Genomic DNA, 144,179 nt, shown 5'->3' with positions numbered 1-144,179 from the left:
ATTAGCCTAGCATCGGTACCCATCCCCTATGGTATATTAGCCTAGCATCGGTACCCATCCCCTATGGTATATTAGCCTAGCATCGGTACCCATTCCCTATGGTATATTAGCCTAGCATCGGTACCCATCCCCTATGGTTTATTAGCCTAGCATCGGTACCCATCCCCTATGGTTTATTAGCCTAGCATCGGTACCCATCCCCTATGGTTTATTAGCCTAGCATCGGTACCCATCCCCTATGGTTTATTAGCCTAGCATCGGTACCCATCCCCTATGGTATATTAGCCTAGCATCGGTACCCATCCCCTATGGTTTATTAGCCTAGCATCGGTACCCATCCCCTATGGTTTATTAGCCTAGCATCGGTACCCATCCCCTATGGTATATTAACCTAATAGAAAGGCTCTTAAAACCCTTTTTACTTGTCAGATAATTCAATTAGCCTGAACGGAGGGAGCTGAATTATTGATAGGCTCCTGGTGTCCTTGTGGGCTTTGGGGAGCTTCAGTAATGGATAGAGTCCATCTGGTTAAAGGAGGAGGCTCCACCATACCAGGCTGGTCTCATAGACTAGACGTAAAATAGTTAACGAAAATCTGTGACACTGAAATTAGTATGATATGTTACGTTTGGTATGGTTACATAAAACGAAAGGTTAATTAAGGCAAAAACAAAAGGAGAGATGTTTGGTCCAGGTGGATGGGTTGCTCTATAACATGAACATGTTTGAATCTCATCACAGACAACTTTAGTATTTTAGCTAATTAGCAACTACTTAGCATGTTAGCTAACCCTTCCCCTAACCCTAACCTTAACCTTAGCCCTAAACATAATCCCTAAAGTAACATATCATAAGAATTGTAATTCGTAACAATTCATAAAAATTGTAATTTGAAACATGTCATACAAAATGGATGATGGAAGAAAAAATAAAATGACTACATACAGGGAGTGTATGTGCAATGTGCAGGGGTACGAGGTCGTTGAGGTAGCTGCAGTTGAAGTCAGAAGTTTAAATACACCTTAGCGAAATACATTTAAAAACAGTTTATCACAAATCCTGACATTTAATCAGAGTAAAAATTCTCTGTCTTAGGTCAGTTACGATCACCACTTTATTTTAGGAATGTGAAATGTCAGAATAATAATCGAGAGAATGATTTATTTCAGCTTTTTATTTCTTTCATCACATCACAGAGGGTCAAAAGTTTACATACACTCAATTAGTATTTGGTAGCATTGCCTTTAAATTGTTTAACTTGGGTCAAACGTTTCAGGTAGCCTTCCACAAGGTTCCAACAATAAGTTGGGTGAATGTTGGCCCATTCCTCCTGACAGAGCTGGTGTAACTGAGTCAGGTTTGTAGGCCTCCTTGCTCGCACACGCTTTTTCAGTTCTGCCCACACTTTTTCTATAGGATTGAGGTCAGGGCTTTGTGATGCAGCCGTCATACCACTCAGGAAGGAGATGCGTTCAAAAAGTACGATCTTTGTCCTCATGTGCAGTTGCAAACCGTAGTCTGGCTTTTTTATGGCGGTTTTTGAGCAGTGGCCTCTTCCTTGCTGAGCGGCCTTTAAGGTTACGTTGATATAGGACTCGTTTTACAGTGGATATAGATACTTTTGTACCTGTTTCCTTCAGCATCTTCACAAGGTCCTTTGCTGTTGTTCTGCGATTGATTTGCACTTTTCGCACCAAGGTACCTTAATCTCCAGGAGACAGAATGCGTCTCCTTCCTGAGCGGTATGATGGCTGCGTGGTCCCATGGTGTTTATACTTGCGTTCTATTGTTTGTACAGATGAACGTGGTACCTTCAGGCATTGTGAAATTGCTTCCAAGGATGAACCGGACTTGTGGAGATCTACAATTTTTTTCTGAGGTCTTGGCTGATTTCTTTAGATGACGTTCCCATGACGTCAAGCATAAAGGCACTGAGTTTGAAGGTAGGCCTTGAAATACACAGGTCCTCCTTCCGACTTCATGTACATATTGGTAGGGGCAAAGTGACTAGGAAACAGGATAGACAATAGACATTAACAGCAGTATATGTGCTGAGAGTGAATGTGTGTGTGTGGTGTCAGTAAAGCATGTGTGTGTGTGTGTGTGTGTGTGTGTGTGTGTGTGTGTGTGTGTGTGTGTGTGTGTGTGTGTGTGTGTGTTGCGATGTAAGTGTACGTATGTGTGCATGTGGGGGTAGAGCAAGGTACTTAACCCTAATTTGCTCCAGGGACACTGTACTACTATGGCTGACCCTGTAAAACATCACATTTCACTGCACCTATCTGGTGTTCAGTGTGTGACAATACCATTTAAAAAAAAATGTAGTATTCTAATCTGCACTGCTCTCATCTGGGGTGTTCTCTATCATGTAGTATTCTATTCTAATCTGCAGTATTCTGTATCACATAGTACTCTATACTAATCTGCACTGTTCTAATCTCAAATCAAATCAAATCAAATTTTATTTGTCACATACACATGGTTAGCAGATGTTAATGTGAGTGTAGCAAAATGCTTGTGCTTCTAGTTCTGACAATGCAGTAATAACCAACAAGCAATCTAACTAACAATTCCAAAACTACTGTCTTATACACACAAGTGTAAGGGGATAAATAATATGTACATAAAGATATATGAATGAGTAGTATTATCTATCATATAGTATTCTATTCTAATCTTCACTGTTCTAATCTATAGTATTCTGAGTCATATAGTATTCTAATATGACCTGTTCTATTCTATATTATTCTCTATTATATAGTATTCTAATATGCACTGTTCTAATCTTTAGTATTCTGTGTCATATAGTATTCTAATATGCACTGTTCTATTCTATATTATTCTCTATTATATAGTATTCTAATATGCACTGTTCTATTCTATATTATTCTCTATTATATAGTATTTTAATATGCACTGTTCTATTCTGTATTATTCTATATTATATAGTATTCTAATATGCACTGTTCTATTCTATATTATTATCTATTATATAGTATTCTAATATGCACTGTTCTATTCTATATTATTCTCTATTATATAGTATTCTAATATGCACTGTTCTATTCTGTATTATTCTATATTATATAGTATTCTAATATGCACTGTTCTATTCTATATTATTCTCTATTATATAGTATTCTAATATGCACTGTTCTATTCTATATTATTCTCTATTATATAGTATTCTAATATGCACTGTTCTATTCTATATTATTCTCTATTATATAGTATTCTAATATGCACTTTTGTATTCTATATTATTCTCTATTATATAGTATTCTAATATGCACTGTTCTATTCTATATTATTCTCTATTATATAGTATTCTAATATGCACTGTTCTAATCTGTAGTATTCTGTATCATATAGTATTCTAATATGCACTGTTCTAATCTGTAGTATTCTGTGTCATATAGTGTTCTAATATGCACTGTTCTATTCTATATTATTCTCTATTATATAGTATTCTAATATGCACTGTTCTATTCTATATTATTCTCTATTATATAGTATTCTAATATGCACTGTTCTAATCTGTAGTATTCTGTGTCATATAGTATTCTAATATGCACTGTTCTATTCTATATTATTCTCTATTATATAGTATTCTAATATGCACTGTTCTATTCTGTAGTATCCTGTGTCATATAGTATTCTAATATGCACTGTTCTAATCTATAGTATTCTGTGTCATATAGTATTCTAATATGCACTGTTCTAATCTATAGTATTCTGTGTCATATAGTATTCTAATATGCACTGTTCTAATCTGTAGTATTCTGTGTCATATAGTATTTTAATATGCACTGTTCTAATCTATATTATTCTCTATTATATAGTATTCTAATATGCACTGTTCTATTCTATATTATTCTCTATTATATAGTATTCTAATATGCACTGTTCTATTCTATATTATTCTCTATTATATAGTATTCTAATATGCACTGTTCTAATCTGTAGTATTCTGTGTCATATAGTATTCTAATATGCACTGTTCTATTCTATATTATTCTCTATTATATAGTATTCTAATATGCACTGTTCTATTCTGTAATATTCTGTGACATATAGTATTCTAATATGCACTGTTCTAATCTATAGTATTCTGTGTCATATAGTATTCTAATATGCACTGTTCTAATCTATAGTATTCTGTGTCATATAGTATTCTAATATGCACTGTTCTAATCTGTAGTATTCTGTGTCATATAGTATTCTAATATGCACTGTTCTAATCTGTAGTATTCTGTGTCATATAGTATTCTAATATGCACTGTTCTAATCTATAGTATTCTGTGTCATATAGTATTCTAATATGCACTGTTCTAATCTGTAGTATTCTGTGTCATATAGTATTCTAATATGCACTGTTCTAATCTGTAGTATTCTGTGTCATATAGTATTCTAATATGCACTGTTCTAATCTATAGTATTCTGTGTCATATTGTATTCTAATATGCACTGTTCTAATCTGTAGTATTCTGTGTCATATAGTATTCTAATATGCACTGTTCTAATCTGTAGTATTCTGTGTCATATAGTATTCTAATATGCACTGTTCTAATCTGTAGTATTCTGTGTCATATAGTATTCTAATATGCACTGTTCTAATCTATAGTATTCTGTGTCATATTGTATTCTAATATGCACTGTTCTAATCTGTAGTATTCTGTGTCATATAGTATTCTAATATGCACTGTTCTAATCTGTAGTATTCTGTGTCATATAGTATTCTAATATGCACTGTTCTAATCTATAGTATTCTGTGTCATATAGTATTCTAATATGCACTGTTCTAATCTGTAGTATTCTGTGTCATATAGTATTCTAATATGCACTGTTCTAATCTATAGTATTCTGTGTCATATAGTATTCTAATGTACCGGTGTAACATGTCCAAATATGTAGATATGGAGCATATTTGTAGACCAATAATCAAAACAACTGTTAGGGCAAGAGTTCAACCACCAAATGGCCAAAGGTCTTTAGAAAATGAAAACGTTTCAAACCCTGATGGTTATTGAGTCACTGTTTACATGCTTCAGAACACTATAATAGGTTACATTTTCATTGTCACTGTTATTCCCAGATATTTTGTTCATCTCCAAAATAAAACTAAGCCCAGACAAAGCCCTTAATGCCGTTGCTTTAGCCAAGTATGATTGTTTGTTTATCTGGCAAACACTGTTATTTTCCGGACTAGGACGGTGTCCAAAATGGCACACTATTCCCAGTATAGTGCACTACTTTTCATCAGGGCTCTGGTCAAATGTATTTCCCCCTATGTAGGAAATAGGATGCCATTTGGGATTCAACTAGCTCTGTACAGACTAGATCTAATGTACTCTGAATGTGCTCTCGTGGGAGTAGCAGAGAATTTGACCTCACTAATATCTTCATGTTGTAGCCAGAGGAATGGGAGGTCCTAGAAATTCAATTTACTTGATTTTTTATATCAGCAAGCCCAATGTTCTGCAATTGGGTCAACGTCCTGTGCAGTAATTCAGTTTAGATTCCAACCAGATTTGCAGCATTACATCACTACTCCACAACATGATTTGCTGACAGAGTAAGATAGGCTTGTCAAAGTAATAATGTAAAGTATATACAGTGCCTTCAGAAAGTGTTCAAACCCCTTGACTTTTTCCACATTTTGTTACGTTACAGCCTTATTCTAAAATGTATTCATTTGTTTTTTCCCCCCTCATCAATTGTAATGGCTGTCGTGGGAAGAAGGTGAGGACCAAAGCGCAGGGTGGTAAGTGTTCATCTTATTTAATGAAAACTGAACACTGAATAACAAAACAACAAAGAAACAACCGGAACAGTTATGTCTTGTATAGACACACAAAGATTGAAAACAACCACCCACAAAACACAATCGAAAACAGGCTACCTAAATATGGTTCTCAATCAGGGACGATTGACAGCTGCCACTAATTGAGAACCAAACCAGGCCAAACACAGAAATAGAAAATCATAGAAAAACTAACATAGACAACCCACCCAACTCATGCCCTGACCATACTAAAACAAAATACAAAACAAAGGAACTAAGGTCAGTTCCCAACAGTCTTGAACTGCCATTGAGTTGTATCAATCTACACACAATACCCCATAATGACAAATCAAAAACAGGTTTTTAGACATTTTTGTTAATTTATTACAAATAAAAAACGGAAATATTAAATTTACACAGGTATTCAGACCCTTTACTCAGAACCTTGGTGAAGCACCTTTGGCAGCGATTACTGCAACAAGTCTTCTTGGGTATGAAGCGACAAGCTTGGCACACCTGTATTTGGGGAGTTTCTCCCATTCTTCACTGCAGATCCTCTCAAGCTCTGTCAGGTTGGATGGGGAGAGTAGCTTCACAGCTATTTTCAGGTCTCTCCAGAGATGTTTGATCGGGTTCAAGTCCGGGCTCTGGCTGGGCCATTCAAGGACATTCTGAGACTTGTCCTGAAGTCACTCCTGCGTTATCTTGGCTGTGTGCTTAGGATCGTTGTCCTGTTGGAAGGTGAACCGTCGCCCCACTCTGAGGTTTTTATCAAGGATCTTTGCTCCGTTCATCTTTGCCTCAATTCTGAATGGTATCCCAGTCCCTGCCGCCGAAACACATCCCCAAAACATGATGCTGCCACCACCATGCTTCCCCATAGGGATGTTGTCAGGTTTCCTCCAGACGTGACACTTTACATTCAGGCCAAAAAGTTAAATTCATCAGAGCAGAGAGAGTCCTTTAGGTCTGAGAGTCTTTAGGTGCCTTTTGGCAAACTCCAAGCGGGCTGTCATGTGCTTTTTACTGAGGAGTAGCTTCCGTCTGGCCACTCTACCATAATTGCCTGATTTGTGGAGTGCTGCAGAGATGGTTGTCCTTTATGAATGTTCTTCCATCTCCACAGAGGAACTCTAGAGCTCTGTCAGAGTGACCATTGGGTTCTCGGTCACCTCCCTGACCAAGGCCCTTCTCCCCCGATTGCTCAGTTCGGCCGTGCGGACAGCTCTAGGAAGAGCCTTGGTGGTTCCAAACTTTTACCATTTAGAAGAGTCTTGGAGGCCAATGTTTTCTTGGAGACATTCAATGCTGCAGAGATTTTTTGGTACCCTTCCCCAGATCTGTGCCTCGACACAATCCTGTCTTGAAGCTCTACCGACAATTCATTTGACGTCATGGCTTGATTTTTGCTCTGACTTGCACTGTCAACTGTGGGACCTCATATAGCCATTTGTGTGCCTTTCCAAATCATGTGGACTCTATTCAAGTTGTAGAAACAGAGCTAAATTTTTTGTCTTATTACAAAGGGTCTGAATACTTAGGAAAATAAGGTATTTGTGTTTTAAAATGTTAATACATTTACAAAAATTAACTTTGTCATTATGAGGTATTGTGTTTAGATTGTTGAGGAAAATGTTTTGTTTCATTCATTTTAGAACAAGGCTGTAGCGTAACAAAATGTGAAAGAAGTCAAGGGATCCAAATACTTTCCGAAGCATGGCAACAACAAAACATCACAAACCTTTTCAATCACAAATAAGGTTTTGTCATAGCAAAAGACTGTATCAGTATGACAATGAAAACCCATGTAAAAAAAATTTTTTTTTTTTTCTCAACGTCAAAAAAGCCAACATAACTTTTTATTAAGCAGGAAAAAGTGAGACGTTTGTTTGCAACTTGAGCTCAAACAAACATCCTACTCATACAGGTATGGTGGACCTTTTGGGGCAAAATACAAAGGACTATTTCTGTGTAGTCAGACTGCTGCCTGTTTGACCTTTATTCAGTTCACTCTCCCGTATCTCAGTAATTTGGTCTTGCGGCTGTCCGTCATTATCTCATTATCCTATCAATCATCTCACCTGGGTCACCCGGGGGAAAGCACCGCCCCCGGGGCACCTTTGCCAGTAGACAAGCAGGTGAACCTCTAAATCAGCTTTAATTAGCTGATGACTAACAAGCTTGGTTGAGTTGTCTTCATGGGGTACAAATGACCGCCAGCAGAGTGCAGAGGGAAATATAGTAAATGATCCTTCATGATCGAAGGTATAGAAAAACTAGGCTGATGGGCACAACTGATGGGAGTCATATTTAATGAACTTGCAAAGAATCAAACTATTGCACTAACAATAATCATTTCAGCAACATTATAATATATATTAACATTAACATTATTAACATTTTAACATTTCAAACATTTTCCTTCTTCAAGGCAAAGTAGTCTTTCCATTGAATTCTACCGTTTCTATCATGTATACATTATGTACAATACTAGTGTCTGTCATGTATACATTATGTACAATACTAGTGTCTATCATGTATACATTATGTACAATACTAGTGTCTATCATGTATACATTATGTACAATACTAGTGTCTATCATGTATACATTAAGTACAATACTAGTGTCTATCATGTATACATTATGTACAATACTAGTGTCTATCATGTATACATTATGTACAATACTAGTGTCTATCATGTATACATTATGTACAATACTAGTGTCTATCATGTATACATTATGTACAATACTAGTGTCTATCATGTATACATTATGTACAATACTAGTGTACAATACTAGTGTCTATCATGTATACATTATGTACAATACTAGTGTCTATCATGTAAGTACAATACTAGTGTCTATCATGTATACATTATGTACAATACTATGTACAATACTAGTGTCTATCATGTATACATTATGTACAATACTAGTGTCTATCATGTATACATTATGTACAATACTAGTGTCTATCATGTATGTGCACAATACCAATGTCTCATGTATATATGATGTACAATACTAGTGTCTATCATGTATATATTATGTACAGTACTAGTGTCTATCATGTATATATTATGTACAATACTAGTGTCTATCACATGTATATCATGTACAATATATATATATATATATACATGCTAGACAATAGTATTGTACATAATATATACATGATATACAATAGTATTGTAACATTATATACTGTATACATCATAGACAATAGTAATGTACAATACTTGTGTATATCATGTGTATATTATTTACAATACTAGTGTATATCACATGTATACATTATGTACAATACTAGTGTCTATCATGTGTATGTTATGTACAATACTAGTGTCTGTCATGTATATATTATGTATAATACTAGTGTATGTCATGTATATATTATGTACAATACTAGTGTATGTCATATATATATTATGTACAATACTAGTGTATATCATGTATACATTATGTAATGAGTTGCAAAATAAATAGGAAATATAGTCGATGACAAGTTTATGAATAATTATTTTACATTCAAATAATAATTGTGTCCTAACTTTGCTTTCGTCAAAGAATCCTCCATTTAAAGCAATTACAGCCATGTAGACCTTTGTTATTCTAGTTATACATTTTTTGAGGTAATCTGAAGAGATTTCACTCCATGCATCCTGAAGCACCTCCCACATGTTGGATTGGCTTGATGGACACTTCTTACATACCATACGGTCAAGCTGCTCCCACAACAGCTCAATAGGGTTGAGATCTGGTGACTGTGCTGGACACTCCATTATAAACAGAATACCAGGTGACTGCTTCTTTCCTAAATAGTTCTTGCATAGTTTGGAGCTGTGCTTTGGGTCATTGTCCTTTTTGTATGAAGAAATTGGCTCCAAATGAGCTCCGTCCACAGGGTATGGCAAGGCGTTGCAAAATGGAGTGATAGCCCTCCTTCTTCAAGATCCCTTTTACACTGTACAAATCTCACACTATACCACCACCAACGCACCCCCAGACCATCACATTGCCTCCACCAAGCATTCCGCCAGCATCTTTTTATTTTTTCAGCGTCTCTTAAATGTTCTTCTTTGTGATCCAAACATAGATTTGTCTGTCCTTAACACTTTTTTCCAATCTTCCTCTGTCAGTGTCTGTTCTTTTTCCCATCTTAATATTTTATTTTTATTGGCCAGTCTGATATATTGCTTTTTCTTTGCGACTGCCTATAAGTCCAGCATCCCGGGTGCCTCTTCACTGTTGACGTTGAGACTGGTGTTTTGCGTGTACTATTTAATGAAGCTGCCAGTTGAGGACTTGTGAGGCATCTGTTTCTCAAACTAGACACTCTAATGTACTTGTCCTCTTGCTCAGTTGTGCACCAGGGCCTCCCACTCCTCTTTCTATTCTGGTTAGAGACAGTTTAAGCTGTTCTGTAAAGGGAGTAGTACACAGCATTTCTTGGCATTTTCTCGCATGGAATTGCCTTCATTTCTCAGAACAAGAATAGACTGACAAGTTTCAGAAGAAAGCTTTTGTGTCTGGCCAATTTGAGCCTGTAATCGAACCCACAAATGCTGATGCTACAGATACTCAACTAGTCTAAAGAAGGCCAGTTATAATTGCTTCTTTAATCAGTACAGCAGTTTTCAGCTGTGCTAACATAATTGCTAAAAGGTTTTCTAATGATCAATTAGCCTTTTAAAATGATAAACTTGGATTAGCTAACACAACGCGCCATTGGAACACAGGAGTGATGGTTGCTGATAATGGGCCTCTGCATACCTGAACGGTAGTGTATATATTATGTACAATACTAGTGTCTATCATGTATAAGTTAATAAGCACAATCTTAGTGTCTATCATGTATAAGTTAATAAGCACAATATTAGTGTCTATAATGTATAAGTTAATAAGCACAATATGTAAGTCGCTCTGGATAAGAGCGTCTGCTAAATGACTTAAATGTAATGTAATTAGTGTCTATCATGTATAAGTTAATAAGTACAATATTAGTGTCTTTCATGTATATAATATGTACAATACTAGTGTTGTCACTTATACTCCCTCTCCGGCCTTTAGGTCATCAGGCTGCTGATTATCCCACACACCTGTCACCATTGTCTTGCGCACCTGCGCCTCATGACACTCACCTGGACTCCATCACCTCCTTGATTATCTTCCCTATATCTGTCACTCCTCTTGGTTCTTTCCTCAGGTGTTATTGACTCTGTTTCATGTTGTTTGTGTTACTTGTTTAATTTATTTATTAAAACACTCACTCCCTGAACTTGCTTCCCGACTCTCAGCGCACTCGTTACAAGTGTCTATCATGTACAATACTAGTGTCTATCATCTATCTATCATGTATATATTATGTTGAATTTTTTAAATGTTTTTATTTAACTATTTAACAAACACAGGGTTGGGACTCCAATCACAGCCAGATGTGATGCAGACTGGATTCGAACCAGGGGCTGTAGTGACCCCTCTTACACTGAGATTCAGTGCCTTAGACCGCTGAGCCACTTGAGATCCCAATACTAGTGTCTATCATGTATACAGTATGTACAATACTAGTGTCAATCATGTATACAGTATGTACAATACTAGTGCCAATCATGTATAGTGTACGTTCAATACTAGTGTCTATCATGCATACAGTATGTACAATACTAGTGTCTATCATGCATACAGTATGTACAATACTAGTGTCTATCATGCATACAGTATGTACAATACTAGTGTCTATCATGCATACAGTATGTACAATACTAGTGTCTATCATGCATACAGTATGTACAATACTAGTGTCTATCATGCATACAGTATGTACAATACTAGTGTCTATCATGTATGTGAACAATGCTAGTGAGTCTCCTTCTTTGTTTCCACCACATACCGGTCTCTTTACCCTGTATGTTGTGTGTACAACAGTTACTGCTGGAGCTGTGCCTGGAGCCGGGCTGGAGCTGGACGGGCTGGAGCTGGACTGAGGATGGGGCTAGAGCTGGGCTGGAGCTGGAGCTGTGCCTGGAGCTGTGCCTGGAGCTGGGCTGGAGCTGGAAGGGCTGGAGCTGGAGCCGGGCTGCGGATGGGACTGGAGCTGGAGCCGGACGGGCTGGAGCTAGAGCTGGACTGAGGATGGGGCTGGAGCTGGGCTGGAGCTGGAGCTGGACGGGCTGGAGCTGGAGCCGGACGGGCTGGAGCTAGAGCTGGACTGAGGATGGGGCTGGAGCTGGGCTGGAGCTGGAGCTGGACGGGCTGGAGCTGGAGCCGGACGGGCTGGAGCTAGAGCTGGACTGAGGATGGGGCTGGAGCTGGGCTGGAGCTGGAGCTGGACGGGCTGGAGCTAGAGCTGGACTGAGGATGGGGCTGGAGCTGTGCCTGGAGCTGTACCTGGAGCTGTGCCTGGAGCCGGGCTGCAGATGGGGCTGGGCTGGGGATGGAGCTGGAGCCGGGCTGGAGCTGGAGCCCCTGGACTCCCAACTCAACACTGCAAATTTATTGACAGCCTTTAAAAATATTTACTGCTCCATTTCCTCTCCCCACGGGCACCCAGGCTCTAATCTCCTTCCCCGTTTATTAGATCATTTGTCAAAGCCCATAGCTTTTCTTCTCTCTTTTCTTTTTGTCATCCCCTCCTTCCCTTCGGTGAGAGTTATTGTGCAACCAACTGGCTGGGCAGGCTAGGCTGGGAGATTAACTCTTTCCCTGCCTTCCCTTTAAAAAATAAATAAAATTCAACAAAATGTACAGCTGATTAAGCTCCTCTGTATAGCCGGCCCCCGTTCCAGAAGGACTGCTGCAAAACATTTATGCAAGGCCAGACACACAGACTCTTATGAGAAACACGTGTTCCTCCACAGCCCCATACCCAACGGTCCCAGCGGAGACTACTACTGATCAGAAAGGAGAGCTGCTGCAGTTCATTGGAGAGTTGTGTGGAACTGGTAAGAACATCAGAAAGGACAAAGCGGTGGTGGGTTTCATCTGGCCGTGGAGCACGTAGTAAAATAAACAAGGCCAAGTGGATGTGACTCAGGAGACCTTGTCGCCAGGCTACCGGTGTTGACGTCGAAACTCACCAAATAATAAAATCTTCGCTGCATATTGGACAATTCAAAGTTAGCTCTGAGCTCATTCCCTGTAGCAGTCTGTGGAATCACCATTTCGCCATTTCTCGCACGTGTGTCTGAGGCTAAAAATGGAAAGTGAGGCTAATTTACTTTCCCCCAGCATGCAGCAGTGTGTTATTACCGAGGTGTACTGTGAGGAGGCGGTTGGCAACTGGGTAGCGTCGGCTCCAAAATGGCCGCCAAACTCTGTGTGCGATTCCTGCCACGCGCCCACAGAGTACACAGGCATGGCCACAGGTATGTCCCCGTCGCCCCGGGCAACCCCTGGGCCGGCCAAGCAGCTGTCAGAAACTCTCGGGCTCTCTCCTCACGCTAACAAGATGTGACCAGAGCCGAGCAGCCAGCAACTTGGGGGATTTGTTCCATTCACACACACACACACACACACACACACACACACACACACACACACACACACACACACACACACACACACACACACACACACACACACACACACACACACACACACACACACACACACACACACCATTCTGATATTTGGGCCCTTTCGGGTTTCAGCCTCAACTGCCTAGCAGAATGGGCTGTGTGGTGCACAGTCTCTTGGTTTGTGGCTGTGGAAAAGATCATGTCAAATTGGGACTTCGTTAAATAAGTGTGGGCAGGTGCAGTGAGAGTGGTTCCCTGTCCCTCTGTGTGTCACCATAGAGAGTGGTTCCCTGTCCCTCTGTCTGTCACCATAGAGAGTGGTTCCCTGTCCCTCTGTCTGTCACCATAGAGAGTGGTACCCTGGCCCTCTGTCTGTCACCATAGAGAGTGGTTCCCTGGCCCGCTGTCTGTCACCATAGAGAGTGGTTCCCTGTCCCTCTGTCTGTCACCATAGAGAGTGGTTCCCTGTCCCTCTGTCTGTCACCATAGAGAGTGGTTCCCTGGTTCCCTGGTTCCCTGTCCCTCTGTCTGTCACCATAGAGAGTGGTTCCCTGTCCCTCTGTCTGTCACCATAGAGAGTGGTTCCCTGTCTGTCTGTCACCATAGAGAGTGGTTCCTGTCTGTCACCATAGAGAGTGGTTCCCTGTCCCTCTGTCTGTCACCATAGAGAGTGGTTCCCTGTCCCTCTGTCTGTCACCCCGCTGTCTGTCACCATAGAGAGTGGTTCCCTGTCCCTCTGTCTGTCACCATAGAGAGTGGTTCACCATAGAGAGTGGTTCCCTGTCCCTCTGTCTGTCACCATAGAGAGTGGTTCCCTGGGCCCTCTGTCTGTCACCATAGAGAGTGGTTCCCTGTCCCTCTGTCTGTCACCATAGAGAGTGGTTCCCTGTCCCTCTGTCTGTCACCATAGAGAGTGGTTCCCTGGCCCTGCTGTCTGTCACCATAGAGAGTGGTTCCCTGGCCCTCTGTCTGGCCCACTGTCTGTCTAGTCACCATAGAGAGTGGTTCCCTGGCCCACTGTCTGTCACCATAGAGAGTGGTTCCCTGTCTGTCACCATAGAGAGTGGTTCCCTGTCCCTCTGTCTGTCACCATAGAGAGTGGCTGTCTGTCACCATAGAGAGTGGTTCCCTGTCCCTCTGTCTGTCACCATAGAGAGTGGTTCCCTGGCCCGCTGTCTGTCACCATAGAGAGTGGTTCCCTGTCCCTCTGTCTGTCACCATAGAGAGTGGTTCCCTGTCCCTCTGTCTGTCACCATAGAGAGTGGTTCCCTGTCCCTCTGTCTGTCACCATAGAGAGTGGTTCCCTGGCCCGCTGTCTGTCACCATAGAGAGTGGTTCCCTGGCCCACTGTCTGTCACCATAGAGAGTGGTACCCTGTCCCTCTGTCTGTCACCATAGAGAGTGGTTCCCTCCCTGTCTGCCCACTGTCTGTCACCATAGAGAGTCCCTCTGTCTGTAGTGGTTCCCTGGCCCACTGTCTGTCACCATAGAGAGTGGTACCCTGGCCCGCTGTCTGTCACCATAGAGAGTGGTACCCTGGCCCGCTGTCTGTCACCATAGAGAGTGGTTCCCTGTCCCTCTGTCTGTCACCATAGAGAGTGGTTCCCTGGCCCTCTGTCTGTCACCATAGAGAGTGGTTCCCTGTCCCTCTGTCTGTCACCATAGAGAGTGGTTCCCTGTCCCACTGTCTGTCACCATAGAGAGTGGTTCCCTGGCAAGAAAGACTAATACATCACTAAGCTCTTGACTATGTCCACTACATAGCATCGTCATTAAGATCTTGACTATGTCCACTTTTATTTTTATTTATTTATTTCACCTTTATTTAACCAGGTAGGCTAGTTGAGAACAAGTTCTCATTTGCAACTGCGACCTGGCCAAGATAAAGCATAGCAGTGTGAACAGACAACACCGAGTTACACATGGAGTAAACAATTAACAAGTCAATAACACAGTCAATAGTAAAAAGGGGAGTCTATATACATTGGGTGCAAAAGGCATGAGGAGGTAGGCGAATAATTACAATTTTGCAGATTAGCACTGGAGTGATAAATGATCAGATGGTCATGTACAGGTAGAGATACTGGTGTGCAAAAGAGCAGAAAAGTAAATAAATAAAAACAGTGTGGGGTGAGGTAGGTGAAAAAGGGTGGGCTATTTACCAATAGACTATGTACAGCTGCAGCGATCGGTTAGCTGCTCAGATAGCACACGTTTGAAGTTGGTGAGGGAGATAAAAGTCTCCAACTTCAGGGATTTTTGCAATTTGTTCCAGTCACAGGCAGCAGAGTACTGGAACGAAAGGCGGCCGAATGAGGTGTTGGCTTTAGGGATGATCAGTGAGATACACCTGCTGGAGCGCGTGCTACGGGTGGGTGTTGCCATCGTGACCAGTGAACTGAGATAAGGCGGAGCTTTACCTAGCATGGACTTGTAGATGACCTGGAGCCAGTGGGTCTGGCGACGAATATGTAGCGAGGGCCAGCCGACTAGAGCATACAAGTCGCAGTGGTGGGTGGTATAAGGTGCTTTAGTGACAAAACGGATGGCACTGTGATAAACTGCATCCAGTTTGCTGAGTAGAGTGTTGGAGGCAATTTTGTAGATGACATCGCCGAAGTCGAGGATCGGTAGGATAGTCAGTTTTACTAGGGTAAGTTTGGCGGCGTGAGTGAAGGAGGCTTTGTTGCGGAATAGAAAGCCGACTCTTGATTTGATTTTCGATTGGAGATGTTTGATATGAGTCTGGAAAGAGAGTTTACAGTCTAGCCAGACACCTAGGTACTTATAGGTGTCCACATATTCAAGGTCGGAACCATCCAGGGTGGTGATGCTCGTCATTAAGATCTTGACTATGTCCACTACATAGCACCGTCATTAAGATCTTGACTATGTCTACTACATAGCATGGTCATTAAGATCTTGACTATGTCCACTACATAGCATCGTCATTAAGATCTTGACTATGTCCACTACATAGCATGGTCATTAAGATCTTGACTATGTCCACTACATAGCATGGTCATTAAGATCTTGACTATGTCCACTACATAGCATCGTCATTAAGATCTTGACTATGTCCACTACATAGCATCATCATTAAGATCTTGACTATGTCCACTACATAGCATGGTCATTAAGCTCTTGACTATGTCCACTACATCAAATCAAAACAAATGTATTTATATAGCCCTTCTTACATCAGCTGATATCTCAAAGTGCTGTACAGTAACCCAGCCTAAAACACCAAACAGCAAGCAATGCAGGTGTAGAAGCACAGTGGCTAGGAAAAACTCCATAGAAAGGACAAAACCTAGGAAGAACCCTGGGGGTGGCCAGTCATAGCATCGCCAATAAGATCTTGACTATGTCCACTACATAGCCTTGTCATTAATTGTGAATGAGAGACGACCAGAGCTAATCAAAATTGTCTACCACATTTATTCCACTCAAAACAGATGGATTAGAAAATTGTGTCAATGTATTTGCTTTTAAATGAAATGAGGAGATGTCAACTGTGTGAATATAGCGTTCAAATACATACACACAGTAAGGAATGAGTGTGGTATATTTAAACAGTAATGCACAAGGGGGTGTGGTATATGGCCAACATACCACAGCTAAGAGGTGTTCTTAAGCACGATGCAACGTGGAGTGCCTGGATACAGCCCTTAGCCGTGGTGTATTGGCCATATACCACAAACCCCAGAGGTGCCTTATTGCTGTTATAAACTGGTTACCAATGCAATTATAGCAGTAAAAATGAATGTTTTGTCATATGCGTGGTATACAGTGTGATATACCACAGCTGTCAGCCAATCAGCATTCAGGGCTTGAACTACCCTGTTTATAACAGATGTATTTTTCATGTTGGATTGGTCAATGTTTGTCCAGTGGCATACAGTTATTTTCAAGATTATATTGATTGGCTCAGGTGTATAAACAAAGGCTTACATAACAACAGACAGGGGAAAATATTTTTAAGATCCACAAACAGTCAAAGTGATTTACTGTACACTTTTTGTGAAGGAAAGTGATTTTATGTCAAATGTTGTTTTCATCAAAGACCAATAAACATCATGTTTATTCAAATATACCAATATGGAGTTTTCCAATGGAACCTGAGAATAGGTGAGTCAGAGAAAATCATTTCTAAATAACTTAACTTTATTGAAATTAGTTTGTGTTGAGTCGAAGGGCAGGTGGTTTTCAAATTCCCAAAATACAACTTAAAATAGAGTTTATCATTTATATAATTTTTCATGGATGTTATGACATGGTAATGACAAACTGTCTATCTCATGGCATGAGATGCGGCATTAGGTGTCATGTTAAGGTTAAATGGCATACTGGAATGGGGACCGAGGTATAATGACTTGCATTCTGATTGCCTGACTGTTACAGTGATGTCTTGAGTGCAGGTCAGTAGGCCCGGCCTTAGCTTTTAAGGGGCCTTGGTGAGATCTTGAGGCGAATGAAAAAACAAATAAATCAACATTAAACATATGACGTCATTGTGTTCTGGTCAGGAGGGAGTCATAAACACGTGCCTTTTCCCTCAGCACCACATAAACTGTAGTTCATTAACTGACAGACAGACAACTCACTGATTCAGAGGTATAAAAATGACGTCAGTCTGCATAGCTATATCGAGGTGTTCGGGCCCATGTGGAAAGCTGGGTAGGATAGCTCAGTGAAGGTAGCGTGAACCTTGTGCAGGAGCTTCGCTGTTTCCTTGGTTACGATGTAAAAGGAGAGCGAACCCCCCAGGTTATCCAGGCACGCTCCTACTCTCTGTGAAACAGTGGACACAAGGGTTTTCTCTGACTTTGTTCCGTTATGAAATACATGATAGGTATTTCTATGACACATTATAACCCATGACTTATCAGTGGTTCCCAACACCTCGTTTTGACTCTCTCCTTCTCAGATTCCCTTGTGTGTGAGTCCTGTATAGCATGCCAGGCTCTTCCACTCTGCCTCCCAGTAAGAATGCCCTGAAACGTCCTCTCTGCACAGGACCTGAGGATGCCCTTCCTTTGGGTGGATCTTCAATGCTGTGTCTGTCACAGTTTGGATGTCCTCAGCAAAGAAAGTATCAGCCATGCATACTTTGTAGAAGGTAAGAGTGCATTTTATAAGTGTTTGAACAAAGTCCTGAGTTACTAACCATAGATTTTGCAGTTTACAGCTTGGGTGAGTCTTTCAGGCTGTTGCTCCATAGATCCAGACAGTTTAACTCCGATAGGGGTGAACACAGGGCCAACACCAGGTCCTCATAGCAGTCCTCAGTAAGATGACAAACCTGGAAAGAGAGGTGGAGAGAGGGTAGAAAGGGGGAGGAGAGAGCGAGACAGGCAGAGAGAGAGTGGGAATGGCAGAGAGTAACAATCAGTGACAGGGGGGACAGTGAAAGAGAATGGAGAGAGGATGGAAAATAAAGAGGGGAGAGAGAAAGTAGGTGAGGAGGGGGAGAGAGAAAGTAGGTGAGGAGGGGGAGAGAGAAAGTAGGTGAGGAGGGGGAGAGAGAAAGTAGGTGAGGAGGGGGAGAGAGAAAGTAGGTGAGGAGGGGGAGAGATAAAGTAGGTGAGGAGGGGAGAGAGAAAGTAGGTGAGGAGGGGGAGAGAGAAAGTAGGTGGGGAGGGGGGAGAGGGAAAGTAGGTGGGGAGGGGAAGAGAGAAAGTAGGTGAGGAGGGGGAGAGAGAAAGTAGGTGAGGAGGGGGAGAGAGAAAGTAGGTGGGGAGGGGGAGAGAGAAAGTAGGTGGGGAGGGAAGAGAGAATGTAGGTGGGGAGGGGAAGAGAGAAAGTAGGTGAGGAGGGGGACAGAGAAAGTAGGTGGGGAGGGGGGAGAGAAAGTAGGTGAGGAGGGAAATAGAGAAAGTAGGTGAGGAGGGGGAGAGAGAAAGTAGGTGGGGAGGGGGAGAGAGAAAGTAGGTGGGGAGGGGAAGAGAGAATGTAGGTGGGGAGGGGAAGAGACAAAGTAGGTGAGGAGGGGGACAGAGAAAGTAGGTGAGGAGGGGGAGAGAGAAAGTAGGTGGGGAGGGGGAGAGAGAAAGTAGGTGGGGACGGGAGAGAGAAAGTAGGTGGGGAGGGGAGAGAGAAAGTAGGTGAGGAGGGGGAGAGAGAAAGCGAGAGGCAGATGAGGAGAGAGATAGAGGGAGGGAGAGGGAGGTTTTTACAAGAATGTAAGAACAAGTCGTTCTACAGAAACATCTAAACACACACACACCACTCCATACAGAGCATTGCGTTATTCCCTGGGTTACCTCATAATTTGTAAAGCACAGTGTGTACCCGCCAGTGCTTTGCAAAGACACTGGACTCCCGAGTCGTCCAGTCGTTGGAGCTCAGGGCCAGCTCCCTCAGTGGTGAGTCTGTAGAGTAGAGCGTGAGAGCCGCAGCCACAGCTCCACACACCTCCTCAGAGACGCCGCAGGACGCCATGCTTTAAACAAGACAAAGGCACTTCCATTTTAGATCACTCGTTGGGTACATCATAGGCAAATGTCATTAGTGGTTTTCATCTGCATCTGATACACCATGTACACAACTGATGTACAGTTGCTCACAAACATGAGAAAGACACTTTTGAGGCAGTACAGGTGGGGGGGTGGGGGGGGGCATAACAAACCAACAATGTAGAGGTTCCTCATTGGCTCCATATCTTCCCTCTGTAAAGGCACCAAGTTCAACTACTTTACAGTATACAGTGAAATCTGCAAAATTACATACAGAGCCAATGTCAAAGGAACTCACCGGAATGTCTGCAATTTGCAATGAGGAGTCATCAACCCATTAAAAAATCTCTTCATCTCCAGAATCCCGCAGGTTGTTGTCACTGACATTCAAAGTGCTCCAGCTTTGTTTGGTTTGATCTGATCACTGAGGCCATATCTTCATAAGCCTTCTCAGTTAGACGATACATCTCCAGTCTTCAGAGATTAGAGATGAGGGAAAAGATAGAGAATTTGAGTCGACAGTGTACATCCAAACAGTGAGTATAATTCACCTTAGCACTGTATGTAAAATCTCTCTCTCTCTCTCTCTCTGCACCCTATGCAGCTCTCATTCGCTATTTATCTTATTCCCCTCTTTCGCTGTCACACTTGTTCAGGAAACTGTTGATCATGAAGGATCAACAGTGGACTCACCTTAGTGTCTGTAGTATACAACTTTTATGCACTTTTAGGCAGTACAATCATCAAACCACATTCATTCAAGTGAAATGACTCACATAACTTTCTTGTATAACTTGATGAGTGGCAAGAGCCTTGAGTGGCCCTCTAAGTGCGCGTTGTAGGCTTTCAAGTCGAAGACCTCCAAAGTACTATCTGATACAGGGCTAAGACAGGGCTAAGCATTGTGGGACCATTAGTTCCCTCTTTGAGTTCAAGGTGGTTAGAACCTCTTCCTGTCATTGTCATGCAGCTCAGCCAGACAGTGAAACAAATTGATGTATCTCTCTGGAACTATATTTGCATTGCTTTTGTGCATAACATGCCCGCATCCCTTTGGACGGGTATCTTCATCTTGTGCTTGATGTGCTTAATTGTTTCCATGATGTGGTTGTTGGTCTCCTCGATGCTGTCAAAATTCCCATCCACTGTTGTCCAGAGGCTCTTCAAGAGAGTTTGGTTGCTCTCACCTGAGATCCAAGTAGAAAGTAGACAAAAAGGTCCAAGTGTCCTTTCTCGGTCACCAAGGACTTGTCCACCGCATTTCTGAGTAAACCTGACAGTGTTGTGAACACATTGCAACTTTCAAGCTTCTCATGATTTGTTCCCTGAATCTTTCTGAACTTGAAGCTCACTTTTTCATACTCGGAAATTACATGACCTGGAAAATAGGTCTACTTTTCATCATCAAATTCCTCTTTTTCACCAATTGTCATTGGCAACCCAGGAGGTATCTGCTTCAAATATCTTAGTCGGATACTTTCTGCTGGGCTAAGAAGGCTCTGATTGATCTTGACAAATGTACTGAACACATGCAAAGCAGCAAATAGTTCCTGAATGCTGAGATGCACAAAGCAGAACACCTGCTCGTCATACAGACCTGACTCAAACTTGATGATATCGGTGCACAATTCAGAACATACTGAGGCTGTGTCCACATCAATGCCACAAGCTCTGATGTTATCTTCATAGAACAGGAGTCCACCACTCTCCAGCTGATGGAAGGCAAGCTCTCCAAGTTTAAGAAGGAGTGCTTTGTCATCTTCTGAGAGCATTTTGGGGTTTCTCTGATCTCTACCATGGTACTTCTCATTCTTTACACTGGTAAGAATGAGAAGGAAGTGGATGTACATTTCGGTCAGAGTCTTGGGGATATCTGTCTCTGTTCCATTGTTTGACATAATTTCTTTAAGGACAATGGCTGAGATCCAACAGAAGATGGGTATGTGTCACATGATGTGCAGACTTCGAGATGACTTGATATGGGTGATGATCTTGGTTGCCAGCTTTTGGTCACGGACGGATTTTATGAAGTACGGCCTTATCTCTGTGAACCGATCAATATGCTTGTGTGGGATCTTAATGGCTGCAGCCGGCCATGAGGTGATCCAGATGTGTGCATCATGAAGCAAGTGACCCGTGAGGAGGTTGGTCCTCAAAACCTTGTGAAATCGAAAGGAAGTTGACTCTCATCCATCCCGTTGAAAATAATCAAAACTTTCAGGTCTTCGAATTTGCTTTCTTCAATGTTTTCAACCTCTGGGTGGAAGATCTGAAGAAGCTGAAGCAGACTTTTGTCATCGTTCATCAGATTCAGCTCTCGGAATGGAAGGACAAAGGTGAAGTGAATGTCCTGATTGCTGTGTCCCTCAACCCAGTTATGAACAAACTTTTGCACTGTAATCATTTTGCCTATTCCAGCAATCCCAGTGGTCAAGACAGTCCTGATCTTCTGGGCTTGAGACGAATTGAAGATGTCATCACTGGATTAGAGTATAATGTGAATCCTCCATTCTGGATGCTTTCACAACCAATACCACCCCGGGCTCAAAACGGATGCCTTCAGTTCTACCCACTGTGAGGTGGCGTTCTGTGTAGATATCTTCAAGACGGGCCAGGCTTTTTGCAATTCCCTGATGTATGTACTTGTACTTGCTCTTCAATTTGCTTTGTGTTTTCTTTGGGCTTCCTCCCAGGGGCCCTCTGTTTTAGACACTGGAGACCACAGTGAATATGACAATGTCAGGATAGGAAGTCATGCAAAATAGGAATCACAATGGCAATGACCCCCTTGACACGATCCCTTATTAAAGGTCCAATGCAGCTGTTTTTATCTCAATATCAAATCATTTCTTAGTCACAATTAAGCTCCTTACTGTGATTATTTTCAATTCCAATGGTCAAAAATGGCTGCTTAGCAAAGAGCAATTACTCAGGCAAAATGTTTGCTTGGACTGTCTGAGGGTGGTCTGAGTGGAGAGAGGAAAATGGAAAACCTGCTGTTATTGGCAGAGAGGTTAGGAATTCTCTTTCTTATTGGTTTAATTTATCGCGGGTCACCAGATCGGCCAAAACTCCATCCCACCAAAACAGGCAGACATTTTAGGTAGTCTCACACTAAAAGTGCATTATTTATTTAACCTTTATTTAACTAGGCAAGTCAGTTAAGAACAAATTCTTATTTACAATGACAGACTACCCCAGCCAAACCCGGACGACGCTGGGCCAATTGTGAGCCGCCCTATGGGACTCCCAATCACAGCCGGATGTGATACAGCCTGGATACGAACTAGGGACTGTAGTAACGCTTCTTGCACTGAGATGCAGTGCCTTAGGCCGCTGCTCCACTCGGGAGTTTCATCATCATTTTCACTATTTCACAGTATTATCCCAACCTCATAGTGTGGAAATATATATAAAACACAAACAAATAAGCAGGAAAAGGGTCATTAAACGTGTGCATGTAAACATAGTGATTCTGGACTGACACGACACAATGTAGTAAATCAAAACACAACCAGTCACTGACTATGTTCTCCACCCAATAATGGAAAAATCCCTCAGACTTCACCAATATAATTAATTATATTCCGTTCTATTCAGTTTTGTCATGTTCTTCTGAAACTCACCATTCTTATATGCTTCTCCTCCAGTGATTTAGCGAGATCATTCCTGAGCAGGGTTTCACTCCTCAAGACATGCAGCATGACGGACAGGGAACCATCACTGCCATATTTTAGAATCACCAGGTCGACAGTGTCTGATTTATCCATACTATTTGGGACTCTAGTGGCTTTAAAAGTTAATCAACCTTCAAAGCAGAATTACTTTCCCATTGTCCCTCAACTGTAGTGTATGATATACCATTTTCTTGCTCGGAGTCTCTACTTTTATCCACTGTAAAAAACACAATTTCAAATGTTACTACATAAGACTGAATCAAGCCGGTCAGTCACCGATATAAACACAACATGCAACAATTTCAAAGATTTTACTGAGTTACAGCTCATATAGGGAAATCAGTCAATTGAAATAAATTAATTCGGTCCCAATCTGTAGATTTCAAATGACTGGACAAGGGCACAGCCATAGGTGGACCTGGGAGGGCATAAGCCCACCCCCTTGAGAGCCAGGCCCATCCACTGGGGAGTCAGGCCCAGCCAATCCGAATCAGTTTTTCCCCACTAAAAGGCTTCATTACAGACAGGAATACTCCTCAGCACCCCCTCATACGATCCCACAGGTGAACAAGTCGGAGATGTGGAGGTCCTGGGCTGGTGTGGTTACGCGTGGGCTGCGGTTGTGAGACCAGTTGAACATACTGCCAAACTTTCCAAAACAACATTGGAGGCGGCTTATGGTAGAGAAATTAACATTCAATTATCTGGCAACAGCTCTGGTGGACTGCAGATGGCGCCGACGGAGATGGCAGCATCGCAACTAGCTCTTAGAAAACATTTCAGTATTTGGATTTTTTTATGTACTATTTTTTACATTAGTAGCACAGGAAATGTTTTGTGTCATTACATACAGCCGGGAAGAACTATTGGATATTAGAGCGGCGATAACTCACCAGAACTACCATCATTACAACCAACAATACGACTTCACTGGAGCAGATCCTTTGTTCACTTTCCCCAGTGTCACGTTCTGACCTTAGTTCCTTTCTTATGTCTTTGTTTTAGTTTGGTCAGGGTGTGAGTTGGGGTGGGTAGTCTATGTTCTTTTTTCTATGTTGTGGTTTTGTGTTTGGCCTGGTATGGTTCTCAATCAGAGGTAGGTGTCGTTTGTTGTCTCTGATTGAGAATCATACTTAGTTAGCCTTTTCCCACCTGTGTTTTGTAGGTGATTATTTTCTGTTTTGTGTCTTCACCAGACAGGACTGTTTCGTTATCGTTTCGTTCTTTCACTTTGTTGTTTTGTTATTCAGTGTTCAGTTGATTTATTATATATTAACATGGACACATACCACGCTGCGCATTGGTCCTCCTCTTCTTCCACCAACGACGGCCGTTACAGCCAGGGCAATCAAACTTATTCCAGAGGCTGACCCAAAACTTTGCCGGTGGAGGAGAGGCACTCGAGCCGGCCTGCTGGTTCGACTTAGGAGGCCCGCACACCACCCACCGCTTCCGAGTATATTACTCGCTAATGTTCAGTCTTTGGAAAATAAAGTTGATGAGCTTCGAGCAAGGATTTCTTTCCGGAGAGACATCGGGCCTGTAACATACTTTTACTTTTAACATGTTTCACAGAAACATGGCTCTCTCTGGATGCTCTATCGGAGTCAGTAAAGCCAGCAATATTCTCAGTACATCGCGCAGACAGGTATAAATATCTCTCCGGGAAGCAGAAGGGAGCGGTGCGTTTCATGATTAACGACCCATGGTGTAATTCTAGGATACAGGAACTCAAGTAATTTTGTTCACCCGACCTAGAATACCTCACAATTAAATGCTGACCATATTATCTCCTAAAATAATTAATCTCCGTCATCGCCACGACCGTTTTACATCCCATCTCAAGCCGAAACCTTGACGTCCCTCAAAGAACTTCACTCGACTTTATGCAAACTGGAAACCACATATCCGGAGGCTGCATTTATTGTAGCTGGGGATTTTAACAAAGAAAATCTGTAAGAAAATCTGAGGACTAGGCTGCCAAAATCCTATCAACATATTGACTATCCTACTAAGACTCTCGACCATTGCTATTCTAACTTCCAGAACGCTTACAAGGCCCTCCCCCGCCCTCCTTTCAGCAAATCTGACCACAACTCCATATTGCTCCTCCCGTCCTATAGCCAAAAACTCAAATAGGAAGTGCCTGTGCTTTGTGCTATTCAACTCTGGTCTGACCAATCGGAGTCCACACTTCAGGATTGATTTGATCATGTGGACTGGGATATGTTCAGGGTAGCGTGTGAAAATAATCAAGATGCATACACGGATATGGTGATTGAGTTCATAAGGAGGAGGAGATGTAGTATCCACTGTAAATGTTAAAACCTACCCTAACCAGAAACCATGGATAGATGGTAGCATTTGCACAACACTGAAAGAGTGAACCACCACACTTAACAATGGCAAGGCGACTGGTAATATGTCAGAATATAAACAGTGTAGTTATTCACTCTGCAAAGCAATCAAACATTGCTAAATGTCAATATAGAGATAAAGTGGAGTCGCAATTCAACGACTCAGACACAAGACGTTTGTGGTAGGGACTTCAGACAGTCATGAACAAAAAGAAAACCAGCCACGCCACTGAGATCGACGTCTTGCTTCCGGACAGGCTAAACACATTTTTTTGCACGCTTTGAGGATAACACAGTGCGGACTGTGGGCTCCCCTTCTCTGTGGCCTACATGAGTAAAACATTTAAACGTGTTAACCCTTGCAAGGCTGCTGGTCCAGACGGCATCCCTAGCAGCGTCCTCAGAGCATGCGCAGACCAGCTGGCTGGTGTGTTTAAGGGCATATTCAATCTCTCCCTATCCCAGTCTGCTGTACCCACTTGCTTCAAGATGGCCACCATTGTTCCTGTACCCAAGAAGGCAAAGGTGACTGAACCTAATGACTATCGCCCTGTAGCACTCACCTCTGTCATCATAAAGTGCTTTGAGAGACTAGTCAATGATCATATCACCTCTACCTTACCTGCCACCCTAGACCCACTTCAATGTGTTTACCGCCCCAATAGATCCATAGACGTTGCAATCGCCATCACTCTGAACACTGCCCTATCCCATCTGGATAAGAGGAATACCTGTGTAATAATTCTGTTTATTGACTCTCGTTCAGCATTCAGCACCATAATACCCTTCAAGCTCATCATTAAGCTCGAGGCCCTGGGTCTGAACCCTGCCCTGTGCAACTGGGTCCTGGACTTCCTGACGGGCTGCCCTCAGGTGGTGAAGGTAGGAAACATCTCCTCCACTCTGCTGATCCTCAACACTGGGGCCCCACAAGGGTGCATGCTCAGCCCCTTCCTGTACTCCCTGTTCACCCATGACTGCGTGGCCAAGCACACCTCCAACTCAACAAGTTTGCAGATCACACAACAGTAATAGGCTTGATTACCAATGATGACGAGACAGCCTAAAGGGAGGAGGTGAGGGCTCTGGGAGTGTTGTGCCTGGAAAACAAACTCTCACTCAACGTCAACAAAACAAAGTAGATGGACTTCAGGAAAGAGCAGAGGCTGCACCCCCCCTATCTACATCGACGGGACCTCAGTGGAGAAGGTGGAAAGCTTCAAGTTCCTTGGCGTACACATCACTGACAAACTGAAATGGACCACCCACACACCCACTTGTCACCTAAAACCCTCACAAATTTTTACAGATGCATAATTGAAAGCATCCTGTCGGGCTGTGTCACCGCCTGGTATGGCAACTGCACAGCCCACAACCACAAGGCTCTACAGAGGGTGCTGCAATCTGCCCATCGCATTACCAGGGGCAAACTACCCGCTCTCCAGGACACCTACAGCACCCGATGTCACAGGAAGACATAATAGATCATCAAGGACATCAACCACCTGAACCACTGCCTGTTCACCCCGCTATCATCCAGATGGCGAGGACAGTGCAGGTGCATCAAAGCTGGAACCGAGAGACTGAAAAACATCTTCTATCTCAAGGCCATCAAACTGTTAAACAGACATGACTAGCACATTAGAGGCTGCTACCTATAGGCATAGACTAGGAATCACTGGCCACTTTAAGGAATGGAACACTAGTCACTTCTTCTGGATCAGTGTCCCTTCCATGGGACGGTTGAGCTAACATAGGCTAATGGGATTAGCATGAGGTCGCAAGTAACAAGAACATTTCCCAGGACATAGACATATCTGATATTGGCAGAAAGCTTAAATTCTTGTTAATCTAACTGCACTGTCCAATTTACAGTAGCCATTACAGTGAAAGAAAACCGTGCTATTGTTTGAGGAGAGTGCACAATTTTGAACATGAACTGTTAATAATAAACAAATTAAGCACATTTGAGCAGTCTTGATACAACATTTTGAACAGAAATGCTTTATTGGATAAGTCTAAAACTTTGCACATACACTGCTGCCATCTGGTGGACAAAATCTAAATTGCACCTGGCCTGGAATAATATGTTATGGCCTTTCTCTTGCATTTCAAAGATGATGGTACAAAAAATAATGGTTGTTTTTTTCTTTGTATTATCTTTTACCATATCTATTGTGTTATATTCTCCTACATTCCTTTCACATTTCCACAAACATCAAAGTGTTTCCTTTGTAACAGTACCAAGAATATGCTTATCCTTATTCAGGGCCTGAGCTACAGGCAGTTAGATTTGGGTATGTCATTTAAGTCAAACATTGAAAAAAAGGGGCGGCTACTTAATCAATCTTGCATTACTCATCTCATATGTATATACTGTTTTCTATACTATTCTACTGTATCTTAGTCACATAATGATTACATATCTGGCATTACTCATCTCATATGTATATACTGTTTTCTATACTATTCTACTTTATCTTAGTCACATAATGATTACATATCTGGCATTACTCATCTCATATGTATATACTGTTTTCTATACTATTCTACTTTATCTTAGTCACATAATGTTTACATATCTGGCATTACTCATCTCATATGTATATACTGTTTTCTATACTATTCTACTTTATCTTAGTCACATAATGTTTACATATCTGGCATTACTCATCTCATATGTATATACTGTTTTCTATACTATTCTACTTTATCTTAGTCACATAATGTTTACATATCTGGCATTACTCATCTCATATGTATATACTGTTTTCTATACTATTCTACTGTATCTTAGTCTGTTCCGCTCTGACGTCTCTCGTCCATATGAATGTACAGTGGTTCCCCCTTTAAAAGTTGGGAGCTTACACCTTAGAGGTACCCAGCGCCATGGCTTCATTGCTCCAGACTACCGTAAGTGAGAGTTAGAGCACTCATTAATGCATTTGGGTCCCAAGGTTATATATGATCAATCATATCGAGTGGATCCAACGACGAATTTGACGCGAGACACCCGTCCCTGGTGAATTTCTTCAGCAAAGATGGCTGACAAAACATTACGGTGGAAGCTAATTTAAGTAATTATAACGTCATAAAGAGTCAAGCAAAAAAAATTACAATTGAGAGGAATATGTTAGTTCATGTAGAGACAAACGATTGTGCATATTTTTTTGTCACAAAGTTAATTTACAAAAATCGCTATGTAGCGAGTTTTTTTCCCAGTCATATCCAATACCAGGATATTTGAATGATGTATTACAATTATACACTTCAACAGTGTTTACCCCTCCTACCCATGGGACATCAATGATTACACATTGTAACTATGCTATAGACTAGGAACATGATTTAAGTAAAGGCAGATTTGTAATTGATATATACAGAATAAAAAAGAGTACATGTCACCTTAATTCATTCCTACTTAGATTTGTGTGTATTGGGTATATTGTGTTTATTGGGTATATTGTGTGTATTGGGTATATTGTGTGTATTGGGCATATTGTGTAGGTATATTGTGTGTATTGTATGTAATTTGTTAGATATTACTGCACTCTCGGAGCTAGAAGCACAAGCATTTTGCTACACCAACATCTGCTAATCATGTGTATGTGACCAATACAATTTGATTTGATTTGGACAATCTTGCAGTCAGCATGCCAAGTGCACGCTCTCTCAAAACTTGAGACATCTGTTGTGTGACCAAACTGCACATTTCAGAGTGGCCTTTTATTGTCCCCAGCACTAAGTGCACCTGTGTAATGATCGTGCGGTTTAATTAGCTTCTTGATATGCCACCTGTCAGGTGGATGGATTATCTTGGCAAAGGAGAAATTATCATATTTAGGTAGGTTGTTTTCCCACCTGCATTTGTGGGACATTATGTTTGTGTTTTGTGCATGTGCACCATGTAGTCACGGTTCGTTGTTAGTTTATTTGATTTATTATTTTGTTTTTGCTAAGTTTAAATTTATAATAAATATGTGTAACTCAACATCCGCTGCGCCTTGGTCCGTCTGTCCTCACTTACGTGACAAATAGGTATTTCAATAACCTTCTCTGCTTTTATTGATCTATACAACGTCTATGTTATAGAGTGATAAATGATGATGGCTCATCTAACCAATAGGCAGCGCTATCATCGTTCCTAGGATGGTAACTGTTCTGTGAGCAATAGAGAGAGTTAGTTGAGTATTGGTCTCCATGATAGATAGTGGTGTAAATCAGTATTGAGTATTGGTCTCCCTGATAGATAGTGGTGTAAATCAGTATTGAGTATTGGTCTCCGTGATAGATAGTGGTGTAAATCAGTATTGAGTATTGGTGTCCATGATAGATAGTGGTGTAAATCAGTATTGAGTATTGGTCTCCATGATAGATAGTGGTGTAAATCAGTATTGAGTATTGGTCTCCATGATAGATAGTGGTGTAAATCAGTATTGAGTATTGGTCTCTCTGATAAATAGTGGTGTAAATCAGTATTGAGTATTGGTCTCCGTGATAAATAGTGGTGTAAATCAGTATTGAGTATTGGTCTCCATGATAGATAGTGGTGTAAATCAGTATTCAGTATTGGTCTCCATGATAGATAGTGGTGTAAATCAGTTCCTAATAAATGACAAGCAAATATTACATGCTGTGTCCTCCAATTACATGTTGCTCTATTTAAGATACTACAGACTACTTTCTAGTATTCCAAATAACAGATAGACATCTGTAAAGCCACAAAACATGTCACTGCAACTCTACTGGGTCATCATTGAGACAGGCCAATTTGCTTTCCCTAAGGACTTTAAACTTTGACAATGAATAAGCCTTTGTGGTATAACGGACTTGTATTGTTGATAAACAGTTCAATATAAACAAAAACGTGTATGATGTGTAACTTTGTAATTTTGAAGTGTTTTTCATGGTTGCAAAGGGAAGGGATGGAAATGCCACCAAGATTCAAGAACGACCTTAGGCCTACTGAAACACGTGTTGGTGGCTACGGCTTTCTCATTCTGAGAGAAATCTTAGTTGACACTGAGAAAGAGAAGTGAGGAAACCAGGATCACTAAGAACAATTACTTGCTATTGTCTACCTCAGAAGTAAAGCAAACCCATATTACAAATGGTCTTCTCATAACACAACATACTTCTCATTTCCTTCCCAGTGCATAGATCAATGTCGTTGCTTGGTCGCTAGCTCAGGTTGGCTATCCTACCCTCAGACAATTCGAAAAGTCTATTTTGAACTACAGTACAACTCCCACAGCTTTGTTTGCCTGCTAGATTAGACGTCATACCTGAGTCCCTCGAGCTGAAGACTCACAGGATTGTAAAATATGCATTTTATGTTAGATTATGTGTTTGTTTGTTTTACTAAACATGGTTTTGACCGGTAAGCTTTCTAAAGAAAGTCATTATAGATCTGGTGGGAGTTGTAGTTCAAGTGTGAAATGAGAAACAGTTGTAACTTTTCGGCTTCATGCTTCTTCTTGGTCATCAAATATGTAAAATGTGTGGAATAACAAGTCGATATAGGGGAAGAATGGCTGTAAGGGACCCTATATGGCATGTGGTCACATGGTGTCTCCCGCAGAAAACCTTGCGTAAAATACTGAGGTAGCCATTTTTCCAATCACTTCTTATGAGAAACCAACTGCCTTGACGGATATATTATTGAATCCATATGTTAAAAACACCTTGAGGATGGATCCTAAACAACATTTGCCGTGTTTCTGTCGATATTATGGAACAACTTTTGAAAAAAGTTTGGCGTTATAGTTGAAGTATTTTTCGGTCGATTTCTCAGCCAAGCAGGATGAACAAACGGGAGCTATTTAGCCTATTTTGGAAAAAAGGAACATTTGCTATCTAACTGGGAGTCTCCTGAGTGAAAGCATCTGAAGTTCTTCAAAGGTAAATGATTTAATTTGGTTGCTTTTCTTATCTTCGTGAAAATGTTGCCTGCTGCCAGCAGAGCCTAGCATAGCAATATGCCATGATAAACTTACACAAATGCTTGTCTAACGTTGGCTGTAATGCATATTTTGAAAATCTGAGATGACATTGTTGTTAACAAAAGGCTAAGCTTGTGTTTGAATATATTTATTTCATTTCATTTGTGATTTTCATGAATAGGAAAAGTTGCGTTATGGTAATGCGCTTGAGGCTATGATTACGCTCCCGGATACGGGATTGCTAGTCGCAAGAAGTTGCCTGAGAGGAAGGAAACCACTGCTTGGCTTGTTCCGACTGGCCGTTGGACTGGGAGTGGAACCCGGAGGACAGGCTGGCCGACGACCCAATGAGGGTGCAGAACGCCTTCCAGAACCGGGATGAGAACTGAGGACCCTGGTCGGAGACCATGTCAACGGGCAATCCATGGATCCGGAAGATGTGCTGCACCATGAGCTGGGCTGTCTCTTTAGCTGAGGGTAGCTTTGGGAGAGGAATGAAGTGGGCGGCGTTGGAAAACCGATCCACAGTGGTGAGGATGGCAGTGTTGCCATCAGACAGGGGAGACCCGTGACAAAGTCCAGGGAGATGTGAGACCAGGGATGGTGAGGGACAGGAAGAGGTTGGAGGAGACCAGTCGGAGCTTGCAGAGGAGACTTGTTCTTTGCACAGACCATGCAAGCGGTGACAAATACGGAGACATCAGGAACCATGGTAGGCCACCAAAAGCGTTGTCACACAAAAGCCAGGGTCTGTTGGGAGCCCGGGTTTCAGACAAGCCTGGAGGAGTGGGCCCACTCCAGGACCGCGGGGCGGACCGCATCAGGCACGAACAACCAGTTATCTGGAACCCCCGGGGTTCCTCTGGGAATGCTGCGCCTCCTGAACCTGCTTCCCTATTCCACAGCTGAGTGCAGTCACCAGGCATGAGGTAGGAAGGATGGTCTCAGGTTCTGAGGTAGTCGTCGTGGGGCTATAGTGAAGTGACAGCGCATCTGGCTTGACATTCTTGGATCCTGGTCTGTAGGAGAGGGAGAAGTTGAACTGGGTGAACAGTAGGGCCCACCTAGCCTGTCTGGTGCTTGGCGGTGTGGAGATATTCCAGGTCCACACAATGAATGGATGTTCCTCCCCCTCCAGCCAGTGCCTCAACTCCTCCAGCGCCATCTTAACCGCAGGAAGCTCACGATTCCCCACATCAAAGTTCCACTCTGTGGCGTTGAGGAGGTGGTAGAAGAGGTCCAGGGCAGACCACTGGGACAGGACAGCTCCCACTATGACATCCGAAGCATGTCATAGTGAACCAAGACGGGAATGGTGGCGAAGCGGTGTTTGATATCCCGTATTGCCCGATCAGCAGCTGGGGAGCATGTGAACGGAACCTTGGGAGAAGTGATTGTAGATAGGGGGGAAGCCAGGGTGCTGTAGCCCTGGATAAAAGTTGGCAAAACCCAGGAACCAATGCAGCTGTACCCTAGACGTAGCCTGGTGCCAATCCACCACCCCTCTCACCTTCTTGGGATCCATCTGTACTCTCCCTGCAGCGATAATGTCCAGGAGGCATTGGAGAACCTGTCGGACGTGTTCTTGGGTGGAACTGGAGAAGACGAGTATGTCATCGAGGTAGATGAAGACGAACCGGTTCAACATGTTGCGGGAACATCATTAACCAGAGCCGGAAACACAGTAGGGGGCATTGGTAAGGCCAAAGGGCATGACCAGGTACTCGTAGTGGCTGTTGGCCGTCTTGTAAGCAGTCTCCCACTCGTCAATTTCCCGTATCTGCACCAGGTGGTAGGCGTTCCGTACATCCAGCTTAGAGAGCACGGTGCCCCCCTGGAGTGGCTCGAAGGCCGAGGAGATGAGAGGTAGCGGGTAGTGGTTCTTCACCGTGATGTTGCTGAGACCTCGGTAGTCGATGCACGGACGCAGGGTTTTGTCCTTCTTCTCCACAAAGAAGAAATCTGTGCCGGCAGAAAGACGAATGAACCCAGCAGCTAGGGAGTCCTCAATGTAGGTCTCCATAGCCTTGGTCTCCGGTCCCGACAGAGAGTACAGTCGTCCCTGGGGCAGAGTGGTGCCTGGGAGAAGATCAATCCCTCAATCATATTGTCGGTGCGGCTGCAGCGAGGTGGCCCGGGTCTTACCTCCCGGAGGTCTTGGTACTCCGAGGGAATGGCAGAGAGGTCTGGGGCAACTTCCGAGGCCCCGGGGAGACGTCCTGGGGCAGGCTGCGCTGACTTCGGGCAATTGGCATGGCAGAATGGGCTAGGAGAATCCCAATACCATGGGAACCTGAGGAGACTTAATGAGCAGGAACTGGATCATCTCACTGTGGTTCCCTGACACACGTAGGTTGATGTGGGTGGTATTGTGGGAAACCCGGATGTCCATGGGAATGGAGCGGGGCTGAGTGGGGATATCCAGCTCGGAAGCCAGGGTAGCGTCCATAAAGTTCTTATCAGAGATTTCGACTGGTTCCCCCACAGCAACATGGCATGAAAAGGGATGCAAGTAAGGGGAGAGGAAAAGTTATTTGTATCACCCACCGGTGAGCCTGGTCTTTTAGTGGACAGGTGGAGACTAAATGACCAGTGGTCCTGCAATACAGGCAGCTCTTAGTGTGAAGCTTGTATTGCCATCCAGCTGGAGACAGCTTGGCTCTGCCAAGTTGCATGGGCTTGGGAAGAGGTGAATCAGCAGCCTTTGGAGACTCTTGGGGGAACTCGGGTAGCCTCTGGTTTCCTCAGCATCGGAGCAGTCAGGGACTTTCGGGATACCTCGGAAGTGAGATGGAATCCTTGGATGGGCGAGTGAAATTGAATATCCTCTCCTACCTTTGTTCCCGTAGTCACCCATCGATCCAAATGGTCAAGGCGATGAGCGAGTTGTGATCCGTTGGTAGTTCCCGGGCAGCAAGCTCGTCCTTTACTTCCTCCGAAACTCCATGCAGGAACATGTCGAACAGTGCTTCCGTGTTCCAGCCACTCTCAGCTGCCGACATGCGGAAATCCACTGCATTGTCTGTGACACTGCGGGAGCCTTGACCGATGCTAGAGGACTAGAAAACAGGATCAAGAAACAGGCAGGACAATGGGAACAAACGCTGGTAGTTTTCGCGAATAAAACGAACTGGCAATAGACAAACAGATAACACAAGTAGGGGATGGAGAAGATAGGCAACAGCTTGGAAATGTATGGCAAGACTTGAAATGGCTGTCTAGCAATCATCAACAACCAACTTGACAGACCTTGAATAATTTTTGAAATAATAATGTGCAAGTACTGTACAATCTAGGTGTGCAAAGCTCTTAGACTTACCCAGAAAGACTCACAGCTCTATTCGCTGCCAAAAGTGATTCTAATTGATATGGACTCAGGGGTGTGAATACTTATGTAAATGAGATATGTCCCTAATTCCTTATCAATAAATTTACTAACATTTCTAAAAGCATGTTTCCACTTTGTCATTACGGGGTGGGCATTGTGTGTAGATTGGTGAGAAAAGAAAACAAATGTAATCCATTTTTAATTCAGGTTGTAAGACAACAAAATGTGGAACAAGTCAATTTTTTATTTTTTTATTTCACCTTTATTTAAACAGGTAGGCTAGTTGAGAATAAGTTCTCATTTACAACTGCGAACTGGCCAAGATAAAGCAAGTCAAGGGTATGAACGCTTTCTGAAGGCACTGTAAGTATCATTTTTTTTTAAATATTCTACTTGTGAAATGTAAGCCCATCAATAAAATGTACAGTTATAGAGGGGCAATACAGTAAAACAGAATTTTACGATAACTCATATCCTAGACCATCTTTGTACCCATACAGAATCATGAAAAAGCTTTTCAAAAGACCCTCACTTTATTCTAACCCGAACTGGCTGAAGTATCCCTCTGTCTAGAACTTGCTGAAGTATCCCTCTGTCTAGAACTGGCTGTAGTATCCCTCTGTCTAGAACTGGCTGAAGTATCCATCTGTCTAGAACTGGCTGTAGTATCCCTCTGTCTAGAACTGGCTGTAGTATCCCTCTGTCTAGAACTGGCTGTAGTATCCCTCTGTCTAGAACTGGCTGAATTATCCCTCTGTCTAGAACTGGCTGAAGTATCCCTCTGTCTAGAACTGGCTGAAGTATCCTTCTGTCTAGAACTGGCTGAAGTATCCCTCTGTCTAGAACTGGCTGAAGTAACCCTCTGTCTAGAACTGGCTGTAGTATCCCTCTGTCTAGAACTGGCTGAAGAATCCCTCTGTCTAGAACTGGCTGAAGTATCCCTCCGTCTATAACTGGCTGTAGTATCCCTCTGTCTAGAACTGGCTGTAGTATCCCTCTGTCTAGAACTGGCTGTAGTATGTTTGTGTATTTGGTTCGTTTGTGAGCATGTGTATCTGGACTGGGGTCTAGTTCTGGCAGCCCTTGCCAATCCAAACAGAGTAACTACTTCCCAGTCAGAAACGCTAAATGCATTTGACTCGGTGACCTGACCAGTCTAAACGTCCACTGGCTGGTTCAAATGGATACAGTCAGTCACAGTTCAAGGCCAGCAGGGGGGGGGGGGGGGGGGTCAGAGGTGACGTGGACGTTCAGGGGCTGTGGCTGCAGTGTGTGACCTTAATAGCAGCACACAGTTATCTGTTGTTGTAGCCATCAGGGCTTACATTTACATTTAGAGGGGAGATACTGCAAGGTTTGAGGGGAAGTACTGCAGGGTTTGAGGGGAAGTACTGCAGGGTTTGAGGGGAAGTACTGCAGGGTTTGAGGGGAAGTACTACAGGGTTTGAGGGGAATACTACAGGGTTTGAGGAGAAGTACTGCAGGGTTTGAGGGGAATACTACAGGGTTTGAGGGGAAGTACTGCAGGGTTTGAGGGGTGTGAATACTTATGGGAAGTACTGCAGGGTTTGAGGGGAAGTACTGCAGGGTTTGAGGGGAAGTACTGCAGGGTTTGAGTTGGGAAGTACTGCAGGGTTTGAGGGGAAGTATTGCAGGGTTTGAGGGGAAGTACTGCAGGGTTTGAGGGGAAGTACTGCAAGGTTTGAGGGGAAGTACTGCAGGGTTTGAGGGGAAGTACTGCAGGGTTTGAGGGGAAGTACTGCAGGGTTGGAGGAGAAGTACAGCAGGGTTTGAGGGGAAGTACTGCAGGGTTTGAGGGGAAGTACTGCAGGGTTTGAGGGGAAGTACTGCAGGGTTTGAGGGGAAGTACTGCAAGGTTTGAGGGGAATACTACAGGGTTTGAGGGGAAGTACTGCAGGGTTTGAGGGGAAGTACTGCAGGGTTTGAGGGGAAGTACTGCAGGGTTGGAGGAGAAGTACAGCAGGGTTTGAGGGGAAGTACTGCAGGGTTTGAGGGGAAGTACTGCAAGGTTTGAGGGGAATACTACAGGGTTTGAGGGGAAGTACTGCAGGGTTTAAGGGGAAGTACTGCAGGGTTTGAGGGGAAGTACTGCATGGTTTGAGGGGAAGTACTGCAGGGTTTGAGGGGAAGTACTACAGGGTTTGAGGGGAAGTACTACAGGGTTTGAGGGGAAGTACTGCAGGGTTTGAGGGGAAGTACTGCAGGGTTTGAGGGGAAGTACTACAGGGTTTGAGGGGAAGTACTGCATGGTTTGAGGGGAAGTACTACAGGGTTTGAGGGGAAGTATTGCAGGGTTTGAGGGGAAGTACTGCAGGGTTTGAGGGGAAGTACTGCAACGTTTGAGGGGAAAACTACAGGGTTTGAGGGGAAGTACTGCAGGGTTTGAGGGGAAGTACTGCATGGTTTGAGGGGAAGTACTACAGGGTTTGAGGGGAAGTATTGCAGGGTTTGAGGGGAAGTACTGCAGGGTTTGGGGGGAAGTACTGCAACGTTTGAGGGGAATACTACAGGGTTTGAGGGGAAGTACTGCAGGGTTTGAGGGGAATACTACAGGGTTTGAGGGGAAGTATTGCAGGGTTTAAGGGGAAGTACTGCAGGGTTTGAGGGGAAGTACTGCATGGTTTGAGGGGAAGTACTGCAGGGTTTGAGGGGAAGTACTACAGGGTTTGAGGGGAAGTACTACAGGGTTTGAGGGAAAGTACTGCAGGGTTTGAGGGGAAGTACTGCAGGGTTTGAGGGGAAGTACTACAGGGTTTGAGGGGAAGTACTGCATGGTTTGAGGGGAAGTACTACAGGGTTTGAGGGGAAGTACTGCAGGGTTTGAGGGGAAGTACTGCAGGGTTTGAGGGGAAGTACTACAGGGTTTGAGGGGAAGTACTGCAGGGTTTGAGGGGAAGTACTACAGGGTTTGAGGGGAAGTACTGCAGGGTTTGAGGGGAAGTACTGCAGGGTTTGAGGGGAAGTACTGGAGGGTTTGAGGGGAATTACTGCAGGGTTTGAGGGGAAGTACTGCATGGTTTGAGGGGAAGTACTGCAGGGTTTGAGGGGAAGTACTGCAGGGTTTGAGGGGAAGTACTGCAGGGTTTGAGGGGAAGTACTGCAAGGTTTGAGGGGAATACTACAGGGTTTGAGGGGAAGTACTGCAGGGTTTGAGGGGAAGTACTGCAGGGTTTGAGGGGAAGTACTGCATGGTTTGAGGGGAAGTACTACAGGGTTTGAGGGGAAGTATTGCAGGGTTTGAGGGGAAGTACTGCAGGGTTTGAGGGGAAGTACTGCAACGTTTGAGGGGAATACTACAGGGTTTGAGGGGAAGTACTGCAGGGTTTGAGGGGAAGTACTGCAGGGTTGGAGGAGAAGTACAGCAGGGTTTGAGGGGAAGTACTGCAGGGTTTGAGGGGAAGTACTGCAGGGTTTGAGGGGAAGTACTGCAGGGTTTGAGGGGAAGTACTGCAAGGTTTGAGGGGAATACTACAGGGTTTGAGGGGAAGTACTGCAGGGTTTGAGGGGAAGTACTGCAGGGTTTGAGGGGAAGTACTGCAAGGTTGGAGGAGAAGTACAGCAGGGTTTGAGGGGAAGTACTGCAGGGTTTGAGGGGAAGTACTGCAGGGTTTGAGGGGAAGTACTGCAGGGTTTGAGGGGAAGTAATGCAAGGTTTGAGGGGAATACTACAGGGTTTGAGGGGAAGTACTGCAGGGTTTGAGGGGAAGTACTGCAGGGTTTGAGAGGAAGTACTGCATGGTTTGAGGGGAAGTACTGCAAGGTTTGAGGGGAAGTACTGCAGGGTTTGAGGGGAAGTACTGCAGGGTTTGAGGGGAAGTACTGCAGGGTTGGAGGAGAAGTACAGCAGGGTTTGAGGGGAAGTACTGCAGGGTTTGAGGGGAAGTACTGCAGGGTTTGAGGGGAAGTACTGCAAGGTTGGAGGAGAAGTACAGCAGGGTTTGAGGGGAAGTACTGCAGGGTTTGAGGGGAAGTACTGCAGGGTTTGAGGGGAAGTACTGCAAGGTTTGAGGGGAATACTACAGGGTTTGAGGGGAAGTACTGCAGGGTTTGAGAGGAAGTACTGCAGGGTTTGAGAGGAAGTACTGCATGGTTTGAGGGGAAGTACTGCAGGGTTTGAGGGGAAGTACTACATGGTTTGAGGGGAAGTACTGCAGGGTTTGAGGGGAAGTACTGCAGGGTTTGAAGGGAAGTACTGCAGGGTTTGAGGGGAAGTACTTCAAGGTTTGAGGGGAAGTACTGCAGGGTTTGAGGGGAAGTACTGCAGGGTTTGAGGGGAAGTACTACAGGGTTTGAGGGGAAGTACTGCAGGGTTTGAGGGGAAGTACTACAGGGTTTGAGGGGAAGTACTGCAGGGTTTGAGGGGAAGTACTGCAGGGTTTGAGGGGAAGTACTGCAGGGCAGTTGATGATGACATTACATCGCCATGGACTATAGAAACATTGATAACTGTACCATTACACAGGGATGTGCTATCACAACAATGTGAAAATGTCACTTGATTTTCAGGTGAATGACTCGTAATAATCAAATCAAATTTATTTATATAGCCCTTCGTACATCAGCTGATATCTCAAAGTGCTGTATAGAAACCCAGCCTAAAACCCCAAACAGCAAGCAATACAGGTGTAGAAGCACAGTGGTTAGGAAAAACTCCCTAGAAAGGCCAAAACCTAGGAAGAAACCTAGAGAGAAACCAGGCTAATAATGTTAACGTGCTACTGTAAATATGCTACATTTTGTTTACATCAGTGTTTGGCACATCGCTGTCACATTGCGGCTTCCCACTGGGCAAAACATGGTTCAAGATAGTTTCCTTGTTATTACAGTGTGTACAGTTCAATGTATTAACATACACCTGTTGCATGAATGCAGCTAATTGGTTGGATTTTCAAAACGTCATCAACCTGCATAGTTTTCTGTCAATTTAAACCCAGAGTTCAACCAGAAATCAACAAGCCTCAGGTTGAATTCAAGTTTGTTGACTGCTCAATCAAATATCAACCAAAATTGGATGGTTTATCTGACGTCTTTGCCCAGTGGGTTGAGAGCTAAGTAATTGGGTAAATAACACAGTGGTAGAACACCAGGATGAAGCTTGGAGGCTTGGTTTGCTTCAGCCTAGGGAGTTTCAGTATTTCGAAAGAGAGTTTACTAACAGTGAGAGCACTCCATAGCCTAATGAAAATCCATACCTCAAAACATTTAGCTGTGTGTGAGAGAAGGAAATGTAATAAGACACATAACACAATTTCTGAATTACAGGAAGGCCTAATCGAACCAGCCAACATAATGGAGGAGCATATGTCTTTGTTTGTCTATTCCTTTATTTAGTATTTTTGCGTAACGAAAAATGACTGTATTACGATGGTGACCTAGGAAATCCCCAGAAATCTATTTCTTGCCCCGTATTAAGTTCAAATCTGTTTTCTTTTCTGACCTGCATTTCCAAACAGTGAATCAATCATGTGGCCGCAGACGTCTACAAAAAGGTACCATTCCACAAACTAATGGTCACTCTCCAACGAGGACGTCGATGGTAAACTAATCTTAGCGCTGGAAGGCACAGGAAGCCAATCTTGTTAGCACTCAATGAGCTATCTTCCAAGGAAACTTTTATCTTCGAACCACCCTGACAAAAAGCCTAAGAGCAAGTCTAATGTCACTTACCACTTCTGTGTTGAGACCTACTATACTTACGGATGAGTCGGTCAATAACAGGCTGAAGTCATTATCAAGCAGCGCAGGGGCTCCAACCGGTTGTTTTCTCCCATGGCCCCAAACAAAAATAGATAAAGGGTCTCGGTAGACCCCCAATAGAATATTAGGCCTAAACACAAAGGGTATAATAATAATTTGGTGAGTGCTTATATTTGTCAGATCCATTGCACATGAAAATGTAAATATTGATTAACATGAGAGTAGCTACACATTGCACCTTTGTTGGTGACATGGCATTGTAAAAGTAGGTTATAATATCGATTTTGTGATTGATATGTGATTTTTGTGCATCGTTGTCTTTTTGGCCTGCCATTTTCGTGAAATAAATTCAAAGTATTTTTTAAAGTGGGGAACCAGTTTGGAAACCTCTGAACTAGAAAAAAAGGAGTAGTTATTTTGAATAGGTTACCTTCAGACCGGTCCCATGAGTCCCGTGGGACTCTACAAACATTTTCGTGAGAAGACCGATTTGGATGCAAATGAATGGAAGTATGGAGGTAGTTTTGTGCCAACAAAAATAAGGGGTTAATTAAAAATGTGTCCCAAAAAACAAAAATATTTTGTGAGCTTTCTTATATCTCCAAGATATAGGACAGACACTTCAAAACCTTATTCCTAATGATTTATTTCTGTATTTTTTTTGCCATTCATGAATATGTTATTCAATGCGTTTCTATGTTTAATAAAGGCCAAGTTCAATATTTTATCAAATTATGTTTAAATATATATTTGTTATACCTAAAGGGGTTCTAAAATTCCTAATCAAATAGCTAAATGATCCATGATAGGACCATCTTAAAACAATTCCATATGTCCATATGTTCAATTGGTTTGGGAGGGGAAATACTTGCTCATTAGGAAAGAGGTTATCTAGAGCCGTTTCTGTGTAAGGTTTATCCCTCATCATCACATGTCTAGTAATGACCCTTTGTGTCCATTCTGGAGATGTGTGGTACTCTTTATAATAACTCCATCTGCACACCAATTTGGACACACCTACTCATTTAAGGGCTATTTAATTTAAAAAAACTATTTTCTACATCGTGGAATAATAGTAAAGACGTAAAAATATGAAATAACACATATAGAATCATGTAGTAATCAAAAAGTGTTAAACAATTCAAAATATATTTTAGATTCTTCAAAGTAGCCACCGTTTGCCTTGATCACAGCTTTGTACATTCTTAGAATTCTCTCAATCAGCTTTTCCAACAGTCTTGATGGAGTTCCCACATATGCTGAGCACCTGTTGGCTGCTTTTCCTTCATTCTGAGGTCCAACTCATCCCAAACCATCTCAATTGGGTTGAGGTCGGGTGATTGTGGAAGCCAGGTCATCTGATGCAGCACTCCATCACTCTCCTTCTTGGTATTAAAGTAATGATGGACTGTCATTTCTCTTTGCTTATTTGAGCTGTCCTTGCCATAAAATGGACTTGGTCTTTTTACAAATAAGGCTATCTTCTGTATACCACCCCTTTTATTATTAGTTCACCTTTATTTAACCAGGTAGGCTTGTTGAGAACACTTGCAACTGTGACCTGGCCAAGATAAAGCAAAGCAGTTCGACACATACAACAACACAGAGTTACACATGGAATAAACAAACATACAGTCAATAATACAGTAGAAAAATCTATATACAGCATGTGCAAATGTGCAAAGGTAAGTCAATAAATAGGCCATGGTGGCAAAGTAATTACAATATAGCAATTAAACACTGGAATGGTAGGGTGTGCAGAAGATGAATGTGCAAGTAGAGATACTAGGGTGCAAAGGAGCAAGATAAATAAAGACAGCATGGGGATGAGGTGGATTGGATGGGCTCTTTATAGATGCAGAGATCTGTGAGCTGCTCTTACAGCTGGTGCTTAAAGCTAGTGAAGGAGGTAAGTCTCCAGCTTCAGAGATTTTTGCAGTTCGTTCCAGTCACTGGCAGCAGAGAACTGGAAGGAAAGGCGGCTAAAGGAAGAATTGGCTTTGGGGGTGACCAGTGAAATATACCTGCTGGAGCGCGTGCTACAGGTGGGTGCTGCTATGGTGACCAGTAAGCTGAGATAAGGCGGGGCTTTACCTGGCAGAGACTTGTAGATGACCTGGAGCCAGTGGGTTTGGCGATGAGTATGAAGTAAGGGACAGCCAACGAGAGTGTACAGGTCGCATTGGTGGGTAATATATGGGGCTTTGGTGACTAAACGGATGGCACTCTGATAGAGTTTTGGAGGCTATTTTCTAAATGACATCGCCAAAGATTACGAGGGTATGTTTGGCAGCATGAGTGAAGGATGCTTTGTTGCGAAATAGGAAGCCGATTCTATATTTAATTTTGGATTGGAGATGTTTAATGTGAGTCTGGAAGGAGAGTTTACAGTCTAACCAGACACCTAGGTATTTGTAGTTGTCCCACATATTTTAAGTCAGTACCGTCCAGAGTAGTGATGCTGGACGGGCAGCGAACTGTTGAAGAGCATGCATTTAGTTTTACTTGCATTTAAGAGCAGTTGGAGGCCACGGAAGGAGAGTTGTATGGCATTGAAGCTCATCTGGAGGTTAGTTAGTTAACTCCCGGAGGTTAGTTAGTTAACTCCCGGATCCGGGATTGTGAATAAAGCCTCAGGCTCATTAGCATAACGCAACGTTAACGATTTCTGAAAATCGCAAATAAAATGAAAATAATGCGCCAAATAAATAAAATCATTTACCTTTGAAGAGCTTCAGATGTTTTCAATGAGGAGACTCTCAGTTACATAGCAAATGTGCAGTTTTTCAAAAATATTATTTTGAGGACAAATCGCTCCGTTTTGTTCACGTTTTGCTATGAAAAAAACCTGTATACAGTTATAGCCTGAAGCTCATTAGCATAATGTAACGTTAACGATTTCTGAAAATCGCAAATAAAATGAAAATAATCGCCTACTCTCAAGCTTAGCCTTTTCTTAACAACACTGTCATCTCAGATTTTCAAAATATGCTTTTGAACCATAGCAATTCACTAATTTGTGTAAGAGTATGCTAAGCTAGCTTAGCATTTTATAGCATTTAGCAGCAACATTTTCATAAAAACCAGATAACCAAATAAATAAAATCATTTACCTTTGAAGAGCTTCGGATGTTTTCAATGAGGAGACTCTCAGTTACATACCAAATGTGCAGTTTTTCCTGAAAGCGTCTTTGTGTAGGCGAAATCGCTCCGTTTTGTACATCACATTTGGCTACCGAAACGAACCGAAAATTCTGTCACCTACAACGTCAAACTTTTTCCGAATTAACTCCATAATATCGACCGAAACATGACAAACGTTGTTTGGAATCAATCCTCAAGGTGTTTTTTCACATATCTCTTCATTGATATATCGTTCGTGGAAGTCTGCATTCTTCTCTGAATTCTGTGGAAAAATACTTGCAGCTGACTTTTGCGCACCAATTTCGGCGCAGGACACCGGGCGGACACCTGGTAAATGTGGTCTCTTATGGTCAATCTTCCAATGATATGCCTACAAATACGTCACAATGCTGCAGACACCTTGGGGAAACGACAGAAAGGGCTGACTCACTCCTCTCGCATTCACAGCCATATAAGGAGACAATGGAAAACTGAGCCTTAAAAATCCTGCTCATTTCCTGGATGCCGTTTCATCTTGGGTTTGCCTGTAGCTCACGTTCTAGGGCACGCACAGAAAATATCTTTGCAGTTCTGGAAACGTCAGAGTGTTTTCTTTCCAAAGCTACCAATTATATGCATAGTCGAGCATCTTTTTGTGACAAAATATTGCGCTTAGAACGGGCACGTCTTTTTATCCAAAAATGATATAGCGCCCCCAGAGTTTCAACAGGTTAACACAGTGTCCAAAGAAGGGCCAGAGGGATACAGAATGGTGTCGGTTCGTCTGCGTAGAGGTGGATCAGAGACTCACCAGCAGCAAGAGCGACATCATTGATGTATACAGAGAAGAGAGTCAGCCCGAGAATTGAACCTTGTGGCACCCCCATAGAGCCTGCCAGAGGTCCGGACAACAGGCCCTCCGATTTGACACATTGAACTCTATCGGAGAAGTAGTTGGTGAACCAAGCGAGGAAATCATTTGAGAAACCAAGGCTGTTGAGTCTGCCAATAAGAATGTTGTGATTGACAGAGTCGAAAGCCTAAGCCAGGTCAATGACTACAGCTGCACAGTAATGTCTCTTATCGATGGCAGTTATCGCTTAGGACCTTGTGCGTGGCTGAGGTTCTCTCTGTTCTGAACGTGTTAGACGGCCGGTTCTTATAGCCTTTAGCCATACCCTTATCCTACTCCTCTGTTCCTCTGGTGATGAAGAAGTTAATCCCGGACCTGCAGAGCCTAGCTCCACTCCTACTCCCCAGGTGCTCTTATTCACTGCTTTAGCACATTCTGCCAACCCGGATGTTCTAGCTGTGTCTGAATCCTGGCTTAGGAAGACCACCAAAAATCCTGAAATTTCCATCCCTAACTGTAACATTTTCTGCAAAGATAGAACTGCCAAAGGGGGCGGTGTTGCAATCTACTGCAGAGATATCCTGCAGAGTTCTGTCTTACTATCCAGGTCTGTACCAAAACACAGCACAACTGATTTGGTTAAACACATTAAGAAGGAAAGAAATCCCACAAATTAACTTTAACAAGGCACATCTGTTCATTGAAATCCATTCCAGGAGACTACCTCATGAATGTGGTTGAGAGAATGCCAAGACTGTGCAACACTGTCATCAAGGCAAAGGGTGGCTACTTTGAAGTATCACAAATAGAAAATATATTTTTATTTGTATTTGTTTTACACTTTTTGGGTTACTACATGATTCCATATATGTTATTTCATAGTTTTGATGTATTCACTATTATTCTACAATGTAGAAAATAGGAAAAGTAAAGAAAGACCCTTGAATGAGTAGGTGTGTCCAAACGTTTGACTGGTGCTGTATATAGTAGCTGTAAAAACAAAAAAGTGTATTATCCTTCATGCCTAACTAATGATTGCCGTAATAAAGATCTGTTTTTGTCAGTCATTTTTGGTATCCATGATCAAAACAGTTCAGTGAAAAACATAACTAACCTCTTACAAGGTTATTGTGCACATTGTTACAGAGAAATTAATTGAGTATAAATAATGCACAAATATGCAATATGATATACATTGAGTGTGCAAAACATTAGGAACGGTCCATGACATAGACTGACCAGGTGAAAGCTATGATGCCTGAATTATGTCACCGGTATATCCAATGAGTGTATATGAAGGGGAGGAGAATTGAGAAGAATTGTTAAGCCTTCAGGCTTTTGAGAAATGGATTGTGTATGTGTGCCACTCAGAGGGTGAATGGGCAAGACAAAAGATCAAAGTGCCTTTGAATGGGGTATGGTAGTAGGTGCCAGGCACACTGGTTTGAGTGTGTCAAGAACTGCAACGCTGCTGGGTTTTTCACACTCAACAGTTTCCTGTTTTTATCAAGAATGGTCCACCACCCAAAGGACATCCAGCCAAGCATTGGAGTCAAAATGGGCCAGCATCCCTGTGGAATGTTTTTGACACCTTGTACACACACACACACACACACACACACACACACACACACACACACACACACACACACACACACACACACACACACACACACACACACACACACACACACAAACCCAAACACACACACACACCACCACCAAGGTGAGGCTGTCTAAACAGGGCTGAACCATGAGGGTCTCTCCAAGGAACATCAAGGTGAGGCTGTCTAAACAGGGCTGAACCATGAGGGGTGATCAGATGCTGCTGAAAGGAAGGCCATTTCCCCCTTGGCTGAACCATGTGGGGTGATCAGATGCTGCTGAAATTAAGGCCATTTCCCCCTTGGCTGAACCATGTGGGGTGATCAGATGCTGCTGAAATTAAGGCCATTTCCCCCTTGGCTGAACCATGAGGGGTGATCAGATGCTGCTGAAATTAAGGCCATTTCCCCCTTGGCTGAACCATGAGGGGTGATCAGATGCTGCTGAAATTAAGGCCATTTCCCCCTTGGCTGAACCATGTGGGGTGATCAGATGCTGCTGAAATTAAGGCCATTTCCCCCTTGGCTGAACCATGTGGGGTGATCAGATGCTGCTGAAATTAAGGCCATTTCCCCCTTGGCTGAACCATGAGGGGTGATCAGATGCTGCTGAAATTAAGGCCATTTCCCCCTTGGCTGAACCATGAGGGGTGATCAGATGCTGCTGAAATTAAGGCCATTTCCCCCTTGGCTGAACCATGTGGGGTGATCAGATGCTGCTGAAATTAAGGCCATTTCCCCCTTGGCTGAACCATGTGGGGTGATCAGATGCTGCTGAAATTAAGGCCATTTCCCCCTTGGCTGAACCATGAGGGGTGATCAGATGCTGAAAAAAAGGAAGGCCATTTCCCCCTTGGCTGAAGAGGACGTCTACATTCCCCTCTGCCTCCATGGACTTCTTTTTGCAGGTATCATTGTTCAGCTCATCCTTGGGTTTGAATGTTTTAAATCCTGGAAGGTACTTCTCCTGTAAAAAGGTTTATTGAAAATAGATAAAAATGTACAGTAGATCTAGCAAATCTAAACTGGGCTCCCAATCTGCAGAGGAGATGGAAGGGGACTCAACTTATGCACAGTCGTCATATAGCTTAAACAATAACAAAAAATGTCAATTTTTAGGCTTTTTGTATTTGGCAGCCTATGGTTAAATTGCTAATTAATGACATCCTACAGTAACTATGTCTACAGGCCTGATTTAGCACCTTGCCATCTCTTTCTACACAAAATGAACTGATGCAAAATCCTTACCTTCTCAGAGCAGGGTGGAAACAGCAGTCATTATGATGTCATGATGTAGCTCTTTCTGGGTGTAGATCGTGCCCCCCCCCCCCTCTCTCTCCTAACCCAGGTTTTATTATCTCAGGTCATACATTCCTGGCAGAGCTGCGAGGAGACTGAATCCTCGTCAGGCAAGGTGGGCCATGTTTTTTACCCATTTTGTTTTCGCCCTTTCATACAGACCAGGTTCCCAAAATGTTAAGGCAGACGCACTGTCCCGGATGTATGACACAGAGGAGCGGCCCATGGATCCTACTCCCATACTCCCGGCCTCTTGCCTGGTGGCACCGGAAGTGTGGTAGCTGGACACGGACATCGAGCGGGCGTTACGTGCAGTGCCCACTCCCCTCCAATGTCCAGCTGGGCGTCTGTGCATTCCGTCTGCTGTCCGCGACCGTTTGATCTATTGGGCCCATGCGTCACCTCGCCTTCTGGATGATAGTGGGTGAACAGGCTATTATTCGAGTGCTGTAGGTGTCCAGGAGGGCAGGCAGTGTGCCTCCGGTAATGCTTTGGGCAGACCGCACCACCCTCTGGAGAAACCTGTGGTTGCGGGCGGTGCAGTTGCCGTACCAGGCGAGGATACAGCCCGACAGGATGCTCTCAACGGTGTATCTGTAAAAGTTTGAGAGGGTCTTAGGGGCCACGCAAATTTTCTTCAGTCTGCTGAGGTTGAAGAGGAGCTGTTGCGCCTTCTTCACCACACTGTGTATGTGGGTGGACCATTTCAGATTGTCAGCGATGTGTATGCCGAGGAACTTGAAGCTTTTCACATTCTCCACTGTGGTCCCGTCGATGTAGATGCTGGCATGCTCCCTCTGCTCTCTACTGAAGTCCGGAATCAGCTCCTTAGTTTCGTTGACGTTGAGGGAGAGGTTATTTTCCTGGCACCACTCTGCCAGGGCCCTCCCCTCTTCCCTGTAGGCTGTCTCGTCATTGTTGGTAAAGTATATACAGCGTATATATACAGTGCCTTCGTAAAGTATTCAGACCCCTTGACTTTTTTGACATTTTGTTACGTTACAGCCTTATTCCAAAATTGATTAAATTGTTTTTGTTTCTCATCAGTCAACACACAATACCCCATAATGACAAAGCAAAACCAGGTTTTTAGAAATATTTGCATATTTATAAAAAATATATAAACTGAAATATAACAATATAACAATTACTTAAGTATTCAGACACTCAGTACTTTGGTGAAGAAACTTTGGCAGCGATTGCAATCTCGCGTCTTCTTGGGCATGATGCTACAAGCTTGGCACACCTCTATTTGGGGAGTTTCTCCCATTCTTCTCTGCAGATCCTCTCAAGCTCTGTCAGGTTGGATGGGGAGTGTCGCTGAACAGCTATTTTCAGGTTTCTCCAGAGATGGTTGATCGGGTTCAAGTGCGGGCCCTAGCTGGGCCACTAAAGGACATACAGAAGCTTGGGGTCATTGTCCTGTTGGAAGGTGAACCTTCACCCCACTCTGAGGTCCTGAGCTCTGGAACAGGTTTCCATCAAGGATCTCTGTGTACTTTGCTCCTTTCATCTTTCCCTCGATTCTGACTAGTCTCCCAGTCCTTGCCGCTGAAAAACATCCCCACAGCATGATGCTGCCACCACCATGCTTCACCGTAGGGATGGTGCCAGGTTTCCTCCAGATGTGACGCTTGGCATTCAGGCCAAAGAGTTCAATCTTGGTTTCATCAGACCAGATAATCTTGTTTCTCATGGTCTGAGAGTCTTCAGGTGCATTTTGGCAAACTGCAAGTGGGCAGTCATGTGCCTTTTACTGAGGAGTGGCTTCCGTCTGGCCACAAAGGCCTGATTGGTGGAGAGCTGCAGAGATGGTTGTCCTTCTAGAAGGTTCTCCTATCTCCACAGAGGAACTCTAGAGCTCTGTCAGCGTGACCATCAGGTTTTTGGTCACCTCCCTAACCAAGGCCCTTCTCCTCCGATTGAAATATATAAATAAAATATATCCCATTTGGCAGACGCTTTTGTCCAAAGCGACTTACAAGTCTGCTGGGGCCACTACTTTTTTACATATGGGTGGTCCCAGCGGGAATCGAACCCACGATGCTTGGCGTTGCAAGCGCCATGCTCTACCGACTGAGCCACACAGGACCGGGCAAACAGCTCCAAGAAGAGTCTTGGTAGTTTCAAACTTCTTCCATTTAAGAATTCTGGAGGCCACAGTGTTCTTGGGGACCTTCAATGCTGCAGAAATGTTTTGGTAGCATTCCCCAGTTCTGTACCTTGACACAACCCAGTCTCAGAGTTCTATGGACAATTCCTTTGACCTTTATCCTCGCTGGCTCCATCGGAACCCATGCAGATTGGACGCATTCCCAGGCTGAGAGAGACGGATGCACTGTGCGGCAACCGGGCCATTTCTTATATACAGACCGGGGGAACTGTAACGGGAAACACCTCCTCCCATGCCTTCATTCCGTCACCCTCTCCTGGGACAACCACAAGCTTCACCTTCAAGCCCTGGCCAAGGCTTTCAGGTAACTCTGCGTTCCCTCTGAACCTCTAAGTGAACCATAGGGTTCATTGGATGGAAGCCCTTTGGGATCTGGACTTGTCACTCATGTCACTAGCCTCAGTTTCACAACACCAGGAATTGATGAACTTTCATTTGATCTCCTGTTCCGAGTTCCCTTGTCCTTTCTCTTCACAGCCATACTTCGACTGGCAGCACTATCAGCAGTGGGGTCAGCTACTTGTATTTTGTCAAATCGGAGGTTCATGTCTTTAGAATCCGGTCCTCTGGCACCATCTCTGGTGTTTAGCAAACAGAGGGCCACCATGCTACCACCCCATAGGTTGCCCCATCGACCTGTTTCTCGGGCACGCCCCCCAGGGGTCGGATCTTTTCCCTATCTGAATATGGATCACATCAAGGATCTGGAAGCAGGCCTCTTGCGTGTGGGCGGGAGCAGGGTTTTTCTTTGTGGCCCGGTGGATTCCACCTCATCGACTACCGGGGACTCACCATAACCGTTCTGTATACTTATGGCCACAGCCTTCCTGCTCCAGGACACTGTGCTTGATCTAACCATCTTGTGCGGATCAGACCTGGTCAGTGGATGACCCATCAACAACACTGGTCACTATGAATACTTGGTGATGCCCTCCAACCTCTTCCAAACGCGATGTGCTTAGGGATATGCTTAACATACCAAATCATCTTTGCTCCCTTCAAGAACACACTAAGCATGTCAGACAAGTACTCAAACGCCTCCTGACAGCCATCTGTACGTTGCCGGAAAAATGTGAATTCCATTCACCGAGTACAATTCCTGGGATGGTTCCAAATGGACCCCAGGAATATGTGGACATCTATAGCAAGTGTCTGGGCTCTCAGCTTTAACCAAGGGTGGCAATGGGGGAAGAGAAGCGCGTTCCCTCTCCCTCAGAACTTTTGTAAACTCTCCTTCCAGACTCATATCAAACATCTCCAATCCAAAATCGGATGAACCATGGAGGTAGAATCAGAGGTTGGTGTTCTGTCCTGTCTCAGAGGGGTGAAGACAAAAGCTTCATCCTCCTTCACTCACACCGGCTTACCCCGACTGAGAGGAACAATGTGGGGGACTGAACTCCTAGCGGTTAAGATGGCATTGAAGGAATGGAGACACTACCGATCACCCGTTTCAAGACTTACGGACCACAAAAATCTGGAGTATATCCAGACATCTAGACAAAATGGTCTCTTTTCTTCAATCGATTCCAGTTTATTCAGCAAACTGGATGTCCCAGTTTATCATTCGAGATGCCATCTGTCCTTCCTGCTGCTAAGATTGTGGCTCCATCTCGTGGCAAGTTGAGGATACCACGTGCCACCGAACCGGACCCGAAAGGAGGTCCTGGCAATCGGTTGTTTGTCCCCAAGGCAGTGAGGACTCAGGTCCTTCTGTGGGGGCACTCCTCTCGCCTCACCTGTCATCCGGGCGTAGGTCGCCTTGGAGTTCATCCCAGTTCTGGTGGCTCCATAAGGGAAGGTCATCTACAATGCCTGTCCCATGCTGCCAGGGCAAATCTTCTCACCTCCGCCCTCAAGGACTCCTTCATCTCAGTTCAGACCCTGGTCCCATATCTCATTGGACTTTATTACTGGACTTCCTCCATCCCATGGCAATACTACTATCCTAGTCATAATCGACAGGTTTTCCAGCAGGTTCGTCCCTCTGACTGTTATCTCAAGGAAACGGCTGAGTTGGTAATTAATCATCATCCATTCCTCAAGATATGGTTTCTGACAGAGGTCCCCACCTCAAGGTTTGGAAGGCCTTCGCCAACTCATGGGGGCTTCTCAGTCTTCCAGGGTTCTCCAACTGCCAAACAGAGAGGATGAATGAGCTGGACCACCCTCCAGTGCAAAAATCTTTATTGTTTTGAAGCACTCCTCCTCCACTGGAGACGAGTGTCAGTTTTATGCTCCTCCTCCCTCAGGACCAGACTTTGAAAACCTCTGCTATCTGCGTTCCTCACAGAGGCAAGCCAACAACGTCGCCGTCCCGGGACCCTGCGCCCTGCAGAGAGTCTGTCCACAAGAGATAGTCCGGGTGGATCAAGCTGTCCCAAAAATACATCGGCCTTCACCAGGAGAGTTAACCCAGTTTCTCATCCCCACACTAAGATTAATTTTATTTCATTGTTAAAACCTGTTGTTTTTTCTGCTCTTTTGCAGACAGACCTCCCCCTCCGTATCTCATTGGAGGCCTGCGTCCATCGGATACTGGATTCGGGTGAGCGGTCCTCATGGTGGACTCACTCCAGTGTTGACATCCTGGACCCTGAAAGTTCAGGGCCCTCCACCCTAATTAGGAACATAGCCACCTAGGGGGATTCCTCCTCAGGGTTGCCTTTTGCACTAGATGCCCCCATTGTGCTTTTTGACCTTATTTTTTTATTGTTTTTTATTTCACCTGTGCCTGTTTTGATTGTTTAAACCCTTGTTTCCCTCCAGTTCTGTGCTCTGTGTTTGTATGTTAGCACCCAGCCCTAGTGTTCTGTGTATTCTTGTCGATTCCGGTGGATGCTCTTGTGGAAATGAGTAACTTTTTTGTGCTATTCTCACCACCTTTTGGATTTGCCTATTTTTAAATAAAGGACTTCTCCTTTTTAATTAAAAAAAACTGCTGTGTCTGCCTTAAATCAGTTGGTTAAAAACTCCGGAGACACATTCCTGACAAATCATGTCCAATCGACTGAATTTTCCACAGGTGGACTCCAATCAAGTTGTAGAAACATCTCAAGGATGATCAATGGAAACAGGATGTATCTGAGCTCAATTTTGAGTCTCATTGCAAAGGGTCTGAATATTTATGTAAATAAGGTATTTGTGTTTTATTTGTAACAAGTTTGCAAGATTATATAAAAACCTGTTATCGCTTTGTCATTATGGGGTATTGTGTCTAGATTGATGAGGGAAATGTTTAGTTTAATACATTTTATATTAAGGCTGTAACGAAACAAAATGTGGAGAAATGGAAGGGGTCTGAATACTTTTCAAATGCACTATATCTACAATGTGTAGAGTGAGCACATACCATGTGTATGTGTGTCGGTGCCTATGTGTGTGTCTCTTCACAGTCCCCGCTGTTCCATAAGGTGTAGTTTTGTCTGTTTTTAAATCTGATTCTAGATTGCTTCAATGAAGCTTTATGCTACAATTTACCACAGTTGCTACTAATACCACTACTATTGAAGTAACTACCACTACTACTACTACCACCACCCCCACTACTGTAACAACTATTATAGTACCACTACCATTACTACTTGCCCATTATAACCCACTATAATACCTCCACACCTACAAACCATCCCAAAATAGGTCACTATGACTAACCTATAGCCTATGACAACCATATTACTACAATTTCTAATGCTGTCCCTACCACAACCACTTCTTTAAATACCATGAAAAACACATCAAAAGACGCAAGCAAACCACATTTTCTTCAGGAAATTTAATTTTTCTAGTTACAATCGAATGCTGTAGATCTGCAAAGTTCTAAGTATTGCATTAGAAGTGACCTGATGAAATATTAATATTAATTTGTTTATTTGGGAACATACCTTGTAGTTAAAGTGCAAGAAAGAAGCTTACAAAAAATAACCAATTCTTACAACATACTTTGACAAAGAATGTGAACTTAAATGCCCTTAACAATAGCATAGCTATTCATCTTATTTTGGTATAATTTCCTCTTGACAAGGTTTTTGAACTCGTTGAAGTCGTAGTAAAAACCGAAATGCTGCTTCCTGGGGGTCATTACTGGAAAATATTTTAACAGGCAAACCTATTTCTGAACACTAGAGAGCGATATCCAAATTGTTGGAACATTGAGAGATGTTCTTTGAATATTCTTTGTTTATTTACAACCAGCCTGTTTGGATTTTCTCCGAGCAAAATTATCAGGCGATATCAGGCCAAGAAATCACTTTTTGTGCTCTTTGTCAAAATGGGATGTGATGGTGGAACTATTCCTAAAAGGCATGAGTTGGTGAAAGGCCCAAAGAAAGTTGAGAAGGTAACCTTATAGCTAGCTAGCTTAAACTAGCTAACGTTAGTTAACGCGTTTGAGCTAGCTAACGTTATGGAGGTTTTGTAAAAAAAAAACAGAGAAACTATAGTCCACCCAAACGACCTTAATGTTAGATACATACATGTGATCATTTAGCTTGCTTTTATTAATCAGTTAGTTCGCTTACTAACTCGCCATGCCCACGTAAAGTCTGCTAGCTAGCTAGCCTGTTATGCTCGTTTCAGAAATAACAAAGTATCAACATTCATCATAGTTGATGAGATACTTTGACATGGCTGTGTAATTAGCTCGTTAATACGGAGCATTATGGGACAGGTGGTAGTACAGTGGTCCTGCATCTCAATCAGAGTTACTCTAACAATTCCTTCCTTGGTTGTCTCCTGTCACTAACTGTATTTAGCTAGCGACGAAGTATTTAAGATATAACCAAATGCAACGGAACAGCAGTGGGCATGAACTAAGTTGAAAGTGTGAATCTCTCTACTCAAGGTTGACAAAAATGCAGCGCTTGCTGCTCGGTGGAAGTATTGTGCTCTCAGTACGGAGAAACTCCGGCGCCCAATTGTTACTTGTGATCTGGGAAGGTGAGGATTATTTTCATCAGTTTGTTTTTTATTTTACCTTTGTTTAACTAGGCAATTCAGTTATAACAAAGTATTATTTACAATGATGGCCTACCAAAAGCCCCCTGCGGGTACAGGGATGGGGTAACAAACAAAACACACACCACGACGAGTTAACACTACATAAAGAGAGACCCAAGACGACAACACAGCATGGCAGAAACACATAACAACATGGTAGCAGCACAAAACATCATACAAACATTATTGGGCACAGACAACAGCACGAAGAGCAAGAATGTAGACAACAATACATCACGCAAAGCAGCCACAACTGTCAGTAAGAGTGTCCATAATTGAGTCTTTCAATGAAGAGATTGAGATAAAACTGTCCAGTTTGAGTGCTCGTTCGTTGCAGCTCATTCCAGCCACTAGCTGCAGTGAACTGAAAAGATGAGCGACCCAGGGATGTGTGTGCTTTGGGGACCTTTAACAGAATGTGACTGGCAAAACGGGTGTATGTGGAGGATGAGGGTTACAGTCGATATCTCAGATAGGGGGGAGTGAGGCCTGAGAGGGTTTTATATATAAGCATCAACAAGTGGGGCTTGCGACACATATACAGATATGACCAGTTTACAGAGGAGTATAGAGTGCAGTGATATGTCCTATAAGGACCATTGTGGTAAATCTGATGGCCTAATGGTAAAGGACATCTAGCTGCTTGAGAGCCCCCTACCTGCCGATCTATAAATTACATCTCCGTTGTTGTGCACTTGTCATACAGCTGGTGTGACACTGTTATGTATTTACACTGAACAAAAATATATAAACACAATTTCAAAATTTTACTGAGTTACAGTTATATAAGGAAATCAGTCAAATTAAATAAATTCACTAGGCCATAATCTATGGATTTTACATAACTGGGTGGGCCTGATGGGGCATAGGCCCTCTCACTTTGGAGCCAGGCACACCCACTGGGGAGCCAGGCCCAGCCAATCAGAATGAGTTTTTCCCCACAAAGGGCTTTATTACAGACATAAATACAGCTCTGGTGGACATTCCTTCAGTCAGCATGCCGATTGCACACTCCCTCAAAACATCTGTGGCATTGTGTTGTGTGATCAAACTGCACATTTCAGAGTGGCCTTTTATTGTCCCCCGCGCAAGGTGGGCCTGTGTAATGATCATGCTGTTGAATCCGTTTCTTGATATGCCACACCAGTCAGGTGGATGGATTATCGTGGTAGTAATTACTTCAACCGTTGTGGTATTAGTAGCGACTGTGGTAAATTGTAGCATAAATTCACTGCGTGACGATTAGTTTAGCAACCGCATTACGTGTTTTTGTTAACTTGTCTAGTCAAGTAGGCCAAGGCTAGGCCTGTAGCTTCTCTTCAGTCATAACTTATTTTCCTAGAAGACATAATTAGGATAATTACATAAATCGGTATTCACAAATAAATGTCTTACGGTAGAATGAATGCATCAATCATCTAGCTGACATCTGTAAAGTTTTCTTTTTCAATGTTGCTCCTCTTGATGGGACCGCGGAGAAAGCGCAACAGTTCTAAACAATGTATCCTAAATACTATTTCCTTGCAAACATATTTTCAGGATAAAAGCAATGAAAATGAATGTTTCTGTTAAGAATTCACTTCTTCATTGATGCATATTCTCCTTCGTTAAAATATTGACAGCTGTTATATAAGACATAGATATAGACATATCAAATCAAAGTTTATTTGTCACGTGTGCTGAAAACAACAGGTGTAGTAGACCTTACAGTGAAATGCTTACTTACAAGCCCAAACCAACAGTGCAATTTTTAAGTAAAAAATAGGTTGTAGGTAAATAATAAAGAAAACGGTGAAAACAACAGTAGCGAGGCCATATACAGGTGGTACCAGAGTCAATCTGCGGGGGCACCGGTTAGTCGGGCTGATTGAGGTAATATGTACATGTAGAGAGTAGCAGCAGCGTAAAAGAGGGTGTTGGCAGGTGGCGGGACACAATGCAAATAGTCCGGGGAGACATTTGATTACCCGTTTAGGAGCCTTATGGCTTGGGGGTAAAAGCTGTTGAGAAGCCTTTTGGTCCTAGACTTGGTATTCCGGTACCGCTTGCCATGCGGTAGTAGAGAGAACAGTCTATGACTGGGGTGGCTGGGGTCTTTGACAATTTTTAGGGATTTCCTCTGACACCGCCTGGTGTAGAGGTCCTGGATGGCAGGCAGCTTGGCCCCAGTGATGTACTAGGCTGTATGCACTACGGTGCCTTGCCGTCGGAGGCCGAGCAGTTGCCGTACCAGGCAGTGATGCAACCAGTCAGGATGTTCTCGATGTTGCAGCTGTAGAACCTTTTGAGGATCTCAGGACCCATGCCAAATCCTTTCAGTCTCCTGAGGGGGAATAGGTTTTGTTGTGCCCTCTTCACAACTGTCTTGGTGTGTTTGGACTATTCTAGTTTGTTGGTGATGTGGACACCAAGGGATTTGAACTCTCAACCTGCTCCACTACAGCCCCGTCGATGAGAATGGGGGCGTGCTTGGTCCTCCTTTTCCTGTATTCAACAATCATCTCCTTTGTCTTGATCACATTGAGGGATAGGTTGTTATTCTGGCACCACCCGGCCATGTTTCTGACCTCCCTATAGGCTGTCTTGTTGTCTGTGATCAGGCCTACCACTGTTGCGTCATCTGCAAACTTAATGATGGTGTTGGAGTCGTGCCTGGCCATGCAGTCGTGGGTGAACAGGGAAGTACAGGAGGGGACTGAGCATGCAACTCTGAGGGGCTCCAGTGTTGAGGATCAACGTGGCAGATGTGTTGCTACCTACACTCACCACCTGGGGGAGGCCTGTCAGGAAGTGCAGGATCCAGTTGCAGAGGCAGGTGTCCCAGGATCCTTAGCTTAGTGATGAGCTTTGAGGGCACTATGGTGTTGAATGCTGAGCTGTAGTCAGTGAATAGCATTCTCACATAGGTGTTCCTTTTGTCCAGGTGGGAGAGGGCAGTGTGGATTGCAATAGAGATTGCATTTACATTACATTTACATTTAAGTCATTTAGCAGACGCTCTTATCCAGAGCGACTTACAAATTGGATTGCATCATCTGTGGATCTGTTTGAGCGGTATGCAAATTGCAGTGGGTCTAGTGTTTCTAGGATAATGGTGTTGATGTGAGCCATTACCAGCCTTTCGAAGCACTGCATGTATGTACAGTCACTGTGATAAAGCCAGTGACTGATGTGGTGTACTCCTCAATGCCATCAGAAGAATCCCAGAACATATTCCAGTCTGTGATAGCAAAACAGTCCTGTAGTTTAGCATTGCTTCATCTGACCACTTTTTTTTTTTTTTATAGACTGAGTCACTGGTGCTTCCTGCTTTACTTTTTGCTTGTAAAGCAGGAATCAGGAGGATATAATTATGGTCAGATTTGCCAAATGGAGGGTGAGGGAGAGCTTTGTATGCATCTCTGTGTGTGGAGTAAAGGGGATCTAGAATTTTTTCCCCCTTTGGTTTAACATTTAACATGCTGATAGAAATAAGGTAAAACTGATTTAATGTTGCATTAAAGTCCCCAGACACAAGGAGCGCCGCCTCTGGGTGAGCGGTTTCCTGTTTCTTATTTCCGTATAGAGCTGACTGAATTAATGCATATTCGCTTTTGCTTGAGATACTGTAAGAAATACATCTTGGCATATTGCTCCACTTTTCCTGAGACAAAAATCAAATTTGGTGTATCATTATCCTGGAAGAAATACTTAATTCTGCAGGAGTTAATTTCATATTTGGCTACATGTAAGATGTTCTAGCTCTGTCCGTGTCCAGATTTCAGTTAGTAATCCATTAACCCATCTCAAGTTCAAGTGTCATTTTAGCTCTCTCATTTCAACTCTCTCATTTGTTGGCAAGGAAACATGTTATAATGCAATATATTAGTCTCTCACAATAATAGTCTTTCACAATAAACAAGTAATTCACAATACTACTCTATGTAGTTATAGTAATAGACATTCACAACAATGTTGTGGGTGTAGAGATGTGCAACTAGTCATCTTGTGACATCGTCATGGAGAGAATAGATACTTTATTGTCTGTTGGTTAGAACGGAAATATGTCTTCTGCTTTTCCCAACTGCCTGCAGTGCAGCACCCCTGGGTGGAGAACAATTGTGGGAATAGAGTCATCCTGGGCAGAAACCATTGTGGTTGTGCACCAAACTAATTTATTGGTCTTGTAGAGCTGTGTTTCCTGATCCTAGAGTCGCAAATGGTTGCACATTTTATTTTTTGCAATAGCACTACACACCTGATTCAAATCATCAAAGCTTGGTACATTGATCATTTTAATCAGTTGTGTAGTCTTAGTACAAAAACAAGAATGTGTACACCTTTGGGTCCCCAGGACCAGGATTGTGAAACAGAGGTTGGCGAGGCAGACCAGCAACTGGAAGGTTAATGGTTCAAGACCCGGACTGGGGCAACACAAATATGGGAATGGAACTGAACTGGCAACTGGAAGGCTGCTGGTCAATGATACCATGTATCATCTGCTACCATTGTGCCCATGAGCAAGGCATCAAACCCCCCCAGAATTGCTCTCCATCTTCTGGCAAGCTAGCTAGTTAGCTACTGGCAAGTTAGCTACTGGCAAGTTAGCTACTGGCAAGTTAGCTACTGGCAAGCTAGCTACTGGCAAGTTAGCTACTGGCAAGTTAGCTACTGGCAAGTTAGCTACTGGCAAGCTAGCTACTGGCAAGCTAGCTACTACTGGCAAGCTAGCTACTGTAGCTACTGGCAAGCTAGCTACTGTAGCTACTGGCAAGCTAGCTACTGTAGCTACTGGCAAGCTAGCTACTGGCAAGCTAGCTACTGTAGCTACTGGCAAGCTAGCTACTGTAGCTACTGGCAAGCTAGCTACTGTAGCTACTGGCAAGCTAGCTACTGTAGCTACTGGCAAGCTAGCTACTGTAGCTACTGGCAAGCTAGCTACTGTAGCTACTGGCAAGCTAGCTACTGGCTGTCTGGCTAGTTAGCAAGCTAGAGATGTTGCAGCAACCCACAATCAGATTTATTTTCCTGTAACATAAAAAGTTAGCTTTTTGGGTGGTAAAGACAGCTTTTAACAGAATAAATAGCTTTTGCTAGGCCTTCAGACACTGAGTGGAAAACAGCTAACTAGCTAGCAAGCAGTGAATTGTAGCCAGATCTTCATAGCAGTGATCCACGCACGTTGTTCTGTTGTGTTTCAATGAACCCCAACAACACAGCACTCAATCCTTGGCTACAGTAGCTAAAGTAGTAGCTAAAGTTAGCTACTGGCTAGCTAGTTAGCTAAACAACTTCTTGTTGTAGCTTTCCTTCAGACTAGATGCTTTGTGGCATATTGCTGCCTTTCACAGGTCGGAGTGCGATTTACAGATTTGGGACACAGAAATAGGGGATTGGCTAAGGGGAGCTAGCTGCAACTTGTTGATGGCGCTCACTAGCTTTAGTTACTAAGGGGCTCCCGAGTGGTGCAGCGTTCTATCTCAGTGCAAAAGGAGTCACTACAGACCCTGGTTTGACTCTAGGCTGTATCACAACCAGCCGTGATTGGGCAACACCATAAGGCGGCGCACAATTGGCACAGCGTCATTAGGGTTTGGCCAGGGTAGGCCGTCATTGTAAATAAGAATTTGTTCTTAACCGACTTGCCTAGTTAAATAAAGGTTAAATAAAATCAAAAATCTTGCCCAATGCAACAGGAAATGGTCAGGGGCCAAGATTCAACATTTAACAGTTCTCAAATTTTTGTCAAAACAGGTCTATTAGATAGTTCTATCACAAATGTATTCCGTAATCTTTAATGTTATTCTTGTTTACAGACTTTACAACAAAGATGCCGTGATTGAGTTCCTTCTGGATAAATCCGCAGATAGACCCAACAGCGAGGTTGTATCACATCTCCGTGGCATTAAGGTATGGAAATTATCTGTGGTTTCAGCAGAGGCCACACATATCATTTAGTGATGGGGGAAAAAATCTATACAGTTACATCGCAATATTATTTTTGGATGATATTATATTGACTCATAAGTGTTGATTTGTAAAAAATATTTTTTATCCTATACCTTGTTCTACATCTTCTTCTGAAATAGCAAGCCAACATCTTTCCTGCACTTTTATTTCCCTGATTGATCAGAATTTGTTTTCTCGTGCTCTCTTGTATTTCTGCAGCAGACATATAGTGAGCAATATGTTTGGAACATCACATTGCAATAAAATCTCAGTATTAAATTACAATACATATAGAATCGTGTGAATCGCAATACATATCGCATCGCCACTTAAGTATCGTGATAATATCTTATTGTGAGGTCCCTGGCAATTCCCAGCCCTAATATCATTGCATTATCTAAAGGGAATCAAATGAAATGATAACCCATAATATTATGGTGTGTGTGTCATTCCACAGGATATAAAGGAGCTGAACCTGACTGACAACCCAGCCTGGGAAGGCGAGAGGAGGAACACCAAAGGGGACCGCTACGAGGACATGCACTGTGCCATGTTCATCTGTCCTGTGGTGGGCCTGGAGATGAATGGCAAACATAGGTACTGTGTGTGTGCGTGCACGTCATTCCTCATGGATTTCTTCATCGCTCTGAGGGACCTACCTAAATTTGTCCAATTAGTAAGGCTTGTTCTCCTTTGCAAAATGTTTTGCTACGGTGTGAACTAATGTATAGGACCCTAGATACTAGCATCTCGTCAACGTCTCACCATCTTATTCAATGAGAAGCATAGATGGGTGCAGTTTGGTCTCACAATGTTGGCATCTTACAGAGTACTGGCACTCAATCTAATGCAGTTGCCTCTAGCCTGAGTCTCGGCCTGACTTCACAATGACAGTAACGGGGTTGGCAAGAGCGCACACAGATCTGGGACCAGGGTCTGTGCAGTGGTAAACTCTAAACTGTAGAGATGAGATTGAGTGATAACATGAGCCACTCCACTATTTGAGCATTGTCACTTTCTTTAAGAAATTTTTTAAGGACAATATAATTCTGAACTCCTTCGGGATAGGAATAGAAGGAAGTAGACGGGCAGGTAGACAGAGTAAAAGGGGGACAATAGAGGTTTGTTGCATCACAATCTTAACCCTTGTGTGTGTGATCTTGTCTCGCAGGTTCTGTTTTCTGCGTACCTGTGGTTGTGTGTTTTCCGACCGCGCCCTGAAGGAAGTCAAGACTGAGATATGTCACAAGGTTGGTCAAGACTATGTAGCATCCTCTCCAACAAGCTATGCTGTTCTGCAGTTTGCTGACTTTCAAGTTTTATTGTACATTTTCTAGCAAGCTCTCGCCCAACAATGCAGTAACTAATATCCATAGTACACATGAGAAGTAGATAAGCTATATACAGAGTCAGTTCCAGGGTCAGTACCTATACCTTATTTACAATGTGCAGGTATACTGGAGTGGTAAGGGTAGATAGAGTGCCTTCAGAAAGTATTCACACTCCTTGACTTTTTCCAAATTTTGTTGTTACAGCCTGAATTTAAAATTGATTCAATTGTGATGATTTTTTTGTTGTTGTCACTGGCCTACCCACTATACCCCATAATTTGTGGAAGGGGAATTATGTTTTAAAAAATATATATATTTACAATTTAATAAAAAATGTCAAGCTGAAATGTTTTGAGTCAATAACTATTCAACCCCTTTATTATGACAAGCCTAAATAAGTTCAGGAGTCAAAATGTGCTTAATATGTTGCATTTTATTAAAATCATCATACGGGTATACTTCCTGTATTTTGAAAGTTACATGTCTTTCAAAACATTTAGGACTATGTCAACAATGCATAATGGACAAACAAATACCAAAATATAGTTTTTGAGTGGAGTTTTCCTTTAACAAGTCACACAAGTTGCATGGACTCACTCTGTGTGCAATAATAGTGTTTACTATCAAAATAAAGACAGTTGCACACTCTATGTATAATAATCTCCCAGCAATTTAATGGGTATTTACCAACGTTTCGGCATCACTGTGCCTTCCTCAAGGTAATGTCATGAATACTTGAACCAGGTTATGTAGACGCACGATGCAATTAGTGTAACCAATGACAGTAGTGAGGGGTGTGTCATAATGATTACGTTAATTCAAATTAATTAGGGAAACTGTAAAGAAAAACGGTATATGGCATATTAAATATATTACGCTATTGTTATATAGAAACATAATGGAATATTGTACATCATATTAGCATCAACATACATTATTGTTTCATTCAATTCACAATCATTTCGTATTTCATTTAGTTTTTGTTACATATAATATTTTGGTTCAACTTTAATATATAATGAGCATCATGAAATTATTATGTGAAATTGAATGAAACAATAATTTATGTTCATTGTTTTTTAAAATCTACAATAATAGTGTTTAACATGATTTTTGACTACCTCATCACTGTACCCCACATATACAATCTGTGAGGTCCCTCAGTCGAGCCGTGATTTTCAAATACAAATTCAACCACAAAGACCAGGGAGGTTTTCCAATGCCTTGCAAAGAAGGGCACCTATTGGTAGATGGGTTAAAATATAAAAAGCAGACATTGAATATCCCTTTGAGCATGGTGAAGTCATTAATTACACTTTGGCTGGTGTGTCAATGCACCTAGTCTCAGTTGCCGGTAGGAAAGGTAGGAAACCACTCAGGGATTTGACATGAATCCAGTTGTGACTTTAAAACAGTTATAGAGTTTAATGACTGTGATAGGATAAACAACATTGTAGATACTCCCCAATACTTACTAACCTCATTGACAGAGTGTACAGAATAAAACAAAACAAATAAATTAAAAAGCATCCTGTTTGCAACAAGGCACTAAAGTAATACTGCAAGAAATGTGACAAAACAATTCACTTTTTGTCCTGAATACAAAGTGTTTTGTTTGGGACAAATCCAATAGAACACATTACGGAGTACCACTCTCCATATTTAAGCATAGTGGTGGCTGCATCATGTTATGAGTATGCTTGTAATCGTTAAGGACTGGGGAGTTATTTAGCAAAACAAATGTAGCTAAGCACGTGCAAAATCCTAGAGGAATACCTGGTTCAGTCTGCTTTCCACCAGACACTTGGATATTAATTCACCATTTAGCAGGACAATAACCTAAAACACAAAGCCAAATCTATACTGGAGTTGCTTACCAAGAAGACAGTGAATGTTCCTGAGTGGCTGAGTTAGATTTTCATGCATATTTAAGTCAAAACTCTATGGCAAGACCTGTAAATGGTTGTCCAGCAATGGACAAATCAACAATATATTTGACATGAAAAGAATGTGTAAATATTGTACAATCCAGGTGTGGAAAGCTCTTAGAGACTTACCCAGAAAGACTCACAGCTGTAATCGCTGCCAAAGGGGATTCTAACATACAGTATATTGAATACTTGTCTAATGAAGATATTTTTGTGTTTTATATATTTATACATATATTTTACATTTTGTCTTCCACTTTAACACTAGAGTATTTTGTGTAGATGGTTGACAAAAAATGACAAATCCATTTTAATCCCACTTTGTAACACAACAACATTTTGAAAAAGTAAAGGGGTGTGAATGCTTTCTGAAGGCCCTTGTATGACTAGGCATCAGGAAATATGATGAACAGACTAGCAGCAGTGTATTTGATGATTGTATATTAGTCTGTTTGTGTAGAGTCAGAGTGAGTGAGTGGCCTTGTCCGATTACCCATACTTGTGTCCTAAATTAGTACTTACTCAGGTGGTAAAACAGGACTCTGCTGCCTGCTTGTTTGTGTCCCGCTTGAGTATGTGACAAAAGAAAGATGAATAGTACAGTCGTGGCCAAAAGCTTTGAGAATGACACAAAAATAAATGTTCACAAAATTTGCTGCTTCAGTGTCTAGATATTTTTGTCAGATGTTACTATGGAATACTGAAGTATAATTTCAAGAATTTCATAAGTGTTAAAGGCTTTTATTGACAATTACATGAAGTTGATGCAAAGAGTCTATATTTGCAGTGTTGACCCTTCTTTTTCAAGACCTTTGCAATCTGCCCTGGCATGCTGTCAATTAACTTCTGGGCCACATCCTGACAGATGGCAGCCCATTCTTGCATAATCAATACTTGGAGTTTGTCAGAATTTGTGGGGTTTTGTTTGTCCACCCGCCACTTGAGGATTGACCACAAGTTCTCAATGAGGTTATAGATCTGGGGAGTTTCCTGGCCATGGACCCACAATATCAATGTTTTGTTCCCCGAGCCTCTTAGTTATCACTTTTGCCTTATGGCAAGGTGCTCCATCATGCTGGAAAAGGCATTGTTCGTCACCAAACTGTTCCTGGATGGTTGGGAGAAGTTGCTCTCGGAGGATGTGTTGGTACCATTCTTTATTCATGGCTGTGTTCTTAAGCAAAATTGTGAATGAGCTCACTCCCTTGGCTGAGAAGCAACCCCACACATGAATGATCTCAGGATGCTTTATTGTTGGCATGACACAGGACTGATGGTAGCGCTCACCTTTCTTCTCCGGACAAGCTTTTTTTCCGGATGCCCCAAACAATTGGAAAGAGGATTCATCAGAGAAATTACTTTACCCCAGTCCTCAGCAGCCCAATCCCTGTACCTTTTGCAGAATATCAGTCTGTCCCTGATGTTTTTCCTGGAGAGAAGTGGCTTCTTTGCTGCCCTTGACACCAGGCCATCCTCCAAAAGTCTTTACCTCACTGTGCGTGCAGATGCACTCACACCTGCCTGCTGCCAATCCTGAGCGAGCTTTGTACTGGTGGTGCCCCATTCCCGCAGCTGAATCAACTTTAGGAGACGGTCCTGGCACTTGCTGGACTTTCTTGGGCGCCCTGAAGCCTTCTTCACAACAATTGAACCGCTCTCCTTGAAGTTCTTGATGATCCCATAAATGGTTGATTTAGGTGCAATCTTACTGGAAGCAATATCCTTGCCTGGGAATCCCTTTTTGTGCAAAACAATGACAGAGGAAGAACAATGATTCCAAGCAACACGTTCCTTTTGGAGCTTCCAGTCTGTTATTCGAACTCAATCAGCATGACAGAGTGATCTCCAGCCTTGTCCTCGTCAACACTCTCTTGTGTTAACCTCTCTAGGGTACGTGGGATGGTAGCGTGCCACCTGTCAACAGCCAGTGAAACTGCAGTGCCCCAAATTCAAAACAACAGAAATCCCATAATTACAATTCTTCAAACATATATGTATTTAACACCATTTTAAAGATACACTTGTTGTAAATCCAGCCACAGTGTCCGATTTCAAAAAGGCTTTACGACAAAAGCAAACCAAACGATTGTTCGGTCAGAGCCAAGTCACAGAAAAACACAGCCATTTTTCCAGCCAAAGAGAGGAGTCAGAAATATAGATAAAATTAATCACTAACCTTTGATGCTCTTCATCAGATGACACTCACATGCATTGTGTAACATGAAGTCCTATATGTTTTGTTCCAGTAAAGTTCATATTTATATCCAAAAATCTGAGTTTACATTGGCACGCTATGTTCAGTAGTTCCAAAACATCCGGTGATTTTGCAGAGAGCCACATCAATTTACAGAAATACTCATAATAAACATTGATAAACGATACAAGTGTTATTCACAGAATTAAATATATACTTCTCCTTAATTCAACCGTTGTGTCAGATTTTAAAAAAACTTTACGGAAAAAGCAAACCATGCAATAATCTGAGTACGGTGCTCAGACGGCAAATCAAGCCAAATTGATATCCGCCATGTTGAAGTCAACATTAGTCAGAGATAGCATTATAAATATTCACTTACCTTTGATGATCTTCATCAGAATGCACTCCCAGGAATCCCAGTTCCACAATAAATGTTTGTTTTGTTCGATAATGTTCATCATTTATGTCCAAATAGCTTCTTTTGTTAGCGTGTTTGGTAAACAAATCCAAACTCACAAAGCTCGTTCACTAGTTGCAGACGAAACGTCCAAAAGTTCCGTTACAGTCCGTAGAAACATGTCAAACGATGTATAGAATCAATCTTTAGGATATTTTTTACATAAATCTTCAATAATGTTCCAACCGGAAAATTCCTTTGTCTGTAGAAAAACAATGGAACGCAGCTCGCTCTCACATGAACGCGCGAGACAGAGCTCGTGGCTGCTGGCAGACTTCTGACTCATTCCCCTCTCATTTGGCCCCACTATACAGTAGAAGCATCAAACAAGTTTCTAAAGACTGTTGACATCGAGTGGAAGCCTTAGAAAGTGCAACATGACCCCATAGACACTGTGTATTTGATAGGGCAATACTCGAAAAACTACAAACCTCAGATTTTCCACTTCCTGGTTGGATTTTTTTTCTCAGGTTTTTGCTTGCCATATGAGTTATGTTATACTCACATCATTCAAACAGTTTTTGAAACTTCAGAGTGTTTTCTATCCAAATCTACTAATTATATGCATATTCTAGCTTTTATGGCAGAGTAGCAGGCAGTTTAATTTGGGCTTGCTTTTCTTCCAAAATTCCCAATGCTGCCCCCTACCCTAGAGAAGTTAACAAGAGAATCACTGACCTGATTTCAGCTTGTCCTTTTGTGGCAGGGCTGAAATGCAGTGGAAATATTTTGCGGGGATTCAGTTAATTTGCATGGCATGGGATTTTGCAATTAATTGCAATTCATCTGATAACTATTCATAACAGTATATGCAAATTGCCATCATATAAACTGAGGCAGCAGACTTTATGAAAAATAATATTTGTGTCATTCTCAAAACTTTTGGCCACGACTGTATACAACGTTTAGAAAAAATCGATTGTACTTTAAATTAGACTTGGGCGGTGTCCAGATTTTTACATTGTCATACTGTCCTTCACTTATCCCAGGATTTACAGTATTAGCAGCATAGCAAACAGGGGGGCGCTAAAAATGCAAGAAAAGCCCATTGGGTCTCTATTACCAGAATGCTAAAACAAATTGTACAAATGAATTGTGAAATCACATAGTTTTCACTCATCAGCATTTCGCTAACATAAACTAATTGCTAAGACAGGCAAATCTAGCTCATTAAGTTCTACAAGTGTAGCATGTCATTTTCAGTGAATGTGGACATCTTTCAAGCTAAAGTGAACGAGAGAAATTGTGCAAATGAATGAAGTTGTGATGCTGTTCTTCCTTCAGAAAAGCATGCATGTGTACAAGGAGCAGAGGGATGAAGAACGGAGGAGGAAAAAACGCTTGTAGAAAGTACAGGGAACAAATGGTAGTTGTACAGACAGGTCTTTGACTTCTGGCAGAAAGCTATTATAAGATATCTGATGGCAAATATTTAGAAGTGAATTGCATAAAAGTGTACTTCATCCCCTCGTGTGCACCGCACAACAGCTCCCGCCATCTCCCGTGACTGACTCCCGCCAAACATGTGACTGGCATAACTGTTCTGGGGTTCTACGGTACTCTTCATAATGTAAAATATGACCGGTGAAATGAAGAACGTAGTCTCCTAACTTATTGCTTAAGTTGACTGCAGGTATTAACTTCTAAAGTATCTACAAATATTCACATTTTTTGAAAATCTTCTAAGAAATTGTATTGACGGTATTGAAAAACCGTCCCGTGCCTTTTTCAAATACCCCAGTATACCACCCAAGCCTACTTTAAATGCAGGCTGTCATACTCTTTTTGGCATTGACAACAGCTGATCAATTAGCTATGGGGATGCACTACCAAAATCAACGAATAATGGGAAACAACGCAATTGGTCATGATGCATTCTCTGTATGCGAAAATGGAGTATGTGAATTTTTGAAAATCGGGTATATTTTAAATGCCAGGATTTTATACTCATTTCCGCTCTTCATCTCGTAGAATTCGATGCACACTTGTCCACAATACATTGGAAGAGGTCGGCTGGGAATGTTAGGCCCAAGTTTTTTTCAAGTAGCCAAACAACAAAACTAGGCTACTTAATTGGGAAGATGCAGAATAGCAAAGCTTCTGTGGTGGTGTTCAAATGTATAGTACCAGTCAAAAGTTTGGACACACCTACTCATTCCAGGGTTTTTCATTATTTTTACTATTTTCTACATTGTAGAATAATAGTGAAGACATCAAGACTATGAAATAACACATATGGAATCATGTAGTAACCAAATAAGCGTTAAACAAATCAAAATATATTTTAGATTTTGAGATTCCTCAAAGTAGACACCCTTTGCCTTGATGACAGCTTTGCACACTCTTGGCATTCTCTCAACCAGCTTCATGAGTTTGTCACCTGGGATAATTTCAATTAACGTATGCCTTGTTAAAAGTTCATTTCTGGAATTTATTTCCTTAATTAATGTGTTTGAGCCAATCAGTTGTGTTGTGACAAGGTAGGGGTGGTATACAGAAGATAGCCCTATTTGGTAAAAGACCAAGTCCATATTATGGCAAGAACAGCTCAAATAAGCAAAGAGAAACAACAGTACATTATTATTTTAAGACATGAAGGTCAGTCAATCTGGAAAAGTTCCAAGGACTTTGAAAGTTTCTGCAAGTGCAGTTGCAAAAACCATCAAGCACTATGATGAAACTGGCTCTCGTGAGGACTTCCACAGGAAAGGAAGACCCAGAGTTACCTCTGCTGCAGAGGATAAGTTCATTAGAGTTACCAGCCTCAGAAACTGCAGCCCAAATAAATGCTTCACAGAGTTATAGTAACAGACACATCAACATCAACTGTTCAGAGGAGACTGCGTAAATCAGGCCTTCATGATTGAAATGCTGCAAAGAAACCATTACTAAAGGACACCAATAATAATAAGAGACTTGCTTGGACCCCGAAACACGAGCAGTGGACATTAGACCGGTGGAAATCTGTCCGTCGGTCTGATGAGTCCAAATTTGGTTCCAACCTCTGTCTTTCTGAGATGCAGAGTAGGAGAATGGATGATCTCCGCATGTGTAATTCCCACCGTGGCTTCCTGAATGGCTACCACAGCATTCTGCTGCAATAAGCCATCCCATATGGTTTGCGCTTTGTGGGACTATCATTTTGTTTTTCAACAGGACAATGACCCAACACACCTCCAGGCTGTGTAAGGGTTGTTTGACCAAGAAGGAGAGTGATGGAGTGCTGCAGCAGATGACCTGGCCTCCACAATCACCTGACCTCAACCCAATTGAGATGGTTTGGGATGAGTTGGACTGCAGAGTGAAAGAAAAGCAGCCAACAAGTGCTCAGCATATGTGGGAACTCCTTCAAGACTGTTGGAAAAACATTCCAGATTAAGCTGGTTGAGAGAATGCCAAGAGTGTGCAAAGCATCAAGGAAAACTGTGGATACTTTGAATATTTCAAATATGAAATATATTTTGATTTGCTTAACACTTTTTTGGTTACTACATGAATCCATATGTATTATTTCATTGTCTTCACTATTATTCTACAATGTAGAAAATAGGAAAACATTAAGAAAAACTCTTGAATGAGTAGGCGTTTCCAAACTTTTGACTGGTACTGTAGGCTAAGGTGTTTTTGGCCTGCTTAAAATAACAAGTATTTCATAATAGGCATATTATTATATATATTTTTTACCCATACTGGATTAGTTTTTTTGTCATTGAAAAGTGTTGTCAGAGCTTTTAAACAAAATATTAAACACATTTTTTTTTCTGAACATGTCGGCATCGGGGGACTCTGGATGTGGCTGCGTTTATAACGTCATGTTAATCAGGCCATTTGATTTAAACATATGGATGTTAGGCTTCCTGTTGAATTATTTAATTAATGGATCAAGCATTTGCAGTCATTCTGATCTTGCTCCCAATGATCCGTGCTTGAATTTATTATGTTGCTGCCTAATAGTCTGCTATAACCAGTCTGAGTCGGCCTATAACTCAATTCCTACTCTATTCAGAGTTTGGAGAAATTAATTTAAATGGAAATTAACTAATATCAGGCTGGTTAATGCGATGCTTGTCTGTTAAATTTGGAAAAATCCACCCAGCCCCATCTACTCAGCCAGCCAGGAGACGCTACTGCGTTGCAGCTGTGGCATACTACATACTTTTTACTAGACGTTATGTGCTAAATAGTATGCGATGATGAGTACATAGTATGTAGTACGCTTGTATGGTTATTCGGACACAGCCAGTGTGTAGAATCCTATTTGTGTGCATAGTCAGTCTGTGTAGCCATTTTGTTAGCTACAGTGGGCTCCAAAATTACTGGCCCCACTGACTGGCAATGAACAAATAATACTTAAAAAATATAACAATATAACTATAGAGAGAAACTCAAAATACCAAAATGTGAAAAATACGTTACTTTATTAGTGTTTCAATGGAAACCACCAAAATCATTTATTGATTTAATTAAAAAACAATGTCTTCCAAATCCAGGTTTCACAATTAATGGCACCCTTGAATATTATTGTAAATAACATCTACCAAAATTAAACTAGGAATTAAATTCCACATATTTAAGTTTATCTAAGTGTTAAAGAACTATATTGAGCCATTTACATCACTTCCTTTTTCACTACTAGGTTCTAAAAATGAGAACACTCATGCAATATCCCTTTGTCATCCAACACCATGAAGAAAATAACTGGCAGTTCAACAGAGACAGATGGTCGTAGACCTTCATAAATCTGGTAATGGCTACAAGAAGATCCACAAACGATTGAATATATGACTGAGCACTGTCAGGGCAATTATTTAAACATTTCTAATGTTATGGAACAGTTAAACTTCACGGGTAGAGGACGCAAATGCATTTTGCCCCCCGGGATAGGGAGGAGGATCGTGAGAGAAGCAACAAAATCCCCAAGAATAACTGTGCAGGCCTTGGTGGCGTCTTGGGGTCACCAGGTTCTAAAAAGCACCATCAAACGCACCCTCCACAACCACAGGCTCTTTGGAAGGGTTGTCAGAATAAAGCCCTTAATGACCCGAGACACAGACACAGCGCTTGGAGTTTGCCAAATGTCATTTAAATTATGACTGGAGGAAGGTGCTCTGGTCAAATGAGACCAAAATGTAATGTTTTGGTCAGATACAGCATCGGCATGTTTGGCATCGAAACAGAGATGCATTCAAGGAGAGGCACCCCATACCCACTGTGAAATATGGTGATGGGTCAGTGATGCTTTGGGGCTGTTTTAATTCCAGAGGTCCAGAGGCACTGGTTAAGACTGATGGCATAATGATTTCCACCAAGTACCAGGCAATTTTGGCTGACAATCTGGTTGCCTCTCTCAGAAGACTGGGACTTGGCCGTGTGTGGACTTTCCAACAAGACAATGACCCTAAACATAACTCAAGATCCACACAGAAATGGTTCTGTGACAACAAAATCAATGTTCTGCCATGGCCATGTCAGTCACCAGACCTCAATCCAATCAAAAACCTGTGGGCTGAGTTGAAGAGGGCAGTTGATAAGCGAAAAACCCAAGAATGTGAAGGATCTTGAAAGGATCTGCATAGAGGAATGGTCCAAAATCCCTCCAAATGTGTTCTTTAACCTTGTCAAACATTACAGGAAAAGACCATGCTCTTATCCTTGCCAGAGGTGATTGCACTTAGTTATAAATGAGTGCCAATAATTATGAAACCTTGATTTTGGTGAAATGTATTTTGGTGGGTTTAATAGAGTACAGTATTTCTCACATGTTGCTATTTTGAGTTCATCTCTAATTATATTGTTTATATATTTAAAGTATTGTTTGTGCATAGCCAGTCAGGGGTGCCAGTAATTTTAGAGCCCACTGTATTTAAGTCTTATGGCTTGGGAATAGAAGCTGTTGAGGAGCCTGTTGGTTTCACACTGGAGCTTGCTCCGGTAACACTTGCTGCACAGAAGCAGAGAGAACATTCTATGGCTTGGGTGGCTGGGATCTTTAACAATTTTCCGGGCCTTCCTTTCACACTCTGATATGGAGGTCCTGGATGTCAGGGTGCTTGGCCCCAGTGATGTACTGGCATTTGGATTTGACATGGGACCTCCCTTGCTGTGTTTTTTTTTCACAGTATAACTTCAGTGCCTTTGCATACAAGATTCATGGTTTGGAAAAATGTATTCTGTATATTTGTATTCTTCTTTTTACTCTGTCATTAGGTCATTATTGTGTAGTCACTACAATGTTGTTGATCCATCCTCAAGTGTTCTCCCATCACAGCCATTGAACTCTGTAGCCAATAGCCCCATCGTAATATCCCTAAGCAGTTTCATTCCTGTCCTGCAGCTCAGTTCAGAAGGATGACTGTATATTTGATGTGTCAGGGTGGTTTAATACCTAATCCATAGCATATCTATGAAGTTGATCATGCTTAAAGAGATATTCAGTGTCTGATTTGTAATTGTTACCAATCACTGAACTTATTTGAGGCTTACAAAAATCTCCCTGGTCTTAGTCCCTTTTGAACTGCCAGTTATTTCTTCATGGTGTTGAATGACAAAGGGATATTGCATGCGCATTGAAATTCAATACTTAACTGAGGGACCTTACAGATGTTGTTTTTAAATTTTAAGGAGTGAGTCCATGTAACTTAAGTGATTTGTTTAGCCAAATTTTACTCTAGAACTAATTTAGGCTTGGCTGAATACTTATGATCTACAAATATTTTATACTTTATAAATATTTTTTAATACTTATATTTTAGATTTTTCCCTTAAATATTATATATTTTTTCTTCCACTTTGACACTCAAGTGTTTTGTGTAGATTGACTAAGACATTACAATTAATTTGAATCACACTGTAACACATTTTAAGAAATCCAAGGGGTCTGAATACTTTTGCAAGGCATTCCACTTATCTAGGGTGGGTGAGGGCAGTGTGGAGTGCAATTGAGATTGTGTTGTCTATGGGTTGGTTGGTGTGGTATGCAATTTGGAGTGGGTCTGGGATGATGGTGTTGTGTGCAATAACCAGCCTTTCAAAGCGATTCCTGATTACAGACGTGAGTGCTACAGGGCGGTAGTCATTGTGGCAGGTAGCCTTACGTGCTGACCACATCGCTCGTGCGCATGTTGATTTTTTTTGCACCCACACCAGACGCGATCAGGACACACAGGTTGAAATATCAAAAAGAACTCAGAAGAAACTATATTAATTTGGGGACAGGTCGAAAAGCATTTAACATTTTTGGCAATTTACCTAGCGAGCTAATTTGGCCTGGAATATAAGCATTGGGTTGTTATTTTACCTGAAATGCACAAGTTCCTCTACACCGACAATTAATCCACAGATAAAAGGGTAAACGGAGTTTGTTTCTAGTAATCTCTCCTCCTTCAGGCTTCTTCTTTGGACTTTATATTTTGGTTTTACAACTTTAATTTGCATTACCACCACCAACTGAACTGGAGTGTGGACCTCAGTTCATCTTTCAATCACCCACATGGGTATTTGCTCCTAAAAACTATGAGGAGATGGGAGAGGTGGAACTTGTAGAGTGTCAAGTGTCACAAATAGAACCAAGTTCAATTTTAGCGCCTGGCTACGCAGACGCGTGCGAGCAGTGTGGGTGCAATGATTGAATAACATGTATGTGCACATTTGTTTTGCAACGCTCATGCATACAACGCGATGGAGTGTGGTCAGCATGTTAGAGTTCTTGGGAATAGGAATGATGGTGTTCAGCTTGAGACTTGGGGATTACAGACTTGGACAAGGAAAAGTTGAAAGTTACCAGGAATATGGTTGCCAGCTCTTCTGCGCATGCACTGAGGATGTGTCCTGGAAAATCATCCAGCCCCGTGGCCTTGCGAGTGTTGACCTGATTGAAAACCTTACTCACGTCAGCCTCGACGAGCGAGATCATCCAGTCCTCTGGGTTGGCGGGGGGCCCTCATGCAAGGCTTGGTATTGTTTTTGTCAAAGCGTGCATAAAATGCATTAAGTTTGTCTGGTAGAGAGGCATTGTTGGGCAGATCCCAACTGTGTCTTCCTTTGTAATCCGTAATGGACTTTAGCCCCTGCCACATGCAGCAGGCATCGGCGCCTGTGTAATAGGATTCCACTTTGAGCATATTGTCCTTTTGCTTGTTTGATGGCTCTGCAGTGGTCGTAGCAGGAATTCTTGTACTTGTTTGTGTCCTCAGCCGTGGCATCAGAGTTGGCTGTGATAGCTCTGTGTGTGGGTGCCCCTGTCCTTTACCTTAGTGCCAACCTCTTGTGTTAATCCAGAGCTTTTTATTGGGGAAGCAGTGAATCTTCACTGAGGGTACAATGTCGGCCACGCATTTCCTGATGAAGTCAGGCTCATGTTGGGTACCAGAGCTCTAGTTGTAGTGACATCAACGATGATCAAAGAAAATTGGATCCACCTAATCTCAATTTGGAGTGTCATAGCAAAGGGGTGTGACATGAATACTTGTGTAAATGAGATTTCTGTATTTTCAATACATTTGCTAACATTTCTGTAAACATGTTTTCACCCTGTCATGATGGGTTATTGTGTGTAGATGGGTGAGAGAAAAAAATCAAGGGCTATGAATACATTCTGAAGGCACTACTTAAAAAGTAGCTACTAATTTTTCAATTTATAATATTTTTTTAAAAGTAAATAGTTTCAACGGAATTGAAAAAACTAGGCTAGGGTTGTTGCAGCGACCGTATTACTGCCACACCGGCGGTCACGAGTCATGAAGGCAGTCAAATTTCATGTGACTGTTTAGTTACGGTAATTAGGCTTCTCAAAGTTCTGATGCTGGTGGTCATTAGTAGTCTACCAAACTTGCTAACTGCCTGGTACTCTGCACTCTATTGTCCCTCTAACCACTCTGACATCAATGCAAATGTATTTGAAAATCAAACACTTCATGAGAGCTCTACGGTTCACCACATTTCTATAGGCTATGCAATTTTGTGAGAAAACAGAATGATGGCCTCTATTAAAAAGAGGATCTCTTCAGCTTTCTATAGGCTAGGCTTACTATATTTATTTCTTAACTTTCCTAATACTAAGCAAATATTAAGCACATTGCTTATCTTTACAACAGGAGTATAGCCTTCCTGGCTGGCATGAAAATGAACCACAGGAAATTTTAACCTTTATTTAACTAGGCAAGTCAGTTAAGAACAAATTCTTATTTTCAATGACGGCCTAGGAACAGTGGGTTAACTGCCTGTTCAGTGGCAGAACGACAGATTTGCACCTTGTCAGCTCGGGGATTTGAACTTGCAACCTTTAAGTTACTAGTCCAAAGCTCTAACCACTAGGCTACCCTGCCGCCCCCCAAAAAAGCGTCCTCTATTCGCTATGACAGAGATGCAGAGATGACATTTCTTTCCCCCTGACCCTGTTTCGAGACAGGTGCATGATAATGGTCCATTCTACATCAAAATGAATTTCACACATATTATTTAGTATATCATTTAACATTTACATTTAAGTCATTTAGCAGACGCTCTTATCCAGAGCGACTTACAAATTGGTGAATTCACCTTCTGACATCCAGTGGAACAGCCACTTTACAATAGTGCATCTAAATCATTTAAGGGGGGGGGTGAGAAGGATTACTTATCCTATCCTAGGTATTCCTTGAAGAGGTGGGTTTCAGGTGTCTCCGGAAGGTGGTGATTGACTCCGCTGTCCTGGTGTCGTGAGGGAGTTTGTTCCACCATTGGGGGGCCAGAGCAGCGAACAGTTTTGACTGGGCTGAGCGGGAACTGTACTTCCTCAGTGGTAGGGAGGCGAGCAGGCCAGAGGTGGATGAACGCAGTGCCCTTGTTTGGGTTTAGGGCCTGTAGGGCCTATATGTAAAGACGAGATTAAATCAACAATAGTCTGGTGGGTGACTATTAGCCTAACACTTGCAAATTATATATTATCACTTGTGAATGATGCCCAGCTAAAGGCAAGAAACAATACCTTTTTTTGTGACTTTTTCTAAGCATTGGTCGCACGCCTCATGTAGCCTAGCCCATGTAGCCTAGCCCATGTAGCCTAGCCCATGTAGCCTAGCCCATGTAGCCTAGCCCATGTAGCCTAGCCCAGAGTATTCTGAAATGGACTACATTTTCATTATATCATGTTTCTTTAGACCTGTCTAAAATAAATAATGGATTTATTGTGATAGTGTAGGCTATATTGCATTGAGTTATTGTGAAGGTGTAGGATATATTACATGGAATTATTGTGAAAGTGTAGGCTCTATTTATTTATTTGACTTTTTAAACTGTAGATGCTTCAGAGGTCTGCATCAGTGTGTGGAAGCCAGGAGATGCTAAATATGAGACCGACAGTTATTTGCTTGACAATCACCGGCTGACGAAATTTGTGACTGCCACAGCCCTACCCGTGGCTACTTCCAAATACCCCGGTGTACTGCCCAAGCCTTCCCCTCACTTACACTACCCACTCCCCCGTGGTTTTCTTTGTTACACAAAACCTGCTGTTATAGTCAGTCATCTGTATATTGGCAGTTTGAGAATAACATTTGAGGCACTTCAGGTAGTTTGCTAATGGAGAGTGGTGCTGTTTGTGTGACTCTTCTACTGTAGATTATTCAACCTTCAGTACAGCTTGTCCTCTGTCGTGCCCTGCGGAATTTCTGTCAGATGGAGTTGGGGGGGTTTCTATCTGTGGACCTTTTAGCTGTTTGTGCTCACTTGTGAATGATTAACTGTTTTTGACTTGTTTGATTCCATTGAGTTGGCCACGTTTCCGTTGCTAATGCATCAATAATTTGCTTTGGTATGAACATACAACTCTCCCTTTTTGAGTTAACGTAATGATACAACGTGTTGTTTAGCCAAATAAAGCAAATAAAAGGTAGGAGCTACTGTTTCTGTATACAATGGTGCACATAGAAAAGTACCATGGTGCCTCATCCACCATGCCTGCCCCATAAAGCTGTGACCATGAACCCAAAATTACTGACACCTACATTGCCTTCCCTTTATTTTGTGTACTTCTGTAATTTCTGTCAATTTTTCTTCTTCTACACAATGTTCCTGTAGGTGGTTCTAAAACAATTATTTGGTCCACAGTAATAGCCTATGCATTACTTTGATTCTTGCTATGAAAGCGTCTGCCTGTCCCTGTTTCTCAGCGTCTGCTGTGTGAGCGAGCCACTCTTACTCCCTCTCCCCACTGTGTTCATGGAGGAGGGAGGGATGCATTCTGAGAAGAAAAAGCATATGACCATTGCTCAAAATGCAATTGTGTGAAAAACTACTGTTTTCTGTGAGGAGAGTCTCACAGCTTTCTGTGAGTATTTATTTATTTAAAACATTTGTTTAACCTTTACTTAACTAGGCAAGTCAGTTAAGAACAATTTTGTATTTTCAATGACAGCCTAGGAACAGTGGGTTTAACTGCCTGTTCAGGAGCAGAACGACAGATTTGTACCTTGTCAGCTCAGGGATTCAAACTTGCAACCTTTAAGTTACTAGTTCAACGCTCTAACCACTAGGCTACCCTGCCCGTCCAGGGTATAATGTATTTCTCACCTTTAATATTGAGTTCATGGCACCACTTTACAACCGAGGTAGGCTGTAAGTATGGCTTTGATGTGCCCGCGGAGTAGAGAACGCCATTTGCAGTGAATAGGCCTACTTCAAGCAGCTTAGGCCTAGCGCTGAAAAAGTCAATCCGCCATCATTACCAAAATGGAAAAATGTAATGATTTTATTATTGAAATATTGAAATAGCATGGACGACCGAGGAAAGACAAATTAGTACAATTTAAGGCCATGTGGCAAGCAATAATGCATGCACTAGGGATGGGGGTGTAAGCATGTGGGTCTGGGCAGAGGAGAGGTAGATGTTGTTTGTTGGCGTCTGTAAGTTGTTTTTCGTATGTGTATGTTTGTTAATGGTGTGGGGGGTTAAAAAAATGCCTGGGAAAAAGGTTTTTGTAGGACATTAGCCAACAGTTACTGATTAGGTTAATCAATTAGCCTACATGGTTATATAGCAACAATATCATATTTGGAGTTAGCAATCTACCTAAGTGTTTTGAGTTCCCACTTCCTGGTGGTGAACAATATAGCCTATAGGCTAAATATAGATGTTGGTAAATTTCTCTGTAGAGCAAAAAAAAAGAAAGAAGATAATTCTGTATCCTATTTTGACAGGTTGCACATCCAAAATATCAATCATGCATTCCCTGGATATGTTTGATGAAATGGTATGATTCAAAAGTAGGCCATCTCAGTTGTAAAGTAACCATCCATTAATATCGCGTCAAATCAGCATCTAAAGTCCATGGCGCGCAAGATGAAACCTCATTGAAAAATGGTAGGCCAACATTAGACTTTCGTCCTTCAGACAAGGAGGTGACTGACAATGTTGTTGTGTTTGATGCAAGAAACCACTTTACAAAATTAAATGCATTAATATTCCTATACCATTATTACAGAGAATACTCACAACCGCTCATGCTATAAACACAATCCAGTTCAAAGTGAATGGCACTGATCCATACATGGCAATAGTTATTTGCATACAGGTCTACTGCACCTCTGATTGGTTATGGTCTCTGTAGAGTACTGGCTGAGTCGTGTATGTCAATGCAATAGAATCGTACTTCGATGCGTTCTGCCTACAACAAAATCTACCATAGTTACTTTTGCATACTAAAGGTTGCATAATTAGTTTTGTTTCGGTATGTTGCATTGAAAGTGGCTAATATTGCGATGATTCGATCACAATTCCCAAAGAAGAGAAAGGTTGGTTAGTGTTAACTAAGAGGGAAAACTCGAAAGTTGAGTGATGTTCAATCTCGTGCTTCTCTATGCGAGCTGATATTTCTTCTGTTCTGCAGTCCCGGGGGGAGCTCCGTACCCTCGCGCACAGCTTAGAGGGAATATTGGTTGAGAGCGCAGAAATTTGTTGGAGAGAGCCGATGTTCCTCGAGTGGATATGCCAAACTCGAGAGCTGACAAGTGTGAGTTTGGGCAAGCAGAACATCTTTGCCACAGCTCAAAAAGAAGTATGTTTGAATAAAAAAATATAGAACCTTAAAACCTCTTGAAACTCCCCATCCCGGATCCGGGATCGTGACTAAAGCCTCAGGCTCATTAGCATAACGCAACGTTAACGATTTCCGAAAATCGCAAATAAAATGAAAATAATGCGCCTACTCTCAAGCTTAGCCTTTTCTTAACAACACTGTCATCTCAGATTTTCAAAATATGCTTTTGAACCATAGCAATTGACTAATTTGTGTAAGAGTATGCTAAGATAGCTTAGCATTTTGAGTAGCATTTAGCACGCAACATTTTCACAAAAACCAGATAACCAAATAAATAAAATCATTTACCTTTGAAGAGCTTCGGATGTTTTCAATGAGGAGACTCAGTTACATAGCAAATGCGCAGTTTTTCCTGAAAGCGTCTGTGTGTAGGAGAAATCGCTCCGTTTTGTACATCACATTTGGCTACCGAAACGAACTGAAAATTCAGTCACCTACAACGTCAAACTTTTTCCGAATTAACTCCATAATATCGACCGAAACATGGCAAACGTTGTTTGGAATCAATCCTCAAGGTGTTTTTTCACATATCTCTTCATTGATATATCGTTCGTGGAAGCCTGCATTCTTCTCTGAATTCTGAATTCTCTGAATTTTGCGCACCAATTTCGGCGCAGGACACCGGGCGGACACCTGGTAAATGTGATCTCTTATGGTCAATCTTCCAATGATATGCCTACAAATACGTCACAATGCTGCAGACACCTTGGGGAAACGACAGAAAGGGCAGACTTACTCCTCTCGCATTCACAGCCATATAAGGAGACAATGGAAAACAGAGCCTCAAAAATCCTGCTCATTTCCTGGATGCCGTCTCATCTTGGTTTTGCCTGAAGCTCACGTTCTAGGGCACGCACAGAAAATATCTTTGCAGTTCTGGAAACGTCAGAGTGTTTTCTTTCCAAAGCTACCAATTATATGCATAGTCGAGCATCTTTTTGTGACAAAATATTGCGCTTAAAACGGGCACGTCTTTTTATCCAAAAATGATATAGCGCCCCTAGAGTTTCAAGAGGTTAAGCAAAGAAACATGATTCAAATGTGTACATTTTTTATTTGAAATTGTCCAACAATAGTCACGTCTTTGTCAAGTTTTCACCACAGAGTTTCTAAACCATACTGTACTGTCTTTGTTTTAACTTTACATTTCTGATGTTGCTCTCTCAAGTCTTGACACCTTTTGGGTTTCAATTTCTCTTTTTTTCTCGATTGGATTTCAGGCTGATGGGGGTTGACTTAGTCGGATGCGTGTCTAGAACACCTTAAATTGGTCACTTTCATTGGAGTGATGGACAAACTAACAAATGCTTGCCATTTTTCAGTCCAGTGTTGTCATGTGATTGGTTGAGTCCTCTTGGGTGCATGATGTCAAACAGATGCGCTTCAGAACCGTATGTTTAGCTTGTTAGCCAGCTTGAATAGTAAGCACTGAATGACTTGGAAAACCCAGCCTCAACTCATCCTCTGCTCGCTCGACCGCATCCTGCGCTCTCGACTGGTCTGTGTGCTGGCGGGACCCATCCTTTGCTTGCTCGACCATATTCTGAGCTCTCGACCGGTTTGTGTGCTGGCGGGACCCATCCTCTGCTCGTTCGACCACATTATGCGCTCTTGACCGGTCTGTGTGGGGCGGGATCTTCTGTTCGCATGACCCCATCTTCTGGACTTACAACGCAGTGTTCGCTTGCTCAATGATGTGTCATCTTGCTCGACATCTTGCACACAATGGACTTGAGGCTGATTTGACGCCATACATTAAAACTTTCTTCAAATCTTTGTATTTATTGTTATCGAGAAAAATAGCTACATTTGTCACAATATTACTTTTTATCCATATCACCCAGCTCTAGCACTTCCCCCAAAATAATTTAACATAATTTATCGCAAGAAATGGGTACATTTATCGTGAAATGTATTTTGTCTATATCGCCCAGTTCTACTTCTCCATCTACCATGCCTGCCCCATCCACCACGCCTTCCGCCTGCCCCATACCCCATGCTTTCCTGATCTGCCATGCCTTCCTCCATACCTGCCCCATCCACCACTCCATCCACCATGCTTGCCCCACTGTGTTCTCGCCTTTTATTGACGACATGTTCTATTTACGGTAACAATGTGATAAGAGAAATAGGACACACAATACACAGGGAGTCCTATTGAGAAACAACAGATGGCCTCTGAAAATCTATGTGCTGTGAACGTACGACAGGAACAACCACCTCCTAGCCGTCCACCACGCTAGCGGTGCTTTAATTCTGAGCCCCCTCGGTGTCATGGAAACCAGATAACCCCCAGATCTGTGCCTGTCATTATTCCCATGATGCCTCCTGCCAGCTGAGCGGAGGCTGAGCCAGGCTATATGAGGAAGCTGCCAGATGATAGGAAACAGATGCTGCTGTGGTATAGGCAGAGCGAGCAACACAACAGGTCACCTCTCTGTCTCCAATGTTTAATGTATTCAAAGCATTTGGGAATTTCCATGAATAGCTACACTTCAAAACAAACAAGTTTTGGGTAAAAAAAATGTATGCTGTACGATTTCCATAAACAAAGCCCTTGATAATATCATATGTTAAATCAATAGTGTTTACAACATTTGAAAATGGTTTGATGTCAAAGTGGAAGTTGAATACTATAACAGCCTCTTCCTAATTTCCATTTGTTGGAACCTGTTCTCTTCAATTGGTGGTGCAAATGTAGAATAATAGTGAAGATACCAAAACTATGGAATAACACACATGGAATCATGTAGTAACAAAAAAAAAAGTATTAAACAATCCAGATATTTTCTATTTGATATTCTTCAAAGTGGCCACCCTTCACCTTGATGACAGCTTGACACACAGTGCTGTCGCTGGCCTACGCGTAGTACCTCATCATTTACAAGTGGAATTATGTTTTTAGAAATTGTTACATATTAATACAAAATCAAAAACAAATGTCGAGTCAATACGTATTCAACCCCTTTCGTATGGCAAGCCTAAAAATGTTAAGGGGGATTTAACTTTTTTTTTTTTAACAAGTCACATAAGTTAAATGGACTCACTCTCTGTGCCATAGTGTTTTAACATTGATATTTTGAATGACTACCTCATCTCCGTACCCCCACACATACAATTATCTATAAGGTCCCAAAGTCGAGCAGTGAATTTCAAACACCAGAGTCAACCACAAAGATAAGGGTAGATTTGTAAAAAATGAAGGAAGAAAATCAGACATTGAATATCCCTTTTGAGCATGGTGAAGTTATTAATTACACTTTGGATGGTGTATCAATATACGCAGTCACTACAAAGTTACAGGCTTTGCCAGAGACGTGGCCGGAGAGGAAGAGGAAGGAGAGGAAGGAAACCATGGGGCCAATGGTAACATTAACGTGGTTTAATGGCTGTGAAAGGAGAGAACTGAGGACGGATCAACAACGTAGTTACTCCACAATACTAACTGAAATGACAGAGTGAAAAGAAGTAAGACTGTACAGAATAAAAAATATTTCAAAATATGCATCTTGTTCACAATAAGGCACTCAAATAAAACAGCAAAAAATGTGGCAGAGAAAATAACATTTATGTCCTGAATACAAAATGCTTGGGGCAAATCCAACACAACACATCACTGAGTACCACACTTCATATTTTCAATGGTGGTGGCTGCATCATGTTATGGGTATGCTTGGCAAGGACTAGGGAGGTTCTTGGGGGGGGGGGGGGGTAAACAGAATAGAGACAGGCAAAATCCTAGAGGAAAACTTGATTCAGTCTGCTTTCCAACAGACAGGAAGACATTCAGCTTTTTAAGCAGGACAAATATAATAGCTTACTTTAAATAGATTGTTCTTAACATGTAATCCAGTGTAACAAAAAACATATTTTTTGTTTGTTTTTGAAATGGCAATACATTTTCAAGTTGTTGCCACACATCCCAAGCCACCATGTTCAGAGAGTTGTGTATTGGTCTCGCCTGTAAAGTTTACTGAATCCCTTTGGTACAGTGGCCTATTTGGGTCTGTTGTCAAAGTGCACCACATGTCTCTGAAGGGCCTTGTGTGGCGCAGCGGGGGGGGACTTATGAATTCCTTACTGATTATGGTTGCGTCATCCTCTCAACCAATGTGCCCCTTAAGGCGTCATTATACATAGTTCGAGGTTTGGTTTACTCCAAGCAGAACTCCTCTAGAAACAAAGTGGCAATATTACAAAAATGAATATTTGTCCCTCTTGAGCCACCCTAGCAACAACATAGCCAGTACACTTCCTCAAAATATCCCAAATGAATGTAAGATTAATCAAGAAATCTGTAATACATGTTGACATTTTTGCAGAGGTTGTCTTAGTTATGCAATTTTACATCTAAGATGTTTGGTGCAGTATTTCTCAAGAGAAAAAATGTGCATGAAAACTAGTCCTCTCTCGTTGAATGACAACAAACACGTGATTGAAGAATCCAGTCCATACTTCTCACTTAGGGCTGGGCGATATACCCTATTTTACTATATACAGTACCAATATTGATGCACGGACCGGTTTGAGTTTTTACTTGACCTTCTATAACAGTATTTCAATGTTTGGTTTGTTAAATGTGATACGAAACTCACACGTATAATGTTGGTTTTTATAGTTCTTGAGTCCTCTCTCTCCTCTTGCTGCTGCATGTTTCTAACCACACCAAGCCTTGCCTGCCTACTGTCACTCAAGGAGAGAGCAGTTGCTCGACCACGAGCATTTTCTTGCCGTTCACTCTGTATTTTCAAATGTTGGTGACATGTTGCTTTCCACAAGCGTTCTATACATTATTAGTTTTGTGTGTCTAACTATCTGCAAACAACTATCTGCCCGTTTGTCTTTTCTTAACTGCTAATGCTAATTACCAGTTAGCTGGCAAGCTTGCTTGCTAAATGTACAGAGCGAACATAGCTAGCTAATACTGCCTGTGTAACAGTGCTGGTGTTGGTCTTGGTAAGCTTTTCATTATATATATATTATATATATTTCCATGATTCTAACAGTTCACATATTAACTAGGCCTATATTGTTTGCCCAAATTCTGCATGGACCAGTGTGGAAATGATAATAAAAGTGTCGGAATAATATTTTTTATTTAACCTTTATTTAACTAGGCAAGTCAGTTAAGAACAAATTCTTATTTACAATGACGGCCCAGGAACAGTGGGTTAACTGCCTTGTTCAGGGGCAGAACGACAGATTTTGACCTTGTCAGCTCGGGATTCGATCTAGCAACCTTTTGGTTACTGGCCAAATGCTCTAACCACTAGGTTACCTGCCGAAATGTATGAAAATGATGAAAATGATTATTGTTTGGAGTTGGATGGAACAGTATAAATAAGGGGTTTTGTTTTTTCCTTTCAATTAAGACCTAGACAACCAGATGAGGGGAGTTCTTTACTAATCAGTGACCTTAATTCATCAATCAAATACAAGGGAAGAGCAAAAACCAACTAACACTCGGCCCTCTGTGGAATGAGTTTGATACGTGGTATAAATAGAGAGAACCCCCACTGAAGCCATCCTAGAACAACTCATAAAGCATATTTAGAACTTTTATTCAAAAAAAAAAAAATACCGTCAAAAACATTGTAATATGATATTTCGTCCATATCGCCCAGCCCTATTCCCACTCCTAGTAGGAGTAGTACTGTAGACCAATCACTGACGAATGGGCGTAGACTTCGGCTACTGAACTTTGATTTGTCTTAATAAAAAATGTTGTGTGCTAAAACAGCCGAAAAAACAAAACAAAATGTTCACAATGTTGTCATAATATATGCAGAAACTATTCAGGCATGTGGCTTTAGTGATACACCAAGTTTTTTTTAAGTTTTTTTTATCAAAAAGCATTTCAGGACAACCGAGATATGTCAATAACAAGTCTTCTCTGGTCGGTTTCCTACAATTGGAGAGGAATTCAGTTTTTAATTACGTATCCATGCAGTGACAGTCTCAAGATTTGGGTTTAACGCACCAAGCAGCACACCCTAGCAGCACACCCTAGCAGCACACTTTAGTACAGCCCTCTAAAGCGATTCATTAACCAACAAGTCTATTGGAGATGTACATTCCGTTCAGGAGGAACCCCACGGCCTCGTCAAAGTCCCACTGTGGCGTTGAAAAGACCGGTTTTGTTGCCTTGCGTGGCAAGTTGCCACCATGACTGAATGGGAACCGTGGCTTGCTGCAGGACCTTTTCCCTGTGCCACTGCTCCAGGCAGTCCAAAGCATCTGGGAAGGTCTTGCTCTCAAACTTGTTGGCAAACATGCTGTTTCTGTTGATGATCCACTGCAAATCCTCCAGACCGTAGATGCAGATGTCCCTGACATAACGACCTGCGGAAAGACGAGCAGCAGCAGAAAGGGCATCAAGATGAGATCAGATCAGTGTCAAAATCTATCAACTGCTGTTGTGTAAACTGTTTACTTCCTAATCAGAAGGCTAATCTAATCTGGAACCAAAGAGCAAAACATGCCCTAGACAAGTGAGGTCAAGACTGTAAACTGACAATGACTGGGATCAGGAGTTGTTGTACCTTTGCATCCATTGTGTTCCATCCCCTCTTGGTCTCTCCATTTTATTGCCCGGATCTCGCCGCTCCAACCTCCGTCTACATGACTTCCTGGCGCTTCTAGGAGCAGATAACCGATCCAAAACAGATTAAATCTCATTCTCACATTTCATTATTCAAAGCCTTTTGATTGTCATCAATGATTCACGGGACACTGATATACTCATATACTGTAGATAAAGCAAGCTGCAAATAAATCAGAGCCTACAGTATGAATGAATTCCCCCAAACTTAATTTTAAGTCCTTTTAGGGAGTTTTTCCTAGCCACTGTGCATCTGCATTACTTGCTCTTTGGGGATTTAGGCTGAGCTTCTGTAAAGCACTTTGACAACTGCTCATGTAAAAATGGCTTTATAAAATTGATTGAGCTAGGCTGGCCTACTGTACTTGGAAACAATGTGGGGATGTTGAAACCATTCCTTTAAGTTTCAAGCTTTATAAAGGCTAAAAGTAATCTTTGAACAGTGAACATCCCAAATAAATTTGTTTGCCTTTCATGAAATTACATGAACTCACAGGTACTGGGCCGCCAGGATTTATTGACTTTGCATAGCTTTTTCGTATCCTAGGTGTTTGCTTTTGGAATGCATTTCAAATTGGAAAGGTTGTGTGTAGCATATGGAAAGGTCTAGGGTTGTAGAAGTCTCATCTGTTTTCCTCACGGATGTAACAGTTCTAAATGTCCCTATATATTGCCATAAGCTCAGTACCAATGGTGTTGTGGATATGAACTTCTATTGGCCACTGTATTACAAAGTTGCTTTTTATGAGCGGTTCTAAAGCCTGGCCTTTACCTTTGATGTGATTGAGTGTCACCCAGTAGTGCTCATCTGGGCTGAATGTGTCTTTGGACCACTCCAGCAAGTCCCTGGACACCTGACTTCTCAGTACAAACTCCACAAAGGTCCTTGTTAGCGCGTAGTAGGCTGTTCCAAAGTAAATCTGCACCCCATGGGGTGGAGCACCCTTCTTTGGTGCTCCTCGCTTGGGGGCCACAAGGAAGCCCCTGATCTCCCTGTACCTCAGCTGAGTCCGGTGCCTCATGGACGCCGGCTGCTTGATGCCCGGGGTCATGTTCCTGTCCCTCCACTTCTTGCTCTGCATGTAGCGCACTAGCTCCAGGTTGCTCTTGACTGGGAAGTCCTGGCCGCACAGGTTGATCACCTTCCTCCAGGGCACCGGAGATGCCACCAGGTCCCTCATACAGTTGATGTCAGCCTGTAGCCGCGAGTAGCCGGCATAGGTCACCATCTCGCTGCGGCTGACCAGGAACACGTTGGGGAAGCAGCCCACCAGGCTATCCACGGCTTCACTGTACTCCTGCGGAGCCTTGACGTCCACATGGATACAGTAGACATTCTGGGGTGCGTAGATAGCCCTCAGCAGGCGCACAAGCAGCTCCAGCTCCTTGTGGACGGTGAGGATGAAGGCCAGAGGGTAGTCTTCCTCCTCACGACTCAGCGGGCTGGTGATGAAGTGGAGCTCCCTCACCAGGCGGGAGCAGTCCAAGTCCCCACCTCCACCCCCCATACCCAGAAGATAGCTCTCCACCTGGCAGTCGTGGCGTTGCCATGCTGGAGAGCCATCAGTGCTTGGGAGGAAGGCTTGGCAGTACTGGGAGAAGGGCCTGCAGCCCAAGGGCCCGTGCTGAGCCTGGGGATCTGTAGGGGCCTTGGTACTCAGGTAGATCACAGAGCAGATGAACATGCAGATTCCCAGGCAAAACAGGAAACTGCACTTGGTGCCTTCCAGCTGGAGCATAATAGTCCAGCACCGGACGGACACCACGTAACCACCTGCAACAAAAGACCAAGGTTAGGCTGTGCTTTGAAACAACAACGCCCAACTCGAGACAGTAAAAGTCTCTAAGACACTGACCCTTCCATACAGAAGAACCAAAATTATCCTTGACAATGTTTTACAATCTGAGACTTTGTTTCCTTGGTGCTGCTTAGTTGGGATTCTTTCTCGAGGTGTTTAACGATCCAGCATACTGCAAGAAAGAGCAGCTTTCTATGGAGCTCGTAGTAGTCTGATAATAACAGATTCAGACTCACAAAACAAGTGTTTAGAGAGAAAATACATAGCCAGTGCAGCTAGATGGACTTAGGAACCCGGCTCAGGAAGTTGAAGAAATTAAACACTAAGCAGTACAGGTAGCTTGCTCTCCTTTACCACTAGCAGTCTACTAGGTAATTGCTTCCCAGGTCCCCAGGGCCGTTACCAAGTGAGGCAATATCGCCTTTTCCATTTGTGCAACAGAGGCATGGAACAGTCTGCAAACTACGTTTCACATAGATGTGCTCCTTCTGTTGAGGAGGTGTGTACGTGTTTCCTGTAGGCCTAATCCACTCTTAATAACGTGTTGTGCTGTTTGTATTGTATGCCGAAATGTTTTCATGTTGTATGGACTGCTGCTGCTTTCTTGGTCAGGTCTACATTGCAAAAGAGGGATTTCTTCCTGGTTAAATAAAACATTAAAAAAATAATATGTATGAAGAAGGACTGAGAATCTCAGTTCTGGTGGCTTTTTAAAAGGACATTCTAGTCCAAAAATGATTTTTGTTTAAATTATGTTGACACCATATTGGCTAAATGATTTGTTTTAAATTATGTTTAACGTATTGGAACATGCATATAGCCTATGTATGTTCCATATTATCAGGTTTGCTTTTAGCAATGAGCATTATCACCTGTTGCCCAACTGATGCAGTATTTTGGCAATGAATAAATAGGCTAAAGCATGGGGTTGCCTATCTGCATTTACCCACTGTACCCTATTTGGCTAATCATTTTCTAGATACCAAATGTGATCTTTTAACTAGATAGCATCCTATTGATGAATTTTATGTCCCAAAAAACATACATAAACACAGTGAATGTAATGTAGCACTACCTTTTCGGGTAACTTGGTAAACTGCTACCCGGGGTAACTCTACTTCTCAGATAAACATATTTTTTAGGTGGGGTGGTGTTTAACACCAAGTTACCCTGTAATTGAGCCTTGTTACCTCTAGCCCCACTCTCCTCTATGCATTCATAGCAAATTGTGGAGCGGTAACATGCTTAACCATGGCTCTGCATATTTAGGAGTTGAGAAATAAATAAAGTAGGAATGGAAAACTAGGATCCCCCCGATTCGTAACAATGGCCATCAGAACTGCTGTTTTCCCCGTGAAAACTTGTGCTTTGACTGCTTGTCAGAATGCATGTTTCCCTCCCTCTGGCACATGAATGCACCTGTAGAGGAATATTTATCTTGTATAGAACACACAACAAAAAGACGACTAGGTACAGGGCCTTCCAGAAAGTATTCATACCCCTTTACGTATTTCACATTTTGTGTTACAGCCTGAAATCAAAAATGGATTAAATAGATTTTTATTTTCACCCATCTACATACAATATCCCATAATGGAAAAAGTTAAAATGTTTTAAAACATTTTTACATGTTAAATGAAAATTAAATACAGATATCTAATTTACATAAGTATTCACAACCATGAGTTAATACATGTTAGAATCACCTTTGGCAGCGATTACAGCTACGAGTCTTTCTGGCGAAGTCTCTTTGCACACCTGGATTGTACAATATTTGCACATTATTCTTTAAAAAACTTAAAGCTCTGTCAAGTTGGTTGTTGATCATTGCTAGACAGCCATTTTCAAGTCATGCCATAGATTTTCAAGTCAATTTAAGTCAAAACTGTACCACTTAGGAACGTTGTTTATTTGGCCTTGTGTTTTTCGTTATTACCAATGGGGGATCTTCAATGCGAGGCATTTGAAAAACCTCCCTGGTCTTTGTGGTTGTATTTGAAATTCACTGCTCGACTGAGAGACCTTACAGATAATTGTTTGTGTGGAGTACAGAGATGAGGTAGTCATAAAAAAAATTATGTTAAACACTATTATTGCACATAGTGAGTACATGCAACTTATTATGTGACTTGTTAAGCACATAAAATGGATGGAATACTTATTGACTCCCGACATGTCAGCTTTTCATTTTTAGTCTATACAAAAATAAACTCAACATGCAAACATTTCTACAATTTTACAGAGTTACAGTTTCATACAGTCAATTTAAAATAAATAAATTAGGCCCTAATCTATGGATTTCACATGACTGGGAATACAGATATGCATATGTTGGTCCCAGATACCTTAGAAAAATGGTAGGGACGTGGAGCAGAAAACCAGTTGGTATCCTGTGTGACCATTTGCCTCATGCAGCATGGCACATCTACCTATAGAGTTGATCAGGCTGTTGATTGTGGTCTGTGGAATGTTGTCCCACTCCTCTTCAATGGCTGTGCAAAGTTGCTGGATATTGGCGGGAACTGGGAAACGCTGTCGTACACATCGATCCAGAGCATCCCAAACATGCTGAATGGGTGACATTGAGCATGCAGGCCATGACATAACTGGGACATTTTCAGCTTCCAGGAATTGTGTACAGATACATGGGGCTGTACATTATCATGCTGAAACATGAGGTGTGGCGGCGGATGAATGACATGACAATGGGCCTCAGGATCTCGTCAGGGTATCTCTGTGCATTCGAATTGCCATTGATAAAATGCAATTGTATTCATGGTCTGCGTATGCCTGCCCATACCATAACCCCACCGCCACCATTGGGCATTCCGCTTGCCCACACGACACCATACACGCTATCTGCCATCTGCCCGGTACAGTTGAAACCGGGATTCATCCTTGAAGAGCACACTTCTCCAGCGTACCAGTGGCCATCGAAGTGTCCCTGAGACGGTTTCTGACAGTTTGTGTAGAAATTTGGTTGTGCAAACCCACAGTTTCATAAGCTATCCAGATTACTGGTTTCAGATGATCCCGCAAGTGAAGAAGCAGAATGTGGATGTCCTGGGCTGACGTGGTTACACACAGTCTGCGGTTCTGAGGCCGGTTGGACGTACTGCTAAATTCTCTAAAATGACGTTGTGAGGTGGCTTCCGGTAAAGAAATGTAAGTTCAATTCTCTGGCAACAGCTCTGGTGGACATTCCTGCAGTCAGCATGCCAATTGCAACTTCAGACATCTGTGGCATTGTGTTGTGTGACAAAACTGCACATTTTAGAGTGGCCTTTTTTTTCTTCTCCCCAGCACGTTGTGCACATGTGTAATGATCATGCTGTTTAATCAGCTTCTTGATATTCCACTCCTGTCAGGTGGTTGGTTGGATTATCTTGGCAATGGACAAATGCTCACTATATAGGATGTAAACAAATTTGTGTACAACATTTGTGAGAAATAAGCTTTTTGTGCTTGTGTAACATTTCTGGGATATTTTATTTTAGCTCATGAAACATGGGACCAACACTTCACATGTTGCGTTGATGTTTTTGTTCAGTATAATTATTTTGTTCCACTTTGACATTATGGGGTATTGTGTGTAGGCCAGTGTCACAAAATCACAATTTTATCCATTTTAAATTCAGGCTGTAACACAACAGAATGTGGAAAATGTCGAGGGGTGTGAATAGTTTCTGAAGGCACTGTAACTAGATGAACTTTTCTACTATGGGGTAGTCTGATTTTTAGATTCATTACCTGTTTTGTTTGCAGAAGAAAAGTAAATGTTGACTGTTCTAGCATCTTCAAAGTGTTTTTTTTCTCTCTTCATATTACATCTTTTCCTGGAGGATCTAGCTATGATTTTGCCGTGGCGTCACACCATATGTAAATGACTACAGAGGAAACACTCGAGCTCCTAAATACAATATCCCTTCTCTAAATAGAAGCACATGGCCGTCATTACCTTCATCGTCGATCTACCAGTTGCTCCTGCTAACAGATGAATTATCTCCCTATGAAGTGAGCTACACTCCTGCTAACATATGAATTATCTCCCTACGAAGTGAGCTACACTGCTTTGCTTCGTTCACCGGGAGTCAATAAGAATCGTCTAGAAAAAGGAGACGTTTTGCTCTTTAACACCCTCTAGAGTCGCCTAACAGCACACTAGAGAGACGTATTCACCTGAGACTTGCTGAAACCCTGTAATCGGTGGCAACCCGTCGCAGAGATTTGGACATTGGGCTTGTTATGGAAACGTGTGAGAGTATAATGAGATCACAAGGGTCTCTCACAGAAAGGACACAGGCCATCGTGACATTAGGAAAAGAACAAACCAATTTGATCTCTGCAGTAACTACGTCAACAGACAGAGAAAGCTGTCTCGGCATACTGACTCGTGAAGTAGAGTAGCTGTCTTGTTTGCTCATGACAAATGTTTTAACTGCCATTGATTCAGTGTTGCAGTAACAGTTAATAGGAAACATTTTAACTGGAAGTTAAATTGTCGACTGAAGTTGTTTAATTTCGACAACTCAAAACATTGTGTAGAATGCAGTTTATCCAGTTAACTGATCTATAGTTCATCCAGTATGTTGCTATAGATCAGTAGAGATCTGTTTAAACAGTATGTCACTATAGATCAGTTGATCCCGTATGTCACTATAGATCAGTATGTTACTATAGATCAGTTGATCCAGTATGTTACTATAGATCAGTATGTTACTATAGATCTGTTAATCCAGTATGTTACGATAGATCAGTTTATCCAGTATGTCACTATAGATCAGTTGATCCAGTATGTCACTATAGATCAGTATGTTACTATAGATCAGTATGTTACTACAGATCAGTATAGATCAATTAATCCAGTATGTTACTATAGATCAGTATGTTTCTATAGATCGGTTGATCCAGTATGTCACTATAGATCAGTTAATCCAGTATGTTACGATAGATCAGTTTATCCAGTATGTCACTATAGATCAGTTGATCCAGTATGTCACTATAGATCAGTATGTTACTATAGATCAGTATGTTACTACAGATCAGTATAGATCAATTAATCCAGTATGTTACTATAGATCAGTATGTTACTACAGATCAGTATAGATCAATTGATCCAGTATGTCACTATAGATCAGTTAATCCCGTATGTTACTATAGATCAGTTAATGCAGTATGTTACTATAGAGCAGTATAGATCAGTATGTTACTATAGATCAGTATAGATCAGTATGTTACTATAGATCAGTTGATCCAGTATGTCACTATAGATCAGTTGATCCAGTATGTCACTATAGATCAGTATGTTACTATAGATCTGTATAGATCAATTAATCCAGTATGTTACTATGGATCAGCATGTTACTATAAATCGGTATAGATCAGTATGTTACTACAGATCAGTATAGATCAATTAATCCAGTATGTTACTATAGATCAGTATGTTTCTATAGATCGGTTGATCCAGTATGTCACTATAGATCAGTTAATCCAGTATGTTACTATAGATCAGTTAATGCAGTATGTTACTATAGAGCAGTATAGATCAGTATGTTACTATAGATCAGTATAGATCAGTATGTTACTATAGATCAGTTGATCCAGTATGTCACTATAGATCAGTATAGATCAATTAATCCAGTATGTTACTATAGATCAGTTAATCCAGTATGTTACTATAGATCAGTATAGATCCGTTTAAACAGTATGTCACTATAGATCAGTTGATCCAGTATGTTACTATAGATCAGTATAGATCAGTTGATCCAGTATGTTACTATAGATCAGTATAGATCAGTTGATCCAGTATGTTACTATAGATCAGTATAGATCAGTTAATCCAGTATGTTACTATAGATCACTATGTTTCTATAGATCAGTTGATCCAGTATGTCACTATAGATCAGTTAATCCAGTATGTTACTATAGATCAGTATAGATCAGTTAATCCAGTATGTTACTATAGATCAGTATAGATCCGTTTAAACAGTATGTCACTATAGATCAGTTGATCCAGTATGTCACTATAGATCAGTTAATCCAGTATGTTACTATGGATCAGCATGTTACTATAAATCGGTATAGATCAGTATGTTACTATAGATCAGTATAGATCAATTAATCCAGTATGTTACTATAGATCAGTATGTTTCTATAGATCAGTTGATCCAGTATGTCACTATAGATCAGTTAATCCCGTATGTTACTATAGATCAGTATGTTACTATAGATCAGTTGATCCAGTATGTTACTATAGATCAGTTGATCCAGTATGTTACTATAGATCAGTTAATCCAGTATGTTACTATGGATCAGCATGTTACTATAGATCGGTATAGATCAGTATGTTACTATAGATCAGTTAATCCAGTATGTTACTATAGATCAGTATGTTACTATAGATCAGTTGATCCAGTATGTCACTATAGATCAGTTGATCCAGTATGTTACTATAGATCAGTTTATCCAGTATGTCACTATAGATCAGTTAATCCAGTATGTTACTATAGATCAGTTTATCCAGTATGTCACTATAGATCAGTTGATCCAGTATGTCACTGTAGATCAGTTGATCCAGTATGTTACTATAGATCAGTATGTCACTATAGATCAGTTAATCCAGTATGTTACTATAGATCAGTATAGATCAGTATGTCACTATAGATCAGTTGATCCAGTATTTTACTATAGATCAGTATGTTACTATAGATCTGTATAGATCAGTATGTCAGTATAGATCAGTATGTTGCTATAGATCAATCGATCCAGTATATTACTATAGATCAGTATGTTACTATAGATCAGTATGTTACTATAGATCAGTTGATCCAGTATTTTACTATAGATCAGTATAGATCAGGATGTCAGTATAGATCAGTATGTTGCTATAGATCAGTTGATCCAGTATATTACTATAGATCAGTATAGATCAGTATGTTACTATAGATCAGTTGATCCAGTATTTTACTATAGATCTGTATAGATCAGGATGTCAGTATAGATCAGTATGTTGCTATAGATCAGTTGATCCAGTATATTACTATAGATCAGTATAGATCAGTATGTTACTATAGATCCATATAGGTCAGTATAGATCAGTATGTCACTATAGATCAGTTGATCCAGTATGTTACTATAGATCAGTATGTTACTATAGATCTGTATAGATCAGTATGTCAGTATAGATCAGTATGTTGCTATAGATCAATCGATCCAGTATGTTACTGTAGATCAGTTGATCCAGTATGTTACTATAGGTCAGTTGATCCAGTATGTCACAATAGATCAGTATAGATCAGTATGTTACTATAGATCAGTATAGATCAGTATGTTAATATAGATCAGTTGATCCGGTAGGTCACTATAGAGCCGTTTATCCGGTAGGTCATTCTAAATCAGTTTATACGGTAGGTCACTATAGATCAGTATAGGAAGTCATGATTGCCAAAAAGAGCTGACTTTACCACCACCTATTGCCATTATAAGATTAAACACTACTGGTTCTCATGGAGACATACGTTTATTTTTTATCACCAGTTAATGAATCCAATATTCAAACACTCTTAGGTGTTTGTAATTAATAGCTCATCGGGGCGATGTGTGTAACCACCACCATTTCGATAAATACAATCTTTCAACTCCAAGAGTTAATGAAACACACACACAGAGAAAGAGCCTCAGGCAAAGGCTAGCCAGTTACCTTAATTGCAGTTGAGCCCAGGTCCTTTTGCTGAAGAAGATCTTAAACATTAAACCCCTGACCAAAACATGGCGAGTCGGAACCAGCAGGGAGTCATGCCAGGTGCACACAGGGCACTGGAACCATTGGTCGGCAAGCGATGGGCGGGTGGAGCTGAAGCTGTTGCTGCACGCTGCTTTTGTTGTAGATGTCTCTGGGCAGCACGTGGCTCGCAAGGTCGCTGTGCTCCGTGTTTCCCCGTTTTTTTGTTTTGTGTGTGCGTCTGCGTCTCATTTCTTGCCCTCACGTCTGTTTTTGAGGCACTCCTTCTGCATTTCCCCTGAGACATTGGCCGGCCCTGCCTGGTAACAGGCGGCTTCTCTCTCATTTGGCACACACACACACACACACACACACACACACACACACACACACACACACACACACACACACACACACACACACACACACACACACACACACAAGCACCGGCAACCAACAGTCTCCTCCCCCATTCAAACTACTCCTGACGTCCTTTTCTTTCTCTTTCTCTCTCTCGCTCTCTCATCCTCTCACCCCATCTCTCTTTCTTTCTTTCTCTTTTTATTTTTCCTCTCTCCTCTCTCACCCCATCTCCCTTCCTTTCATTTACCTATTTCTGATACAAATTTTTAAAAAGCCACCCCAATCTCCTTTCTTCCATTTTCAGATGTGCAGCAGTCGCAGCAAGGAGTATTATTTCCTTGCCTCTGTTTGCCTTTCTCATTTCGTTGCCTCTGTCTGTTTCTCTTTCTGTCTTGGTCTCTATCTGTCTGTGTTTCTTTATTTTCTTTGAGACCTCTCTGGTGGTTATGCTGCCTGTGGATTGTTTAGTACTGAGTAGAGGTAGGCCAGCAGCGACGACAGCCCCAGCCAAGGTTTGTTTGCTGCCTGATCAGCGACTGAGATTAGCCCTCGTTGTGTTAACAGGGCCACATGTTCAGAGGTCACATTGAGCTGCCACCAGGACACAATAGGTCCCCCCTGCTGGTTGGCTTTTGTCTTCCTTTGGCTGAGTGTGACGTTATTAGTCTGCATGTGTCTAACCTCTCGTTTTATTAATGAATTAAACATTCAGTAGTGATCCACATCGGTCAGTGTTTTTTGTTTTTATGGAAAAATCGTGATAGGGAGTCCCATAGGGCGGCGTACAATTGGCCCAGAGTCGTCCGGGTTTGGGGAGGGGTAGGCCGTCATTGTAAATAAGAATTTTTTTCTTAACTGACTTGCCTAGTTAAATAAAGGTTAAATAAAAAAATGAATTCCTGCACTTTTATTATCATTTCCACACTGGTCCATGCAGCATTTGGGCAAAAAAATATAGGCCTAGTTAATATGTGAACTGTTAGAATTATGGAAACATGCTTACCAAGACCTACACCAGCACTGGTACACAGGCATTATTAGCTAGCTATGTTCGCATACATGGATGAACGCTTCTCCCTCTGTCACGGATGCCGTGGTTGCCCTTAGTATGAGGATATAATCCGGAAAGACAGGTGTTTTATACAACAGCCGTCTTTGTTCTCTTTTCAACTCCCTCCACATTTGCAATCAAATGCCAGAACTTTCTCCATCTGCTTCGCCATCATACTCTGCTTCCACCGGGCATCGCAGTGATTTCAAAACTTGGTCAACTTCTGTGACAACAACACTGTTGATTGCCATTTCTTCCCCATCGCTGTCACCAGAAGACTACAATGTCTGGTTCAATGTTGTTTTTTTTACCTAAATCAGGGATTTCCTCATCGTCTAATTCATTTTCTGAATCAGAGAAAGTCAGCATGGCATGATCGTCCTCCAGAAAGTAGTCAGTCCATCACACATTTTTCCAACGGATTTTGTCAATAACGCAAGCTAAATTCAGGGATAATGTTGAGAGCAGTAGCAACACTTTTGCAGTTCTCTGATATAAAAAAAAGCCACAATTGCAATTACACATACTGAGCAGCTCATGTTATAGACAGAAGCATGCAACACGTCAGACCAATCCAAACTAATCTCTCGGCATGTCCAGCCCATCCATTATCTCAGCCAATTATGTCTAGCGGGAAGGTTCCTGTCTTTTTCTGTGGCTAGGCTGGCCAATTACCGTCATCTAAAATTCCATGACTCTCACAGACCTATTTGCTTCCATACTGAATAAAATAATTTCAGTTGGTTGCAGCTATATTTATTTTTTATTTTATTTATTTCCCCTTCATTTAACCAGGTAGGCTAGTTGAGAACAAGTTCTCATTTACAACTGCGACCTGGCCAAGATTAAGCAAAGCAGTTCGACACATACAACAACACAAAGTTACACATGGAATAAACAAACATACAGTCAATAATACAGTAGGAAAAAAAGTCTATATATAATGTGTGCAAATGAGGTAAGGCAATAAATAGGCCATGGTGGTGAAGTAATTACAATATAGCAATTAAACACTGGAATGGTAGATGTGCAGAAGATGAATGTGCAAGTAGAGATACTTGGGTGCAAAGGAACAAGATAAATAAATACAGTATGGGGATGAGGTAGTTGGATGGGCTATTTACAGATGAGCTAGGTGCAGTGACCTGTGAGCTGCTCTGACAGCTGGTGCTTAAAGCTTGTGAGGGAGATATGTGTCTCTAGCTTCAGTGATTTTTGCAGTTCGTTCCAGTCATTGGCAGCAGAGAACTGGAAGGAAAGGCGGCCAGAGGAGGAATTGGCTTTGGGGGGGACCAGTGAGGTATACCTGCTGGAGTGCGTGCTACGGGTGGGTGCTGCTATGGTGACTAGTGAGCTGAGATAAGGCAGGGCTTTACCTAGCAAAGACTTGTAGATGACCTGGAGCCAGTGGGTTTGGCGACGAGTATGAAGCGAGGGACAGTCAACAACAGTGTACAAGTCGCAGGGGTGGGTAGTATATGGGGATTTGTTGACAAAATGGATGGCACTGTGATAGACTGCATCCAATTTGTTGAATAGAGTGTTGGAGGATATTTTGTAAATGACATCGCCGAAGTAGGTAGTATGGCCAGTTTTACGAGGGTATGTTTGGCAGCATGAGTGAAGGATGCTTTGTTGTGAAATAGAAAGCTGATTCTAGATTTAATTTTGAATTGGAGATGTTTAATGTGAGTCTGGAAGGAGAGTTTACAGTCTAACCAGACACCTAGGTATTTGTAGTTTTCCACATATTCTAAGTCAGAACCGTCTAGAGTAGTGATGCTGGACGGGCGGGCAGAGATCGTTTGAAGAGCATACATTTAGTTTTACTTGCATTTAAGAGCAGTTGGAGGCCACGGAAGGAGAGTTGTATGACATTGAAGCTCGTCTGGAGGTTAGTTAACACAGTGTCCAAAGAAGCACCAGATGTATGTAGAATGGTGTCGTCTGCGTAGAGGTGGATCAGAGAATCACCAGCAGCAAGAGCGACCTCATTTATGTATACAGAGAAGAGAGTCACTGTTTATTGTTGTTGTTTGAACTGCAGTTTGTCCCTTTAATGCACATATGTCAGAGTCAAGGCCCGCGGGCCACATCCGGCCCGCGAGAAGGTTTTTTACGGCCCCTGGGATGATCTTGATTTATTATTAGAACCGGCCCGCAGACCGCAGCAAGCCGGCAGCCCGCAGATCTTTTACACGCACCAATACTACATTTCCCACAATGCAACGGTGACGCACCGAGCAGTAGGCTGCTTCATTTCAATATTTATTGGCACAGCAGTCGTCAGCATCACAGTAAAATTAACTTTCAGATACCCATCAAAAATGGCAAAACGGAAGGTGGACACTGAGAACCGGGGGTTTCAAACAAGGTGGGAGTCGGAGTATATGTTCACGGAGGTAGCTGGAAAACCTGTGTGTCTTCTGTGTGGAGAAAGTGTGGCGGTACTGAAAGAGTATAATCTGAGACGACATTATGAAACGAAACACGCGGACAAAAACAAGAATATGGACATGGAACAAAGGCTACAAAAGGCAGAGGAATTAAAACGAGGCCTCAAATCTCGACAGGCTCTGTTCAAAAAAGCCAAATCACAAGGCCAGGCTGCTGTCAAGGCCAGTTTTATTTTGGCAGAAGAGATCGCTAAATCAGCCCGGCCATTTACGGAGGGGGATTTCATCAAAAACTGCATGATTAAAGTTTGTGACGAAGTTTGCCCAGAAAAAAGGCAACTCTTTTTAAATGTGAGTCTGAGCAGAAACACCATTGCCGAGAGAGTAGACCAGTTGTCCATCAATCTAAAAGAGCAGCTTGTGAAAAAGGGAAAAGATTTCATTGCATATTCCTTGGCTGTGGATGAGAGCACCGACATTTCTGACATTGCCCAGTTGTCAATTTTCATCCGCGGAGTGGACTCCAGCCTAAGCGTGACAGAGGAGTTTTTGGCTTTACGTCCTATGCATGGCACAACTACGGGGCATGATTTGTATGAAGAGGTGTCAAGATGTGTAAATGAGATGGAGCTGCCTTGGGAAAAACTCGTGGGTTTGACAACCGACGGAGCACCTGCGATGTGTGGACACAGGAGCGGACTGGTGGCGAAGATACGGGAAAAGATGCAAGAGGAAAACGCGACAGGTGAGCTGACAGCTTATCATTGTATCATACACCAGGAAGCGTTGTGCGGTAAAGCCTTGAAAATGGAGCATGTAATGAGCATCATCACGCGCACAGTTAACTTTATCAGAGCCAAAGGTTTGAATCACCGCCAGTTCAAGGCATTTCTGACGGAGTTAGAAACGGAGCATGGTGATTTGCCTTATCACACAGAGGTGCGATGGCTAAGCCAGGGAAAGGTGCTTCAAAGATGTTTCGAGCTTCGTGAGGAGATTTGTCTGTTCTTGGACAGCAAAGGGAAAGACACAACACAACTCCGAGACGAAATGTTTCTGTGTGAAATGGCTTTTCTGTGTGACATTACGAGTCATCTGAATGCAATGAACTTGCAGCTGCAGGGTCGGGATCATGTCATCTCTGATATGTACAGTACAGTGAAGGCATTTAAAACCAAACTGACTCTGTGGGAGACGCAGATGCGGAAAGAAAATTTGAGCCACTTTCCCAGCTGCCAGACCATGAAAGAGAAGCTCTCTACCAGTGCGTTCCCGAGCGCACAGTTGGCTGATAAAATAGGTATGCTTGCCGCTGACTTTCGACGCCGATTTGCTGACTTTGAAGCACAAAAAAGCAGGTTGGAACTGCTCGGTAACCCATTTGCTGTTGACGTGGAAAGCTCACCACCAAACCTCCAAATGGAGTTGATTGACCTCCAATGCAATGATGCACTGAGGGCAAAATATGCGGCAGTGGGTGCTGCGGAGTTCGCCCGTTTCCTCCCCGACACAATGCCCCAGCTGCGCATCCAGGCTGCTCAAACGTTGTCTATGTTTGGCAGCACATACCTGTGTGAACAACTTTTTTCTTTGATGAACCTGAACAAAACATCACACAGAAGTCGACTTACTGCTGAACACCTCCACTCAATTCTGAGGATTTCCTCAGCTCAGAGCCTTACCCCGAACATTGATGAACTTGTGGAAAAGATGGGACACCACCAAGTATCACCCTCAACCTCAAACAAGTGAACATTACTGTGCAATCACATATTTAGAGTTTTTACTCAGTTCAAGTTTAAAAGTTAAAGTTTAATATTTGTTTTCACTGCATGTTACTTCTCCTTAAACAAAGTGTTGTTTTTGATTAATAGATTTTTGCACTTTATTTTATTGTATTTCAATCCAATTATATTTTAAAAATATTTCAGTTGAGTGGATGATAGAAAATTGCTATTATTGTTTTTTTCTTTGAAGTAAATTTAGCCCACTTTTGCTAAAATAGAAAATATAGGCTACTGATGGTGCCTTGAATACCGGTTTCTTTCATTTAATGTTCATGTTATGGGGATTTTTATATAAAGGAAATTTGTCTTTTGTGTCTGTTGAAAATTAAAGATTACTGACAGAGCCATAAGAAAATATTGCTTTATTTATCTGATCATATTGGAATATATTTGTTAGGTTTTCAGTAGGTTCAATTAGGTTCACTAGACTATATGCGTCATTTAAAAATTTTTCAATGAACATTCGAACAGTCCGGCCCTCGGCTTGTAGCTAAATTTTTTATTTGGCCCTCCGTCCATTTGACTTTGACACCCCTGCTTTAATGGAACGCATTTTGTATTATGGATTTGAAACTGTAAATGTCTGACAATTAAAGAGACATGTCTAAATGTACACACTCTTACATATGTAGATATGTTAGAACATAATTACATCCTGTAGATACTGAGATTTCAGTGATGACTCACTTTCAACTAAATTGACTCACGTTCGAAGCACCCCACTGTAAATGGTTCAGAAGCAAAATGGAAACTCGTCAAACATAATCAAATAATTAGAATGGTGTCGGTTCGTCTGCGTAGAGGTGGATCAGAGACTCACCAGCAGCAAAAGCGACATCATTGATGTATACAGAGAAGAGAGTCAGCCCGAGAATTGAACCCTGTGGCACCCTCATAGAGACTGCCAGAGGTCTGGACAACAGGCCCTCCGATTTGATACAGTGAACTCAATCAGAGAAGTAGTTGGTGATAGGTCTGTAGCAGTTTGGGTCTAGAGTGTCTCCCCCTTTGAAGAGGGGGATGACCGCGGCTGCTTTCCAATCTTTGGGAATCTCAGACGATACGAAAGAGAGGTTGAACAGTAATTGGGGTTGCAACAATTTTGGCAGATATTTTTAGAAAGAGAGGGTCCAGATGGTCTAGCCCGTCTGATTTGTAGGGTTTAATATTTTGCAGCTCTTTCTGAACATCAGCTATCTGGATTTGGGTGAAGGAGAAATGGGGGAGGCTTGGGCGAGTTGCTGTGGGGGGTGCAGGGCTATTGACCATGGACTTTACAGCGTCCCTGAACTTTTTGAAGTTTGTGCTACAGGATGCAACTTTCTGTTTCAAAAGCTAGCCGTAGCTTTCCTAACAGCCTGTGTATATTTGTTCCTAACTTCCCGATCTAACTCGGGAAGTTAGGGAAATTCCCATATGCCATTCATGCCTGTTAGCTTTGTGTGACAGGGGTTGTAACATAGAATTAGAATACTGGAATTACATTTTACATTTACATTTAAGTCATTTGGCAGACGCTCTTATCCAGGGCGACTTACAAATTGGTGAATTCACCTTATGACATCCAGTGGAACAGCCACTTTACAATAGTGCATCTAAATCATTTAAGGGGGGGGGGGGGTGAGAAGGATTACTTTATCCTATCCTAGGTATTCCTTAAAGAGGTGGGGTTTCAGGTGTCTCCGGAAGGTGGTGATTGACTCCGCTGTCCTGGCGTCGTGAGGGAGTTTGTTCCACCATTGGGGGGCCAGAGCAGCGAACAGTTTTGACTGGGCTGAGCGGGAACTGTACTTCCTCAGTGGTAGGGAGGCGAGCAGGCCAGAGGTGGATGAACGCAGTGCCCTTGTTTGGGTGTAGGGCCTGATCAGAGCCTGGAGGTACTGCGGTGCCGTTCCCCTCACAGCTCCGTAGGCAAGCACCATGGTCTTGTAGCGGATGCGAGCTTCAACTGGAAGCCAGTGGAGAGAGTTGAGGAGCAGGGTGACGTGAGAGAACTTGGGAAGGTTGAAAACCAGACGGGCTGCGGCGTTCTGGATGAGTTGTAGGGGTTTAATGGCACAGGCAGGGAGCCCAGCCAACAGCGAGTTGCAGTAATCCAGACGGGAGATGACAAGTGCCTGGATTAGGACCTGCGCCACTTCCTGTGTGAGGCAGGGTCGTACTCTGCGGATGTTGTAGAGCATGAACCTACAGGAACGGGCCACCGCCTTGATGTTAGTTGAGAACGACAGGGTGTTGTCCAGGATCACGCCAAGGTTCTTAGCGCTCTGGGAGGAGGACACAATGGAGTTGTCAACCGTGATGGCGAGATCATGGAACGGGCAGTCCTTCCCCGGGAGGAAGAGCAGCTCCGTCTTGCCGAGGTTCAGCTTGAGGTGGTGATCCGTCATCCACACTGATATGTCTGCCAGACATGCAGAGATGCGATTCGCCACCTGGTCATCAGAAGGGGAAAGGAGAAGATTAATTGTGTGTCGTCTGCATAGCAATGATAGGAGAGACCATGTGAGGTTATGACAGAGCCAAGTGACTTGGTGTATAGCGAGAATAGGAGAGGGCCTAGAACAGAGCCCTGGGGGACACCAGTGGTGAGAGCGCGTGGCGAGGAGACAGATTCTCGCCACGCCACCTGGTAGGAGCGACCTGTCAGGTAGGACGCAATCCAAGCGTGGGCCGCGCCGGAGATGCCCAACTCGGAGAGGGTGGAGAGGAGGATCTGATGGTTCACAGTATCGAAGGCAGCCGATAGGTCTAGAAGGATGAGAGCAGAGGAGAGAGAGTTAGCTTTAGCAGTGCGGAGCGCCTCCGTGATACAGAGAAGAGCAGTCTCAGTTGAATGACTAGTCTTGAAACCTGACTGATTTGGATCAAGAAGGTCATTCTGAGAGAGATAGCGGGAGAGCTGGCCAAGGACGGCACGTTCAAGAGTTTTGGAGAGAAAAGAAAGAAGGGATACTGGTCTGTAGTTGTTGACATCGGAGGGATCGAGTGTAGGTTTTTTCAGAAGGGGTGCAACTCTCGCTCTCTTGAAGACGGAAGGGACTTAGCCAGCAGTCAGGGATGAGTTGATGAGCGAGGTGAGGTAAGGGAGAAGGTCTCCGGAAATGGTCTGGAGAAGAGAGGAGGGGATAGGGTCAAGCGGGCAGGTTGTTGGGTGGCCGGCCGTCACAAGAAGCGAGATTTCATCTGGAGAGAGAGGGGAGAAAGAGGTCAGAGCACAGGGTAGGGCAGTGTGAGCAGAACCAGCGGTGTCGTTTTACTTAGCAAATGAGGATCGGATGTCGTCGACCTTCTTTTCAAAATGGTTGACGAAGTCATCTGCAGAGAGGGAGGAGGGGGGGGGGGGAGGAGGATTCAGGAGGGAGGAGAAGGTGGCAAAGAGCTTCCTAGGGTTAGAGGCAGATGCTTGGAATTTAGAGTGGTAGAAAGTGGCTTTAGCAGCAGAGACAGAGGAGGAAAATGTAGAGAGGAGGGAGTGAAAGGATGCCATGTCCGCAGGGAGGCGAGTTTTCCTCCATTTCCGCTCAGCTGCCCGGAGCCCTGTTCTGGAATGGACATGAGCCTTCTTATGATGGTCCAAAGGTCAGCCATGTTGGTCAGGGAGTTGGTCACCTATGGTTTTCTAGTGCTGTGATAAGATATTGTGCAAAACATTGAATGTGAAGAATTTATCTACACTGTATGTGGTTTTAGCTCGACAGCCAGACAGTTTTGGAGGAATGATTCCATAATTTGTTTTAATTAACTGCAAATATGCCAACATAACATTCAAACAATGCAGTCAATCGACAGCCATACACTTGCTCAAATCAGTTGATGATAGGACTTAGACAAGTGGTAAATGCAACAAGTACTGATATTGGATCATATAATAACACTCACAGCTTTCCAAGGAAACAAAATCTGAGACATTTATGGTCTATTTATATAGATTTTAGAGGCTATAAATAGAAAATGTGTATAAAACCCATATAAACTGTATTTATAATTATATAACAATATTATAGGTTGACTATAATTCCATCACACAGTTTCTGATACATCACATGCCTTACTTTATTTTCCTGCACCTATGCCTCCTGACATTCATTCCAATTAGACTGGTTTTGGATTTCTCCCTGACCAAGGTGGCTGCCATTTTGTCCCCATTTTGGAACTTTGAGGGTTTATGACATAGCCTCTCTAGTAATATAATAGGATCTCTATGGGTTGTAATATCTTAGTACTAGGCTTAGGCTATTCAACGATTTATTGTTTTGTGATTGTAACAATGTACCACTGACATTTGGATTGTGTTATTGATCCGCTGTACACTGACTGAACTATGACCTTTGCTTCATGTCTTTGTTGTTGCGGCTCTAAAGTACACCAAATGTATTTCATATGTTTAACTTGTTGTTGTTTTTTTGAACATTGTGCATAAAATAGACATACCGTAGGTGAGAAGCCCTAAATGAAGCTTTTCATTAAGCCATCAATGTTATGTTAAATTCATGAATTAAAATAAGATCCTGAAAAGCATGTATGTCATAAAAATAATGTAGAAAAATGTCATGGCTTAGCTAAACCTTTTCTTGGTTGTAGTGTGGCGACCCGTTCAAAGAAGAAGACCTCGTCGTCCTCAACGGGACCAAGGAGGAGGTGGAGAAACTGAGGAAGATAATGGAGGAGAAGAGAGCCAAGGCCAAGGCAACAAAGGTTTGTGTTCCTAGAGTTTTCAAATCAAATGTTAAGGGTTAATCCTAACTTCCATTTAAAGGGATAGTTCATCCAAATTACAAAATGACATGTTGGTTGCTAGCTTTTTTGCTTTTTTGGTACACTACAATTCTAATGCAAGAATGGTACCTACAGTGCCAAGAAAAAGTATGTGAACCCTTTGGAATTATCTGGATTTCTTCATGAATTGATCATAAAATTAGATCTGATCTTCATCTAAATCACAACAACAGACAAACACAGTCTGCTTAAACTAATAACACACAAATTATTGTATTTCTGTCTGTTGAATACATCATTTAAACATTCACAGTGTAGGTTGGAAGAAGTATGTGAATGCCTAGGCTAATGACTTCTCCAAAAGCTAATTGAAGTCAGGAGTCAGCGAATGAGGAGTCCAATCAATGAGACAAGATTGGAGATGTTGGTTAGAGCTACCCTGTCCTAGAAAAACACTTAGTTTTCTATTCACAAGACGCATTGCCTGATGTGAACCATGCCACGAATAAAAGATATCTCAGAAGACCCAAGATTAAGAAATGTTGACTTTCATAAAGCTGGAAAGGGTTACAAAAGTATCTCTAAAAGCCTTGATCATCAGTCCACAGTAAGACAAATTGTCTATAAATGGAGAAAATTCCACAGTGCTACTGGCAAAATATTACGTGGATAGATTAAACTAAAGTTGAGTTGTTTGGAAGGAACACACAACACTATGTGTGGAGAAAAAAAAGGCACAGCACACCAACATCAACCTCATCCCAACTATAAATATGGTGAAGGGAGCATCATGGTTTGGAGCTGCTTTTCTGCTTCGGGGCCTGGACAGCTTACTATCATCGACGGAAAAACGAATTCCCAAGTTTATCAAGACATTTTGCAGGAGAATGTAAGGCTTTCTGTCCGCCTATTGAAGCTCAAGAACTGATCCAAAACACAGAAGTCAATCAACAACAGAATGGCTTCAACAGAAGAAAATAAGCCTTCTGGAGTGTCCCAGTCAGAGTCCTGACCTCAACCCGATTGAGATGCTGTGGCATCACCTCAAGAGAGTGGTTCACACCAGACATCCCAAGAATATTTCTGAACTGAAACAGTTTTGTGAAGAGGAATGGTCCAAAATTCCTCCTGACCATCGTGTAGGTCTGATCCGCAACTACAGAAAATGTTTGGTTGAGGTTATTGCTGCCAAAGGAGGGTCAACCAGTTATTAAATCCAAGGGTTCACATACTTTTCCCACCCTGAACTGTGAATGTTTACACGGTGTGTTCAATAAAGACATGAAAACATATTGTTTGTGTTATTAGTTTAAGCAGACTGTGTTTGTCTTGTTGTGACTTAGATGAAGATCTGCATAAATTGGTCATAAACTTTTATCTGAAGTATAGGTAATTCCAAAGGGTTCACATTTTTGTGCTTCATGTCCAAATCATATTTAAGTAACTTAATTGAGTTACACAATCCATTTTAAGATACTTTAGGATGATTTGGAGATTAAGCACGAAAATTGTAATATAGGTACCATTGACTTGCAATGGATTTGTGCCACAAATGCAAAAAAGTTAGCATTTTAAACTATGCCCATAGACTGTTTACAGCAGTGGTGTCAAAAATCTTTCCGTGGAGGGCCGAGTGTTTGTGGCTTTCTGGGATTTCAATTAAATTCAGACCTAGACAACCAGGTGATTGGGGGTTCCTTACTAATTAGTGAACTTAATTAATCAATGAAGTAGAAGGGTGAAGCGAAAACCTGCAGACACTTGGCCGTCCGTGGAATGAGTTTGACACATCTGGTTGACAGGGTAAGGAAACAAATTTGTAATTTGGGTGAACTATCCCTTTCAGTCAATTTTCTACCTATTCATGATGCATTGATGTCAAAGAGTAGATTTGACTCACCATAGGTAGAAGTTATGTGAGTTGCCTGGAATTTACGGTAAAATGTTGTTGTTGTTTTTTTAGAAATCAAAGAAGAGCAAATTTTCTGAGACTGTTTCCAAGCCATCAGAGTCAAAAGGTAGGAAGTAGTGATGCACCTATAAAACATTTTTGGCCGATACCGATATCCAATATTTTCCTTGGCAAAAAAAACGATACCGATAACCAATATTTAACATTTTAGCAGCCTTTTTAAGCATTCTATTACAGTTAAATAGTTAACACACACATGGACACAGTGGTCTAAGGCACTGCATCTCAGTGCGAGAGGCGTCACTACAGTCCTTGGTTCGGATCCAGGCTGTATCACATCCGGCCGTGATTAGAAGTCCCATAGGGCGGTGCACATTTGGCCCAGCCTCGTCTGGGTTTGGCCGGGGTAGGCCGTCATTTTAAATATGAATTTGTTCATAACTGACTTGCCTAGTTAAATAAAGGTTACACACATTCACCACACTGACCAAAAAGTTATTTTGTTGGCATTTACGTATGTCCCCATTACCAGTAAAACATAATCAAAACCTATTTCTTTCACTTACTTGCTGTGTTGTTTCGTTGTTCATTTGTTCAGTCGTTTCATTCTCAACCAGGATTTCTATGGAACACCGTTTGGGTCTTTGCATGTCAAAAAAGATACACATCAAATAACACTATTTGACATGTCAAATAAAGCTTGTTGACCAATCAGGACCTGAATATGACTGTACTTCACATAATAATTTAACACGTTCATAAATTTTTTACTTAGTTATTACTCATTAATTACACTATCACCCGTATTTAATATGTCACCACGATTCATCGATATGTATGCGGTGATCGTAAAGATGTCTCGCGCACCTACAGTGCTGGTCATAAAAAAAGCTAGCTAGCTCATGGATGCAAACATTGTTCTTCACTAAAAACAGAGCAAAACAACAACATCTGTTTCAGTAGCTATCATTAGCTAGCTAACTATATAGCTAGGTGTCATCATCTAAAATACCCTTAATTTATAACACAGTTATTATTTAATTAATGGTGGTCGGACCCATCTATGTGAAGCTAGCTACAATAAGGATTAGCCACAATAGTGGACTTTGATGCAAATGAATACAAATAGTAGAATTATGCCATAATTGAATAGATCATGCTAAATGAGGTTGGAATGTTATATGAAATCAACAAAATATAATAATTTGTTAATTTGACAAAAATCTGTTGAAATCACGCATGTATTATACTTTACAATTGTATTGGGGTCATACTTATTTCACTATACAGTCTTACCTACGGATTGTGGATCAATGACATGGGTTATCAGTCTACTCGGTGATACCCAGAGAACATTAGAATTGGAGCTCCTATTGTGGGACTGTGAATTGAGCCACATTTATTGTCAACCAATGTGTATTGAACACTATTCCAGAGGACAAATAATACTGCATGGATGTTTTGTAGTCTGAGGAGGCGTTGGGAAAAAATATATTGGGTATTGAGTAGACTGATATCCCATTTCATTGATCCCCAATCCTTAGGTAAAGCTGTACAGTGCAATATGAATGTCAATACACACAATAGGCTGACTGAGGAGGTGATTTCACACAGTCACAGTCCCGCGATAAGAGCTACAACACGAATATTTGCGTAAACTCTTCACAGTTGTGTTCTGTGGGTGTCACTGAGTAGACTGATACCCCATTTCATTGTTTCACATTCCAACATTGTTTAACATTATCTAGTCTAAATATGCCATGATTCCACCAATTGTAACCTTCTGCATCACTTATAATGAGGTACTTTTATTTTGAAGGCAAACTGCGAATTCCACTTGTGCCTAATACTTATTGTGGCTAGCTTCACAACACATAACCCGGTCAGGTCGAGCCTCACTAGCCAGATGAATCTAGCTGCCTGCTTATAATGTTAGCTTTGGGCAACAGGGTTAAGTAGCTGGCTAGCTATTTATTTTCATGAACTGAAGTTCAATAGCTAATACTTACTCACAAGAATTCTTAAATCATTGCAAAGAATCATGAAAATGACTGCAGTGTCTACTTGTCATTGTTTTGAGGGTGGTTGTATTACTGCTAGCTAGGTACCAAGATAAAGCTAGCTAGCTACCCCAGAAGTTGCAGTCAAATAATGTTTTATTACCAAAGCGGTATTGTAAACACATCGTTCGGGTCCGGTGTTTGTTTGTTTGCATTCTTTTTGTACAGCTTTGACATTGCTACTGATAGTAATGGTGGAGCTTGGCTTGCACGTGCAAATTCAGAACACACAACATTTTATAATAGAATGGTGATATTTGACGTGTCAAATTAAAAGCTTATTTAATGCGTCAAATAGTGTTATTGTCAAATAATGTTATTGTCAAATAGTGTTATTTGACGTTTCTTTTTTGAAAGGCAAAGACCCAAACGACTTTCATAGTATGTTGTGAAGTTAATAGTAGTGGCGCTATTACTGTGTAACTCCGGTAGGGCAACATCTGAACAATTGCGCACTTGGTAACGTTAGTATGTACCGGTGCTCGACCAGTCACGAAAGCCAACATCACCCACAACAGAGGATGGTTGATTGTTGAGGGCAGTGAATTATATTATCTTGGCGTTAATGGATTTCGCCTTTGAGTTGTCTCTCTGAAATGTTCTTACTCTTTCAAGTGACTGCTTGACATGTTGACTGCTCTATCCACACAGCAGACATTGTGGGCTAGGTTAGGAATGCTGTGTTACATGTGTAGCCCTAAATTTTACGTGGTGTCATTACTTCATGTACCTACGTTATATAGGTATGCATGTCAGCTTTGACATCGGTTTTCACATCGGTGTTGAACTAGACATCAAGGCCGACACCGATGTTAGCCTTTTTAGCTAATATCGTCCGATTCCGATATGTTCACCGATATATTGTGCATTCCTAGTAGGAAGTGTGGAGGACATATCTTATTTTTGTTTTATACATATGTTATTCATCTACAAAACTCAAATGGGCCATGTGGACATAGTCAAATCAAATTGTATTGGTCACCTGCACCCTTTCCCAACAGTGCAGAGTTAAAAAGTAACACAACATTTTAATTAAAAAAGTACTTTAAAGTTAGTAATGAGGCTATATACAAGGAGTACCAGTACTGAGTCAATGTGCAGCCGTACGGGGTAGTTGAAGTAACAGTATGTACGTGTAGGTAGGGGTAAAAGTGACCAGGCAATCAGGATATATAATAATCAGTGGAGCTGCAGTGTACATAAAGTGTGTGTGGGCAGAGTGTGTGGGCAGAGTCTAGTGAGTGTGCATAGAGCCAGCAAGGGGGTCAGTACAAAAATAATTAAGGTAAAGACATACACTGAATATAAACGCAACATGTAAACGTGTTGGTCCCATGTTTCAGGAGCTGAAATAAAAGCTTATTTCTCTCAAATTTTGTGCATAAATTTGTTTATATCCCTGTTAGTGAGCATTTCATCTTTGCCAAGATAATCCATCCACAAGACTGGTGTGGCATATAAAGAAGCTGATTACACAGTATGATCATTGTGCTGGGGACAATTAATTACCACTCAAATGTGCAGTTTTGTCACACAACACAATGCCACAGATGTCTTAAGTTTTGATGGAGCGTGCAATTGGCATGTTGACTGCAATAATGTCCACCAGAGCTGTTGCCAGAGGATTTAATGTGCAAGAGGTGTCGCTACAGTCCCTGGTTCGAATCCAGGCTGTATCACATCTGGCTGTGATTGGGAGTCTTATAGGGTGTCGCACAATTGGCCCAGTGTCGTCTGGGTTTGGCCGGGGTAGGCCACCATTGTAAATAAGAATTTGTTCTTAACTGACTTGCCTAGTGATATGAAATAAAAGTGGCTGGCCCAGTGCTTCAGTTGTCTTGACCGTATTTTGATTTCTAGACAAACAATCCTCTATCTGGTCTTCCCTGTTTTAAATTTTGCTCCACTTTTTGGTCTGCTTCCTGTTAAGTTTTGTGTAGGTTTTTCTTTTCATTGCCTCTTCTTCTGCAAATTTAGTGGGCGCTCGTTGTGGGTGTCTTTTAGGTTCCAGTTGTTGTTGCTAGTCAGTGGACACACCCATGAGTGTCTATCAGAACCCCTCCTAAAACCACACCTGTTATGTTTTGATTGTTCTCGGTAACTTTTTGTTAGTTCCCTTTCTGTTTGGGCGACATTACTCTTGCTGGGGAATGTACAGTTGAAGTTTTACATACACTTAGGTTGGAGTCATTAAAACTCGTTTTTTAAGCACTCCCCAAATTTCTTGTTAACAAACTATAGTTTTGGCAAGTCGTTTAGGACATCTACTTTGTGCATGACACAAGTCATTTTTCAAATAATTGTTTACAGACAGATTATTTCACTTATAATTCACTGTATCACAATTCCAGTGGGTCAGAAGTTTGCATACACTAAGTTGACTGTGCCTTTAACTTATCTAGGGTAGAGGGCACTATTTTCACCTCCAGATGAAAAGTGTGCCCAAAGTAAACTGCCTGCTATTCAGGCCCAGAAACTAGGATATGCATATAATGGTATAAAACACTCTTAAAGTTTCCAAAACTGTTAAAATAATTACTGTGAGTATAACAGAACTGATTTGGCAGACAACAACCTGAGAAAAATCCATCCAGGAAGTAGGATTCTTTTGGGGGGGGGGGTTTCTATTCAATGCCACTACAGTATCCATTGACTTAGGACTCAAATTGCACTTCCTATGCCTTCCACTAGATGTCAACAGTCTTTAGAAATTGTTTCAGACTTGTATTCTGAAAAATGAGGGAGTAAGAGCAGTCTGAATGACTGGACCCTCCCTCCAGTGTCACAGAGCTTTTTCATGCACACGACCGATAATGTGCCTTTCTTGTTTATCTTTTACATTGATGACGTTATTGTCCGGTTGAAATATTATCGATTATTTAGGCTAAAAACAACCTTAGGATTGATTCTAAACATCGTTTGACATGTTTCTACTAACTTTACAAGTTAGTTGAGTGCAACCATATGAAGATCGTCAAAGGTAAGTGATTCATTTTATCTCTTTCTGACTTGTGTAACTCTTCTACTTGGCTGGTTACTGTTTGTAATGATTTGCCTACAGGGCGCTGTTTTCAGATAATCGCATGGTATGCTTTCGCCATAAAGCCTTTTTGAAATCTGACACCATGGTTGGATTAAGACCCATGTATAACACGTGTATGCTTCATGAATTTTTATAATGAGTATTTCTATTTTTGAATTTGGCGCTCTGCAATTTCACTGGATGTTGGCCAGGTGGGAAGCTACCGCCCCACATACCCTAGAGAGGTTTTAAACAGCTTGGAAAATTCCAGAAAATGATGTCATGGCTTTAGAAGCTTCTGATAGGCTGATTGACATTGAGTCAATTGGAGGAGTACCTGTGGATGTATTTCAAGGCCTAACTTCAAACTGAGTGCCTCTTTGCTTGACATCATGGGAAAATCAAAAGAAATCAGCCAAGACCTCAGAAAAAATGGTAGACCTCCACAAGTCTGGTTCATCCTTGGGAGTAATTTCCAAATGCCTGAAGGTACCACGTTCATCTTTACAAACAATAGTACGCAAGTATAAACACCATGGGACCACGCAGCCGTCACTCCGCTCAGGAAGGAGACGCGTTCTGTCTCCTAGAGATGAACGAACTTTGGTCCGAAAAGTGCAAATCAATCCCAGAACAACAACAAAGGACCTTGTGAAGATGCTGGAGGAAACCGGTACAAAAGTATCTATATCCATAGTAAAACGAGTCCTATATCGACATAACCTGAAAGGCCGCTCAGCAAGGAAGAAGCCACTGCTCCAAAACCGCAGTTTAAAAAGCCAGACTATGTTTTGCAACTGCACATGGGGACAAAGATCGTACTTTTTGGAGAAATGTCCTCTGGTCTGATGAAGCAAAAATAGAACTCTTTGGCCATAATGACCATTGTTATGTTTGGAGGAAACAGGGGGATGCTTGCAAGCCGAAGAACACCATCCCAACCGCGAAGCATGGGGGTGGCAGCATCATGTTGTTGAGGTGCTTTGCTGCAGGAAGGACTGGTGCACTTTGCAAAATAGATGGCATCATGAAAATGATGTGGATATATTGAAGCAACATCTCAAGACATCAGTCAGGAAGTTAAAGCTTGGTCACAAAAGTGTCTTCCAAATGGACAAAAACCCCAAGCATACTCCCAAAGTTGTGGCAAAATGTCTTAAGGACAACAAAGTCAAGATATTGGAGTAGCCATCACAAAGCCCTAACCTCAATCCTATAGAAAATTTGTGGGCAGAACTTAAAAGGTGTGAGTGAGCAAGGAGGCCTACAAACCTGACTCAGTTACACCAGCTCTTTCAGGGGTATTGGGCCAAAATTCACCCCTTATTGTGGGAAGTTTGTGGAACACTACCTGAAACGTTTGACCCAAGTTAAACAATTTAAAGGCAATGCTACCAAATACTAATTGAGTGTATGCCAACTTCTGACCCAGTGGGAATGTGATGAAAGAAATAAAACCTGAAATAAATCATTATCTCTACTATTATTCTGAAATTTCACATTCTTAAATTAAAGTTGTGATCCTAACTGACCTAAGACAGGGAATTTTTACTGTAATTAAATGTCAGGAATTGTGAAAAACTGAGTTTAAATATATTTGGCTAAGTTGTATGTAAAACTTCTGACTTCAGCTGTAACTATTCACATCCCTTGACTTTTTCCATTTTTTTTTGTTGTTGTTGCAGCCTGAATTCAAAATGGATTAATTTGACATTTTGTGTCTCTGGCCTACAAACAATACCCCATATGTATGAACCCCCCTGGGACAATACACCTTTGGCAGCAATTACAGCTGTGAGTCTTTTGGGGTATGTTTCTAAGAGCTTTGCACACCTGGATTGTACAATAGTATACCCATTATTCTTTGTAAAATTCTTCAATTTCTGTCAGGTTGGTTGTTAATCATTGTTTAAAACCGTTTTCAAATCTTGCCATAGCTTTTCAAGCTGATTTTAATCATTACTGTAACAAGGCCTAAACATTTGCACCAACATGGAATATTATTACATTGTCTATGTTCTCCATTGAAGAGAACAGGGTCCAACAAATGGAAATTAGGAAGAGGCTGTTATAGTATTCAACTTCCACTTTGACATCAAACCATTTTCAAATGTTTTAAACACAATTGATTTAACATATGATATTATTAACGACTTGTTTATGGAAATCGTACAGCATAAAAAAAATGTAAAACCCAAAACGTGTTGTTTGTACGCTGTAAAGGAAGTGTAGCTATTCATGGAAATTCCCAAATGTTTTGAATACATTAAACATTAGTTATAAATTAACTTGGTCTTAACTTAGCTTGATCTTATCTTAATTTTATGACTTTGTAAAGCAGTTGTCGATACGATTCACACAAACAAACCATACATCACAACATCAAATTGTACATCACAACAAATGAACAAGGCACTAGGATCTGTTCTCCCTTGAGAGGTAGGCCCAACAGGACTTTGAAAGGTCTTTGTGGTTGAATCTGTGCTTCAAATTCACTGCTCGATTGAGGGACTTTATAGATAATGATTGATGTTATGGATTGTTAAAACTTTTTATGTATTTCTTGTTCACATTCACCTGTTTTGTTCCAATGTAGAAAATCCAGAGTCCACCGAAACCGTTTTTGCAGAGGGCAAAACTTCAACAGAAAATGGCGAAGACCGCAGCCAGCCAGGTGTTTATTTGTGTATTGAACAAACACTCATTCAATGCAGTGCACCATAGTGTGTAGCTTGCACTCATTTTTATTGCTTTTTCCGACACTTTACTCCCCTTACAGTTCATATCTCAACAGCATGATGTCTTAACCCTAAAACTGTCACTGTGCCCCTGAGCAAGGCACATAACCCCTAAAGTGTTCTCCATCCTGGACCGGATTCCTGTGTGTGTGTGTGTGTGTGTGCTCATTTGAAGGCATTGTGTATACTTGATAGCTACCTACACAAATAGCTAGCTAGAACAAAGTGTTAATAAGATAAATTCCATAAAAAAGATTAAAAGCAATACAAACAAATGTTGTCCAGTAGGCATCTACTGAGGGAGCTAAGAGCTGGGTTGTCTGTCATTTTATCACAAAAGTGGCAAAGTATTCTATTTTATGCCTCGCAATAGTGGTCATGATAGGTCATTTTGTCTTCTCACCCTAGCAGTCCCTGGGCCCTCTGGTTCTTCCAGCTCCTCCAAGGTGGTCAAACCCTTGGCGGAATCCGGGAGCAAGAGGTCCATCCAGTCCATGGAAGAGAAGTCAGAGACCTACAAATCTCTCTTCACCAGCCACAGTTCAGCCAAGCGCACCAAAGCCCAGACGTCCAACTGGGTCACCCACACCCCCTACCACTTCTAAATGACCCCACCATCCCTTATATCACCCCCACACCCCACCCCCACAACCAGGTGCTCCTGTGTATTTGCAGTGAGAAACACTTTGAGGTAACCTTTTATTTGAAGGGTACCTAAAAAATAAAGTAATTTATAATCTATACTTAATGCATTCATGAGCACATGCCCGTTTCATAAATGCTTATGTCAACAACGGCAAGTTGAAATATGCAGTATAAGTGCACATTTCTGTGACAAAGGGAATATCAACTTGACACTGCTTATGAATGTGTTGTATGTAGGTGATGGAGCCCTTATGGTGGTGTCATTTTAATAAAGTGTTACTGAGTTGGACATTACTTTTTCTTGTAGGTATCCTTGGCTCAGGCTGGTGAATCAATACATGTGCTATAGGTTAGGGTTGCTAATTTTCCTCTTCTTTTTTCTATGAATTGGCTGTATTATATGATGGTCTTATCTAGGTTATCTATCTAGTTGTTTTTTATAGATGTGGATCACTATGATTCATCCTTAGATTATGGTTTGCTATGCAATATATTATAAAAATGTTTTGAAATTATATTACAAGGATTTAGTTTATAGAAAGTGGAATAGTGAGTGTTTATTCATAACATCTTATTGTTTATGTAAGTAAACACTGTTTATACTCAATATTGACATTTCTTCCACATAACTTGTCAGCAATCAAAATATAGATTGATGTAAACATGTCAATGTTCATATTTGATTTTTATTTAAACGGATACCTTTTAAATACTTTTTCCAGGCATGTTTGTTCAACCCTCAACCCAAACAATGTCAAAATAAAATATTTTTTCCCTAAAAATGGGTATTCCTTTTTATTATAGGACAACATATAGTACTGTGTACAAGTTAAGGTGCATTAAGTCGAATGAAACAATCAATTTGTTCCCTTCTGCTGGTATTTTAGTTATATCCCCAAATGACTGCCTTGTCTCGTGTTCTGTGTTTTCAGGTTTGTGTTGGAGTTAAAGCGTTTGCTTTATATTTAAATTCATATTAAATTAATATTTTTTTTATTCTAGGACACACCATGAAAGTGTGAAATGTACCCAAAATGGAGTGCAAATGCGTATTTTAGGGTCACACAAAAGTGTGAAGGAAACATTGATAGCGCAGAAAAAAAAGATATGCTTGGCTTTAATAATTGAGTCAAGCCACAAGATGGGAGCAGAGGTTTAACTTTGCCTTTAGAATCTACTTAGTGTAGAGTAGACAGACCCCCGCAATTCTACTCTGCAGATGGCTAGAGTCAATTAATTTAGGATATGCGTTTACGCAGGTAGACCAATTCTCATCTTTTTTTTCACTGATTGGTCTTTTGACCAATCATATCAGCTCTTTGGCCAACGATTGTGCAAATGTCACCTATGACCTCTAGAAAAGTCACATTGGGGAAATTTTGTTTCCCATTCAAGTAAATAAATTAGATAGTCTTTGCCCTTGTCATTTCTATCTTGTAAATGTTTTGTTATTTATTCCGTTTTTTTACAGATACTGTATGTTCATACGCATCTTCATGTATTCCTTAAAGATGGATCAAATAAAATAGAGCGACCATGCATTTATTCACCTAAGTCATTACTTCGTCACAGTAAAGGCTAGCCTTCTAAGCCTTCAGTCGTTCGTTGAACGAAACTTGGAACGCATCAACGCAACTTTCCTGATGTTGTAGGCGGCAATTCTCGCTATTTCGCTGCAAGCTATCCTTTGTAATAAAGAGTTTTGGTTAACCTCTGGCACTAGGCTTTGGAGTTGCGACTTTTTCAGGATACATATTTGAATCTCTGTACATTTGACATTTTATTAATTTCACAGACTCGTATCCAGAGCGATTTACGCGCAATTAGGGTTATGTGTATTGCTCATGAGCACATCGACAGATTTCTCACCTAGTCGGCGAGGGGATTCCAACCAGCGACCTTTCTGTATTGTGTTAATAATTAGGCCTACCCTACACAAGTTTACGATAGGCTAAAATACGTTTAACGTCTATATGAAGGCCTAAGGAATCCACAAAACACATTGGAAAATAAAATGTAACTGTAGTTAATTGAAATGGAAAAAAAACAAAATAAATAAGCCTATTGGCTATTCAGAAGCTCATCTGATGGTTTAAATGCATTTATTCTATGAAGATACACTTCCATACGCGTCGTTTAGGCTACCCTCGAATGTGTAGAGATATGTAGGAAAGTCGAACAACCTTAGAGTAGGCCTATCACAGGAATGTGCATAGGGTTTCACTCAGGTGCATTACCATGCAGGGCGCATGCGCATTCCAAGAGAACCAGGTGAATTCAGCAATATAGACTTGCGAATTCTCTCTTTCATAGCCTTTCCACTGGAATTATACCGCGATCCTCACAGATGTCTTTACTCGAGAGGCTCGAATCAGACTGGCGGGTAAGCAAATGCATGTTTAGCTTTTTATTCAAAATGATTATGACTATTACTTGTTTATCTTTTGACCTAATAAGTCAGCACGTTACATTAATTGTAGGATACAGGTTTTTAGGACCTTGTGGTCGTGTGTACTAGGCTACTGCGCGGCCATTGATAGTGGCTTTACTATTGCTAAATATTCAATTTCAATGAATTATTATTATTAAACCAATAATTATGATAATAGACCCTATAACGTTGATCTATTGAAATACTCGGGTGCTCACGATTTCGGAGGTTAAAGCCCTGCAGAAGAGATAGTCATAGGCCTACATTTGCCATACACCTTGGTCATTACATATCGTGTATGATTTAAAAATATATAACCAACGTCAACTCAGATTTATAGTTCATATTGGCAACTGGTTTTCTGGTAAACCAGTTGCCAATATTCGTTTCAAGAACATTATGTCTCACAATACTCAGTTGCCTATAGCCTAGACCAAATGTGCACCTTTAAAAAAATAATATATAGGCTACACTAATAAACTAGTAGCCTAAATAATATTAGACTATTCATAGAAAATCTGTTACATTGATATTGCATGTCCATAAAAATAGGTAATTTGTCTCTGAATATAGTCAAACATAGACTATATATTCTACATGAGTTTAGCTTCTTCAGTGTGAGAATTATTTTTGCATAATTTACCTACGTGTTTGTTATATTTCGAAAGAGGTTTTCATATTTACGCTAAACCACATGGCCCACGTGAAGCCTAACATTTGTAACTAATTGCCTTTATGGATAACAATTTAGGCCTACTTTAAAATGGGGTTTTCTGTCAAGAGTTCTTGTTTAAACGAATTGGCATTGCCATGATTGTCATTGACATGATAAAAAACCCTGTTCAAAACCAAACGGATAGGCAATTCTTGCGTGTCTAACCTCATTTACTCTCTGCCACCGCGATGTAAACATCCCTTAATTAGTGAGCATTCATTTCTGGTTCATATCTTAACACGTTCAGAAGAAGCACACGCAGCTTAAAGCCACTGCGTCGTTCATGGATGAGCTGATCTTCCCCAATCGTTATTGTTTCCCAGGCGTCGAATCATTATTAGGCATTCTCAAAGCCTTAATGATAAAGACACGTGTATTGTTTTTCCATGCATATTAAAAATTATCAGACAGAAAATTATTCAAACCCTTTGCTTAACTAACTGCTGTATCTATAGGTTAAATCATATTTCACAATGATATTGGAAACAACAAAAAGAAAAAACAAATATGGTCTTTAAAATAGGCTATGACTCCCTTTTTGCGTGTAGTTATGCATATCCAAACATCAAGGACACCTTTATTTTGGACATTGCAATGCTCCACCAAACATGTTAATGAAGCTCTAAGGGGGAGATTTTCGTTGAGATGCCTGGTGCTTAGTGGTTTGAAGAAGAACTATGCTTTTAAGCCTTGGGGCTTTAAGGTTTTGAAGGTACCAAATGTCAAGGTAAAGCCCCGAAATGCAGCTATTCCTTTTTAAGTACGTATAAGTAATCTAGGTGTCAATTATTTAAAATGTTTAGGATGGAAATCGGAATATTTTATATGAGCGCGTTGACTCTTGCTTTATTAAAACTGGAATCGTAGATCCAATTCTGACCCATTGATTCTTGAAGAATATGACCTATAAATGCGTCGGGAGTTTAGTTCAACTGTCAGAACCCCAAGTATACGCTTTTTTCTCCAGTGTTTGTTATTAACAACGTAAATGTAAACAAACAAGGTATAGCCTCAAAACATGGTTAAAACTATAATTCTTATATCATGGATGGGGGGGGGTGATTCAACTAAGGAGTCTATCTTTTAGCGAAATTGGCTAATTCATGTTTAAAGGCTTTTCGCGGGCTATTGTTTTGCAGATTTCTATTGAAGATCTTATTGTCAACTTAACATGGCTAAAAAATATCAATTTTCTCGATTACATTCATAGGCTATTGTTATCACTTACAGTATTTTTTAAATCAAGGTTTCTAACTATGATATTATTATAGGCTATGCATTATTCTGCATTCAGTTATTCTGCCACAATTACCAATAATAGCATAATAATAATTAAACCTTATTATCGAAAGTATATGCCTATAATGTTTTTGTCAAGAGAGCAATTGCAGACGGACAGCAATATGATTGGCTACTTATTCCAAAAATAACCAATCAGCAAACTTTGTCTTCTGCCATATTCAAGATGACATCACGACAAAGGCACGCCCCCTAAAAATATCTAACCTATGTAAATATAGTACACATACTTTCAAGCGGATTCAGTAAGGAGCAAAGGTTTGAACATCATCACTTTGTCCGTCAGAGGGAGTCGAGTTTCATATATTCAGCGCCTCGTCCCATAGTCACTGCGTAACTGCTTACCGCTTACTACGGGAAGGGATCTTGCTTGAAAAACTGTTTTTACTCATAGTTGCTGTTAAGATTTATGTTGATAGCCGCCCGAATCACGCTCCAACGTCAGTGCGCTTCAAGGAACCGCAGCCCCACTCGAGTTGAATAAGTCTATTCGTGATTTCTTGGAAGTGGGCTACAGTCTTACTTTGTTTCCCACCTGGATTAACTCGTAGACGACCACCAATTTACCTGGTCAACCTTCTTGGTTTAAGCTTTTGTCTGTCAGAAACTATGCTGTGGAAACTAGCAGATAACGTGAAGTACGAGGATGACTGTGAGGTGAGTTTTAGCTACACAAACCGCACGGCATTACGTTTCAACAAGTTTAGAAAATATGAAAGAACATTATTTCATAAAAAAATATTGTGGCCCTCATGCGCCCCATCGCTTTATCGCGTCTTTAATGGGTAGACTTTTTGCTTATAGATATTTGTCGCGCGGCAATCCCTTTTAGATACAGTACTTGATAAAAGCTTGACGGAATGAAAAGTATTTTCATGGGAAATGGTTATAACTCGGAAGCATATTTTGAAAAAGAAAGATCAGTGGTTAGCTTATGCTATTTTTCATTGTCGAGTGTAAGTTCAAGTGCATTATCAGAAAGGTTTTTTCTTCTTCTTTGAATGGTAGCCTAAATATGTTTCTTAATGTAACATTATAAGTTGTATATAGGCTATTCCAGATGGGCTACTCTTACCGCAGTATCTCGACCAGTGCATTGGCTACTGACGACATGCTGTTTGATTTAAATAAATAACATTTTATTTTGTGTTAAATAAAGTATATTTTGTGTTACTTGAGTTGGATTTAGGTGATAATATAAAGCTTTTTGATTTACTTAGGCAGGCCTATTGCTCTGAGCTGAGTCAGGTTATTTTAAATAATTACAATTACCAGAGTATTGTTGTTATTATTATTAATAATAATATAGGCCACAAGGGTAGTAAAATAGTCCCCTCCAGACTGTCTTTTGAGAGGTGATGTGGTAACAGCAATATCACAACAGTCCACGTAGATTGCATGCTATCAGAAATAAGAAAATTATTTTAGCTATTTTTCTGTGCAACAAAATATGCATTTTTTACTTTGAATTGTGAAACCATGTCTTCCTTTTCAAGGGTGTTCTAAGCAGCATTATTCTGATAATTGTGTACTGAAATAACATTATATATATAGATTCATTTCGGCCTCTAAATATTATGCATGAATGTGTAAAACATTTCACCAAATGTTTTCCTAATTGATGGTGAAAAATAAATATTGTCATCTGCATCAGGCTTAGCTGTCAACACAGTTGTCTTTCCAATAAATTCTGTCGAGGACTGTTGATTCACCACGGATTTGTCTAATTGACAAGGGGCACAATATATTATAATTTATCCCTATATCATTATCAACCTAAACTAAGGTGTCTCTTCTGTTCCCAGGAAAGGCACGACGGGAGTAGCAATGGGAACCCCCGCTTACCTCACCTCCCCGCAGTGAGCCAGCACATTTACAGCCCGTCGCCGTCCCTCTCCCACTCCGCCAACTCAGACTTCCAACCCCCGTACTTCCCACCTCCATACCAGCCTATATCATACCCCCAGTCCAGTGACCCCTACTCGCACCTCGGCGACCCTTTCAACATCAACTCCATACACCAGTCGTCCTCTAACCAACAGCAGTCATGGCCGGGGCGACATGGTCAAGAAGGACTGGGACCTCATTCGCGAAGTGGACTCGCGAGCCAGATTCTGGGCCTGGACGGCGGCTCGTCCGGCTTGAGAAGAGAAGGCTTCCGTCGGCCAGAGCTGTTACCGCCTCACGCCCATAGCATTGAGTCAACCATCATTGGTGATAACATAGGACTGCATGAAATGGGCCATGGCCTGGATGATGTTCAAGTGAGTGATTTGATTGTGATTTTGTTGTCTGGGTGAAATTGAATGAGGCATGCTGTCTAAAACAATGGTCAGGCTAAAACTAAATAGACTTGCAAAGGAAAGGCATGGTTTTATTGTCATGAATGGAATGTAAATGTCATATTTCATAATTAACTCCCTTAATTATTATTCTAAGAATAAGTATAACATGTTGCTTTTTAACTTATTTTTCAGCATGTAGATGACCACAGTATTATAATGGCAGATCAGACAGTCATCAAAAAAGGTGAGTTTATTTTACTTTCCAAATATGTAGCCTACAATATATTGACATGCTTTCACAATTTCAATACAATATTCCCTTACTGGTTTGTGAGTTACACATGCTTGATGTATAAGGGCACAGTGCCAGAAATTGGTGTGCAACAGGTAACAAGAATGCAATAGAGAAACACTGAGAGCTGTTTACATTTACTCCATAGCTGAGATTGCTTGTTACTAAGTACATACTCTACCTGGAAAATTCTACTTCTACAAATATTTAGCAATTATTTGTACAGTTATATGTCTTTGCATTTGATGATAGAAAATCTGAGTAGGAAAGGCTGGTAGTTGTACTTGTTGGTACATACATTGATAATCCCAGTAGTCATGAGGTTCACTTAGCTAAGCCTAGTTTGGTCCTCTGTGGATTCCTGTGCTGAGGTTGTTTGAATAGAACATCAGAAAAATAACCTTTTCAAAATGGCAGCCTATAGCTGACAAGATGGGACTGAGGACATTGTGCAACCGCTGAAATACTGCATTGAGAGAGAGAGGGAGAGGGAGAGGGAGCGCTTTGGAAAGTCTTTAGAGGTCTAAGCTGGTGCATTCGACTCCTTTTGAATTCCAGTTGAAAGCAGTCCAATGGGTCGCTGCTCTTCTTGAGACTCGCTGGCTGACTTTCTGCAGAACCAGCTTTAGCTTGGGGTGTGGCATCCTCCTTGCATGCAAAGGACAATTCAGTCATTTGTTGGGACATGAAATATTTTGAATGAGGAGGATTCAGTGTTATCTAGTAGGCCCTACCCTCAACAGTCTTTCATTCAGTCATTTTGTGCGTTAATTTGAAATTCTGCACCACCTTTGTAATCGAATGAATGTATAGATTAATGAATTGTAGATATTGAATTCATGGTTATCATATTAGTAGTAAATTGATAATAGATGTTAGTGAGATTTGTTAAAACAACATCACTGTGAACATACAGGTTCAGGAACTGTGATGGTAGATAACGTTATTGTGATGTGGTACTTGACAAGAGTTTGTGTGAATATGTCCTTTGCAACATTGGCAAGAACGGTAAAGAATAGTTCATATATTTTCTGTAATAAAGCCTACATGTATAATGCTAAACTGCTTGCTTCACAGGATGAAGTATGAGGCTGATACAGTGGAAAACATGTATAGTAAACATTATTTAGAATGAATAGCCTAACGTACATGCACACATATTTATTTGTATTTTTAGCCCAAATAAACAAAATTAGTACAAAAATCTGCTGGATTTTTGATGGACATTTTTTTTAGGCAGTTGAAAGGTTGAATAAAACATTGAATCCAGCTCCAGTATAAGCATTTGTGTTAAAGCTACCTAAATGGTATCAATGCTTTGCTTTGCATATTTTTCTCAATGGCAGCCATTTTGGATTGTATTAAATTGGTGGACATTTTAGATGATTAGTTAAATCAATTCGACAATCCGATAAAAAAAACTACAATATTAAGGAGGTAGCAAGTTGTACAGCACGATAAAGGACATATAGTCTTCGGTACAGTTGTGCGCTGGCTCACTTTATTGATCTTCCACTCAAGGTCAGACTGTGGGTAGCCTACATTCTTGGAAACGGCGGCAGCAATACTTCACTCTTCGCCTTGTACCCTATAGATGAGCTCTAAATTGTAATTTTGTCCCCCTTTGTGATTCTTGTCTCAGTACTAGGACTACGAGGGGCCAGAAACCTTGATCGCTTACAGAGGACTTATTATGAGGGGGGCATTCTTGCGGGTGAGGATGAAGGTATATGTAGTGTACTTGTATGTTTGTCTGGGTGTGACTTGTGTTGTTTGACCCTTGAACTTTTGATCTAAAATGGCCACCCAGTTTGCCAGTTTGGGCCCTGTTGCCGTACAACAGAAGTTTTTAGGTTAGGTTCTTATTATTCACTCGATTAGAAGCTACAGACCATTGAACGTTTGATCCAAAATGGCCCTCCGATTCGGGCCATGTTTCTGTGAAACAAGTCTTTATTTTAGTCACTCCATTAGAAGTAGCGACAGGGCTGGTCTACGGCCAGGCAGGGAGAAGGGACTCTCTGTGAAGTAGCATGGAACAGTTGTGTATGCGTATGGATGGCATGTCAGCGGGTGGTAGGAATGAGGGGACTTTTAGCTGTGAAACCTCAGGAATGACTGTTGGTGAAAAACACACCAGTTCATCATAGTTATTTAGTGAATGGCCACTTATGGTGTACATCTTGGCTTCCGCAAAGGAAACAGGTTTGTTGTTTACATGTAATGATTTTTTTTTTTTACAAATCATTATGATGATGTTACATTTCACAGTTTATTATAAGAGAAAGCATGTTAAAGTTGGAATCCAAGCTGCACTGTGGGGCGACCACAGACAGTGGAGAGGGATTTTTACAACTGTCGGCAAATGAAGCCAGTCTTGATGAATCAAATCCTTTTAAAAAACTAAACATTTTCCAGGAATTTCTCAAAGAAACAGTCTCTTCACCCATAGCATGTTTACAATGTAGCACAGCCTCCATAAAGTCCAATAATGTTGTCTAATGTCTGTCTATCCTCTCTGCAAACCATCATTTCCAATGGGACAGTAAAGATACTCTACATTAACCTTGATACTCCAACTTTTCCTAGTACTTTTCCTCTCATTATAATTTCTCTTAACATTATTAACATTATTAATCAACACTCATGCTAACCTCTCCTCTCTCTCCACCCCTTCCCCAGGCCCCTTGTCCCTCCCCAAGGGCAACTCATTGGGCCTGCCCTTCCAGAAGGAGTCCCTGTTAGGCATGGTGTCCAACCCCACCGAGGTGTTCTGCTCAGTGCCTGGACGTCTCTCGCTTCTCAGCTCCACCTCCAAGTACAAGGTGACTGTGGCAGAGGTGCAACGGCGTCTGTCTCCTCCCGAATGCCTCAACGCCTCTTTGCTAGGGGGAGTCCTACGTAGGTCAGTATCCACACAATATGAATTCATTATGATGGTTACAAGACATTTTAAGTGTGTGAAACATGCTTATGACAGGTCTTGCAAAGCAATATAACATCAATCATAATGTGCTATACCTGGAAAAGTTACCCCAAAGGTTTAATAAACAAATGCATTATAACTGCATCATAATGTATTAGAATGACAGGTGTTACTGTTTTTTCATTGGAGGCAATTGTGAACATTGGCCAACATCTAGTCTGTTAAAATATGGTTGACAGCAGCTCAAAGGATCACTAATTCTGTTCCAGCTGATTTGGTATATTTAGGAAATCATGGAGAGACGTCCATACAAAACATAACATGCATGTCTCCGAGAGACGTCCATACAAAACATAACATGCATGTCTCCGAGAGATGTCCATACAAAACATAACATGCATGTCTCCGAGAGATGTCCATACAAAACATAACATGCATGTCTCCGAGAGATGTCCATACAAAACATAACATGCATGTCTCCGAGAGATGTCCATACAAAACATAACATGCATGTCTCCGAGAGATGTCCATACAAAACATAACATGCATGTCTCCGAGAGATGTCCATACAAAACATAACATGCATGTCTCCGAGAGATGTCCATACAAAACATAACATGCATGTCTCCGAGAGATGTCCATACAAAACATAACATGCATGTCTCCGAGAGACGTCCATACAAAACATAACATGCATGTCTCCGAGAGATGTCCATACAAAACATAACATGCATGTCTCCGAGAGATGTCCATACAGAACATAACATGCATGTCTCCGAGAGATGTCCATACAGAACATAACATGCATGTCTCCGAGAGATGTCCATACAGAACATAACATGCATGTCTCCGAGAGACGTCCATACAAAACATAACATGCATGTCTCCGAGAGATGTCCATACAAAACATAACATGCATGTCTCCGAGAGATGTCCATACAGAACATAACATGCATGTCTCCGAGAGATGTCCATACAGAACATAACATGCATGTCTCCGAGAGACGTCCATACAAATCATAACATGAATGTCTCCGAGAGATGTCCATACAGAACATAACATGCATGTCTCCGAGAGACGTCCATACAAATCATAACATGCATGTCTCCGAGAGACGTCCATACAAATCATAACATGAATGTCTCCGAGAGATGTCCATACAAAACATAACATGCATGTCTCCGAGAGATGTCCATACAAAACATAACATGCATGTCTCCGAGAGATGTCCATACAAAACATAACATGCATGTCTCCGAGAGATGTCCATACAAAACATAACATGCATGTCTCCGAGAGATGTCCATACAAAACATAACATGAATGTCTCCGAGAGATGTCCATACAAAACATAACATGAATGTCTCCGAGAGATGTCCATACAAAACATAACATGCATGTCTCCGAGAGATGTCCATACAAAACATAACATGCATGTCTCCGAGAGATGTCCATACAAAACATAACATGCATGTCTCCGAGAGATGTCCCTGGGGCGGCAGGGTAGCCTAGTGGTTAGAGCGTTGGACTAGTAACTTAAAGGTTGCAAGTTTGAATCTCCGATCTGACGAGGTACAAATCTGTTGTTCTGCCCCTGAACAGGCAGTTAACCCATTGTTCCTAGGCCATCATTGAAAATAAGAATTTGTTCTTAACTGACTTGCCTACTTAAATAAAGGTAAAATAAAAAATACAAATAAAAAGTTGGATAATGCCACTGTTCTATAGCTAGTGAGCTACAGATGTATAGTGCAATTGAAAAGTATTCAGACCCCTTGAATTTTTCCACATTTTGTTACCTTGGATAAAAAATAAATACAACTCATCAATCTACACACAATACCCCATAATGACAAAGCAAAACAAGATTTTTAGAATATATATTTTTTTTAAATAGTGAGCTACTTCAGATGTGTTGACTCAGGGGTGTGCATGCTAGATTAAATGACATATTTATGTATTTTCAATACATTTGCGAACATTTCTAAAAGCATTGTTTTCAATTTGTCATTAAAGGGCATTTTGTATAGACGGGTGATACAAAAAAATATATATTTTTTCCATTTTGAATTCAGGCTGTAACACAACAAATGTGGACGAAGTTAAGGGTATGAATACTTTGTGAAGGCACAGTGCTTCAGGGTGCTGCTGGATACTAAACATTATGAAAACTTGGTATCAGTTGCAGGTCTGTAGTGTGAAGAAAAGTTCCGACCTGGTTCATAGACAGACAGTAGGTCAGTATAGCAACGTTGACGGATACGTTAAAAAGGGGTTCTCTAAAAGCAGCTGTTCCTCTTCAGTAATTGTGTGGTTGAAAGCATCTTGACTACCTTTTTGTATACTCTGCAATTCCTGGTGCTTCGCTTTGGGAAAAGGTTACATCAGAGCAGTTAGCACCAGTATGTGAGAGAGCGAGAGAGACAGAGTGTGTGTTCAGGGGGGTTGCAGGGCTATTTTAATTGCTGATGAGTAGTTGACCTTGTGCCCCATATGTCAGCAGGCAGTCTGTTGAGGGACTATGGGATTCTGACCAGGTCCCCTGCCTGTTTCTGCTGGGAAGGCATGTTTCTCACTTCCCATGTGCCCCTGCCAGTGCCACAGACGTTAAACGCCTCTCTCTCTCACACACACACACACACACACACACACACACACACACACACACACACACACACACACACACACACACACACACACACACACACACACACACACTGAGACACTGTTAAGTAGGTCATGAAGCGATAGGATAAAGTGGGGGCTGTGGAGAGAGGGAGGCAGTCACACACATGCCTCCCCAAAGACGCTGTCTCTCTCACCCACCAAAGAGGGAGCGAAGCCTGCCAATCAGTCATGCGGAAAACTGAATCGTGTGTGTGATTTCCCTGCTATGTGCTGAAGGCGGGAAAAGCATAATTTGTGTCAGTGTTTTATTTTTTTTTAGGTTAGGAAGGGTATCGGAGGCTCTTTTTCATTTGATTCATTTGTTTTCAAAAGTGTATGATGAGGCCTCCTTCAGGGATGGGCCTTTCGCTGCTATGCTCTCTCAAAGTGACAGGAAGTCTGGAGTTAGGGTGACAGGAAGTCTGGAGTTAGGGTGACAGGAAGTCTGGAGTTAGGGTGACAGGAAGTCTGGAGTTAGGGTGACAGGAAGTCTGGAGTTAGGGTTACAGGAAGTCTGGAGTTAGGGTGACAGGAAGTCTGGAGTTAGGGATACAGGAAGTCTGGAGTTAGGGATACAGGAAGTCTGGAGTTAGGGTTACAGGAAGTCTGGAGTTAGGGTTACAGGAAGTCTGGAGTTGCTGTCTCTGCTCTTTATAGAAAAACCATTCCATCACAAATAGCCTATAGAATGGAACATGCTAAATTCTAAAGTTAGAGCAGATTTGTCAAACTCATTTTTCTCCAGGGGCCACATTCGATTTTCAAAGATGCCCGGAGGGCCGCACTAAAAAGGTTCCCTGATTGTCTAGATTTCATATTAGTGATTATTTGGCGAGCTGGACACAGTCAAGAAACTGTAGGAATATAGGTCCATTATAATTTCTACACAGTTTCTATTTGGTTTCAGTCATTTTAAAGTATATTAAGTTTTCCCCCCCAAAAAGATAATTTACATAATAATATGCATAATATATACATATACATACAGTTGAAGTCGGAAGTTTAGATACACCCGAGTTTGAGTTTGAGTGTAATGACCTGAGCCAAATACATTTGACACAATTCCTGACATTTAATCCATGTAAAAATTCCCTGTCTTAGGCCAGTTAGGATCACCACTTTATTGTAAGAATGTAAAATTTCAGAATAATAGTAGAGAGAATGATTTATTTCAGCTTTTATTTCTTTCATCACATTCCCAGTGGGTCAGAAGTTTACATACACTCAATTAGTATTTGGTAGCATTGCCTTTAAATTGTTTAACTTGGGTCAAACGTTTCAGGTAGCCTTCCACAAGTTTCCCACAATAAGTTGGGTGAATGTTGGCCCATTCCTCCTGACAGAGCTGGTGTAACTGAGTCAGGTGTGTAGGTCTCCTTGCTCGCACACACTTTTTCAGTTCTGTCCACACATTTTCTATAGGATTGAGGTCAGGGCTTTGTGATGGCCACTCCAATACCTTGAAATTGTTGTCTTCAAACCATTTTGCCACAACGTTGGAAGTATGCTTGGGGTCATTGTCCATTTGGAGGACCCATTTGCGAACAAGCTTTAACTTCCTGAATGATGTCTTGAGATGTTGCTTCAATATATCCACATAATATTACTCCTCATGATGTCATCTATTTTGTGAAGTGCACCAGTCCCTCCTGCAGCAAAGCACCTCCACAACATGATGCTGCCACCCTCGGGCTTCACGGTTTGGATGGTGTTCTTCGGCTTGCAAGCCTCCCCCTTTTTCCTCCAAACATAACGATGGTCATTATGGCCTAACAGTTTTATTTATGTTTCATCAGACCAGAGGACATTTCTCCAAAAAGTATGATATTTGTCCCCATGTGCACTTGCAAACCGTAGTCTGGCTTTTTTATGGCGGTTTTGGAGCAGTGGCTTCTTCCTTGCTGAGTGGACTTTAGGGTTATGCGAATATAAGACTCTTTTTACTGTGGATATAGATACTTTTGTACCGGTTTCCTCCAGCATCTTCACAAGGTCCTTTGCTGTTGTTCTGGGATTGATTTACACTTTTCGCACCAAAGTACGCTCATCTCTAGGACACAGAACGCGTCTCCTTCCTGAGCGGTATGACGGCTGCGTGGTCCCATGGTGTTTATACTTGCATACTATTGTTTGTACAGATGAACGTGGTACCTTCAGGCGTTTGGAAATTGCTCCAACGGATGAACCAGACTTGTGGAGGTCTACAATTTTTTTCCTGGGGTCTTGTCTGATTTCTTTTGATTTTCCAATGATGTTAAGCAAAGAGGCACTGAGTTTGAAGTTAGGCCTTGTAATTACTTCCTTATGTCAATTAGCCTATCAGAAGCTTCTAAAGCCATGACATCATTTTCTGGAATTTTCCAAGCTGTTTAAAGGCACAGTCAACTTAGTTTATGTAAACTTCTGACCCACTGGAATTGTGATACACTGAATTATAAGTGAAGTTATCTGTCTGTAAACAATTGTTGGAAAAATGACTTGTGTCATGCACAAATTACATGTCCTAACCGACTTGCCAAAACTATAATTTGTTAACAAGAGATTTGGGGACTGGTTAAAAAAACAAGTTTTATTGACTCCAACCAAAGTGTATGTAAACTTCCGACTTTAACTGTATATACACTACCGTTCAAAAGTATAGGGTCACTTAGAAATGTCCTTGTTTTTGAAAGAAAAGCACTTTTCTGTCCAGTAAAATAACATCAAATTGATCAGAAATACAGTGTAGACATTCATAATGTTGTAAATGACTATTGTAGCTGGAAACAGTAGATTTCTTTATGGAATATCTACATAGGCGTACAGAGGGACATTATCATCAACCATCACTCCTGTGTTCTAATGGCACGTTGTGTTAGCTAATCCAAGTTTATAATTTTAAAAGGCTAATTGATCATTAGAAAACACTTTTGTGATTTTATTAGCACAGCTGAAAACTGTTGACACTGTAGAAGTAAACTGGCCTTCTTTAGACTTGTTGAGTATCTGGAGCATCAGCATTTGTGAGTTCGATTACAGTTTGATTTATTCTGAAACTGGTCAGTCTATTATTGTTCAGAGAAGTGAAGGCTATTCCATGCAAGAAATTGCCAAGAAAAGGAAGATCTCGTACAACGCTGTGTGCTACTCCATTCACACAACAGGGCATACTGGCTCTAACCAGAATAGAAAGAGGAGCGGGAGGCCCCGGTGCACAACTGAGCAAGAGGACAAGTACATTAGAGTGTCTAGTTTGAGAAACAGACACCTCACAAGTCCTCAACTGGCAGCTTAAATAGTACCCGCAAAACACCAGTCTCAACATCAACTGTGAACAGGTGACTCCGGGATGCTGGACTTCTAGGCAGAGTTGCAAAGAAAAAGCCATGTCTCAGACAGTTGCATAGAAAAAGCCAGTTTGAGCATGTAATCGAACCCATAAATGCTGATGCTCCAGATACTCAGCTAGTCTAAAGAAGGACAGTTTTATTGCTTCTTTAATCAGTACAACAATTTTCAGCTGCGCTAACATAATTGCAAAAGTGTTTTCTAATGATCAATTAGCCTTTTAAAATTATAAACTTGGATTAGCTAACACAACGTGCGATTGGAACACAGGAGTGATGTTTTTTTGCTTTTCTTTTAAAAACAAGGACATTTCAGAGAGAGAGAGAGAGAGAGAGAGAGAGAGAGAGAGAGAGAGAGAGAGAGAGAGAGAGAGAGAGAGAGAGAGAGAGAGAGAGAGAGAGAGAGAGAGAGAGAGAGAGAGAGAGAGAGAGAGAGAGAGAGAGAGAGAGAGAGAGAGAGAGAGAGAGAGAGAAAGAAAGAAAGCTTACATGTTGTCAATTAATGATGACGCTATTTTTCCTACAGAGCCAAGTCCAAAAATGGTGGCCGGTCATTGAGAGAGAAGCTGGACAAGATTGGGCTCAACCTGCCCGCTGGAAGGAGAAAGGCTGCTAACGTCACCCTGTTAACTGCACTGGTAGAAGGTACGCCGCTCAATTTCCTCTTCAAACTTAAACTGTGGTAAATGTGCCCCAGAGTGGTCTTAATATATAACACCATAGAAATACAATGCATAGAACTCATCTCCATCTTTACTCTTTGAACAAGCTGGCTTGTCCAAAAATGGTCTGTCAATTGAATTGATTATTGCACATATTATGCACGGAGAGATGTGATCAGCAATATCTGATTAAGTTGTCTGAGATGGTGATCAGACACCGTTGCTTACACCCATGATGTTTCTACCATCTTTCTATTCATTATATAGTATTTCTATGATAAACAGAAAAGTTGAGATCCCTAAGCTACTGTGACATTATTACTATAATACTGGCTGTATATAGTATATAGTAACCGTGGCTAGTACTTTTCTTGTAATTTATTCCTTTTTGGTCAAAATGGCTGTGACCAATCTGATGTTTGAGTTCTTGCTGCCATTCCTCTGTCTTTGAATATCAAGGCAGCGTTGACATTATCCACACTGACTGTCTTGGTGATATTTTGAGGTTATCAAGAAGCTGGCAAGACCGAAGAGCACAAGAATAGCCCTGAAACTTTATCGAGTCCAGGCCTGTCTATTACGGCTGTGACACTATCTAATACAACACACATGACCAAAGAAATATGTAGCTTGTAATCTTCCTGTCTTACAGATCACACAAACTCTTCAAAGATGTAAAGGGAACATGTGAAATCACCACACAGTACACATCTCCAGAGCTGTAGCCAGGGTGTGAGTTTTCATGTGTGTGAGTGTGTGTTGGTATGGGTGGGGTTTTCTAAACAATTTAATAACTTTAAAATGCTATTTGGAGAATGGCAAAAAAACTAAAATGACCCAAGCCATTATCACATTGGGTACTGAAGCTTCATTCACCTCAGTCGATCTACAAACACATAGTCTATTAGCTATACAATTAGCCAATACACATTCATTCACATTAAAAAATATAACAGATATAGATGTTATCAGAAAAGAAAAAAAAATGTATTAACAATAGGTAAACAAATGCTTTACAGAGTGGAAATTTTTTTTGCCGTTTTACAGCTAATTTCCTGCAATTCTACACAATTTGTCATGACTTATGCCATGTTAATATGATACAATACATGGCCAAAAGTATGTGGATACGTGCTTGTCAAACATCTCATTCCAAAATCATGCTATAACAGCCTCCCCTCTTCTGGGAAGGCTTTCCACTAGATGTTAGAACATTGCTGAGGGGACATGTTTCCATTCAGCCACAAGAACATTAGTGAGTTCGGGCACTGATGCCTGGCTCTCAGCCGGTGTTCCAATGTATCCCAAAGGTGTTCTATGGGGTTGAGGTCAGGGCCCTATGCAGGCCATGTCAAGTTCTTCCACACCGATCTCGACAAACCATTTCTGTAGGGACCTCGCTTTATACGGGGGCATTGTCATGCTGAAACAGGAAAGGGCCTTCCCCAAACTGTTGCCACAAAGTTGGAAGCACAGAATTGTCTAGCATTTATATATATATATAATAATAATATATATCCCATTTGTACGCTTTTGTGCTGTTGCCACTTTAAGATTTCCCTTCACTGGAACTAAGCCACACAGGACATTTCATTGTATGCTGTTGCTTTAAGATTTCCCTTCACTGGAACTAAGGGGTCTAGCCCAAACCATGAAAAACAGCCCCAGACCACTATTCCTCCACCACCAAACTTGACAGTTGGCACTATGTATTGGGGCAGGTAGCGTCCTCCTGTCAACCCGCCAAGCCCAGATTTGTCTGTCAGACTGCCAGATGGTGAAGCGTGATTCATCACTCCAGAGAACGTGTTTCCACTGCTCCAGAGTCCAATGGCGGTGAGCTTTATACCACTCCAGGCGATGCTTGACATTGCGCATTTTGATCTTATGTTTGTGTGCGGCTGCTCGGCCATGGAAACCCATTTCATGAAGCTCCTGACAATCAGTTCTTGTGCTGACGTTGCTTCCAGAGGCATTTTGGATCTCGGTATTGTGTTGCAACTGAGGACAGATGATTTTTACACCCTACGTGCTTCAGCACTCGACGGTTCCGTTCTGTGAGCTTGTGTGGCCTACCACTTCGCGGCCGAGCCGTTGTTGCTCCTAGACGTTTCCGCTTCACAATTAAGGCACTTCCAGTTGACCGGGGAAGTTCTAGCAGGGCAGACATTTTACGAACTGACTTGTTGGAAAGGTGGCGGTGCCACATTGAAAGTCACTGAGCTCTTTAGAACAGGCCATTCTAATGCCAATGTTTGTCTATGGAGATTGCATGGCTAAATTCTATATGTAACAGTATAACTTTAGACCGTCCCCTCGCCCATACCCAGGCGCCAACCAGGGACCCTCTGCACACATCAACAACAGTCACCCACGAAGCATCGTTACCCATCGCTCCACAAAAGCCGCGGCCCTTGCAGAGCAAGGGGAACTACTACTTCAAGGTCTCAGAGCAAGTGACGTCACCGATTGAAACGCTATTTAGCGCGCACCACTAACTAAGCTAGCCGTTTCACATCCGTTACATATACACCTGTCAGCAATGGGTGTGGCTGAGACAGCTGAATTCACTAATTTGAAGGGGTGTCCACATACTTTTGGCAGTGTAGTGTATCTAAGTTAGAGTGAATAACGAAATCAATGGGGGCCCCCTCGAAGTCAGGGCCCCTGGGCACATGACCTGTCTGCCCGGACGGTAATTTCAGCCATGATTACTACAAGTTAGCTGGCTAGACTAACTAGACTAATTTACCAATCTAAAATGTTTTAACTGACATGGGCTAATTGACTGACTATCAGTGGGTGAATTTAACAAGAAGAAAGCTCCTGATAGACAATCAAGTTTGGAAATTGCACCTTGTGAATTCTACTACTATAACACTCAACAGTATTATTTTAAAAAATAAAATAATAATAATACATACTGTGGCCCTGACCGCCAGTGTACGTACTCATACAGTTGAAGTCGGAAGTTTACATACACCTTAGCCATATACATTTAAACTCAGTTTTTCACAATTCCTGACATTTAATCACAGTAAAATTCCCTGTCTTAGGTCAGTTAGGATCACCACTTTATTTTAAGAATGTGAAATGTCAGAATAGTAGTAGAGAGAATTATTTATTTCAGATTTGATTTCTTTCATCACATTCCCAGTGGGTCAGAAGTTTGCATACACTCAATTGGTATTTGGTAGCATTGCCTTTAAATTGTTTCACTTGGGTCAAGCGTTTTGGGTAGCCTTCCACAAGCTTCCCACAATAAGTTGGGTGAATTTTGGTCCATTCCTCCTGACAGCTGGTGTAACTGAGTCAGGTTTGTAGGCCTCCTTGCTTGCACATGCTTTTTCAGTTCTATCCACACATTTTCTATAGGATTGCAGTCAGGGCTTTGTGATGGCCACTCAATACCTTGACTTTGTTGTCCTTAAGCCATTTTGCAACTTGGGAAGTATGCTTGGGGTCATTGTCCATTTGGAAGACCCATTTGTGACCAAGCTTTAACTTCCTGACTAATGTCTTTAGATGTTGCTTCAATATATCCACATAATTTTCCTGCTTCATGATGCCATCTATTTTGTGAAGTGCACCAGTCCCTCCTGCAGCAATGCACCCCCACAATATGATGCTGCCACCCCCGTGCTTCACGGTTGGGATGGTGTTCTTCGGCTTGCAAGCTTCCCCCTTTTTCCTCCAAACATAACGATGGTCATTAAGGCCAAACAGTTCTATTTCTTTAGATTTTCCCATGATGCCAAGCAAAGAGGCACTGAGTTTGAAGGTAGTCCTTAAAATTGCTTCCACAGGTCCTCCTCCAAATGACTCAAATTAAGTCAATTAGCCTATCAGAAGCTTCTAAAGCCATTACATAATTTTATGGAATTTTACAAGCTGTATAAAGGCACAGTCAACTTAGTGTATGTAAACTTCTGACCCACTGGAATTGTGATACAGTGAATTATAAGTGAAATATTCTGTCTGTAAACAATTGTTGGAAAAATGACTTGTGTCATGCACAAAGTAGATGTCCTAACTGACTTGCCAAAACTATAGTTTGTTAACACAAAATTTGTGGAGTGGTTGAAAAACGAGTTTGAATGACTCCAACTTAAGTGTATGTTAACTTCTGACTTCAACTGTATGTAGCAACGGCCCTGCCCATCTCCTCTCCTGAAGTATTTCATGAAGATGTCTCTTGTCTAGATTCGTTCGTTGTTTTGAGGCAGAATAGTCACCTCCGTTAATTTATCAATCCCTTCTTTGACGCCCTCATCAGTCATACCTCGGCTAGACAATGTCTAAACAATGACGCATAGCTGTGTGCCCAATATTACTTTAATCACGTCTAACCTCTCATAGCCACGTGTGATTTCCTTTTTTCCCTCTTATCCCTAATCCCTATAAATGGGTGCAGGAGAATGACTCGGGGCCGGTGTTATTTGGAGACCTTCAAAGTCTGAATCAAGGCTGGTTATCACGTGTTCCACTTGCCAGGAGGGCCAACTGACCTTAAAGCCTAGCGTTTCTGAATTGCTACATTCTCCATGTGATGTGCGTGTTTATCAATAAGTGACTCTGTTTGGTGCTACAGGCCGTCCGGGTGCAGTTAGCCACATCAGCCCATTAAAGTCCATGCAGGAAGTCCTCCCTGAAGATGGGATACATTCACCCTCAGTGGCTTGTCTTCCCCTGAGCTAAGAGACTGAGCACGACTGATTATTGTTCCTTGCACTGTTCCACTATCTACATATAGTGCCCCTGTGGGCTGTGGTATGTCAGCAAGACAACATTTGCATTTTGGTCTCCTAGATAAGAGTTTTGGTGTCTTATTTTGCGTCTGTTTGTGGAGTTTTCAAACGGTGTCTTTGTCTTTATAGGAGAAGCCGTTCACTTAGCAAGGGATTTTGGCTACTCGTGTGAGACAGAGTTCCCGGCAAAGGCCATCGCTGAATACCTTGGTCGACCACACGTGGAACGTAATGAGGTCAACTCCCGCAAGAACATGCTCCTTGCTGCTAAGTAAGTTTCTCTCTGTCATTCTGTCTCTCTCTATCTGTCTCTCTCCTCCAAATTAAGGGATATAATTTTCATAAAAGCCCTGCAGGGTTTTGAAGGTATGTGAAGTTTTGACTCGGTTTTCAAAGTTTTTCAAAAAACATTTCTGTAGTTTTCAATCTGCTCTTGACTTATAAAACATCTTGATAACTATGCTACTTTTGAGACCTCCCATTTTCATAGTGTCAACATGAAACTGTGTACTTCTCTGATTGGATCATTGTCAACTATATATAAATCCAGTAGTCCATGTCTGGGTCATGTACATTTCGCTATCAACATTTCTGTCATCTTTTTTTCACCAGGCAAATCTGTAAAGAGTTCACCGATCTGCTGACTCAGGACCGTTCGCCTCTGGGGAACACGCGGCCGGCGCCCATCCTGGATCAGGGCATCCAGGGCTGCCTGACCCACTTCAGTCTCATCACCCACGGCTTCGGCTCGCCAGCCATCTGCGCCGCTATGACCTCCCTCCAGAACTACCTGAATGAGGCCCTCAAACAGGTGGACAAAATGTACCTGAGCTCGGGCAGCGACACGCAGGGCTCCTCTGACAACGGTAGCAAAGCCTCTGACAAAATGGAGAAGCACAGGAAATGAGGAAATACTATTCTGTTGGACTGTACACCCCCCCCCCCCTTTCCCCTTTGGACTTCTATGACATCGATATGTAGAAGCGAAAATGATCTGTATGATTCCGATTCTAGATATTTTTGTGTATCCACCCAGTTGAATTGAACATTTTACCCCATTATGGCCAATGTTTACAAGTTTAGTTTCTCAAATAACACTGCTTTTGCCCGGCTACCACCTTTGGGCTGCTTTCAATGCGAGATCGACCTACCTTGGTGCCTACTGTAGTAGTGGGTGCTTAAATTGTGCACAGCCAAAGGGTCTGGACTTAGTTGACATGGGGTAAGGGAACAGAAAGCAGACTTTGTTGTTTCCCTAGAGGACATCATTTCAAGATGGGTTGCTGTGGCTGTGAATTCTTTTCAGCTTTTTTCCCCTCTTCTGTCTGGAGGCAAAGCCACTGATTTCCTGTGTCTCTTCCGCGGTGCTCAGTTCCCATTGGACTTACCAAAGGACACTTTTTTTCTACGGAAGAGAATTTCGTTTTTTTATTCATTGCTTGAATTTTCAAAATGACTTCAATGGGTACAGTGTTATTGTGTTTTTTTTTTTCATGGGAGTTTTTTTAGTAGGTCTGGAAAAAAAGCCTGTTTGTGTGTTTGTCTGTTTTCCCCAGAAACCTTAAAGGCGATTTGCAATAGCAGCCATTCAGTGTTGGATCAGGGATGGTTACTCAGTGTTTGATACCAGATGGTTACTTGTGGGCTGTGACAAAAGGCAATGGGCTCTTTGCTACTTTGAACCCTGTCTTTAAGTACTCATACTGCCCATTGGTTACTTTAGTATTTGTAAACTTTGCAATGTAAAAGGAACAGTCCTGGACCAGATTAGATATCCCTCACCTTCAGTACAAAAACTATTCAATATTGATGTTAAATGTATCCAACCCTAATAAGACACTTTCATCTGAACTCTATCTCTTTCAGCCAGTACGCCAGAAAGAGTGTATGTGTTTCATTGTTTGTGTGTGTCTGTGTATGCAAAATGTTTATATTTCTTTCGAGAAGTTTTTTTTTTTTGTCCGTTACCTTTACCCTGAATGTAAATATTTTCTAATTGATGGTGTAATTTAATGGGATATGTAAATAATGGTATCATTCTGGTGTATGGCTTCACTTTTTACAATGTGTTAAACTTTTCTAAATGGGTTAGTTTTTATAATGTAGAGTTCAGGCAGTGGGTATGATATGCTTTTTGAATATGTGTAAAACTGTTTTAAAGTCCTAGGAAAAGTAATAAAAAGACAACCCTGTTATAAGGACTTTGTTGATGTTCTCCTCTCTGGGCGAGAGCCTTGCATAGACATTAATGAGCTATCAGAGGACTTATGTCCCTCTCGCCATTTCTCTCTTTCTCGCCACCACACACACACACACACACACACACGCACGCACACACACACACACGCACGCACACACACACACACACACACACACACGCACGCACGCACGCACGCACGCACACACACACACACACACACACACACGCACGCACACACACACACACACACACGCACGCACGCACACACACACACACACACACGCACGCACGCACGCACACACACACACACACACACACACACGCACACACACACAACAGCCCCTGTTTTTCAGTTTCATAAATGATGGACAAGTCATGTGTGTGAAGATTTTCCTATTAATAAACAGTAAGAGTCCCACAAATAATGGGAACATTGGGCATCATTATATGTAGTAATTTAGCTACACAAATAAGAAATGTGGATTGGTGCATGAAAATGGTAGAAAAAGGACTCGTTTGAGGGTCATGCACTCAGGTCCGAACCAAACATTGCTAGTTTATGTTTTCACTTAGTTAACCACTTGGCGCACAGCACACATACCTGTTTGTCCCCCTAAAACTGTGGTTAATTTTGTGAACTTTAATTTTTAGGAAGTTCCCCCTTTTCACATCCATATGCCCATCTGGGGAACAGGTGTTTTCATGTGTTACCTAATTTAAGCGGATCTCTACTTTATCATATGACACACTGACAAATGTGTGAGTTGGATGTTTCACAATAGGGGGAAGACCATTTTCACCTGTGAGGAAAAAAACAATTGAACAAAGGTGCTGTGGTGCTCAATGTGTTGACTCTTGAGCAAGGCAGCTTAATAATCTTCCACTGATTCATGCAGCAAGTCTATTTACATGGATCACATCAACTCTCACAACACAAATCCCTGCCCCCATGTGAAACAAACGTATCATACGATTATCCATATTAGACACTTGACTCAAGATTACAGCGGGATTTCAGAGTAGCTTTCACTTAAGTGACACATACGGTATGGTATGTAGGAAGCCTACAACATACCTCTTATCTGGGCTAACCAACGCCTCATTGAAATGTGTTACTACTGACATCCCTATTTTCCTACCCTGTGCCCTGCGGTGTTGTTCACTAAAGAAACCATTGGTTGTGTCCGAATACCTATACTAGCGTACTAAATAGTATGCGAAAATATTTTTTATAGTATGTGAAATGTCTAAACTAGTACTCAAAATGCGCCATCTAATGTGCAACTGCGTTGAACCCCGCCATTCGTTCATTTTGGTACAGCGCGTCAATTTATCTGATTATCAGCTGTTGTCAAACACGTGAATCGGAAAAGACAAGCGAATTCTATCACAGTAGATCAAACACCGAAATGAGTATGCAGTTTAAATATGTAGTACGCTAGTATGGGTATTCGGACACAGACCCGCCTAGTTGGACAAATAGTTTGCTGTTTGACTCATGTCATGTCTAGCAGCCCAACAAGTAGGAGCGTCTCCCTTAGAACCTGTTTGACCAGACCTGTAGCTGAACTCTGCTAGCGGTTGTCCGTAACTGCCTTCAGTTACATTTATTTATTTCTCCAGAGGGGTTGAAAGCTGAGACAAGGAACTGCTTCAATTGTCTCTGATTACTGGTCTAGCACGGTTACGGCAATACTTCCTTCCTCTTCGACCAGAGGAGCTTTTATTTATTTTCTCTCCGCTATCAAACTCTTGTTAATGTTTGTCTACTCTCAGGTGTTGCTTTTTGCTGTTAGCTTAAGCCACAAACTAGTTATTAGCTAAGTAACCGTTTATAGTTCTCACCGTCGCTGTTTGGCCTTTTCAAAGCCTCCAGTGGATGTCTTAGTTTTGTGAGTTTACTGTCATACACTCAGAATGTAATGTCAGAGATAGCTTGGCCTTCTATGTAGCTAGGTTTTAGCTTGACACATTTCACTCCTTTACATGACAACATGTACAATATTCAATAAAAGCTGAATGATCCTGTATTTGTGCCTTTTGATGAACTTGTAAAGTGTTTTCCCCCTTCCACTTCCCCACATTCATCACAACTAGATACTCATTTGCATTGGCAATATTCCACTCATAACATGGTAGTAAGGGTTACGGAAACCCCTTTCCTTCTTCCCCTTTTTCATAGACATGTTATTTGTTTTGATGGTGTTTTGTTGATAGCAAAGGAGGCATGACAGTTCAGCAGTATAAAACTATGTTTTTTAGTTCTATCACTATATGGCCAAACTGCTGCACCCACTCACACATTTTCAATCAACACAGGGTGGTTTATATGTGAAGCAAGTTTGGACCTGTTACTCGTACATGTAACTGATTCTAATTTGCGTCTGTTCTCCGAAACATAATTGATGAGCTAATATATAATAATTGTTTGATCTCATTTCGACGCCCGGAGCTAGTTATCAACTCTCAATTCATCATAAACGTATTTTATGTAAGCCGTGACTCAATGACCTTTCTATTTAGGTCACGAGAAGTAACATGACACTGTTGTTTCAAGATAGAGGAGGACAGATCGTGAAACACTCACTGGCTTCAAAGATGACAAGAATCCTCAATTGTTACCCAAGTTGTGTGTCACATTTTTTTGGGCAAATTAACTATCTTGTCTTGATTTTAACAAATGGGTTCAGTTGACAGCCCCTCAGTGGGAATGTGTTCATGTATGATTGACTGCATTCCAAAATGTCAATGTCAGTTTCATAGAAGAAATGTCAACGTCAATTAGAAGTTCATCACTTCTTTTATCCACTCAATTCTTAACCGTTTCCTAACAGACACAACATAACCGCCTTTTAATTCAGTCGCTCTAATCGGTACTGAACCTCTCCACCACTGAATGGCACAAGGTTGACAACATGGGGGGTCAGTGGGGGGGGGGTCTATTAAATAACAAGGACATCGAACTACAGCGGGGATGATAAACAACTAAATGTGGAGAGAAGATGTGGAAGAAATTCATCTAAATTACAGATGAGAATGGGTTTAGCTAGGGTGGGGTAGAGGGGCTCATAGACCCAGGGAAGTGGGGAAGGGGGAGGGAGGAGGTTGCACTCACTGCCTAAGTGACTCCTCTGCTTTTTGTTATTTTATTTTGGACTCATTCTGTGGGAACATGGTGGCCTGTCCCTCTTCCTCCTCGGGAGACCTAGAGGAGACCCAACACCCCTCCCTTCCCTGCTCCTCACAAATTCTACCAATTAGGCTGCAGTCCAGGCTGCAATGTCGCTGGGGCCACAGCGACCCTTCTATCCCTTTACTACCCTCATAGACAACAGATGTCTAGATTTCTCAGGGAACTAGCTTTGCTAGCTACCTCCGCTAGGAACCAAAGTAAAGATGTTTCCCTCTTCATGGAACTGCTAAAAAACTGGGACTCTGCCGCATGTGAAAGAGGTCACTTTTATCGAGGACAAGATTCCCCCCATTCGCCAGGGCCTCCTCTTCCTCCCTCTTTCTATTTAGCACAACAACAGAAAAACAGATAAATTACAAGATGGCCGACACAGCATCTCTAGCCAAATTAAAAGCGTCTGTCGTCTCCCGAACAAACACACAGGCAGCCCTGTCCACCTATCTAGCACTGAGTAGCAACAGTAATTGGAACAAGCTGTTTGGTCAACAAACTACATGTGCACAGATGTGGTACTGTACAGCCCAAATGGCTTGACAAACACAGCCTTCATAACAATGGAGTTGAAATGTCTGTTCGCATAAGTATTATCCTTTGACATTTGTCCAGTATTGTCTTCAATTTCTATGGATTATGGTCCTTATGGATTATGAAAAGATGATTGATTTGTCTTCCACTTCTCTCCTCTAGGTCTCCCTCTCTCTCTATTTGTCTCCTCCTCATTGCTGACCACATGGCTGATTCCCAAGCCTACGGTGTTAATGATTGTTAGCAGACTCCTAATGCTGCTGTAATGTGCTAGCCGTTAGCACTGAGTGGGAGGACTCTGTGGGGGAGAGGGACAGGAGTCACCCAGGAGCCACCTGTTAGCT

At 41.8% G+C, this 144,179-nt stretch overlaps 3 protein-coding genes across 8 annotated transcripts; 2 read left to right on the top strand and 1 right to left on the bottom strand.

The window, feature by feature from the left end:
- Positions 1 to 53,980: 53,980 nt before the first annotated feature.
- rtf2 (replication termination factor 2) lies at positions 53,981 to 117,347 on the top strand. 2 transcript variants are annotated; one of them, XM_064967591.1, is made up of 9 exons: positions 53,981 to 54,179; positions 54,684 to 54,778; positions 60,634 to 60,727; positions 61,224 to 61,363; positions 61,938 to 62,016; positions 106,054 to 106,167; positions 108,152 to 108,206; positions 115,779 to 115,856; positions 116,332 to 117,347. In XM_064967591.1, the coding sequence occupies exons 1-9, from the start codon at positions 54,111 to 54,113 to the stop codon at positions 116,523 to 116,525; spliced, it is 918 nt and encodes a 305-aa protein (XP_064823663.1). In that variant the 5' UTR covers positions 53,981 to 54,110; the 3' UTR covers positions 116,526 to 117,347. The 2 variants fall into 2 exon arrangements, with proteins under 2 accessions (XP_064823663.1, XP_064823662.1); XM_064967590.1 differs by having other exon boundaries at positions 53,982 to 54,179; positions 116,329 to 117,347.
- LOC135541384 (beta-1,3-galactosyl-O-glycosyl-glycoprotein beta-1,6-N-acetylglucosaminyltransferase 7-like) lies at positions 83,120 to 96,214 on the bottom strand. The gene is made up of 4 exons (XM_064967589.1): positions 95,852 to 96,214; positions 87,126 to 88,127; positions 86,295 to 86,390; positions 83,120 to 86,094 (listed from the first exon to the last, which is right to left on the bottom strand). Exons 2-4 carry the CDS (start codon positions 88,090 to 88,092, stop codon positions 85,856 to 85,858), a joined length of 1,302 nt encoding a protein of 433 aa, XP_064823661.1. The 5' UTR covers positions 88,093 to 88,127; positions 95,852 to 96,214; the 3' UTR covers positions 83,120 to 85,855.
- A 1,539-nt stretch (positions 117,348 to 118,886) lies between the features above and the next one.
- On the top strand, positions 118,887 to 140,109 carry tfap2c (transcription factor AP-2 gamma (activating enhancer binding protein 2 gamma)). Of its 5 annotated transcripts, none has more exons than XM_064967586.1 (8): positions 118,887 to 118,948; positions 122,816 to 123,274; positions 123,488 to 123,539; positions 125,230 to 125,313; positions 126,270 to 126,492; positions 133,034 to 133,152; positions 138,047 to 138,188; positions 138,530 to 140,109. In XM_064967586.1, exons 1-8 carry the CDS (start codon positions 118,913 to 118,915, stop codon positions 138,822 to 138,824), a joined length of 1,410 nt encoding a protein of 469 aa, XP_064823658.1. In that variant the 5' UTR covers positions 118,887 to 118,912; the 3' UTR covers positions 138,825 to 140,109. The 5 variants fall into 5 exon arrangements, with proteins under 5 accessions (XP_064823658.1, XP_064823660.1, XP_064823657.1 ...); XM_064967585.1 differs by lacking the exon at positions 118,887 to 118,948 and adding an exon at positions 121,262 to 121,667 and having other exon boundaries at positions 125,230 to 125,301; XM_064967584.1 differs by lacking the exon at positions 118,887 to 118,948 and adding an exon at positions 121,262 to 121,667.
- The last annotated feature ends 4,070 nt before the right edge of the window (positions 140,110 to 144,179 follow it).

Source organism: Oncorhynchus masou, chromosome 6, assembly GCF_036934945.1.
Source record: "Oncorhynchus masou masou isolate Uvic2021 chromosome 6, UVic_Omas_1.1, whole genome shotgun sequence".
NCBI classification, from domain to species: domain Eukaryota; kingdom Metazoa; phylum Chordata; class Actinopteri; order Salmoniformes; family Salmonidae; genus Oncorhynchus; species Oncorhynchus masou.
The sequence above is the reverse complement of the archived record's forward strand: the minus strand, read 5'-3'. Positions and strand labels throughout refer to the sequence as shown.

Coding starts and splice junctions, on each gene's coding strand:
- tfap2c (XM_064967584.1), top strand. CDS start 121,620: ATGCTGTGGAAACTAGCAGATAACGTGAAGTACGAGGATGACTGTGAG. Junction 123,540..125,229: donor TCAGACAGTCATCAAAAAAG/GTGAGTTTATTT, acceptor TTCTTGTCTCAG/TACTAGGACTACGAGGGGCC. Junction 125,314..126,269: donor TCTTGCGGGTGAGGATGAAG/GTATATGTAGTG, acceptor CCCCTTCCCCAG/GCCCCTTGTCCCTCCCCAAG.
- LOC135541384 (XM_064967589.1), bottom strand. CDS start 88,092: ATGCTCCAGCTGGAAGGCACCAAGTGCAGTTTCCTGTTTTGCCTGGGA. Junction 86,391..87,125: donor GACACTCAATCACATCAAAG/GTAAAGGCCAGG, acceptor ATCTGCTCCTAG/AAGCGCCAGGAAGTCATGTA. Junction 86,095..86,294: donor GGAACACAATGGATGCAAAG/GTACAACAACTC, acceptor GTCTTTCCGCAG/GTCGTTATGTCAGGGACATC.
- rtf2 (XM_064967590.1), top strand. CDS start 54,111: ATGGGATGTGATGGTGGAACTATTCCTAAAAGGCATGAGTTGGTGAAA. Junction 62,017..106,053: donor AGACTGAGATATGTCACAAG/GTTGGTCAAGAC, acceptor TCTTGGTTGTAG/TGTGGCGACCCGTTCAAAGA. Junction 115,857..116,328: donor CGAAGACCGCAGCCAGCCAG/GTGTTTATTTGT, acceptor TTCTCACCCTAG/CAGTCCCTGGGCCCTCTGGT.